The 117,105-nt window shown below is 41.0% G+C and overlaps 1 protein-coding gene across 3 annotated transcripts; it reads left to right on the plus strand.

The window, feature by feature from the left end:
* Positions 1–32,298: 32,298 nt before the first annotated feature.
* On the plus strand, positions 32,299–96,189 carry IBTK (inhibitor of Bruton tyrosine kinase). 3 transcript variants are annotated; one of them, XM_084752089.1, is made up of 29 exons: positions 32,299–32,480; positions 37,671–38,357; positions 42,008–42,104; positions 43,587–43,711; positions 48,435–48,545; positions 50,164–50,334; positions 52,227–52,344; positions 52,435–52,615; positions 54,138–54,261; positions 57,126–57,303; positions 59,088–59,265; positions 60,251–60,853; positions 61,640–61,726; positions 62,477–62,559; positions 62,635–62,672; positions 62,949–63,045; positions 65,029–65,130; positions 67,298–67,415; positions 68,416–68,476; positions 68,970–69,091; positions 71,226–71,338; positions 74,317–74,465; positions 76,111–76,271; positions 78,886–78,978; positions 79,511–79,654; positions 86,249–86,395; positions 93,279–93,350; positions 93,727–93,859; positions 94,995–96,189. In XM_084752089.1, the coding sequence occupies exons 2-29, from the start codon at positions 38,037–38,039 to the stop codon at positions 95,124–95,126; spliced, it is 4,059 nt and encodes a 1,352-aa protein (XP_084608215.1). In that variant the 5' UTR covers positions 32,299–32,480; positions 37,671–38,036; the 3' UTR covers positions 95,127–96,189. The 3 variants fall into 3 exon arrangements, with proteins under 3 accessions (XP_084608215.1, XP_084608216.1, XP_084608217.1); XM_084752090.1 differs by having other exon boundaries at positions 59,091–59,265; XM_084752091.1 differs by lacking the exons at positions 32,299–32,480; positions 37,671–38,357; positions 42,008–42,104; ... (3 more) ...; positions 52,227–52,344; positions 57,126–57,303 and having other exon boundaries at positions 52,476–52,615.
* Positions 96,190–117,105: the final 20,916 nt, after the last annotated feature.

Raw genomic sequence — 117,105 nt, forward strand, 5'->3', positions numbered from 1 at the left:
ATCTAGTGCCAGATACATTTAAAAACCTGTCCCTGGGTCTGGTTTAGAATCTCCAGGTGTTAATTCCAGGGCTTTGGGGGAAAGTTCATTGGTTTGGTTTGGTTCTTTTGGTGGGGATTGCTTTTCACTTTCCCCTTTCGTCTCGTGCTCTCTTTTTGCCATAATTAGGAATTTGAAACTCTAATTTGCTTTGTGGAGCACAGAAAAACTACTATCTATTTCAATATTTAGAAGAATTGCCTTGTAACATTTTTCTTTACTTTTTTGCCCCTGCCTGTCACTAGAGAATAAAAGACATATTTTGCTGAGATTAGGGAATTGTTAGTGATCCAACAAAACAAAAACCATCACAGCTCTGTTCTCCCTTTTAAACCCATCTCACTTAAATTTGTCCTTCTTAATTTTTACAAGCGTGTGAGTCTTTAAAAGTTGTTTCACTTATACTCATTAAAGAGATGCGTCTATGAGGATGATAACCAGGTTTTAGGAGCTGGTTTACTACTAGAGATATTAAGAACCAGTAACAACCTTCTTTCTGTCCACATAGAAAGAAAACATCGAATAGCCTACACAGATCAGAAACTTCTGATTTATTATAGATGGTTGTGTGCCACCATGTGGTTGCTGGGAATTGAACTCAGGCCCTCTGGAAGAGCAGGCGATGCTCTTAACCACTGAGCCATCTCTCTAGTCCTAGAAACTTCTGATTTATATGATTTGTGCTTCTCAGAGTCTATTTGCCCTTTCAGAGTTGGCTCACTTGTCCTAGAGGATGGCTCTGCTTTGACTATAAGTTACTTCCAGGATGAGATCTCTCGGTCCTGTTCCTACCTCCCCAGCTGCAGGATTTCCACGGCCCTTCCACCTTTCCTAGGGCCTCACTTAACTTGGTCTTCACCAGCTCCAAACATATAAGTGTCAATGCCACCTGCCTACCCCCGAAACCCCCCACCCTCATGTGCCCTCTGCCTCTGCAGGGCTAGGCTCTCTCAGGATCTCTTTCATCCTCTTATGCCTTCTAACACTGCCATGGTCTTGCATATAAGCTGATAGGCATGAAGGCAATTCAAACATAAAAGATGCTGAGAAAAGTCTTAAATGTTTTGGCTAGTAGAAAAATGAAAGACATAACTTTTAGACTTCCCGTGATGTCTGCTGAACTTCCTAGTATTAACCCATTAGCTGGAATCTTCCTCAGTCAGTTTAATATTCTTCTCGGGGTTCTTTGACACCCAGGAAAGGGCTTCTATGTGTGTGGTTTGGTTTTTTTCATCACTCAGATGAAAAAAATGAGTATTTGTTTCAGAGTGGCAGCCTTTCAAACACGTTCGTCGTGATGATTAGAATGGAAGCAGGTGGACGAGGTACCATCCAGAAAAGGACTCCAACACCTCGTTCTTTATTTCAGCTGTCCTACTACTCTAGCTTTCTCCTTTCAGAAGTGGCATGGTGAACTCTCCATCACTTCTAACACTGCCTCACCCCACCCCCACCCCCGGAAAGGCTCTTATTCTGTAGATGGCATTAGCGGTGATTCCATAATTGGTGGTTAGAACTGACAAGCAGTGGAGTTTAAATGGTTGTTGGGATCCTTGTTGATTAGAGACTTTTAAATTAAACACCAGCTCAGTTCTCACACTATTTGAAAGGGCCAATCTTCCACAGCGGGAAGGTCTGTGGAAGAACGCCAGGCACTATTCACTTCCAGCCTTCTCTCCCCGTGCCGAGTTTATAACATGTTGGAAGTGAAACAGGATTAAGCAGCGTATTTCTAGAATGGAACCATTTAATTTTCACATCAAGATCTGAAGGCAGTTTAATTATTTTATAATTGTAGAAACAGACCCTGTTATGATAAAAGATCATGACTATCTTGCAACCTTACCTATGGCAAAACTCTCTCTCTCTCCCCTGCTCCCCCCACATACACTTAAACTACAAGTAGAAATTTATTTAAAGTAATCCTTTCATTTGATATCTCTCCAATTTGAGTGGCCATTCACTTAAACTTTTCTTAGGGATGGGTATATAATATAATACAATTAATATAATAAATATAATATAATATATACACATGTTTTTAAGAGAAAGGTACTTTCTTCTATGTTGTTCCAGGTTATCTACTTCTGGGGCTTTCTAGGAACCTATAAGATACTGTACTGGCTACTTTTTGTCAACTCTACACAAACCGGAAGCATTTGAGATGAAAGAATCTCAACTGAGAAGTCTCCTTCAGATTGGCCAGTGAGCAGTCTGTGGAGCTCTTCCCCCCCCCCCCTTAATGATGGATATGGAAGGATCCAGACCACTATGGATGGTGCCCTCCCCTGGGCCAGTGTATAAAAATCAAGTGGGCAAGCCATGGAGAGCAAGTCACTAATTAATGCTGCTCCATCATTCCTGCCTGAGTTCCAGCCATAAATTTCCTCTATGAACCATTGTTACAAAGATGTATAAGCCGAGTAAATCCTTTCTGCGTGCATCCCATTGCTTTTGGTCATGGTGTCACTGCACTAGAAAACAAACTAAGACAGAAGCTACATTGCAAGGCTCTTAAAAGCAGCTGATGAGACTCAGTAGTGAGGAAGGGGCATAACTTTACTTGAGAGGACCTTTCTTCTCCTTTCCTGGACTCCATCTGCTCTGCTCATGGCTGACCTCTGTTCTTGTTGGCTGAACGGAGAGGGGGCACAGAGGTCTAAGGTGGGGCTTTTTTTCGATGTTTGTTTGTTTTTTTTTCATTTTTTTCTCCTTTATTAATTTATTCTTGTTACATCTCAATGGTTATCCCATCCCTTGTATCCTCCCATTCCTCCCTCCCTCCCATTTTCCCCTTATTCCCCTCCCCTATGACTGTTTGTACCTTGACAACTCCATTGTCATTTATGGGAGTGTTTCTTTTTACTTTTAACAGTATACTTATGTATCTGTCTTATTCCACATAGAGAAAAGTAAGTGGCCTTGTGACCCTTTGTACTGATTATCAGAATACCTACGTATGTGCTCAATAGATACATTTCATTCAATTTAATGTTACTTGTATATTAATTCAGTTAGATATCATGAGCTTTGCTTACAACTAAAGATAGCAGATTCCCACTAGGTGAGACCTTGGAATCTCTTTCTCCATATCCATATAAATTCCAACTGTGAGCAATAGTTGTTTTAGATCCTCCAAATTCTCTCTCTCCATCTCCCTCTCCCTCCCCTCTCTCCGCCACTATGACTGGAGACAATTCTACCCCCACATTTAGAAGTGAATTCTGAGATTCAAAGCATCATTAGAAAGAGACTACATGAGGGCATCGCCAATGTTGATTTCAGCATTCAGAAGTTGACCAGCTTGATAGGTCCAGGGGAACAATCATGAAAAATAGGAAGTAGATTCTTGTTTCAAAGAAGGAATGAAGAAGCAGAACACTTGGATTTAAGGGGAGGTGGGGGCCACAGAGAACCATGAGACCACAGCAGCTGGCCTGAAGCAAGAAGGAGGTTGAGGCGTGTCCAAACCCTGAAAATCTCATCTTGAGACTGTCAGTAGTAGAACTATTCCCTCCCTGGGCCTGCCTGTCCCTGTGTTCGTGTAGCCTTACGGCTCCCACCTCTGCCACCCGTAAGGTGGTCACATAACTGGCAGCCAGAATACAGGTTAAAAGTTCTCTCTTCTTGCAAGGTCATGTCCAGCAAGCTCCTGGACTTCGTCTTCATGCAAATAAGGCCTTCCTAACACCTCTACCCTGGACAATGATGATATCCAGTCACCCCCAAAGCCTCTACCCACTCCCCCAAAGGTTTAAATAGCTTTTGTTCTTCCTAGTTAAATGCACTGTCACACTGAAGCTGCCTCCCAAGAAGGTTGTTTCTCTCGCACTCACTGCCAACTGAGATTCTGCATTGCACCATCCACCTGCCCTGGCTAAGCTTCACTCTCTCCAGTCCAGCTTGGTGCCCAGTGAGCCTGGATACCCTGAGGTATCCAGCAGGTGTGTTGTATCAACATCACATGAAGATGATCAGAACTACTTTGTGGTCATCAATGAGGGATCTTGTAGTACTATTTTCTCCATTGAGTTTAGATGTTTAGGAAAAAAATCATTGATAACATATATTAAATTTATCAAAGAGAGAACATATGGGTGTTTTTTTTTCCCTGTGTCTCGGTTACCTCACCTGATAGCATATTTTCAAGGTCCACCCATTGACCTACAAGTTTCATGATTTTGCTTTTCTTTACAGCTGAACAGTTTTCCATTATGGGTTTGTACTACATTTTCACTATCCGTGCACCTGTTGAAAGACATTTAGGTCGTTTCCGTTTCCTAGCTATTGTGAATAGAGCAGCAACGGAACATGGCTGAGCATCTGACTATGGAGTAGTGTGTTGAGTCCTTTGGGCCAAGGAGTAAAATAGCTAGGTCATATGGGAGATTTTTTGTTGTTGTTGTTGCTTCCAGAATTCTCCATAGTGATGTCCAGAGTGGCTGGACTCTCTCTTATCTGAAGATCCTAGCTCCAAATCTTCAGCTATGTGTATAAAACAAGTAGCAACCACAGAAACCAGGAACGTGTAAGGGACAATGGGAGGGGGAGTTACAAGGGGAGCAGTGGGATACAGGTAATGTAAAGCTGAGGAGGGAGATCTCCAACTGGGGAGTAAGGAGGGAAGTCAATACAGGAGGGACAGAGAGAAGGAGGGAGGAGGGACAAATAACTGCCAGGTTTTTGATAAAGCCTCAAGGAATCTTACTACTTTTTATTTACCTAAAATCATATAAAATAAGAATGTGAATATATGTTATGCATGTACATATATATATGTATGTATGTATACACATATATAGTAAAGGGATTTGTGCCACTAGGGTTGACAATGTTCTCTACAAGAACTGTAGGCTAACAAACAAACAAACAAACAAACAAACAAAAACAAAACCCTCTAGTTCCAGGCATGAGAAATCTCCTTTAGAATGGTTGGTTTGGGTAGTTCAAGTGACTCACAAAACATACAGATTATGGTTGTAGCCTTTGCCTCTCAGTAGTTGAAGTTAAGCCCCTGTTGCTGAAGACACTGCCAGAGTACCAGAAGTCTTCTGTGAAGCAGCCTCTCTCCCAGAGCTAGCTGCATTATGAGATCTAAACGATGGCAACCCCACTAGACATGCTGACTCCTCAGGAGTAGATTTCCCAGGGCCACACCCCAGGGCAAGGAACTCTGGGCAACTGGTGACTGTTGAGAGAGAATTAGCTTCTCCCAGGAATGAGCCTCCTAATTGGTTATCAAATACAAAGTGGTCAGCCCTGAAGCCATATACACACACACAACAAAGATAGACTCACAAGTTGTATCTATATATTTGTGTGTGGATATATATATATATAAAGCCATGCATACATGAAACAGTAATAATTGGTGAAGAGAGATGGAGGACATTGAAGGAGATGGAGTGAGGGTCCTTGGGACAGGAGAGAAGGGAAGAAATGGTGTAATTATATTTTAATTAAATACATATAAATGAAAAAATTTTAAACTATTAGAATAAATTTATCTTTGTTTTTTACTTTTTTTTTTTTTTTTTTTTTTTTTTTTTTTTTTTGAGACAGGGTCTCTCTGTGTTGCCTTGGCTGTCCTGGACTTGATTTGTAGACCAGGTGCTGGCCTCGAACTCACAGCAATCCGCCTGCCTCTGCCTCCCGAGTGCTGGGATTAAAGGCATGCGCCACCACGCCCGGCATGTTTTTTACTTTTATTTATGGATGCATATGTGTGTGTTTCACATGTGTACGGGTGCTCATAGAGGCTAGAAGAAGGTATCAGATCCTTTGGAGCTGGAGGTTATGAGCCTCCTAGTGTAGATACTAGGAATCACACTCCACAATTCTGGAGGAGCTACAGGAACTTTTAACTATAGAGCCTTACAGAGCCTTTTACCTACCAGCCTCTGTGTTTACAATTTTTAAGCCTCATTTTAAGGATACCTCTTGATGTTTTGAAACACAATTCAGATCATGAGCATCGCTGACAGGTGTGGGTTGATATTACACTGAAACCTCTGTCTGTCTGTCTGTCTGTCTGTCTGTCTGTCTCTGTGTGTGTGTGTATGTGTGTGTGTGTGTGTGTGTGTGTGTGTGTGTGTGTGTGTGCGCGCGCACGCGTGTGTGTGCGCGTGTGTGTGTTACACAAGTGCATGCACCTATATGTGCTCTGAGGCCAGAGGAGAATGCTGAACGTTGAGTGTTGCGAGGAGGGTGCTGAATGTCCGGCTCCATCACGTTCCACCTTAATCCCATAAGACAGGGTCTCCTAGGACCCCAAACCTTGCCCTGTTGGCCTGACCCACTGGCCAGCAAGCCCTAGCAACCTTTCTGTCTACACCAACAACAACACTGAGTCTACAGGCCAGGCATGTGCACATGCCCAGCTTCGTACATGGCTGCTAGGACTCAAACTCAGGCTCTCACAGCAAGTCATCTCCCTACCCTTACACTGACGTTTCCTTGATATCATTAGCAATGGGAATAGATGGGGGAGTTTGAGATATTTCCCTCAAAACTAGAAATAAGTGCATTGCTACTCAGAAGTGGTTGGCATCCTTGCAAAAAAAAGATGCTTGATGTCAATTATTTGTGCAGTACATGGATCTAGAATTCCAGATTAAATTATTCACAGTTTGAGTCAATTAGGTTTTGATTCAATGCCTATATCTTTAATGACAAAATTATTCCAGGAAAAGTCGAGCACTGGAAAAGTTTTTTTCCCACCTAAGCTTCCCCTGAAGGGAAGATGTGAGTCACTTTGTAGTCACATTAGCCAATAAAACCGCAGTGCATATCTGCTCCCTGCAGATTTTAATTTGCAGCAACAATAAACTGCAAGTAATGGGCCTTAGGTTAAATGGTTGAACATAAAGTTCAAGCCAGAAGTGGGATAAAAAGTGCCTTGACACAAGGTGAGGTAAATGTCATGGACCACATGGCCTGAGAAGGTTCATAGAAACCCTTCCCCTATTTTGTAGACTGGTTTCCAGCCCCTACCCCAGATGTCATCGTGTGTGTGTGTGTGTGTGTGTGTGTGTGTGTGTGTGTGTGTGTTTGCACTTTAATTCTTGCAGTTAAGGTTTGGTGCTCACAGCCTCTTGTGGAGAGGACAGAAATACAGTATTTTGGTATTGCCAAAACAAGGATTTCCCATCAATGGCACCCCCCCGCCCCTTTAGGTTACACTTTGATCTTTAAGCACAATGTTTGGCCAATCCCCCTGTTTGTGTACTCCCATTTTTAAATTATTTTTCTTTATTGTACTTACTGTTTAGACTGTTACTTATTTCTAAACAAGCAACTATTGAGCCCTCATTGGTTTTTCAATGCCTATGATGCTGGTATTTTGTGGAGGAGAATCCTTGGTGTTAAACAACAGTCTGCTAAATTTCAAGTTGACACACGGGGTACTAGTGAGGAAGAAAGCAAATCAAAGTGCCGCTTTGGCTCTCTCCTTTCTTGGTACCATTCGAGACACGTGAACACCAACATGTCAGCTTCTGAGACAAAGGGTCAATTCTTTGGTTAGTGATACCCAGCAGAGAGGAAATTAAAACCTTCAAAAAGCAGGCAGAGTTCAAGTACTATAAAGGAAAATCTCCAAGCAGCTGGTAACTCCTTCTTAGGCTCTAGCCTTCATGGATGAGAAGTAGAGCAGCTCTGGCTGTTTAGTGAGTGATGAAACCCTGCAAGCCGCCAGCGGCAGCCTGAAAGGTAAACGGGGCCTTTGGCTGACGACGATAAGCATAATTGCCTAGTTAGATATCACCCTTGAATTATAGGAGGCAACTTCTAGCTTACAACCAAGCTAAATAATACTATGGGGTGCAGCTTTCTCATTGAAGACTCAAGTGCCAGAAGAAGAGAGCAACTGTGCTCCTTCAACACCAACTCCTAGGAACAACATCCCCAGGTGCCTTTTGTTTTCCTTTTTCTCACTTTGTCCGACTTTCCAAGGTCTGTCTTTCACCTTGTACTCTCTTTGTCAGTTTTCCATCTCCTTTCACCTGGAACCTGTCCATATCTCCAGCTTATAAGCCTTGCTGTTTTTAACCTCTTGATTCCAATAAATTGTCCGTGGATTTCCTCCTGTGTCTTTTTTTTTAATTTTTACTTTTGCGTATACATTTATATTATTACACATACGTACAGTAAACTACATATAGCAAGGAGGACCACAAAACAAGCAGGAATCATATAAATGTAACATTCGTAGTGTTTTGCCTGTTTCTATTTGGCAACCTTGGAGGAACCATCTTTCCTATCTTGGTGAGTCTACAACTCTGAATGTAAATCAATATATCTCATATCTTATCTCCATCAACCTAAAAACTTCTTTCTAAATTCTTTTTATCAAGGAGATAAAGACCTGAAAGAGGACTCGGTGCCCACTACCATGATGCAGCCATGGCCTCCTCCACAAAACAGCCCTCAATTCCTCAACAGGCTGTCCCCTTTACCCTCCTTTCTTCTCCAGAAATTACAGAACAATTCACTCCACAGTTTGCATTTCCAAGCATCTGCAGGGGAACACTGGGTGAGGTCTGCTGCAGGATGACAAAACAATATTCTGAACTGCAAGAACCTGGCTGGGAAAGCAAATAATTGAACATGCTGCAGGGTGACATAAGACAACCCACAGGACAAAGGACCGACTCCCAAGAGGAATGTCAAAATGGCTTCTCAGAAGAAGAAACACTTGAGCGAGAAACTGAATCAAGTCTTGAAGAACAAATAAAAGTTATCTAGACAAAGATTTCCAGACTCAGAAGAGGCTGGGAAGATAGAGGAAGGGTTCAGACAACTGGTTTGGAGGAGTCATAGCCAAACTCCTCAGAGCTGGTCAGTGAAACTAGTGTTACAGGGTTGATGCCTCAGGGACACCTGAAGAACAAACCAGAAGACATCACAGGCAGGAACATACTCTGAGGCAATCAGAGCATGAGATGGTGCTGTCAGACCTGAGTCTCAGAAATATAGTTCTGGCAAGGACTCTAGGGCAGGGCTTGGAGGAAATAAATCTTGGTAAGAGGAAAAGCATTTTGTAAATATTTGAATAATTCAGAAAAGGAGTGAAAGACATAGCTCTGGATTTCAGACAGTACGTAGACGCAGTAAGGACTACAGTAGCACTTCTGGCAAGACCCTACCGAAACCGTATTTAAGTTGAACAACTAAAGATTGCTCATTGCAACAAGGAAGCTTCTCAACATGAGGAAGTGAGGAGTTTCAAGGGGATGGTAGTAAAAGAAGCCTATTTGTTTCCAGTAATTTGGGACATAATTTAAGGAAATGGATTTAGTCAATGGGAGCAACTCTATGTTTCGGAAATCTCAATAAATCTTGTATCTATTAGCTGGAGAGGGACTGCGTCAATTTTTGTGGGTGCATAATGCCTTTTTGGGACCCATTTTGCCATAGTTTACATTGTATAAAGATATTAATGTTTAGCCTTGAGTAAATGAGGCAGCAGTCAAAAGACAATGATTTAGTGAGAATTTAAAATTTGTTATTATTAGGAAATTTTATCTGAGAGGTCTGGTTAAATCTAGCAACAGACTTTAGTTTCTGTTAGTTCAGAGCAGGCCTGGGCTCCCATTCATCAGCCAACTGGAAATGCTGAAAAGAGTGGGCAGCCCTGACCTGGCCAGAGGAAGATAGGGTTATTTGAAGATGGTTTCTTACTGCTAATATAATTGGTTACAAAAGATATATTGCCAGTCTGTAAATCTTCTGCCTTATGATGAACTCATGACCCTACCTGTCCAGAGTAACCTGTGTTTACTCAGTTTGCTGGGCTTTCTAGTTTAAATATTACTTAACTCCCCCCCCCCCTTAGAATTTTAATGCTTATAAAAAGAGCCTGCGAGCCTGTTGAAGGCTCTTTGTTGTTTGCATGCTATTTGAGTCTGGGGTCTTTTCTTCAGCACATTCCCGACCCTAACAGAGCAAATTAATAAATTGAGGGAAAACACCGAACAGAGAATGGAAGAAAGAGGGGGAGACAAATAGAGCAGTACCTACTGCTGAATATCATGGGTTTTCATTGGTGCACTGCACATCTCATTTGGTATCTTCTTTTAATGTATAAGATACAGGAAAGTCAAGGGCATGTGCCAGTTATCTACGGCGTCTTTCCTGTCTGTCTATCAGAGGCTCATCTCCATTTGAGGATCCATGTGATTCCCAGAAGCTGTTCTTTTTTATCTTCCATGCTAAGGCTGCTTTTCAGTTTACTTTATTTGCTCTTTGGTGACTAGAGGGAATAGTTCGGTAGTGGACACATGACCTATGACCTTGACTTGTAAACACTGGAGCATACTCTTTGCATTTTCCAGTTCAACATGAATAATGATTTGCTAAGGGCATCTTGACAACACCAGGGCATGGTATGAAAGGAAGGCCAGCCCTAAGAGAGAAAGCTGTGTGGAATGATAAAAAAAAAACAAAACAAAGCAAAACAAACAAACCTGGTCTTGCTCGCATTTTTTTGAGCGAGAAGATTAGGACTCATTTGAAGCCAATTTTAACTTTGGGATTTTCAATATGATTACATTTTACTAATTGAGAAGGCTACAATCACTATTCCATGGTTTTGTTTTTTGTTTTTTGTTTTTCGAGACAGGGTTTCTCTGTGTAGCCTTGGCTGTCCTGGTTTATAGACCAGGTTGGCCTTGAACTCACAGCGATCCGCCTGCCTCTGCCTCCCGAGTGCTGAGATTAAAGGCCTGCACCACCACGCCTGGCTTTTTTTTTTTTTTTAAGAATGGAGGAAAGTTCTTTAAAAAAAAAAAAAATTTATACAATGCTCTGCTTGCATGTACTCCTGCAAGGCAGAAGAGGGCGCCATATCACATTATAGATGGTTATGAGCCACCACGTGGTTGCTGGGAATTGAACTCAGGACCTTTGGAAGAGCAGGCGGTGCTCTTAACCACTGAGCCATCTCTCCAGCCCTTATTCCATGGTTTTTAACATCATCTCTAAAGCAATCTGTATCGAATGAGTAAAGGTGTGTGTTGCCAAGCTGGACAATGTGTGTTCAATCCCTGGGACCTACTTGATGGAAGAAGAAAACAGCTGAAAGGTAACCTCTGGCCTCCATATGCCTAGACACATGCATGCACACACGCATGCACACACACATTCACACTCAAAGATAAAATGAAGCAAATAAAGCAAAATAAACAGAATGATTAAGAGATGGTGACAGGTTCAATAGACAGAGGAGTACCTGGCCTACAATCACTAAATTACAGAATCAAGCAGGAAGTCCATCAGCAGACAGATGGATGAGATTTTTTTTTTAACTTCCAATACTCACATAATCAGAGACTCAGTCCCCGCCTCTCTCTCTCTTCAATCCCCCATCCTTCCTCTATTTATATATTAAACAATTTAAGAAAAGGCAAACTGTAAGGAAAGCCCAAATGAACTTGCCAGATAGCAAATGCAATGGGGTTTGTGAGGTAGAAGGCAATTTGCCAGTCAGCTAATATGGAGCAATTATAGAAAATCCCCCTGGGCTGTTTCTTTTTCTCTGCTAATCTCTGTGACCTTATAAGGAAGCCATTTAAGCTCTTGAAACTTTATCTTTTCGTTTAAAATATTTTTATTCTAAAATGTATGGATACACAGTAATGCACCCTCGTCATAACACAATAAATAATTGTTAACTATAGTCACCTCCCTGTGTTGTAGAACATTTGAAACTGTTCTCTGGGTTTCGATGTCTTTTATGCAGCCTTACTCTGTCCCCTACCCTTCTCCATTTCCTAGAGACTAGAGGTGTTTCTTCTTTTCTATGACGTAGACTTTTGTAGGTTGCACAGGAGAGGGATAAGACACAGTATGTGTATTTGGGTTCCAGGCTTATTTCCCTTACCATCATGGTCTTCAGATCTTCAGTCCATGTTGCTGCAAGTTATTGGATTTCAGCCTTTCATGGCTAAGGAAGCTATACTGCATCCATCGCCTTGCTTGGCTGTGTACTACTGTGAACAGTGGTTTAGTAAGCACTGGGGTGCAGGTATCTTTTGATGCAGTGATTTCAATGACTTCAGCTAGACTGTACAGCACTTCTGTTGCCTGTTGGAGAATAGCATTTATTGATTCCTTTCTCTACATTCTCACTAGTACCTGTTGTTGGGTATCATTTTTTTAACTATGGTCACTTTAAGTGGGCTAAGGTGCTATCTCATGGTTTTGATTTGCCTTTTCCAGGCATTGCTAATGCTGGGAATTTTTTCATATACTTTCTGGCTGCTTGTGTCTTCTTTTGGGAGATGCCTAGTGTAACCACTTGTTCATTTTTAGTTACATTTCTTCTTACTGTTCTGGTAATTTTTTTTTAGTTCCTTATATACTCAGTATTTTAATCATTGGTAACATGAACAGTTTACAAATAGTTTCTCCCATATCCTGTTGTACATTATCTCTTCTCTCTGTGTTATTTCATTTGTCATGCATAATCATATTTAATGTAATCCCACTTGTCTGTCTTCCCTCCTTTCCTCCTTCCCTCCCTCCTACCCTTCTCCATTTCCCATTTTTTCCCTTGAGAGATAAAGTTTCACTATATAGCCCAGATAGGGACTCAGAATCCTTCTGCCTCAGCCTCTTGAATGCTGTGATTAGTATTTTTACTTCTATTGCCTAGGTTTTTTTAGGGTCTCATAAAATAAGCATTGCCCATAGTTATAACTGAAGTGTTCTCTGGTTTGTTTTTTACAGTGGTTTCACAGCTTCATCATGTCTTACCTACAGTGCTTTAATCTACTTTGAGTTGTATCTTTATATAGTGAGAGATAGGAGCCTGCTTTTATATGCATTTTCTCCAGCACTGTAAATTGATGAGGCCATCCTTTTGCCAATGTATGGTTTTTGTTGTTATTGTGTGTGTGCTACTGTCACAGGTCAGGGAATTATGGCTTTATGGGTTTATATCTCTTCTAGCCAAATGATCCATATGCTGGGTTTTATTCTGGGTGCATGCTGTTTTACTTGCTATGGATTTATGGTATGCTTTCAAAATGTCCATTGTACACAAGGTGATTTATAGTTTCTATGTAATTCTCATCAAAGGACTAACAAGTGATTTTACAGGATTTTTTTAAAATCACTAATTTCAAAGGACAGACAAACAAACAAATCATAGGATGCCAAATAGTTAAAGCAATTTCAGTGAAAGAGGAAGTTGGAGGTTTCACAAATGACTGACCTCATTTAAATCCTTCTGAAAATATGTTAAGGCCACACTTCTTTCCTGTAGTTATTGTAGAAACCAAGAACAATAAACAGGAAGCAGACGAGTTCGAGAAGGTCATAAACGGAAGGTACTAAAGAGAAACCTAGAATCATAACAAATGGTGGCCTTTGGCTCACATAGAGCTGTCTCTACTTTTCTGTTGTCTTTTTAAAAAATATCTAAATATCTCCAAGGTGACAGTTGTGGGAACCCAGCTGTGGTAGGCAAAGGAGCGCGTCATTGCTGAGGAAGGCCAGCAGGGTGGAGCTCATACAGCCACATGGTCAACCAGGCTCTGAGCAACAACAAGATATCCAGGATGAAGAATGGTTCACTGAAAGGTTTCCGTGCTCCATGCTGCCACGGGAAGACACGTTGCTAGCTGTGATCCATGCAGCTGCTGGAGGCCATGTTGATGTCCGTGGTCTGTGCTGCCTCTGGAAGCCATGTGGAAGCCCACAGTCCATGACATTATGGTCACTCTGCTGTTGCCTGTGGATGTGATTTGATTAGATGTTTTTATTTCCGCCTTGACCTCTCCAAAATGATGGTCTTACTTAAGCCAAGTAAATACTTTCTTCCCAATCTTCCTTGTGTTTAGAGCACTTTGTCACAGCAACAAAAATGTAACTAGGACAGATTCCTATTCACATAAACATTAATACAAAGTTGTAATAAAAGAAATCAGCAAGATGTGAATTGGGGGTACCCTCTGAAATTCTGCTCTGAGTTTTTTTTTTCTCTCACCCTAAAATATTTTCTAGAAATTCTTTTCCCTTTCTGAACTGCATGTTTCATTTTTCCCTTTTGCTTTCTGTACCAGTGCTTTGTCTATCCTGTATACCGTACCTTATCCTACTCCCAAGGGCAAGAATAACGCTATGTTCCGCATGACCCTGTCCCATCGGGAGAGTTGTCCATAGTCTTTACCTATTTCCAAGCATGGGAATGAGCTTGGACGAATGCTTTATATTATTACATTAGGGAGAATAAGTGAGTGAGCTGGACACACATATACGTATAAACATCCTAGTTTCCTAAGACTTTCAGAATAACACAAAAGGCTGATAGAATAAGGGCCATCAGTACCCACAAGGCAACGTAGGCTCCTGCCCATTTCACTGCGAGTGTTAACAAAGCTGCTATAATCAGGCTCACAGGAAAGATGTTCCTGAGGCAGATTAACTGTCCATTAATTAATTCCTTGCTTGTATCAACTTCATCAGCGGCTTCAGTGTATGAAGATAAATTAGCTTTACTTATCGCTGTCCTAAATCTCTTAGGCTATAATGACAGCTAATTGAAGCTATCAGAATAACAATCAGTCAGCATTCAAATCAGCAAACAAGAACCCACATTGTCCACATTAGAAAAGTAACTAATTAAGATATGGAAAGAGTGTCACATCTCCAAGAAGGCCTCACAGAGGGCGGAGCACCTGTAATGATTAGGCTAGAGGGCTCCAAGTGAAGCACTCCACCCCAGCTTCTAGAGGGGAGAAGGGAAGATCTTCTCCTCTGTAAGACCCCCAGCACGGTGGTCTTAACGTGGAGACCCCCACCAAGAACCAGCGAGACCAAGGTTTCGGTTGCAACACGCAAGAGGCTTTATTGTAGGGGGACGGGTACCCGGGCGTCTCAGTCTCTGGAGAGGCTGGCGCGCCGAGTGAAGGGGAGGAGACCCTTTTATAGGGTGGAAAGCAGGAAGCAGGGTTACAGAAGCGAGAGGCATAATTACAGGGTTTTGATTGGCTAATTTGATGCGGCTAGATTTAGCTCTGGTCAGGGCTTTTGGAATCAGGAAACGGTTGGGCTATTTTTACCAGTAGCTTACTCACAGATCATACATCCTGTTGCCCCAGGGCAGTTTCCCATACATCCTGTTGCCCCAGGGCAGTTTCCTAGAACCGTTTGTGCAGGCCTTGTGAAATGGTGGGTGACCACGAGTCTTGTGACATCTGCGAGCCTTGGGACATGGTGGTATTTTTCCAGTCTGACTGGGCCTTTCAGGTGACCTCCCTGAACTATTGTACAGCCTTACAAAATAGCATTACACAAGCCTTAAACTATTTGACTAAACAACATTTAGAAATGGGGTCTTTCATTCCCCTCTTTTTCTATGAACTAGAATGGAATCTTTCATTCTATTTCAGTTTCCATTTCCTGCCTCAGGCGATGGTATTGTTGGGTGAGGACCATCGCCTGGATTATGGATAACCTATCTTTTATGAATTGGACTAATCTGTTGAGGATGTAGGGTCCAAATAGGAGAATCAGGAGTATAATAATAATTGGTCCCAGCAGGGAGGAGACTAGGGTGGTAAACCAGGGGGACCCATTTTTTTTTTTCCTGGTTTGGCCTGTCATAGCTACTGTTTCTTTTTACCGTGATCAGATCCCAGGTGGAAGTAGGGTTTCAATGAGCCTCACCAGTAGTTTCACAACCCCATGCAGCACAATAGAAATCAGAGGTTCCCCCACACTGGTGTCGAAGCTTCTAACTGTGGCCCTGACCAGGGCAAACATAAAATTTTGAGGACCAGAGGTTGGCCCGGCAGAACTGTCCTGAGGACCCGAATGTGCTCCCTATCCCACCCGGGACGCACTGTTTTTCAGCCAGTGGTTTAGAGAGGTCTGTGTGGACGGGGAGATCCCAGGTGAGCGATCCAGCCACCAACTTACAAATATCTGGCATTAGATCCGGCCACCAAGTCCATGGGGGGTGCACTGCAGTGATCGACCAGACAGTGTTCCCCTCCTCATTGATCACCTTCCAAGTCTGTTGTATCGGGGCATGAGGGTTGTTGTCCTGACTCAGGGTCGTGTCCGTGACGCAGACGCAGCTTAAGAGGATTATCTCCAATCTCGAACTGATGAGGAACTGTAGGGTCTCCAACGGCGTAAGCGTTTTTCAGCTGTTTTCAAATCTCTCGCCTGATCGTCTCGAGAGCCTTTAAACGGGCTAAAAGATGGGTGGAAGGCACAAAACTGTCACCAGGACGCGCCACACTCTCTAGGATTTCAAACAGAAGTGGTGGTGCACCAAACAGTATCTCAAAGGGTGTCAGTCCCAATGGTCCAGGCGTGTTCCGTACCCGGAACAAGGCAAGGGAGAGAAGGGCTGTCCAATCACCCCCACCGGTCTCTAAGGTCAATTTTGTTAAGGTCTCTTTTATAGTTCTATTCGTTCTTTTTACCTGTCCTGAGTTCTGGGGTCTATAAGCACAATGTAATTTCCAATTTATCCCCAATTGTCTGGCCAGTCCCTGACTTACCTGGGCGACGAAGGCAGGCCCGTTGTCCGACCCAGTTAGTTACCTTAGGTATCCCGAACCGGGGAAGGATTTTTTAAAGTATCTTCTTGGCCAATACATTTGCCGTTTCTTTTTTTCGTGGGAAACGCCTCGACCCACCCCGAGAAGGTGTCTATGAAAACTAGAAGGTATTTATTACCATATCGGGCCGGTTTGACTTCAGTGAAATCAACCTCTCAATAAGTTCCAGGTCGATCTCCCCGTGAGCGCTTTTCTGCACAGTGTCTGCTGGAACCGGCATTAGTGAGAGCGCAAGCCTTGCAGCTTTTTACCAGATCCTCTACTGTCTTTTGTAGTCTGGGGATGTGATAGGGAGACTTATTGACCAGTTCTGTCATCTTCTTGGGCCCTAGGTGGGTAAGGCGGTGTATACTAGCCAGGTATTTTACCCCTCTTTCTCTGTGAGGATTTTTTTCTCGGGAATCTCCTCAGCCTGTTGGGGCATAACCTTAGCTATTAGAATCATTGGTCCTTGTGCCGGCTCTTTGGCCATCTGGTCAGCCATTTGGTTTCCCCTTTTTATAGGACCAGTCCCTTTTTGATGTCCTTGGCAATGGATGATCGCCACCTTGCGAGGCAAATGAACAGCCTTTAATAAACTAAGAATATTTTTTTTTTATGTCTTTGTCAGCTGAAGTCAGCAGCCCACGTTGTCTATAAATCACTCCATGGACATGAGCTGTTGCGAAAGCATACCAGCTATCAGTGTAGATATTGATAGCCTTTTTCTCTGCCAGTCTTAGTGCTTGGGTCAAAGTAATAAGTTCAGCTTTTTGGGCCGACGTCCCTTCTGGTAAACTGCTGGCCCAGACGACAGACTTCCCGTTTACTACCGCTGCCCCAGCCCTCCGCTTACCTGCTACCACAAAGTTACTTCCGTCGGTGAACCAAGTTTTTACCCCAGGCCACGGCTGGTCAGTGAGGTCTGATCGAGTCCCTGTTTTTTCAGCCAGTGTCTCTTTACAATGATGAACTGGGGTCTCGCCAGCTTCGGGTAGCAAGGTGGCAGGGTTAAGGATGGCGGGCGGAGCGAAGGTCACCTGCTCTGTCAGCAACAAGCTCTGGTAGTGGGTCATCTGGGCGTTGGTCATCCAACAGTCTGGTAGTTGTCTGATAATGTTCTCGAGGGCGTGGGAGGCCATCACTATCACATTTTGGCCCATGGTTAATTTATCAGCATCTTTTACCAATACAGCCATTGCTGCTATTGCCCGCAAACAAGAGGGCCACCCACTGGCCACGGGGTCCAGTTTTTTTTTTGACAGATAGGCCACTGGGCTCTTCCAGGGTCCTAGAGTACCCCCCTGGCAACTCCCTTCCGCTCATCGATGTACAGAGTAAAAGGCTTGTTCAGATCAGGCAGTGCTAGGGCAGGGGCTTCTAGCAGTGCCTTTTTAAGGTTCTCAAAAGCCAATTGGTGTTCCTTAGTCCAAGTGAACTCCCCCCTTTCTCTTGTTAGAGGGTATAATGGGGCCGCCAGAGTGGCGAACCTGGGAATCCAAAGCCTGCAGAATCCCGCGGTCCCTAGGAATTCTCTTACCTGGCGAGGAGTGGTTGGGGTCGGGATCTGAGTCACTGTTTGTTTCCTGGCTTCTGTGAGCCACCGTTGTCCGTCTTTCAGGGTGTATCCCAGATATGTCACTTCAGTCCGGCACAGTTGTGCCTTTTTGGCAGAAGCCCGATACCCCAACTCACCTAACTCAGCCAGGATTTTCTGAGTCCCAAGCTCGCATTCTTCACGGGTCTCTGCAGCCAATAGGAGGTCATCTACATACTGTAGAAGAGTCACCTGGGGATTATTAGCACGGAAAGGGGCAAGGTCCCGATGTAGGGCTTCATCAAATAGGGTGAGGGAGTTTTTAAACCCCTGGGGCAATCTCGTCCACGTAAGCTGTCCAGTTCTTCTGTTTTCAGGGTCTTGCCACTCAAAGGCAAGCAGGGATTGGCTGTTAGGGCGCAATCTCAGAGAGAAGAAGGCATCTTTGAGATCAGGTGGCAGTGTTCAATCTTCTCTGGGTCTCCTTGGCCCCTGCCTTCTGTTGTCGCCCAGGTTCCCTGTCTGCCTAGGCCTGCCTGTTCCCTGACGCCTTTTTTTTTCCTACCACTGCGGCCAGTACTCTCGTCAGATTCTTTTCCTGTCTTCTTTTTTTTCCTTTATCCTCAGCTCTCTTTTTTTTCTTCTTTCCTCATCCTCAGCTCTCTCTCCTTCTTTTTTTCCTGTTTTACTTTCTCTGTCTCCTTTTTACGATAAACTTTTTCAGCTTTCTTCACCACATCCCTGATGGTATAATCGTGCAATCCCTCAATGTGCTAATGCACTGTAGTTTTTTTTTTTTTTTTTTAATATCAGGTACTGACTGTCCAATGAAAGCCATGATTACAGAGGCTCGCTGTCTCTCTGACGTAGGGTTAAAAGGGGTATATCTCCAGTAAGCCTCCATGAGCCTCTCTAGAAACACCGAGGGGGGCTTGGTCGTTCCCTGCATGACTTCTCTTACCTTCGCCAAATTGGTGGGCCTCCTCGCAGACCCTCTGAGACCTGCCACCAGAGCCCGGCGGTAAATGGACAGCCGTTCCCTACCTTTTGCCGTGTTGTAGTCCCACTGAGGACAGGTCAGGAGAAATCCTTTATCTATTTTGGCCAGGGTCTGGACGGGGTGTCCAGCGTCATCTCGGATATTTTTTTCGAGCCTCGAGGAGAATTCTTTCTCTCTTCTCGGTGGTGAATAAAACCTGCAGAAGCTGCTGACAGTCATCCCACGTGGGTTGGTGGGAGAACATCAGGGACTCTATCAGACCTGTAAGTCCCGTAGGGTTCTCTGAAAAAGGTGGGTGGTTAGTTTTTTTAATTATAGAGATCAGAGGAAGAAAAAGGCCAATACTGTAGGAGTTGTAACGCATTTTTTTTTCCTGTCGGGGCCGGCCCGACAGCACTAAGGGGCAGAGCCACGGTGGAATCAGGCCCCTCAGGGGTGGCTCCAAGGCAGCTCCCAGTGCCCGCCGAGGGTCCATCATCCATTGTCCCAGAAGCCGCGGGCAGGGCTGAGGTTGGGGCTGTAACAGAAAGTCTCCCATTTGCCCTTGCGGACTTCTACTAACAGATTGTGTGCAATGACACGGACCTCCTTGAAATGCTGTAAGGTAAGGGTTAATGGAGTGGCAAGAGTCTGACCCATGGTACCAAAAACATAAAACGAAAGACAACAGAGGACAGCCAGACACAAAAGACCAAAAACAGCCTGCGCGGGACGCTTGCGCCAAAACGAAAACAAAACAGAGGTTGGAGACACAGGGGGTCCGGATTCCCCGTCTCCCAGATGAGGCGAATAGCCTCTCAGATGGGCAGGAGCCCCAAATTCGGATGGGACGGAGAGTCCCTACGGAATCCCGCCGGGACGTCTCCCGGGGGTACAAGGAAGAAGTCCGAGTTCGTCAACTCCTTCTTGTCCTTGCCAGATTCAGAGAGTCTACGCAGACACCGAGACACGTAACGATTAACAGAGAGACGACAGAGAGACGAAATGACAACAACGACTAAGCCGGCCGGCACAAAGGCTTACCTCCCGAATTTGGGTCGGTGGTCCCTGGGCGGGGGTCCCGATCTCGGTGGGACCTCCAAATGTAAGACCCCCAGCACGGTGGTCTTAACGTGGAGACCCCCACCAAGAACCAGCGAGACCAAGGTTTCGGTTGCAACACGCAAGAGGCTTTATTGTAGGGGGACGGGTACCCGGGTGTCTCAGTCTCTGGAGAGGCTGGCGCGCCGAGTGAAGGGGAGGAGACCCTTTTATAGGGTGGAAAGCAGGAAGCAGGGTTACAGAAGCGAGAGGCATAATTACAGGGTTTTGATTGGCTAATTTGATGCGGCTAGATTTAGCTCTGGTCAGGGCTTTTGGAATCAGGAAACGGTTGGGCTATTTTTACCAGTAGCTTACTCACAGATCATACATCCTGTTGCCCCAGGGCAGTTTCCCATACATCCTGTTGCCCCAGGGCAGTTTCCTAGAACCGTTTGTGCAGGCCTTGTGAAATGGTGGGTGACCACGAGTCTTGTGACATCTGCGAGCCTTGGGACATGGTGGTATTTTTCCAGTCTGACTGGGCCTTTCAGGTGACCTCCCTGAACTATTGTACAGCCTTACAAAATAGCATTACACAAGCCTTAAACTATTTGACTAAACAACATTTAGAAATGGGGTCTTTCACCTCATACTTGCAACACTGGATTCAGGGGCCAGTTAAATTCTGAGGCCTTTAAAAATTATATGTACTTCTTTACTACGTACTTTAACATAAGTGCAGATTCCCAGGAAGTTGCCAAAATAGCTCAGAGAAGTCCTTTCAATCTGTTCACTATTGGTTATGTCTTACATAAATGTGGTACAGGTTTAAAAGAAGAAAACTTGTGTTTTGGTGTGTGCACGTGTGTGTGTGTGTGTGTGTGTGTGTGTGTGTGTGTGTGTACACGCGCACTTCTGAGCAACTGCGTGGGTTCAAAAAGCCACAACACAATCAGGAGATCACAGTGGTCTGTTGTCATAGCAATCTGCTTCACACTTCTCCTTTATAGTCAACCTACTTATCCCCTCACTCACCACTAGCCATCATTAGTCAGTCTTGATTTTACTTTCCACCCTACTTTCAAGGTGACAGAAGCGGAGTCACATGACCTTTGGAAATTCGATTTCGGACTCAGCATGTTACCTATGAAGCCCATTCAACAAGCCCAGTGTATCTCTAGTGAGTTTCTTTCTAGACTGAGTAGCATTCCGTGGAACGGACACACCGGAGTATCCAGCGAGCGACAGTTTGTTGGGAATATGTGTCCAGCTTTTAGTGCTGTTCCATTCTGGGAGATTTTCTTGTTATAAGAGGCAGGGAGTGCCTCCAGCTAGATTTGAACAGCTAGATCAGACTGGCTTTGATCTCCTGGTGCTCTTGCCTCAGCCTCCCTTAATGCTGGAATTACTGGCATGCTGCAACACCCAACTTGGGACATTTTCCGAAGCAGTGCCTTCTTGACTGGGTTGCTCGGCACAGCCCATGCATTAAAGGCTTGTTCTCGTGACTCTTTTGTCCTCTTTGGTGCCTAAGTCATTCTGAAAGATCGTCTGACGTATAAACAGTGGACAGAGAAGCATATGATGGGTCCCCATGTCTAGCGCTGAGCTTCAGGGAGTCTCACCATCTGTCGCTGTTTTCATATATCCACCCACTCTCCCTACCAACTCTTGCATTTTTGAGACAAATAGCTAGATAGTACAATTTTATCTGTAAACACTTCAGTGTATATCTCCAAAAACTAGTCAAAAATAACAAGGAAATGCCATTATCAGAATTCCACAAATTGTCTTTCTTTAGCAATGGAAATGAGGTGGTGGGGGAGGGGGTGGGGGGAGGTTTCAATGTCAATAGTCTATTAGAAATGAAGAGAAACAAGTGAGGACAGGAAGAGTTCTAAGACAAGAAAGGGAGAGTGGAGCTCCTGTGAAGCTCCTGGGCCCAAAGGAACTGTTTGGAAGAGGATGGCTCTTCACAGGAGTGTCTCCTGGGCCTGTAAAGAGAATCGTGTGACCAGACAAACAGACTTCAGTAGGCAGAGAATGCCTTTTTGGGAAAGAAATGCAGTTGGAGGTGGCTGAGCTCAGAGTTGCCCACTCTCAAGCACAAGCCTGAGGTGAAGATGGTAGTGCCTGAGGATCAACACACTCCACACTAAAAGTCAGGAACTAGCAGACCCGCCCACAGGACTCCACCAGTTCCACATAGTTTATACTTGGTGTATACAAATCAGGATTCAAAGGACATCCATGCATTAAAAACTACCTCCAAGCTTTTCCAAGTTTCTTTTTTTTTTTCTATGTTAAAATTTTGAAACATAGAAGACATTTAGAATTCTACTATATGGAACTGGGTACCCATCAAGGTTACACCATCATCACTTATCCATCTACTTATTCTTTCATCCCTTTTGGATTTCTAGATGCATTTCATAGAAAGTTGTAGGTATCTCCTTGTCCTTTAGCATGGGTGCCTTAAATAAAATGTCATAATTTCCCCTCTCCCCCCACCCCAGTTTTTCCTGGACTAGCTTTGTAGAACAGGCTGGCCTCGAACTCACAGAGATCTACCTGCCTCTGCCTCCTGAGTGCTGGGATTAAAGGTTTGCACCATCACATCTGGTGGCGGCCATAATTTTTTTTTCAAGTCATAATGTTGGCCATTTTAGTAGTTCATTTAAAAATTTTTAAACTTAATAATGTGCATGAATATGCAAGTATCTCTTTAGTATGTTGAATTAGGTCATGTGGGTGCATACGGAAGAACTGAGCCCTAGTTTAGTTTTCTGAGAAATTTGCTGAGGGCATGCGAGGTCTCCCTCTTCTACTGTACTGCATTTGTTTCTTTAAACTTTTTTTTTTTAACAAAGGCTTATTTCATTTTCATTTTATGTGTACGAGCATTTTGCTTGAATATGAGTTTGCCATGACCAAGGCAACTCTTCTGGAGGAAAGCATCTGATTGCGAGCTTGCTTACAATTTCCGAGGTATCATCCATTGTAATCATGGACGGGAGCATGCAGGTAAGGGCTGGGGCAGTAGTGGAGAGCTACCTGTTACTCCAGAGGCGGAGACGCTGGGCCTGTTGCAGGCTTTTGAAACCTCAAAGCCCACCCTCCATGACAAACTTCCTACAACAAGGCCACACCTACTCCAACTAAGCCATGCCTCCTAATCTTTCTCAAATATTGCCACTTCCTGATGACTAAGAGTATGGAGGCCATTTTTATTTAAATCTCCACACTACTCAAAAGACAACCGAGGTCCTCTGCTGGAGAAGTGAGTGCTCTTAACCACTGGGCTATTTCTTCCTCCTTGGTTAGGTTTATAGCAATGAATGGCTTATTGAAACAGAACAACACAGAGACATGTCAAATAATTACCTATTGGTTTAATTTTAATATTAATGTCTATATTATTTTGAAGATATGTTAAGTATGATGTTTTCTGGTTTTTTTCTCTACAAGTAGGTTATTGGCATACAGAAAAATCTATTGATTTTTAAATGTTGATTTTATATCCTGCTACTTTGCCGAAAGTGTTTATTAGTTCTAAGAATCTTAATGGATTAATTTGATTTTTTCCTCTCCTGTGTTTATTTCTTTCATTTTCTCCTCTCTCTCTCTTCTAGTTAATGCTTTGAGCACTGTGTCAAATAAGAGAAGAGAGTGGGTGCCTCTTCTAGTTTTATTTCTGTTGCTGTGATATCTGGACAGAAAGGAATTCAAGGGGAAAGGGTTTTGTTTTGACCTTACATGCTTTTTTTTTTTTCTTTTTTTTTTTTTTTTTTGGGTGGTGGGGAGGTGGCTGGGGGAGGGTGTGCTTTTCGAGACAGGGTTTCTCTGTGTAGCCTTGGCTGTCCTGGACTCATTTTGTAGACCATGCTGGCCTTGAACTCACAATGCTCTCCCTGCCTCTGCCTCCCTGAGTGCTGGGATTACAGGCGTGCCCCACCACAGTGGGCTCTTACAGTTGATTTTTGCAAGGAGGTCAAGGCTGAGATTCCAAACTGCTAGTGGCTTCACAGTCAAAAACAGAGAAAGACAGATGCACACACAGTCAAAGCTCAGCTGGCTTTCTCTGCTTTTCTACATCACAGGGCAAAGCCAGGGAAGGGTGCCCTGCCCCCCAGCTTTCCTGCTGGGTTTTCCCACATCTGCCAAGGCATCCATGGTAATCCCATACAGTACAGATCCCAAAAGGCCCATCTGATTTACATAATTCCCCTTTGAGATCTCTTCCCAGGTATTCCACTCTGTGTGAAATTAATAACAAATGAACTATGCCTGCACAATGGTCTCATTCCTGATTTTAAAGGAGATGCTCAGGTTTCTCTCACTCAGTGTGAGGTTAGCCACAAGTTTGTCAAGTATAATTTTCATTACATTAAGATATTTTCATTTCTTCTTAATTTCTTAGAGGTTCTATCATTAAAAGATGTTGAAGTTTGTTAAGTCTTTTCTACATCAATTGAGATGTTAATGAGATATTTGTGTTGTCAATGCCAGTATTACATTTATTAATTTTGATATGTTAAATTGACCTTGCGTCTCTGGAATGAAAGCAATGCTATCATAACATTGGGTCTTCTTGTATTCTTGAATTCAGTTTATAAGAATTTTGTTTATAGTTTCTAAAACTATGATCATGAAAGAAACTGGTCTGTAGGTTTTCTTTTTCTCGCATACGTTTGTCCCAGGAGGGGTGCAGGGTAATACTGACAGCATTGTTGGGACAATTTAAGGTCTTTGGTGTTAGTCTTTCTTAAAGATTTGGTAGAATTTAACAGGAATCCACCTTTTCTTGCGTGTTAGGAGGCTTTTTATTGCTGCTCAAATCTTGTTGTTTATTGTTGATCTGTTTATGTTGCTTATATCCTTTTTATTATTTTGGTGGGTCATATGCATGAGGAATTAATTTTTTCTAACTTTTCCTTCCTTTTCCTCTCTCTCTCTCTCTCTCTCTCTCTCTCTCTCTCTCTCTGTCTCAAATAGGGTTTCTTCGTGTAGCCTTGGTTGTCCTAGAACTTGCTCTATAGAATAGACTGGTCTCACACTCTCAAAAATATGCCTGCCCCTGTCTCTCTCCTGAGTGTTGCTGGGATTAAAGGTGTTCACCACCACAACTACCAAGGGTGATTTTTCAATTTTCCTGGAATTTAAATTTCAAAATACTCCCCAACAATTCTCTGGATTGTAATAACTTCCCACTTTTAATCTCTGACTTTATTAATTTAGGTCTTCATTCTTGTTTTTTGTTTTTTAAACTTTGGTGAGTTTTTCTATCTTGGTTATGTTTTTCAAATGAACTCTAGCTGAGCTTCATAATCATTCTTTTAATTGCAATTCATTAGTGTCTGCCCTGATCTTTATTGTTTTTTTCCATCTGCAGCCTTTAGGTTTGTCATACCTCCTTTTCTTTTTTCTTGAATATATCAATAGGTAATGCTTTGACATACCTCTGTGGGGTTTTTGTTTGTTTGTATATTTTTTATTGTAAGAACTTATAGCTATAAACACCCTCGCTGCCCCCCCCCCCCGCAACTGCTTTAGATTTGTCCAGAATAGTCTGGAAATTTGTTGTGGTTGGTTTAATGAGCTATTTTAATGAGAATGGCTCCAATAAGCTCAAATGTTTGAATTCTTGGTTCCCAGTTGGTGGAACTGTTGGGGAAAACTTGGGAGGTGTGGCCTTGATGGAGGAGGTGTGTCACTGCATAGTGGACACAGAGGTTACAAAAGACAAACTTATTCCCAGTGTTTCTTTCTACACTCTGCTTTCAGAGCAAGATGCAAGCTCTCAGCTGTTCATGCCACTATGCCTTTATCCTTCCATCATGGTCTCTAACCCTCTGAAATCACAAGTCCCAGGTTAAACTCTTTCTTTTATAAGTTGCCTTGGTCCTGGTATTCTATCACTGCAATTGAAAGGCAACTAGGACGGTTGTGCATTCATTTTTATTTGATCTCAGAATTTTCACGCTGCCCCCTGCCCCCACTCCTGGTTTCTTAGAAGACCTCCTGGCTCTTCGAAAGGGCATTCACTCTCTGACCTTTGAATAATTTCTCCAGACATTGATTTCTATTTTTATTGTACGATTATTTGATACTATATAAGAAAAAAAGACTACCTCTTCCAACTATGTTGTATTTATTAAGACCTGTTTATGGCTGACAGTGTGGTCTATTTAAGAGGAGAATCCACTAGCTGCTCAGAAAAATGTCTATTCTGCATCTTTTAGATGAAACGTCCTGAACATCTGTTGAGTTCATTTGATTGATGATGTAAGTCTGGGGCTTCTTTGTTGAGTTTTTATTTTGTATGACTTACCTAGAGATGAAAGTGAGGTATTAACATCATCTCCTATTGTTGTGTCAGGACCTGGTGGGCCTTTTATGTCTATAAGAATTTGTTTCATGACATTTGGAACCTCAATGTTTTAGACATATGTATTCAAACTATTATTTCTTTTTTATTATTATTTTATTTTTAAACTTCCTTTCAGAATTTTATACATGAGTACTCTATTTACATTGTTTCTACCCAATAGTCTCTCCTCCTATTCCTTTCATGTCTCTTCCTGCTTCCTCTCAAACTTACTCCTTTTCTTTAATTAGTATTGGTGTGTGTGTGTGTGTGAGAGAGAGAGAGAGAGAGAGAGAGAGAGAGAGAGAGAGAGAGAGAGAGAGAGAGAGAGAGAGGAGAGAGAGAGAGATCTTAGGACTGACCACTTGGGATTAGATAATTTATCAGGGGGCTTATCTCTCGAAAAAAGTGGTTATTCTTCTCTGAGGTGTTGCTAATTGATGTAGCTCTTCATTTAGTGGTAAGCCTTCGTGAGAATTTCTCTGATCATGTTGACAGGTGAGTTGGTATTGCCAGTGTGCATGTCTTCTTTATGTGAGTGTGTTGTTACTGTCTTGGTGTGCTGGTTTGAATGTCAATTGGCCCCATAGGCCCATAGGAAGTGACAATATTAGGGGGTATGGCCTTGCTTGAGATGTAGCTTTGTTGGAGGAAGTAGGTTACTGGGGGTGGGCTTTGAGGTCTCAGATGCTCAAGCCAGGCCCAGTGTGGCATTCTATTTCCTGTTGCCTATGGATCTAGATGTAGAACTCTCAGCTCCTTCTCTAGCACCGTGTCTGCCTGCATACCACTATGCTTTCTGCCCTGACAGTAATGTACTAAAGCTCTGAGCTGTAAGCCAGTCCCAGTTTTGTTGTTGTTGTTGTTGTTCTGTTTTTTGTTTTCTGTATGAGAGTTGCCATGGTCATGGTGTCTCTTCACAGCAATAGCAACCCTAACTAAGATACATGGTATCTAACAGTTGTTAAGGTGCAACTCCTTGTCATACATAGGAGATTCTATCGTGTAGCAGATACCCTGGTTGTCTGGTTCTTACAGTCTCTCCTCCCACTTTTCCATGATGTTCCCTGAGCCTCAGAAATAAAGATTATGCTTTATTAGTTGTGTATGAGCACCCCACAGTCAGTTGTTTTCTGCCTTTTGACTAGTAGTGAATCTCTGTGATGGTCTCCATCTGCTGCAAAGCAAAACTTCCTTGATAAGGGGCAAGAGCTATACTTACCTCTGTGTGTGCAGATGACTATTTAGACTTTGATCGAGTATGCTCTTTATTAATAATAGTGGCCTTTACACATATCTCATTTTTAAAATGTACTTTATCACATATCAGCATTGTTACACCAGCTTACTTTCAACTTTCTCTCACTTGATAAAATTTTTCCATTCTTTGACAGACTTTCTGGGTGTCTTTACCAGTGAGGGATGTTTCTAAGAGACAGCAGATAGTTGAAACTGGTTAATTCCTTGATTATTTCTCTGCCCCTCTGCTGTCATCTCTCTACACTGCTTGTACAAGGAGTGTGCTGGTTTACTATGTTGGATATGATAGATTCCTTCTTACCCTTTTTAAGCCACTCCCCTCATGTTTGCTCCCGTGCTTAAGTCCATCTTCCTCCTCTATGTATAGTATTTCCTTAAGTATTCTTTGCTGGTTGGAGATCCGGAACCATGTTACTCTGTGCTTGACTTGATACAACCTCGCATCTCCATCAATTCTAAGAGAGCTTTCCTGAATGGAGCAATTTTGGTTGGCGGTTTTTCCTTTCAGGTCTTGAAATATACGGTTCCTTTCCTGGGCTTTAGGGCCGCTCGTCTGATAGCAGGTGCAATTCTGATGAGCTTGCTTTGCTGGTGATTTAGAGTTTATCTCTTATGGTTGTTATTATTGTTTCTTTTCTTTATGTTTTCAACATGAATGACTATAACATGTCATGAAGAAGTTCTTCTCTGGTCACATCTACTCAGGGTTCTAAATAATTCTTGTGTTCCAGAGTCCGTTTCTTTCTCTAGAATTGGGAAACTCTCTTCTATAGTTACAGTGATTTTTCTAGATCCTTAATTTTTCTGTCAGTTCCTCCTTCTGGTTTAGGATTGGTCTCTTGATTATATTCCACAGCCCTTGAATGTTGTGGTCATGCTTATTTATTTTTGCTTTATTGACATTCAAATGTAATATATCCTCCACCTTGTCCTCAATCTCTGATTCCTTTCTTCTGCTTGGTTAAGCTTATTGGTGAGAATTATTCTTCAACACTTCTTTCTTCTATTTTTAATCCAAATTTCTTTCTTATCCCTTTTGCTGAACTTTCTCCCCACTCCCTGTGCTCCTTACTTTCTTTTCTAGGTCCTAGATGGAATTCATCTGCTTGTTTGAACCCTCTTTATGTTCACTGATAGGCTTGACTAGTAAACTTTCAATACCTTAAGCTGACATTGTACCTATTTCAATATCTTTGGATTCAGTAGTCAAGGAATCAGTCTCACAGGAGATTCTTTTTTTAAAATTAATTTATTTAGATTAAATCTAAATTTTTATTCCCTTGCTTGTATCCTCCTGTTCTTTCCTCTCCCCTCTTTCAACCTATTCCCATCCCCTAGGTCTGTGACAGAAGGTGACCTCCTCCCCCACCATATGGTTCACAGCCTATCAAGTCTCATCTTGGTAGCCTTCCTGTTCTTTCTCTGAGTGCTACCAGGCCTCCCCGCCAAGGGGAAGTAGTAAGATATCGGGCACCAGAGTTCATGTCAGAGTCTGTCCCAGCTCTCCACACTACTGTGGATAATTTCCTGTCCCTTGGCTAGATCTGAGTAGGGGTTCAGTGTTTACTGCATGTATTGTCTTTGGTTGGTGCATTAGCTTGAGCAGACGCCCCTGGGTCCAGATCTGACCTTCATAATGCTCTTGTAGGTTTCCAGGACCCTCTGGATCATTTTATTTCCTCATTCTCCTGTACTTTTCTCACCTAAAGTCCCAATAGGAGGTCCCTGCACCTATCCTAATCTCCTGGTAAGTGAAGATTTCCAGGGTACATCCCTCACGGGAAATTCTTAAGATAGTTATGCTGCTGCACTTTTCACATTTCTAGTGTGTTTGTGTTATAGTTTTTTACATCTTTTCATTGGATTTTAGCTGTATTTGAGTACGTTCTTATTGAGAATTCTTCTCTTGAGTGCTTACTACCCAGTACCACTCAGAGAGGAACAGATAAACTATTGTAACAGCATCAACATCAAACTGGGCAATATAAAGATACACCAAAAAAACAACTAAGTCTCAGTAGTCATCAATGACATAAAATAGAAGGTGGCAAAACTAATGTGGGGTCAGGTATGAGATAAACAGTTACGCATGGTTAATATTGTAATAGATAAAGGAGTCAAGACTCAGAAAACTGAAAAAGGAGTGGAGAAGATTATAGAAGGAAAGAAGATGAACAAGCAGTTAACAAGAGAAAAAAGGAAAAGAATTCCTCACTAATGAGAAGGCTCAAAAATAAAATTAGATAAACAGAAGAAGGGAAATAAAAACAGAAAACAAGGTTTTACAACTAAGGAGATAAAGTCTCAAATATTACTAAAGGAATACTAGAAAGGAAGAGGGGAGCAACACAGAAAGCAGAAAGGAAGATCAAAAAGGAAAAGATTACTCAGAGATGAAAAAAGTGCATAAAATTTTTAGGCAAAGGCATGAAGAGGAAAAAAAGAAAAAAAAAGCTTGAAAATATAATGACTTACAAATATTGCCAAGCATGTAGTACCACCAATGAGCACTGCTTTTAGGTTCAACAGTATATAAAACTATCAAACTCATGAACCAGGCACGGTGGCACACACCTGTAATCCCAGCACCCAGGGAGGCAGTGGCAGGCAGATTTCTGCGAGTTTGAGGCCAGCCTGGTCAACAAAGTGAGTCCAGGATAGCCAAGGATACACAGAGAAACCCTGTCTCAAAAAACAAAAAACCAACAACAATAAAAATATGAAATGCATGCTTTTGTGCCATGGACAATAACGTTAAATCAGAGTATCTCTCAACTCAGTCAGCACCATGACAAATGTGGCAACATAATTTTTACTTTGTAAGAGGTATTCTAACATTATTTCCTTTACTTCTTGCAGGACCACTTCTGTCCCCTACCTGAAAGGCATTCCTTGACATGATTATGTTCTTTCTTTTCTTTTCCTTTTTTTTTTCTTCTACTTCATCTAGTTATCTTCTACTTCTTACCTAGCTTGCCATTTCTTTGGGAAGTCAGGGCGAAACCTGCAGTATAACCTTTCACACATCTGTTAAAGCTGCAATTAATTCTTGTGTATACAATTATGCCTATATGAACATTTTGTACCCCTAGTGTCTACAAGGGTTTGGGATATGGCAACTTCAGATGGATGAATACTTAGAACAACTCAGCTAAGGGCATGCTTTATGTATACTGTTTTGTGAAGTGTTACTGTGTGCTTGGCACCCCGCTAAACTCTACGTGGTATAGTATCCTATGTCTGTCAATACATTTTTGTTACAGCAAAATGCCATTTTGTTCCCACTTTGCAGATGAGGAAATCAGGGCTTCAGAAAAACCTAAGTGACTTACCCAGATACAAGGAAGAGACAGATAAAAGATGTGAATTCAGGTCAACACATTTATTTACCTCGCTAGCTCCTGGATCACTGAGCTTCTTTGTTCGTCAATGGGTTATCATATATAGCTTCTTTTCAAGTCATTGTTTATACACTACAGAGTGGTTTTTGTTACACGTCAAAGTAGGAAGTAGGAAATGAAAGAAAGTCTTTATACTGGAAGAGGCGGAGAGCTGGGACTCAAGTTTTCATTTCTCTTTTATTTTGATCTAGCAACTTACCTTCCTACAAAGTCTACAAAACGGGCAATCAGGCTGAACCAGAATAAGAAGATATTGCTTTTAACTCCGTTTAATAGATTAGAGAGCTAATGGCTCATATAGTAACACAAACAGGGGGCAGAGGGTCACCTAACTCCGGCCTCCTCGTGCTGTTTTTCTCTGAGTCATGCTACTTCTCCCTAAATACATGTTTCCTAAGGCGCCTCAATATCAGACTTCAGCAGCAGTGTGTTTCCCACTCTGGACAGATCATTGGCTTGCTTTCCTCCCTAACAGTTTCCAACTTTTAAAACGGCCTTCAGTTTTAGAGTTCAAGGGAGAAAAGCTACTGCAAGGCCCAAGTCAGGAACAAGTGGAGTCAATGTGACCCAAGTTAGCAGCTGGTCGCACAGAGGCGATCTGCAAAAGCTATGGTGCCTTCTGACTAAAGGAGTGACACTCAGACAATCCGGGTACAACAGGGGCGCGGGGGAGGGGCACAGAGCAACAGGGCTCAGTCTTGGGGAGAGGGTACTTCTGGTTTTCCAGTTACCCCGCTACTAGGGATCCGGGAGGCAACTTTTCTAAGGTGCCTATGTTTCTACTGTGTGGAGACCAGCCAGGTCCTTGTTTCTTCCATCCCGTCCTTAACCTCCCTTCCGAGTCTTCACCTGCGGAGAGGAGACAGATCTACTAGGATGACACCTAGGACCAAGAGGGGACACTGCTGGATCTGAGCCTAGGGCGGCAGCCAGGGTCTACCTCTCCAAGGCCGGCAGGGTCAAGCTTCTCTGGGACTCTAGGGAAAGGCCACGCCACGCTAGGGCTTATGGTCCGGTCCCGACCAATCACTGTGGGGCATACGGGAACTGCAGCCAATCAGCGCCCATCTTATTCCCGAGTCCCTCCCGCGCTATCCCAGGTTTCCCCCCCCCCCCCCAAACCCGGTCCCGGCACCGGCAGTCGCAGCTGTCTCTGCTGCCGCCACCGGAGGTGACTCGGGCCATCCCGGCTCCTGGCTCCTTTCGTTGTCCCCGGTCGCCTTCACTGAGAATGAGTCCCCGCGCGGCCAGGCGCCTTCTCCGCGGAGACCGCCGGCGCATCTTCATCTAGCGACTGGTGAGAGCAGGGGCGACGGCGTCCTGCCAGCCCCGCGGGGACAGCAGGGCGCGGGGAGGGGACTCGCGGGAGGGGAAGCTGCTGGGCTGTCGCTGCCGCGTGGCACGGGCGGGGGTGGCCTAGGAGCGCAAGCCCCGCCGCCCCTTCCAGCTAATGAATGGCCTTGTCCCCTCGAAGAAGTACTACGTCGCCAGGCTGCCCGACACGCCCTCCAGCGACGTTGCAATTTTAGTTCCGAGAGTTGTCCGGTGTCACTTCCCCCCCGGAGCCCTTTCCTAGAGGCGTCCTGACTCCCTTAAACCCTTGGTGGAGTTTGCAGAGTTTTTGAGTTCTCGTGGGCCTTGCTGAGTTGGCAGAAGAAGCAGGTCTTAAGTGGACGTTTGCTGCTGTGTGGAGTGGGGCTGGGGTCTGTTCTGCAGGGACAGGGTAGAGGGGGCCTTTTGTTCGTAGCTATCGGGTTGCAAGGGAATAATTTTAGTTCGGGGGGGGGGGGAAATGGCCAACCCAGACATAAGCCATCTTTGATTCTGTTATCTAACGTCGTCATAAAACTTGAGTTGTGTTCGCCAGAGGGGATATTTTTCAAGCATCGGAAGTTGAGTAGCACCTGTTTGCTTTTACCACTAAGTAGGACATTTGAAGTAGAAGATCGTCCGAAATATTGAAAGCGTGAAGGTTGCCTGCCACCCCTGGCCCCTCCCCCCAATGTGTGGCTAAATGCAAATTCACAAGCAGTTTTGCCCAGTTCCTTACTTCTCTGTTGAGTTACTTTCATTTGTTTTTATTGTTTTAGAGACCTACTTGACCAAACGTGAGGATAGGACTTTTTTAAAAACCTGTTTTCTAAAAAAAAATTTTTTTTTTGCAAAACTTTAGTCACATGTGTAATGATTTTATTTCATTTTTGACTTTCAAGGTGTTTCTGCATTATACAGTTCTAGACCGAATGAGCACACCTGCTAAAAGATGTCAGTATGATTTGTTACTTCCAATGACACACACGATTTTCGTATTACAGGGGGATAATTCTTTGCCTCATCCAGAGGTGCACTTACTCCTTAAATTTTGGGGAAATTTTCTTTTATGAAAATGAGACAAGTATTGCATGAAACTTAAGTGTCTAGGCCCTTTACACAGGGAATATTTGAGAAAAACATTAAAATGCCATATTAGTAGTGCTAAGTTACTAAATGCCCTAATAAGTGCTCATTAAAAATGTTTTTTTAGGGATTATTAGACCTTCTCTTTCATTATGACTCATAATCTGTGACTTATAGCATTTAAATTAGTACAGATACAAGTATACAGGGGAGGTGTTTTGGTTACTGATTGTGAAAATTATGAAGTATAGAAGTCTTCCCTCTGCCTTACTGTAAGGAGCTTAAAGTCCTTACATGTGGGCAAGACGTGTGTGTGTGTGTGTGTGTGTGTGTGTGTGTGTATGTGTGTGTGTGTGTTCAAGGGAGGTTATTGTCACTAGTTCACAAAGGAAAAAATGGAGGAATGGAGAGCTGACGTTCTTATGACCTCAAATGACAGTCTTTCTTGACTACACTGGCATTATCTCCTATTGACATTCCTGTTTTGAAAGAGCCAGTTGATTGACTGGTGGCATCTAGAGGACTCTTCTCATGGAATGACATTTTTAGATAAGCTTCTTGCTTCCTCATGATAAGGTGAAGGGAGTCATATTTTTAGAGGCAATAATGGAGTTGAATGGAGACCCAGTTAATTTAGATAAAGCTCTGAACATACATGCCTCCATGAAAGTGCAAAAGACGGTAGGCACTATGCTTATAAGCACTGAGAAGTAGCCTTTTAAAGATTTGGATGAGAAGTGTTTGATATATATACCTAATATAGTATTGATGGGGATGAGAAGTGTTTGAAGTAGAAAGGGCCCTAATATAGTATTGATGGTTTCTGACTCATTTACCAAAAATATTCCTTCCTACCCCTCCTCTTTAGTGTGCTCTTTAAAAGACAAAACAAAACAAAAACCAACAAAACCTCAAAACACCCACTTGGAACACTTAATGCGCCAGCATGTGTTTCCACAGTGATCCCTGAGCCTTGGGAGGATAGGGTGTGACACAGATGTCCACAGTCTCTTAGTCTGCAGGCTGACCTGGTGTGGGTCTCTGTGTTAAATAGCCATCAAGGGCTGAGAGATGCAGGGATCTGTGGTTAAAATGAAAAGTCCTTAGAAGTGGTTAAATGCTGTGCTCATTAGCAGAGTTGTCTGCTGGGGCCTGTGACCTATCCAACCACTTTGGCCTCTTAATGGTGCTAAATGTGAGTTCTGTCTTATGGAGCAAGCCTGTAGTCCAATCAGAATGTGTTTACTCTGTGACATTTGTGATACTATTACAACAGGGAGCATGCATTGTCAAGGTGGTTGTTGTAATTCACAGGGGTCATAGTTGGGTAAGACTGTACATTACATTTCTCTATTACTAGATAAAGCTGTTTAACATTTTAATTTTTTTTAAGGGATTGGATATATCAGGCATTAGGGGAGCAGGTGATTAACTATGGGTGATTGTAAGGCATGTGAACCATTGTTCAGGACTCAATGCCGACCTGGGCTGGTGGAGCAGTAGCTGGGGTTGAACCGTTGACAGTAGCTAAGCTAGCAGCTATATTTTGCTCAGTTTCTCTCCAGCGTTTCTTACTGTTAGTGTCCAGAACATGCTGAAGAAAAGACCCTAGACTCAAATAGTATGCAAACAACAAAGAATGTTTATTCTGTAGGACCAACATGTTGGGGGTCACCATTCAGACATGATGGCGACCCCAGGTGAGCTTGTAGGCTCTTCTTAAAGGCTTAGGGGAATTCCTAAGGGGGTGGTGTAAGTAATCATTACCTTGTTGGGATCGCCACTCAGTCAGGGTGGCAACCCCTGGTGAGCTCCCTGCCTCTTTTTACAAGCATTTAAATTCCAAAAAGGGGTTAAGTAATCATTTAAACTAGAAAGCCTGGCAAACTGAGTAAACACAGGGCTGCTCTGGCCAGGTCATGAGTTTATCATGAGGCAGAAGATTTGTAGGTCGGCAGTATATCTTTCTTAACCAATTATACCAGCAGTAAAAATCATTTTTAAATTTATTTTTCTCTGGCCAGGTTATGGCTGTCTCTGGTTGGCTGCCCACTCTTTGCAGCATTTTCAGGGACTGCTGAACCTACCTCTGAAGAATGGAAGAAGCAGGCCCAGGGCTGCTCTGAACTAATGGAAACTGAAGCCTGTTGCTAGACTTACTTAACCTGGCCTCTCAGTATCTGTCATATATAAGGCAAAGTTTTATTTGTAACTTATCTGTTGCTTGGTTTAGGCTTCTGTGTTAGTTTTGTTGTTGTTGTTGTTTTGTTTTGTCTTTTACTGCTGGAAGACCAACACAACTTGTAAAAGAAAGAGCTTATGTGGGGCTGTGGCTTCAGAAGGTTAGAGTTCATGGTCATGGCAGAGCTAAAGCACCATGGCAGGAACAGCAGAGAGGAGAGGAGAGGGGAGGGGAGGGGAGGGGAGGGGAGGGGAGGGGAGGGGAGGGAGGGAGAGAGAGAGAGAGAGAGAGAGAGAGAGAGAGAGAGAGAGAGAGAGAGAGAGAGAGAGAGAGAGAGAGAATAGAGTCTTGAAACTTTAAAGCTGGCTCCCACTGGCGTGTTTTCTCCAAGGCCATATCTCATAGACTTCTCCCAAAATGTTTCCACCAACTGGGGACCAAGTATTCAAAAATATGAACCTAAGGGACCATTCTCATTCAAACCAGTATAATTATGTATCCTCCCCTCCCTGATTTCCAAAGTATTTACCACCCCACCCGCCATTTTTTTTTCTTACCCCATCAGCCAAGCCAGAAGCCTTGAATATTACCTTACTTTAGAGTTCTGAATATAACTGAATTGTGTATTTCAAGCATAAAAGGCTGTTTAACATCCAGCCCATCATGATCAGGAAAAGCAAGAGTGGTGTGAGTTTTAGGCCTTGAAAGAGTAAAATGAATGATTTGACAATTTTGCTATATGTTGTGTTTTTAGTTTTAACATTTTAAACAACTTGAGGTTCCTTTTCTTTGTGCCAGTTAAGTGCCATAGATTTTTTTTTTATTCTTTTCTTTCAGGTTCAAATTGACATTTTGAAGTGGGTGAGGTTTTTGATTTTTGTTTGTTTGCTTTTGTGGGCCTGTACTCAGTTAAAAACTCTATAGGTTTTCAGAAACAGGCCTGGAGTCAGAGAGAAGTGCAGGTCAAATAGTGCATTGCTCTCATTTCAGAAAAGGGAGGCATAATAGTCAGTATCAGAAAGCTAGTTAGATGCTAACTTCTACTACATTGTGGTCCAAGTGGGTGTGGGAATAACATATATATATATATATATATATATATCTATCTATCTATATATCTCCGAGTTTTCACTGTACACACAGTTGAGTCATGCCCGTCTCTAAAGAGTCTTCTAACTGCTTTTTTTAGTTCCCAAAGATCAGATGATAAAGGAAAGGTTTACACACTGTGTATTAGGGAAAGCTTTCCCTTCTTTTATCTTTAAAATTTTTCTATAACTTTCAGAGTTATATTGACTCTCATCATTATTTTATACTTTGAGAGTTCAGGTGACACTTTTTGTACGTGGCGATCATAAAAGAAAACCCTCTTATGTTTTTCACGGCTTCATTTTTTATCTTTGTCTCTGAGCCATTTAGAATTTATATTAATATAGGTATAGAGTGTAAAAAAATTATTCCTTTCCAGTTGCTTTCCTGTCTAGTTGTTCTGATATCCTTTAGTTTAATTATTTCCCTGTAACAAGGTGAGGAGAGATGTTGCCTACCGTGCTGCAATGGGTTAACTGTTAATTGTTGTGCTAATGGTTATGAGGTAGTTTTAGGTGGTGGCCATTTGGGAGAGGATTCTCCTGAAGATTTGAATGTGTTTATAGCTTCTGGAGACATAGCTTCTGGAGACAGAGCTTCTGGAGACAGAGCTTCTGGAGACAGAGCTTCTGGAGAGTAAAAATCCAGAAGAATGTGGAAGGGAAGAGGCCAATGTGAAAAGTTGAAAGCTTTTTCTTTTCTTTCTTTCTTTCTTTTTTTTTAATGACTTAAGGATATTTCAATGTGGAGTTACTTATACTGTCAAGTACTTCAAGAGAGTTAGATTTGTAATTTTTCTTTTACTTTGTCTCCCTACAGGTCACCCTTGCAATTATGGATATTTGAGAAGCTCCAACAGTGTGGAGGGGGAGTTCCCCTCCTCACTCCCCCTTGGTGCTTGGCTTCAGGAATAATTTATAAACTGGGATTTTTATTTTCAATGAAGAACTTGTATTTGATATGAACTTTATAGACCTATTTATAAAATTTTGATTTAAGTGCCAAAAGATTATACAAAGATATATAGTTTTATATAATCGCTGTGACTGTTTAAATTATAACCCCCAAAGGGTCATCTTTTCTCAATAATTCTTCCTGAATAGTATCTTTGTGTCCTGGCTTTTTCATTTTTAAAATTTGCTTAAGTGACTGTTGTGAAAGAGTAAGCAATATAAAAGCATTAGGATGGATTCCGCCACCCCTGACTGCACATCAAAATGCAGATCCCTGAGGCATGCTTTGGATGTCCTTTCTGTGGTAACTAAGGGGAGTGAGAACCAGGTGAAGGCCTTCCTCTCCAGCCACTGTTACAATGCTGCAACTGTCAAGGATGCCTTTGGCAGGAGCGCCCTGCACCTGGCTTCCTCCTGTGGGAAGAAAGGAGTATTAGATTGGCTTATTGAGAAAGGAGGGGATTTGCTGGTGAAAGACAAGGAGTCGGGCTGGACAGCATTGCACAGAAGCATTTTTTACGGACATATTGATTGTGTTTGGTCTCTGTTGAAGGTAAGTGTCATTAGTGTCTTTAAAACTTATTTATTTAGGTGTGTGCTTTTTCTTTTTTCCTCTTCCTCTTACTGAAAATATATTTTCTCTTCTCACATTATGTATCCTGCTTATGGTTTCCCCTCCCTCTTCCTCCTTCCCACCTCCAATCCCATCAAGATCTAGCCCCTCTCTCTCATTAGAAAACAAACAAGCCATGCCTTGATCCCAGGGTGGGAGACAGACGCAGACAGCTCTCTGTGAATTTGAGGCCATCCTGGTCTACATTGTGAGTTTCGGGACAGCCAGGACTGTATATTGAGAACCTGTTGTGAAAAAACAAAAAAGGAAAAAAATTAAAGAAAGAAAGAAAGAAAGAAATACGCTTCTTCTCTGGGATTATAATAAAATAAAATATAATAAGGTAAAACAAAAACTAACACATTGCAGTTGGACAAAACAAACAAAAGGAAAAGCGCCCAAGAGAAGACACAAGAGACAGACCTACTTGTTTACACACTCACTCAGGAATCCTATAAAGGCACTAAATTGGAAGCTATAATATATACACAAAGGAGCTCTAGGGTAAAAGTAATAAAAATATAGATATAAATAAAATAGATAAAAATAAATTAAAAAAATAAAAGTAAGAGCCCAGACATTACATTGTGAGTCAAGGGCCTTCCGCTGAAGTTGTTGAGTTGATTTTCTGTTGGCATCTACTGCGGGACATGCAGCCTGCCCTTAAGAGTAGCTTGTTTCCCTAGTGAGACTCCCTTGGAGAAAACGAAATTGTCATTTGCAAGTAGCTATCAATTGGAGATAGCTCCTGGGTTAGGGATGGGGATACGTGTCTACTTTCAGCTCTCAGACCCCATCTGGTGCAGACCCGTGCGGGCCCTGTGCGTGCTCCTTTCTCTGTGAGTTCATATGTGCTTTGGTCCTGTCGTTTAGAAGGCCTGGTTTTGTGTGTATCTTCCATCCCTTCTGGCTCTTGCCCTCTTTCTCCCTTCTCTTCTGAGAGGTTTCCTGAGCCCCCAGGAGAGGGATTTGATGGAGTCGTCCTGTTAGGGCTGAGTGTTCTAAGGTCTCTTACTTTCTATTCATTGTCTGGCTGTGGGTCTCTGTATTTGTTTCCATCTGTTGCAGGAGAGTGTCTCTCTGATGATGGCTGAGCAAGGCACCAACTGCCTCCCTGGCTAAACTTTAGATGTGTGCTTTTTAAAATCTATTTCAGGTTGTATTTTCCAAGAGAGGTTTATATTTGTTTGATACTCTTATAACTCAACTTTAGATTTAAAATCCCATATGTCTTATTTACACATTTCATATAAAAATTCAAATACACATCAAAGCTCACAATGTATAATGAGCTATTGTGCAATTTTCTGTTGTGTGCTCTGTATGTTACTGGAAGAAAAAACCTTGAACAGAATTGATTTGAACAAAAAATGATTTATGAATTGGTAGCACCGAAAACCAGAGAGGTATCGTATGGGGACGTAGCTCGGGGGCAGAATACTTGCCTGATATTCTCAAGGCTCAGCTTTCCACCTCTAGTACCCTGCTCACCCCCCCAGCTCACCCCAGAGAGGCTTGGAGAGCTGTGTTGGAAAACCTCATTAGAGGTTAATCAGTGTCTGTGACCAGTCAGGTCTTCAGTCTGTTTCTCCTTTTATGTTAGGCTTCTGCTTGCTTATACTAAAACTTACTGTTAAAGTTAGTCCAATGTAATATAATTTCATTGGAAGAAAATCTAAGTCAGGCATGATGGTACACACCGTCACTCTGAGAGGAAGAGGCAGGAAGAGCTCTGTGAGTTCAAGGCCAGCCTGGTCTACAAAGTGAGTCCAGGAAAGCCAAGGCTACACAGAGAAACTCTGTCTTGAAAAAGAAAAAAAATTAAAGAGATCTAAAAAGATCTCTTCAAGTATTTAAAACAAGACTTGTAAGTTACCATTGACTGCTTTACTGCTTGTTGAACATCTGTTAGGGATAGCAATTATGGTTTTGAATAATATGTCCACTTCTTATTTAACTAGAATAAATTGTTTTTAGTTTAAAAATTTGATAATTAAAGTCAGCTTAATTTATATGAAATTTCTGACTTCAGTAGAGTCTTTCTGGGTTTGTTTTGCGAATAGCCAAATCATAAGGTGTTTTGAGAAATATGTAGTGTCATTGCACTAATGAACACTGAGTCATGCATTTTATTTTTTAAGAATATTTATATTTAAGAATATTTATAATATATTTATATTTATTATATATTACAATATATAAATATAAATATTTTCATGTTTGATTTCATAAGTTTTTATGCTATATGATAATCAAAATAATTTCTAATGTACATTGGTAGTACAGTATCCTTTTTCTATATCTAAATTGTTTAAGTGCCCTACTTACCAAGTCATATTGGATACATTTCCAAACATAGAACTGTTGTTTTTAACAAAATCTCAATCTTTTGATTTTACCAATAAAGACTCTGGGAAACAGATGCTGGGGTGAAAGTTTGTTATCTCAGAGAGGCAGAGAAAGCACCCAGTTACCTTCCTCCTCAGCTGATGTCCCAAAAGCAAAAGGAAGCCTCCTTCTCTATGATGTCTCAAAACAAACCCCTCAAACTCAGTGTCCGTCCCTTCTACTTCCTGTGTAGCTCGATCTGTCCCCCTGACTTCCTCTTACTCTCTGTTTTTTTTCCCTATGATCATTTTCTGTCAACTGGTTGCTTGCTCTGCCTCTTGACCTATGGTTGACCTTGTTCAATCATGTCTTAGATTATAGGTGTTTGCTAGGACTGAGACACACTACAATTAGAAACAGGTTTTTCCGGTCAATAACACTATTTCGGGGTTCACAGTGTGATCAAATATCCTGCAGCATAGAACCCTGATTATGTCTACAGAAGTGGTAGTAACAGTCATTCTTCATACCTGCCCCCACTTCTGTAAGGACCATCACTGATCTGTTGTCTCTCCGTGGAGGGAAAGCTAAAGTTAAAGCATTATTTGGCTCCGGTGGAGCACTCTACTCACCTCGTAATAGTTTCAAAGCAACAAAGAAGAAGACACCAATATTCTTAGTCCCTTCTGATGGGAAACTACCCATTGGCCCTGCTTGTCAAACGTTCTTCCATCTCCCAGTAGTGCCTCATGTGGAGAGGTAATATCTCATAGTGGAGAAGTATTTACCTTGAAGAACTGTCCTGTCTCCTTTGATGTAAAATGTTACTTCAGGGTTGAAGAAATAGCTCAGCAGTAAAGAGTACTTGCTGCTCTTTAGGGGACAGAGTTCATTTCATAGCACTCACGTTGGGTGGCTCCCAAATATGTGTAATTCCAGCTCTAGGAGATCTGATGTCCACTTCTGGTATCAGTGGGCACCTACACACACACACACACACACACACACACACACACACACACACACACACTAAAATTTTAAAATGTCGTTTTTTTCCTTGTTCTACCAATAATTGAGCATTTGATATTTTTTAGTTCTCTTGTATATTAGAGAAAAATATATGTATATATGAGAGATGATTATTAGATGGTTATTTTTCTGTTTTCTATGTGTTTATGGGGTTCATCATTTGATTTTGATATTTAAGAATAGAAGTTGCTGATTTGGAGTAAATTGATAATATGTACTTTTTTTTTTCCTAGCATGGTGTTAGCTTGTATATGCAAGATAGAGAAGGATTGTCACCTTTGGATCTGCTGATGAAGGACAGGCCAACTCACGTTGTGTTCAATAACACTGGTAAGAACCGCTCCACAAACAAGTCCAGCAGCGCAGCTTGCGATTCTGAATAAAATTTTGAGGATTTGTTTGTTTGAACATGTGCAAAGAACTTATACCTTAATGGCTGTTGATTATTTTTATTTTTGTACTCAGAACAATTTGTTTTGTCTTTTTAAAATTGTCTGTAAGAGTTAAAACACAACACAAAGACTGAGCAGTTTATAATTTTTAACTAGTTTAAAGTCATAATTGCATCCAGGAAATAATATCAGCATCTGGAGTAACTGAAAAACGAAAAGAGGAGAAGTAACTATCTTACCCATTTTAAACATTTTAAAACTTAAAAAAATCAATCAGTTTCTGTCGTAAGTGTCTTCATGTGGGTATGTGCTTCTGCATTTGGGTGTAAGTATATCATGCTTGTACGACTCAGTGTGCATGGAGCAGCCAGAGGGTGGCCCTGGATGCTGCTTCTACCTTTCACCTGGTTTCAGGTAGCACCTTTTGTTTTTCTGTGACATCTGCCAGAAGAGGTGTTTTGCAAGGTTCTGGGATTCTCTTGGCTTTGCCTCCTACCACCTGTGGGAGTGCTGGGGTTGCAGGTGCTCACCCCATGTCAGCTTTTATGTGGGTTCTGGGGATTTGAATTTAGGTCCTCACGTGCGTGGTAAGCACGTTTGCCCACTGACCATCTCCCCAGTCCTACTCTCACATACCGTGTCTCTTCTTTCAGTTTCTTTGACCTTTTAGTTTTGGAAAGGGAAGGAGGAAAAATTAAAGGAGAGGATTAAATGGGGGCATTGCATAGTTTGTACGTAAGCTAAGTGAGAACACAGTCACCCCCTACACACGCATTTACACTGCATTGTACATGACAGTCAAAATTTAGTTGTTGTGATTTTGTGTATCAGGACTGAACTGTGAAGGCTAATGTTAGGCTGTGTGTGCTAATTGACATCTGTAATCCCAGGACTTGCAAGGTGGTGTCAGACTGAGGAGGCCAAGGCCATGCTCTGTTACGTAATGAGTCCAGAGGCCATCCTGTGCTCTGGAGATCCTATCTCAGTCCTTCAGTTCCCCTAAAAAGTTAATGTTTGTGTAGTCACATATAGTAACAGTGATACTGTGCTCACTTTTATAATATGAACATAACTTTAAATCTTAAATTTAGATTTTCTTAAACAAGCTAGACATGGCAGGTAGTGGTTCACTGAGCTGAGGTTACATGTTAGCTCTCAGTGAGGACCAACTGCTCTGATTGCTCCTGTTGGATGCAGACTTTCACTATGATTTTGATTTTCTAAGTTTCAAAATCCCTTAGAATTGTATATTGTGTTAATAGGCTATTTTGCAGGACTGCAATCTTTCTAAATATAGGAGCTCCATCAGTTTCTATTGAGCCCTGCCTCGGGCAAACTGATGGTTATTGTGTCTCTGTAATTAGGCTAAATTGTCATTTGCTTAAACTATAACAGTATCAAATCTTAATTTTTATTTCAGATCCCACAGAAGTCTATACTTGGGGAGATAATACAAACTTCACTCTGGGTCATGGAAGCCAGAATAGCAAGCATCACCCGGAGCTGCTGGACCTGTTCTCCAGGAGTGGGGTCTACGTTAAGCAGGTGCTTTGAAGGATCATCTCTGTACTTTGAGAGATAAGATAAAAACTTTGTATTTGATAGTTTGGATTTTGTATATTTTTACTTTTTTAAAGGTCTGAAAACACCATGATGATGAAATTCATTAGGAATTTGCTACTTTTGGTTTTGTTGTTGTTTTGTTTGTTTTTAACTGTATTAACTTCAGTGATATCAGGACCCCAGGCATATGAAATGTTTGTGCAAGGGGTGCTAGGGCATTTATTTCTCGGGTGCATGTGTTGCAGATCAGTGTGATTGTGTGTGTGTGTTTGTGTGTGTGTGTGTGTGTATGTATGTGTATGTATGTGTGTGTATGATCTTGAATTCTTAAATGTGAGTGCACTTGGAGCTGGTAACTTGTGCTTTGCTGTGTGCTATTCATCCTTCTGTTGAATGTAGTGTTCTGCTTGCACAAACAGTGCCACTGTGGGCATGCTCCTCCTCTCTCACTCTTCTCTCTCTCTCTCTCTCTCTCTCTCTCTCTCTCTCTCTCTCTGTGTGTGTGTGTGTGTGTGTGTGTATGTGTGTGTGTGTGTGCGCGCGCGCACGCACGCGTGTGCTTACTGTTTTTAATGTTACTCCTCTTTTGTTTTCATATTACCATGGGCAGTCTTGTAAAGTATTTAAATTTAACAGGTCTGAAGTCTTGTTTTTGCCACTCACATTGTATTCCTTTTAATGCTAAGATATTTACGTTTTCAGCCTCAGATCACATCACTTGTCCTCATCTTTGTCTTACAAGCTCTGTTAATCTTTTCTGTTACTATAAAAGATGCCTGAGATTTTGAGAAAGGAGGAAGGATATATTTTGGATCGAAGCTGTGGAGTCCATGGTTAGTTTGCCTTGTTTTGGGTCTGGTGAGGGAGCACAGCCTGTTGGAGACTGTGGTGGAAGACACTGCTCACCTAACAGCAACCAGGAAACAGCGAGTGTGAAGGAGAGACTGGTATCCCACAGTCCCCCAGTGACCCTTTATCTCCTTTTACTAACCCCCACTTGTTGGGGTCCTTTCAGTAACACTAATCTGAGGACCAAGCCTTTTATACAAGAGTCTTTAAAGGACATTCTAGATTCAGACTATATCATGAGGTTAGCTGCCAAGCCTCTCTTCAGCTCTTCTTGGATAGTGATGACAGTGTCCTAACTTGACTTCTTAGCTTTTCCTTGTTCATATTCACTTCTATTTCTTGTTGTTACTTATTATTTTGTTTTAAACTAAGTAATTTAGCTGATTGATCTTTGGGTAAATCCAGACTACATGGTTTAGAATGTGAGGCCTTTTCAACTCATAATTTCCTTCTCTCTGTCTCATCTCTGTCTTCTCTTTCTCTCTCTCTCTCTCTCTCTCTCTGTCTCTCTCTCTCTGTCTCTCTCTCTGTGTGTATGTGTGTGTGTGTGTGTGTGTCTGTGTGTGTCTTTTTTGGCTTAACCTAGAATAGGAGCCTGGAGATTTTAGTAATGTTCTTACTTCACCTAAGGTCATGGGTCATGTGTCATTACAAGCCCTTAGCTCATATTTGAAGATAGAACTCTCAGTTTTTAAGATTACTGTGCATGCCTGGCTTACCTATGACAGTTCCAGTTCTGGTTTTGATGGTTTTTCTGGTGTAATTGTTAATGTTATCCCCTTTAGCTAAAATATATTTGGATGATAAATGATAAGAATATTATATTATGCTTTGGTATAACACCACAGCAGTTACACTCTTTTATTTGAAAGACATAATCTGATGGGTCATAACCAGCATGGGTTTTTTTTCTTAAGGTAAAAAAGTTAATTATAGAGAATATTTAATTTTGAAAGGCCAGGAATAGGAGCTTGTATAAGAGTGAGAAGAGACTAAAGAATGGAAAGAATGGAATGGTGGTGTAGTAAAATCTGCCTCTCTAGCCCTGGAAAAACTTAGGATAATGAAAGAACTTAGAAGAGTGGGCGCCATGAGCCTGGTGTCAGAGTCAACAGTGAACGTGAGGTTGATGGGCTCTCAGAGCAGGAGTGGGGTGTGTGCACTAGCGTGGAGTGCTGAGCATGTCGTGGGCAGGCCATGCTGAGCATGTGTTAGCCACAGTAAGCCTGCAAGGGCTTTTTACAATGCTGTTCCCTCCCTTCTCAGCTTTTCTCTAAGCACAAAATGGCAATCCATTCAGAGTTGGTGATGGCTGACCATTTAGGGCAGTGATTCTCAACTTTCCTAATGTTGCAACCCTTTAAATCATTTCTTCATGCTCTGGTGACTCCCAACACCATAATGGTTGTTACTTCATAGCTGTAATTTTGTCACTGTTATGAATTGTAAGTATCTGATATTTGGGATATCTGACATGAGACCCCAGAGGGGTCACAATGCACAGGTTGAGAACCATTGATTTAGAGAATTAGAGAAATGTTTTTCTTTTCCTGGGTTTTATGTGGTAGAGCTAGATTTTGTGGCCTTGAGCAGTTGGGAACTTTCACAAGAAGTGGAAGAATAACACCACCATTAAAGGGCCTAGAGTGTAAATCACCTTCTGGTTCTACTATATGCAGTACGAGAAATGGAGTCTGTTCTTGGTGGTATTAAGTTTAGAACACTACATTAAAAAAGTTCAGTAATGAAAGGACATAGCATTTGTGAAGAAATTGAGGCTTAAAGGGGTTTATTTACTACAGTGAATGAGTAAGGCAAGCTCCGTGGACAGGTGTGTCAGAAGGAAGGAGTGTAAATTTCAGCTCTGGAAGAGGAAGCTGGATGGGAATATTTACTGAGCGGAGTTCGATGGAGATCTCATTACTCACTGAAAAAGAGCTGGCTCTGTAGTATAGTCCTAGACAATTCACTGTCACTGGGCAGAGATGAAACCATTATATGTCCTAGAGAACGGAAGTGCAAACCATGTCTAATGGTTTAAAAATTCAAAGTGTTAAGTTTTGGAATCATGGGTCGTTTAGTAGTGGAATGATAATGAATATATAATTTAACCAAATATATTTGTTTTGACTCATACAATAATTTTCTTTAAAAAAAATTTTAATTTTAAAACCTTGGGATTGGTTTTTAGACTTTCTTTTATGGTATTTGGGTACAGCTAAATGAGTATTTTATGTTACTCTTTTTGGACAGGCATGTGTTTATAGAACTCTGAGCAGTCAATGAATTTATCTAGCTTAGCTTATAATTTTCTTAAGGAATTGTTTACAAGGATTTTTAAATTTTCAACTGTGAAAATCAGTCCAATTTTCAAAGGATCGTGGCTTTCTGGAGAATGAATAATTCTAGGATTTCTTTCTCATCTTTCTATTTCTTAAGGTGGAAGGAGTTATTGAGTACTAAGATAGAGTGGAGTGCTACACTGAGCAAAGCTGGCTGTGTGCTAGTCTGTACACAGAGTGCGGCTTTGTGCTAGTCTGTACACGGAGTGCGGCTGTGTGCTAGTCTGTACACGGAGTGCGGCTGTGTGCTAGTCTGTACACGGAGTGCGGCTGTGTGCTAGTCTGTACACGGAGTGTGGCTGTGTGCTAGTCTGTACACGGAGTGTGGCTGTGTGCTAGTCTGTACACGGAGTGTGGCTGTGTGCTAGTCTGTACACAAAGCGTGGCTGTGTGCTAGTCTGTACACGGAGTGCGGCTGTGTGCTAGTCTGTACATGGAGTGCAGCTGTGTGCTAGTCTGTACATGGAGTGCGGCTGTGTGCTAGTCTGTACACGGAGTGCGGCTGTGTGCTAGTCTGTACACGGAGTGCGGCTGTGTGCTAGTCTGTACACGGAGTGCGGCTGTGTGCTAGTCTGTACACGGAGTGCGGCTGTGTGCTAGTCTGTACACAGAGTGCGGCTGTGTGCTAGTCTGTACACGGAGTGCGGCTGTATGCTAGTCTGTACACGGAGTGCGGCTGTATGCTAGTCTGTACACGGAGTGCGGCTGTGTGCTAGTCTGTACGCAAAGCGTGGCTGTGTGCTAGTCTGTACACAAAGCGTGGCTGTGTGCTAGTCTGTACACAGAGTGTGGCTGTGTGCTAGTCTGTACACAGAGTGTGGCTGTGTGCTAGTCTGTACACATAGGCATGGTTAAAACTCATGCCAGTTTACTGTTTCTGTCTTCTGACGAAGCAGCCTGCCTATTTGAGCATGCTTGCGTCTGGAGTATGTGAGTACTGAGTGTGTGTCAGCAGCAGACCGAGCATTGTGAACTGGGAAGGGAAATGGGAAAGAGAAAGACTTGAAAACACATACAAAATTCTGTAAGGCAATAAAATGATATTACACCTATAAAAACATGAAAAAAGTACTCTCCCACCTGTGCATCAGTCAAATGACTACCGTCTACAAATATTCTTTCGATGGTTCTACTATTTTCATTAATAATATAGATTATATTTGATAATCTTTGTTCTCCATTTTTCATGGTGCTCAGTTCTTGCATTTTAATAGCTCATTAAATTGGAAAACAAAGGACAATTACTTTTTGTCACTGAGGAGTGCAAGCTTACATTCCAGGGCTTGATTTCGTACTTAACTGCTTTCTTTCTTTATTCCCTTCCCTTGTGAGTGTTTATAGATATGAAAATGAGGCATATATAGTTTTTATTTTAGCACACTTGTAAAGAGCATAGCATAGTGAATATTCTTAAACCCATTATCTAAATTAAGCAATTAACAACATTCTACTTTAAAGAATGAAATAAAAGGACTACTCAGAGAGTTTAATAATACAATTCTATTTTTCCTTAGGTGGTGCTTTGCAAATTTCATTCAGTGTTTCTGTCCCAGAAAGGGCAAGTTTACACCTGTGGGCATGGTCGTGGAGGACGCTTAGGCCACGGAGACGAGCAGACATGCTTGGTAATTGAGTCATTGCATAGTAGATGTCAGTAAAGCCGCAATGAATTAGAACTGTCAGTTAATTTTTTATCCCAATTGTAAGGCCAAAATAATGTACAAAATTAGTAATAGTTGTAAGACATCTGTTTTCTAGTATATAACATACAAATTAAAGACTTAGCTACAAAGTGAAAGTATCTCAAATATTTGACCTACAGCAAATATTGAGAAAATATATGTATTTATAATATTTGTATATGTGTATATGTATGTATATATATCATATGTATATATATCATACATATGTATACTTTTATCTATATATATGTGTGTATAAATTATAGAGTTGAAATTAAAGGTCAGAATAATTATAATAACCCTTTCTCTGAAGAAGTCCAGTTTTTTATTTCGTCATACTATTGCATTAAAATATGCATGATCTAAAAAACAGAACAATATTTTTTCTTTGATGTTGTTTTCTTTTGCTTTTGTTTTTGTTTTCTTTTCTTTTCAAGACAGAATGTCTTTGTGTAGCCTTGGCTGTCCTGGACTCGATTTGTAGACGAGGCTGGCTTTGAATTCTGAGTGATCTGCCTGCCTCTGCCTCCCTGGGATCAAAGGCGTGCACCACCATGCCTAGCTTTATTTTCTCTATAATTAGAATGTTAGTTTTTAATGTTACTGAAGCTTAGAGGTAATTGGAAGAAACCTAGCTTATTACATACCAGGAAAAGGCTGATTTGTTTTTTTTCTTTTTTTGAAAGAGGAAATCTTCAGTGTTTATCATCTATTAATGGATAAAGCTACGTCATTACTAGCTTCCACTGCCTGAGGATTTGGTGTTCTGCTGTTACGTTAGTGAGCCTCCTCACAGTGGTCCTGTGAGCGGCAAGTACTTCTGCCTGCATTTTATGTATTACAGTAACAGTGAGAAAGCAGTCATTTATTGACTGCTTAGCTCTCAGAAAAGTTAAAATTTGATTGAGATCAAGTAGGCAGTAAGTGGCTGAGGTGAGCTTTGAGTCTAGGGTGGGCAACTCTGGAGAAACAGGACGGTGTATGTTTGGTTATTTCTTGAAGGGAAGCTATATTTTTTCCTTTGCTTCCTAAAATATCCAGTAGTGAAGGGCTCCATTTTCTTTTATTCATGCCAACTAAATTTGCATTTGGGATACAGTAAGAGCTTAAAAATCACCTGAGATCCAAGCAGGTACTTCTAGGATTGACATTATAAGATTGATCACTCGCATTCACAGATGGAGATCCTACAAGTTTTGCTCTGACCTCCACATATGTGCACATACACACACACACACACACACACACACACACAGAGAGAGAGAGAGAGAGAGAGAGACAGACAGACAGACAGACAGACAGACAGACAGACACAGATAGACAGACAGACAGACAGACAGACAGACAGACAGAGACAGATAGACAGACAGACAGGTTTGTTGGGGGGGAATGAGAATATGTAATAAATGTTCCCTACTCACCTTAAATCTATTTTGCTTATAAACCATGAACATAATTTCATTAGCTTACCTGCTCTTTGATAAGATGTAGACTTCCCCTCTGGACAGTAGTCTTCCAGCCATACCATTTGGAGTCTTATAAAGTTAATGTTGCTTCCTAGGTTCCTAGGCTTGTGGAAGGATTGATTGGTCACAATTGTTCCCAAGTGGCAGCTGCTAAGGATCATACTGTTGTGTTAACTGAAGATGGATGTGTTTATACGTTTGGTCTCAACATGTTTCACCAATTAGGAATTATTCCTCCACCTTCTAGTTCTAATGTACCCAGACAGGTAAGCCTCTGCTTTTTAACCAATAAGGTATTTATTTGGATAAAATTTATATGGATAAAAGGTGTAACTTACTAATGGAGTAACTATTTACTTAGTTCACTTCATCTCCACTAATACATACTTTTCTGATAAGACCTATGTGGTTTGGGTCCCAGAACCCTGGCTAGCAGCAGTGAGAGAGTGAAGGACAGACAGGCATGGACAGGAAAGCTTGGATCAAGTGGTGGTGTGCTTCCTCTGATGGAGGGCACCTACCACCAGCAGTATCCTGGAACCGCAGCATGTTTATTAGGTACAGCACAGGGGAGGAGGGTTAGAGCCCTCCACATGGCTGTGCCCTGTCAACAGTACACATTAACTCAGGTCTGCACTCACTCAGGGCTTCTTATGCTGCTTATATTTTTCTTTTCCCATAAGAAAATTATAATACAAATTAGCATTCATTTGAAGTTAAAAATAAAAGCACGTGGGTGATTGTGTACTCGGGGGAATTGCCTACTAAATTATCATAGAGTAATGTTTATATGTGTGTGTCTCTGTGTGTGTATGTGCACCTGAGGGCAGGTACTTTTGGATGTCAGAAGAGTCCCTTAGTGCTGGAGAGACAGGTGGTGGTGAACTGCCCGACATGGTGCTAGGAACTGAACTCAGGCTCACTGCAAGAGCCAAATAGGTTCTTAACCCCTGAGCCATCTTACCAGCCCGTAGATTTAACTTTAAAGTGTGTAGAAGCACAGATGAGCCTGGTTTAATTTTTTTTTTCCATTTTTGGTGCTAGGGATTGAAGTCAAGATTCTTATAAGCTAGACAAGATTTTTACTGCTTAAATTTATTCTCAGCCTCATATAGTCTGACACTTACAGTTTTTTTTCTTAAAAATAAATCTATCAATATAACATACCTGCACAAGGGCACTAAGAAAAAAAGCCTTTGTTTACTTAAATGTGTCTCTACTCAAATGTCACTGCTGACATGAGGGTATATGGTTCAAAGTCCACCATTCTTCCACTCCAATCAGCACATGGCCACTGTCAGAAGGTACCCATTCCCCAAATAGAGAAACCTTGTACATATGTGGAGTCCTCTAAATTAATGTGATATTAGACTTGTCACCCATGACAGATATTTTCAGTGCATCACACCTTACACCTTATCTATTAAATTCCATTTTGATTTAATCTTCTGTTTCTAAAACTATATTTGAATTGATGTTTTTAATTAGGTATGTAAGTCTTTCTCTTTCCCTTTCTGGATTGCTAATAGATCAGCCGTATTACTCCAGGGTATTTGGGTGTAGTCTCTACTTGAATACTTTCAGAAATATCTGCATTCTCTAACTTACTGTCAACTTGTGACTGTTTTGTTTTGTAGACTTATGGCCACTTTGGAATCCTAAGTTGATTAAAAAGCTTTGTTTCTCAGGGCTTATATGACAGTATTTGAAGACAGTTTAGCAGGAGTGGATGATGGGGCCAATGACAGCTAGCTAGTAGGTAAAGCCCAGGTGTGCATAAGGCAGTCCGTCATGTAAGAATATTATCTGGGCCAAAATGTCAAGCACACCTCCATTGTGAGACCCTGCATATGCCAGATTTACAAGTCACCGTATATTGTTTTAAGAATGGTTATTTTGTATATTGCTTATTATTGCCAAAATCTTAATGATTTGGGTTTTATTCAATGCCAGTTTGGTCTATAAACACTGATGACTGGAAGTGGCTGTGTCAGTGTGTTCTGAGAAGCTGGGTCTTAGCATGAGTGGTGAGCTGTGTTAGGAGTTGCAAAGGCAGAAGCAGTGAGGGGGGTGTTTCCTACCTGGTGTACTCTATCTTAAAGAAAATTGCACTAGATTTTAGATATGTAGTTGACTGTAGTCTTGTCATTTTGAATAGATACAGGCAAAACACCTGAAAGGAAGGACCATCATTGGAGTAGCTGCAGGCAGGTTTCATACGGTGCTGTGGACGCGAGAAGCTGTTTACACGCTGGGGCTGAATGGTGGACAGCTGGGTAAGGAATCTTTCATAGCAGTATCTAAAAACTACAGTGTGATCTTACAGTAGATACTGTATGGTTTGCTTATTTGTGTAAACTTTTCAGGTCACTTACTGGATCCCAACGGAGAGAAGTATGTCACTACCCCTCGCCAAGTCTCTGCCCTTCATCATAAGGATATCGTCGTGTCTTTAGTAGCTGCAAGTGATGGCGCCACAGTCTGTGTCACCACAAGGGGAGATATTTACTTACTTGCAGACTATCAGTGCAAGAAGATGGCAACTAAGTATGTTCATTTCTGGAAAGAAACTTTCATTATAAGCTCTAAGAACTCAGGTGTCCAGCCACTCACCAGCGGCCGGCTGCTAGCTGTGCTCCTTGAGAAGACAGTATGGAAGCGGAAACTAAGAATCATTTTCTTTGATGATTTGACAGAGGCCCAATGAACATATAAAAATTTTGTTTGCAAACTGTAAAATAATATTTTTGAATCATATTTAATGTGAGATATGTCCCATAAGGTTTAGTTTCTTAATGTATCTGGTACACAGAATAGACTAATCCTCATTCGTGGTTTATAAAGTGATCACTGTCTCATCTGTAGACTTTGACATCTTATATACTATTTATTAAAAACAATTGTTTACCGTAAACACTCTATCCAGGTTCACTTTTTTTTTTTAATCTAACTGCTGTGCTTATCCTAGTACAGTGTGGCCTGTCTGTTTCTAGGCTGTGGTAATATACTGTAAGCCAGCTGTTACTTGGGATATGAAAGAATACAGAATCAAGCTTAAGCATGGGTGCACATGGCACTGTAGCCTTTCATTTATACACATACTCAGGGTTTCACCTGACACTTTGTTTAGAGCGATACAAAGAGCAGGTGTCTGAAATAATTGGGAATTTAATCTTGTATTTCTGATACATTTCAGTCCTTAGTGGTTGATTAACTCGTATCTGATTTGACAACAGTGTATTGTTTTAGGTCCTTCGAAAGTGTTTACATTTTGTAGAAAACCTTTTTCTTTTCAGACCTTTTAAGAAGTTTGAGCAATGTTTCATTCTTTACTATTTCATTAGAATAGGGAATAACTTTGCACAACTATAACTGATTCCTGGAAAAATATAACTTAGTCCTTGGACACACTGCCTAGTTTATGATGCAATTAGGGATTTAAATGTAAATGCAGCAAGCATGTTCGTGCTCACGTGTGAAGGTGTTGGTGAGATTGTGACTTCGCCAGTTTGTTAACCGTGAAGCTGAGCTGAATGTGCCAGACATTCGGTTGCCACAGCCCATCACCTTCCTGTGCGACATTGATTGTAGGTTGCCACAGCCCACCTTCCCTGTGTGACACTGATTGTAGGTTGCATTTAGTTTCATAATCATGAAAATGTGATCGCACATGTTTCCTTGAACCAATTAAATAGGTGTGAGTTGACTTGTGGAATGTTAAGTTGTAGTTTAATGTTAAGTTTATGTTGTTTAATTAACATTCATAAAACAAAAAGTTCCCCCTGAACACATTAAGTTGTAAAACTATATCATCCTTTCAAATTTTCACTAGTTGTCTTGATGCAGATTAAATTACCACATGGTAATATTGAAAATAATGTTTTTTTCTAAGCAAGTCAACTTCCTGAGAGGGAGGCAGTTATAGAGTAGCAGCTAGCAGGTTCTACACTGTGTCCTGCACATCAGATACACAGGCAAACTGAGGTGTGGCTGATGGGTGAGTTTATTAGCAGTAGCATGGGAGGACTTTCATGGTACATTATGTTAATTTATGACTTTTTTCATTCAGACAGCTAAACTTGAAAAAGGTTCTTGTGTCTGGAGGTTGTATGGAATACAAGGTTGATCCTGAACATTTGACAGAAAATGGGGGTCAGAAAATATGCATCCTTGCTTTGGATGGAGCTGGAAGGGTGAGTATAGTTTTACGTTAGGCTAGTAATGTGATTTCTGCGGACCGTGATAACATGTAGTGCAGGTGTGTGATGGCTGCGGACCGTGATAACATGTAGTGCAGATGTGTGATGGCTGCGGACCGTGATAACATGTAGTGCGGGTGGGTGATGGCTGCGGACCGTGATAACATGTAGTGCGGGTGGGTGATGGCTGTGGACCGTGATAACATGTAGTGCAGATGTGTGATGGCTGCGGACCGTGATAACATGTAGTGCAGATGTGTGATGGCTGCGGACCGTGATAACATGTAGTGCGGGTGTGTGATGGCTGCGGACCGTGATAACATGTAGTGCGGGTGGGTGATGGCTGCGGACCGTGATAACATGTAGTGCGGGTGGGTGATGGCTGCGGACCGTGATAACATGTAGTGCGGGTGTGTGATGGCTGCGGACCGTGATAACATGTAGCGCGGGTGTGTGATGGCTGCGGACCGTGATAACATGTAGCGCGGGTGTGTGATGGCTGCGGACCGTGATAACATGTAGCGCGGGTGTGTGATGGCTGCGGACCGTGATAACATGTAGCGCGGGTGTGTGATGGCTGCGGACCGTGATAACATGTAGCGCGGGTGTGTGATGGCTGCGGACCGTGATAACATGTAGCGCGGGTGTGTGATGGCTGCGGACCGTGATAACATGTAGCGCGGGTGTGTGATGGCTGCGGACCGTGATAACATGTAGCGCGGGTGTGTGATGGCTGCGGACCGTGATAACATGTAGCGCGGGTGTGTGATGGCTGCGGACCGTGATAACATGTAGCGCGGGTGTGTGATGGCTGCGGACCGTGATAACATGTAGTGCCAGTGTGTGATGGCTGTGAACCGTGATAACATGTAGTGCGGGTGTGTGATTTCTGCAGACCGTGATAACATGTAGTGCGGGTGTGTGATGGCTGCCAATGATGCTCCTTCCCTTCTCTGACATCTCAGTGTGGAACTTGCCTTCCCGAGACACAGGACTGTCTCTGCTGTGAAACCGCAGGCTAAAGTTTTATTTATTCATAAAATGAAAACTAGAAGTTTGAATTATTTGGCATTAAAAACTGTATTGATAAACAATATTGAAAGACATAGATAGAAGAAAATGTCATGTGAGTAGTTTTGTAGCAGTAAAAAGGCAGCATATTACAGATTTGTGCTAAAATCGAAAAGATTGTTCCCAATTATGGTTTTATATAAATGTGCACATTTTCTCTGTATGCAGAGATTATGGTGTCCTTTATCCTATTACATGTGTAAACAACAGTGTGCTTCCAGACCTTATCTCTTAAATGGAACTTTCATCCCTTGGATAAATGTATCAATGCATTTCTCTGATAAAATTGCTAGACTTTTAAGATTATATGTGTGTGTGAGTATAGGCATGCGCGTACATACAAATTCTGGGTGCGCTTATGTGGAGGCCAGATGAAAAGTTGGTGGAGTTCCTTCTCTGTTGATACCAATCAAGCCCCAGCTATTGAACGCAGGTCATTGGGATTGGCAGTAAGCAGCTTTACCTGGGAACTCATTTTACCAGCCCTAAAATATATTATTATATAAAGATATGCATAATACAGGCTTATAATTATGTCATAAACTATAGACATCTCTTAAATTTGAATAGTATTGTAAAATTGAAATATCTTTAAGCTTAACATTATATCTGTGTATTATATATTAGTATCGCTGATACATTTACATACTGGTTAGGAAAACAGTTTTCTTCTCATAAAATAACGATATAAAATATTTTGTGGGGTGTAAATAGTGATATGAAGCTTCACATTTTAAAAACTGAATAGTTCCATCTGAGCATGTTTCTCAGTCCCACAGAGTGCCTCTTTCCTCCCAGAAAACCGCAGCCTTCAGGCAGGCCTAGTGCTGCTTTTCTGAGTCCTAGCTGGCTGGAGGTTGAGGCCATGTTGGCTGCATAGAACACTGCAGTGAAGCCTGGGCTGCTTTGAAGACCTGTTTCAACCCCGCTCCTCTCACACAGCAGCATGATGCAGTCTCAAAGCTCCACCTGCTGGGTGTTCATAGGCACAAGTTGTAGCCATTAGGTTCACAGTGGGAACATGACCCTTTAAGCAAATGACTTTGTCAGGTACTATTTGTGCTTTACTTAAAAAAAAGATTGGTTATGAGGAATCGTACTTTTGGAAATCATCAATTTTTACTGGGTATGGTAGAACACTTCTTTAATCTCAGTGCATAGGATGAGGAGGCTAGGAGTTATGAATTCTCAGGCTAGCCTGGCCTTTATAGTAAGCGTTATCTTAAAACAAGTAAAAACGCCTCTTCCTGTCTATCAGCAGCTTCAGGCTGAGAGTGTGGCAGGTGCCCAGACAGAGGTGAAGTGCAGGGCAGCCCCGCACCCTCCCCTTAGGTCCTCTCTGTAGTTTTAGCATTTCTCCTATCCAATTCCCGAACTGCTGGCATCACTTCCTTATCCAAGGGTTTTTTAGTTGTAATTAAGCATATCTTCTTTTTATCCTTGAGAGTGAGTTGATTTGACTTTGGTAATTATCTGGCATTGAAGTGTTGGCTCTAGCATTTTAGTGTGCTACACTAATACTGCAAGCAAGTCATATGGAAAATAGCATCTCCTTTGGAGGAGTGAAGCACAGTTTAATACTTCATGTGGCTTAGTCTACTTCCCTGAAAGGCTCATCCCCTAACATCTTGTTGATTTTTGTATTCTCTCTCTTTTTTTGTGGAAGAATAATCATTGAAGCACAGGAGTTACAGCTTTTATTTTGACAGCACTGTTTCTAAACTCAGATGTTGCTTGTCCTGATGCTGGGTTGCTTTATGATGTGCTGTGGCTTGGTGTCATTTTAGGTGTTTTGCTGGAGGTCACTCAGCAGTTCTCTGAAGCAGTGCCGATGGGCCTATCCGCGCCAGGTGTCAATCTCCGATATTGCTTTAAACAGAAATGAAACTCTGTTCATCACACAGGATGGGGAAGGATTTAAAGGGAAATGGTTTGAGGACAAAAGAAAGAGTTCTGAAAAGAAAGGTCAGTTTGTATGGCTGCACGTAAGTCCTCTAGTTAGCCTTTAACGTGTTAGTACCGCTTGGTTGATCCCTAGCTTGTGTATTTGTCTTTGTGGTTAGTTCAGTGTCTGTATCTTATAGACTGTAAGGTCACTTATGGCACAGGGCATGAGTGTCCCTCTCTGTCATTAGTATTGAATACATTCTCAGGCATTGTGGTCTTTCGTTATGTTCTCTTGAACTGCTGAATTACTTGTTATGTGCTTACAGTTTATCTTAAGAACATTTATGGTTACTCTGAGTTACTGTTCTTCAAAATTAAAAATCATAAAACAAGGAATTTTACATAACACTGATTTGCTGTGGGTTTTTTTTTTAATTGATGACTCAAGTCTGTAAACATGTAAGGAGTGTTGACTGTGGGCTAGATACTGGGCAGGGTTTTAATAGTACTAAAATGTGGGACTCATAGCTCACAGAGCCAAAAGATACTGTATTTTTTTTTGGACCATAAGACACACTTCCCCCCAAAAGTCAGGGGGGAATTAGAGTGCACATTATGGTCTGATTGCTGTTTTTACTGTTTTTCTTATATTACTGCTCTAAAAACTGGGTACATCTTATAGTCTGAAAAATATACTTTTTACTAAAGTTTGTTGAGACAGATAACTAAAACATACACTGAGCACATACGTTTCTTATTTATTTTTTATTTTTTTGGTTTTTTTGAGACCGGGTTTCTTTGTGTAGCTTTGGCTGTCCTGGACTTACTTTATGGACCAGGCTGGTCTTGAACTCACAGCGATCTGCCTGCCTCTGCCTCCCAAGTGCTGGCATTAAAGGCATGTGCGTAGGGATGGGATAACAGGGTGCAAACGGAAGCATGGTAAAGTCCAGGAGACTGAAATAGGCTACATTTGAAAGTATAATGAGGGCACAGGCCTGTCCTGAAGACGTCTTACAAATCTTTACAGTTTTGCATAGCTCTTTTAGTGATGTCACAGAATTCATGATCTTCTGCTCCCTTGCTGCTTTTCAAGTGTTTTCTGTCCTAGTAAATGGCCATCCTTGACACCCATACTCCTTCCCTTACATCTAACAATTACCAAGTTTGCTACTCCTGTCTTAAATTTTTAAAAATCATTTGTTTCCTCCCTTCTGATTGCCACAGTCCCAATCTGTATCATCTTTTATTATTTCTGTTGACTCAAAGTAATTAATAAAGTCTTTATGTTTTCTGATTTAAAATTTTTTCTGCTGTAGCCAGAATAATTTTTTTATAAGTGCCATGTCTACATGGGAACATTTTATACTTTGTTCTTATAGACTGCATTTGACCAGTTCTTTGTCATGTGTTTCTTGTACATTCTCCTTGGTAGATTGGACTTATTGAAAATAGGGGCACTTTTGTCCTACTGATTATTGATTGTTTATGTTGGTGATCACTGACTCAACAGCAGTAGAATAGTGTGGTCAGTGCCTGTGAGAGGAAGGAGGGAGTGTGTGGTGACACTTAGTTCATACAAAGCTGTTATAGGCGGACATGCCATTCTGAAAATTAACTCCTGCTGTAGTGTGGAAGGTGTGTTTGTTGGGAGAAGACATTATGGCTAATTCTGAAAATTCTCTGTGTATATAGAAAGTACATAGCTCGTAATGCTGTGTTAAAGATGGAGAGGTTCATACATCATGTGTATGAAATACAGTTTTATATTTTTGAATCAGTTTTTATCCCAGTTACTCCTAAATCTCTAATAATTTCATTGCAGCCTTAATTAACGAGAGTTCATTTTATTCTCTTTTTAGCAGACATTTTACCAAACCTACATCATTCCTCATCCGATGTGTCTTGTGTCTCTGATACAAATAGTGTGTATGAAAGAATTCGACTTGAGAAACTTCCCTTTGCCCATAGAGCTGTTAGTGTCAGCACAGATGCAAGTGGGTGCAACTTTGCAATCCTACAGTCAGACCCTAAAACAAGGTATAACTGTCTTTAATATATTTTATTTTTAGAAGGAACAATCATTAGACCTTCTTTTCAGTAGCTCCTGATGCAAATTTAATTGAGGAGCTATTACCAAAAGATCCCTTCAACAAATGAGTGTGTTAGAAGGGTGATCAGAAGGGAGTGTTGACTACACCGGGGGTAGTGTGTGTTCTCCTTAGTTTCTATCTGATTTTGAAAAAAATCAAGACAAATGTATATGCCTGCATATACATTTCTCGGGTTCTGAAGAATATTTATAAACATTTCTTAGGTAGTGTGTAAAAGTTTCTGACTCTTGAATAAGATAATTGACAAAAGAGAGGTGGTGGTCACATGTTGGGCAGAATCCCAGGGAACATGTTCTAAGTGCCTCAGCAGAGAAACAAGATAAGCATCAGTGGCAGAGAGAGGAGGGCCTGGAAGTTGGGTCACCATCCATTCTGGTTTGCCCATGTGCCCAATCTAACACTGATAGTGTCGTAAGCTGGGGAACCACCCCCCCCCCCCCCAGTCCAAGGCAGAACAGGAGCATTAATCACCTTTATTTGTAGGGAGAAAGTAGATGAGCAAGGTGTGATTATAGGCATACAGCACTCAGGCTTGTAGACTGATTGTATATATATTTTCACTTGTGTGAAATTGTGTGAAAGATTCTTTGATCTGTGCCCTTAGTTTTATTTGCTTAGTTACTGTTTTTTTTTCTTCATTTGTAAAGTAAATTATGCAAGAAAGGAAAAACTTGGGAAGTTTTCTTTATTGTTTTCAGATATGTTGTTTAACAGTATGTAAAAATGAATAGAAAACCATTAAAGGTTGATAAACTAGTTAACATTTTTTTGGGTGATATATTGTATTTTAGAAAATGCTAGAATTGAACATGTCTTAAGTTTAATTTAAGTAAACCATTTCTCTTGAAGAGAACCAGCTTGGGATCCATCTCCTTGTTTTGCTCACTGCAGTAATTATCTTTCATTTCTAGCCTTTATGAAATTCCAGTTGTGTCTTCATCATCCTTTTTTGAAGAATTTGGCAGGCTGCTGAGGGAAGCAGATGAAATGGACAGCATCCACGACGTGACCTTTCAAGTTGGCAATAGACTCTTTCCTGCACATAAATACGTTTTGGCAGTGCGTTCTGACTTCTTCCAGAAATTGTTTCTTTCAAATGGCACTCCTTTAGACCTGACAGATGTTTACCGCAAAGACGAAGATGCTGCAGGGTGCCATCTTTTTGTGGTGGAGAAAGTTCATCCTGACTTGTTTGAATACCTCTTACAGTTCATGTACACAGATACTTGTGACTTCTTAACTCATGGCTTCAAACCAAGAGTGATCGTGAACAGGAAGCCGGAAGAGTATAAGGGCTCCCCAGGTTCTCATCTGCATAAAGTGAGTTGCCATGAGGATGATAAACAGAAGGCAGCGTTTGAGGTTTACAGAAGCAACCAGACTCACACAATTAGTGAAAGGCAGAAGAGCAAACACAAATCTTCCAAGAAGGGAAAAGGTGCCGGGGAAGAAGATCCTGTACGGATGCTGCAGAACGCTGCAAAGAAATTTGGCCTCAGTAATTTGAGTAGCAGGTACAGGTCCTCATCCCGTGTTCTTGAGCTTCCCTCCTTCAGCCCTCGTTGAAGCATCTGCTGCCTTGTTTTGTTTTTTTTTCCCCTTTCATCCCGTCTCTGTCTTCCCTTTGACTTCTGTCTTTGGGAAAGAGGGACATGGATCTGGTGGTTATCACTAAGGGGCTTCCTCATTTAAAATGAAAGAACAGAAAGGTTTCTGGTAAGTTCCAGGGCTGTGTGCTGTGTGTGTAACAGGAAGAGTGGCAAGTCCTGCCCCGTGCTGGAAAGGTCTCTGGTGGCAGAAAGACCTGTACAGTGTTTGCTTTGTTGCTCTACTCACCTGGGCCAGGGCAGGTTTCTATGAACCTCAGTTTCTCAGTATGTAAAGTCCTTGTGTTTTATAGATAAAGGCTAGCTGTGGACTTACATAAAGTGTTTGGCAGCACCTGTCACATTATGAGTCAGCACGGATACTCCTGTTTCTCTTACAAGGCGTTCATGTGAAGCTGCTTGTGCTACTATAGCCTTTGTCACGGGTGGGGGATGCGTGTGGTGAATCTCACTGGAAAATACAGGAAGACTACCTTATAGCTGTGACTTGTGCATCGTCAATAATAGTATTAAGCCTATTTTAAATTCTAATTAAAACTATGATTTATTGTAACTTGGAATAGGTTTCTTGATACTTTGTAGGAGGTGACATAGCTGTGTTTAACTGTAAACCTGTCTGTTCTATTTTCTTATGTATCGGTCTTAGGAGAAGACTACATACACCTTTTGTTAATTTGTACTTTTCCTTGGTAGGTTAGATGGAGTCAGATTTGAAAATGAAAAAATCAATGTTATTGCGAAGAAAACTGGTAATAAACTGAAGCTAAGTCAGAAGAAATGGTAAGTTAGTGAATGAGGATCAGCCTTTCATATTTAGAGTTTGGTTCACAAGATGGAAGTAGGACTGCTTGCAGCCCTCATGAGGAGGGAAGACACCCCACGGCCACCTATCTCCTTGCTTCTTGGGTGGGAGGCGCCATTGACTAGAAAGCATTAACTGCTCAGGTGATTGAAGGAGGTCATTCTTTCTGTTTTTTCTGTTTTATTGTGGCTTTTTCTTCAGTTCTGCATCTTATAGGTAGGCTTTGATGCAGACCTCTCGTCAGGTTGTTATGCATGGTCATCATGATGTTGACTGTTTGGCTGAGTATACTTTTCCAAGAATGAATATTCTCCGTACAGTGTTAGAAGCTTTGCATTAGATGCCTTACAGGTGCACAGTCTTAGAGAAAGAGAAACTGGGCTTTTCTGTGCATTACTTGGCCTGCAGGAGGCTGTTCAAACGAGAGAAGTGAAGAGCTTTGAGTATGCTCTGACTTTCTCTCATACCTTGCCTGCAGTAAAAAAAGAAAATCAAGTGAAAGGTCTTAAAGTTTAATATTCAGTTCCCTTTTCAAAAAATTTTTTTAAAAAATTATTTTACTACTGTTGTCCGTCCTGAGATAGGGAGAGAAAAAGCACATTCATATCCATAGTTTTATACTTGCCAGCCTTTGGCTAGGATTAAAGTTAAGCCAGTCCTTGGGCTTTCTACCCTGTCTGCAAATATACAAGAAATTGATCTTTATTTGATTAAACTTTTTTTTTCAGTTCGTTTCTGTATGATGTTACCATGAAGTCTGTAGATGGAAAGGAATTCCCCTGTCATAAATGTGTGCTCTGTGCAAGACTTGGTAGGTGAACCTCTTAGCTGCTGAGTACTTTCTCTGGTCCTGCTTCCCTGTTCTCACCCACTGTTTTTCTTGCAGAGTATTTCCACAGCATGCTGAGCAGCTCGTGGATTGAGGTGAGGTGGGAATAGAAAGGGGCTATACATTCAGACATTCAGGGCTGCTCCTTGGTGCCTTGAACTAGCTCTTCAGTTCATCTTTGTAAATTATGTGTGACCCCTTTTTAAATGTTTTAAATTAAATGTCTCCTTTTGGGTTTGTGTTTTATAAATCCTTCCAAGGGTCTCTGGTGTAGTTTCCTGTCTAAAGTTGTCATAGTCGTAACTTAGTTAGACTATGATAGTGTTTGTTGTTTCAGATTAACAGGCTTACTTTGTCTCACTTGCACATAGGCCTCCAGCTGTGCAGCTCTGGAAATGCCAATGCAGTCTGAGATTCTGAAAGTTATTTTGGACTACCTCTACACGGACGAAGCTGCGGCCATAAAAGGTACCGACAAAAGGACAGTTAGCTGGCTTGTTATCATAGGAGAATTGTGCAGTCTACATAAACCAGTCTCCTCTTGAAATGAACTATACTTAGAGGCTTAATTCAAAATAGGTAAGAGATTATTACAAATAGTAATCAAGCAGGAAGATTACATTATTCTTTTTAGAATTGTGTGTCATGGCTGAAATTAGAAGCATCATCTCTCTGTCCGCCTCTGATACTAAGATCAGTGACTACAAGGAGTGTAGTTTTTGACAGGTTCGCTGCAGGATGTGTCTCTTCTGGTACTGTCTCAGCAGTGGAGCAGTCGTCTTCAAGGGAAGCTCATGGAGGAGGCAATTTGTAGTTGCAGTGTGTGATTTGCTCCAGTTTTCTGCTGGGCCTTCCATGGGGTTTGCTGTACTTCAAGTTTTTAGGCACAGATTACATTGAGGATTTTTTTAAAAGTGACTAGACCCTATCTGTCTGTAAGAAATGACAGCCTAGTGGAGAATCAAGCTAGGGAAGAAGAGAAGTGTAGTAAAGCAGGGTAGTTCTCTGAAAGTGGTGCATTTCGTAGGAAGTACCAGTCTGCCCGAGGGAGTCTGGGGGGTCTGATGATTTGTGTACTTGAGTGTGTAACTGAGACTTTGAAATATAGTTAGTATATATATTTCTTTCTAAAAATTCAGATATTCACACCTATCAAGTTTCGCATTTTCTAGTACATATCTGTTATTTGTCAAAATTTAAAATTGTGCCCTGGTCACCATTTTCAAATTATACAATATTTTCACCTGTAAAGTAATGTGAGAAATCTGCCGTTTTAACAGTAACAGTGAGCATAGGGCATGGGATGTGCTTTTGTAGTTTTAATTATTCCTGTATACAGGTTTTGTAGTCAATTCCTTTGTCAAAACAATTATTCTCAGAATTTTTTTTGCCACTATTTAAATTTAAATTTGTGTGTGCACATACATCTCTGTGTGTGTGTGTGTGTGTGTGTGTGTGTGTGCGCGCGCGCATGCTGTGTGTATGCAGGTACCCACAGAGACTAGATGAGGGTGTTGGATACCCTGCTGCTAGAGGTCCAGGATAAATGACTGGATGTGGTTCTTTTCTTTCACCTTGTGTGTCTCATGCTTGGTGGCAAGGCCTTTATGGCCTGAGCCACTTTGCTTCTACCCTCCAACCCCTCCTGTGTGTCTGCCAACCTGTTCTTCTCCCAAGTCTGTGTTTGATAGACCACTAAGGGTAGTTAATGCTTTCCACAGGTGGTAGGTGTGTGGCCCTCCACTGGCTCATGGGGGACTTGACTACTTAATAGTTTTAGGACTATTTCTTAATGAAATGGGAAATTATAAACAAGTCAGAAATTCCAATAGAATTCCACACTGAAGTAATCGCTTCAGTTGAGCATTTTATGGTTCCATTGTGAGATGCATGGCCCAGTGTGGTTAGTGTTAACTGTCAGTTTGACAGAGCCTAGGGTTAACTGGGAGGGAGATGCCCCTGTTGGGGATTATCCTGGTTATGGTAATGGAGGTAAGAAGAACCGCTGGGGTCCTTGGTTGTATATGAATAGAAAAAGGGCGCTGAGCAGTGTCTGTTGCTCTCTTCCTACTGTAGTTGTGATGTTATCAGCTGCCTCGTGCTCCTGCTGCCCTGACTCCTGCTAGATGTGGACCTGGGAGCTGGAATACACCCTTTCTCCCTGAGTTGCTTTAGTTGGATTTTTTTGTTGTTGTTGTTATTTGTTTTTTTTTTTTTTTAAATCATAGTAATAGAAAAGTTTAAACACCAAGACATTTGGTAGTAGATTTTTTCTACTTATCCATCCAAAAGGTACAGATATTTTAATGCGTTCACAGTTTGTTGTAGTTGTCATTCTAACATGTAGAAAAGAATCTTAAGCCTCTTTATCTTGATGTCTTAACTTGTTTTAATTTTACTAGTTATAATGGTTACAGAGTAACAGTAATTTTTTTCTTTTTCTTTTGTTAGAGTCTCAAAATGTGGATTTTATTTGTAGTGTTCTTGTAGTAGCTGATCAGCTCCTCATAACTAGGTTAAAGGAGATGTGTGAAGTAGCATTGACTGAAAAACGTGAGTAATTTAAATTAGAGTATTACTGTGTTTTCAGATTGATCTAATGTTATTGCAGTATATTGACTTTGTTGTATAAGTTTTATTAGTCCATTTTAGTGAAAAAACATTGTTTTGTGTGTATGCCTTTAAAAAATAAAGTCAAGGCGATTGGGCATGGTGGCTCATGACTTTAGTCCCAGCACTTGGAGGGCAGAGGGAGCTGGACCTTTGTGAGTTGGAGGCCAGCCTGGTCTACATAGTGAGTTCCAGGCCAGAGCTCCTGCTCCACATAGCTTCCAGAGCTGCATAGTGAGACTGCATCAAAAATAAACAAAACATAGGAAAAGGGCAAGACATTAGATTATTATATGCTATCATTTGTAAACACATGCTTTTCATAGAAATTATTGAAAATACACACACCTTAGATGTAGGAAGTATTTTAATTAACAGGCCATGAAACCATAGATAACAAAGGGGACTCCAGTCTTTCTGGGAATTTTAGTAGAGGTGGTTCGAAAGTAGGCTTTTATCATTACCTTTTTCTTGGTTGCGTGTTTTTCTTTTAAAGCTTTTACTGTTTTTTATTTTGGTCAATTGTTCGGTTGTTTTCCTAAACACTCATCTTAGAAATCAAATACTAATTTTTATTTGTGGTTTTCCTCTTATACCCCGATTCTTCAAGCTGTAGAAATGGTCACATATTTTTCATTTTTCCACCGTTTGGTTCTTCCTGTTACTGTTTACACTGTGCTCTGTGTAACTGTCTTGTTCATCGCCCAGTGATTTTTTTTTTAAATGCCATTTCTCCTTTCTTCATAGAAATAATTTTGTTTATTCTAATACAAAAGTTGTAGATTTTATAACCTGATGTGCAAGCTTTTTGGCTAGTTTTGTATTTTCATTTCATGGCTGCTTTGGAAGAAGTTCTGTCTGTCACTCGCTCTTTCTTTCTTTCTTTCTTCCTTCCTTCCTTTCGAAGCTTGCCTGTGTGTTATCTTCTCCTTGGCTAGCAATAGCAAAAACAGCCCTGATTTTCTTTGCCTAAGCAAAGGACTTGCATGCCATGGCATAGGTTTTCCCACTGGCTGGGTAGGCTCTGCTGATCTCCCCGAGTATCCTTTCTTTGCTGCACAGTTGCTGTCTCAGGTGGATAACTCCCCAGCAGGAAGCTCCCACATAAGCCTGCTTAGGCATCGCATACTTTAGTCCCAGCTCAACAGTTGAAGGAAAGCTTTTGTGTGATGTGCTTCCTTCTGCTAGATGATTTCATCATCAGTTGCAGTTGTAGCTTAATCAGAGGGAGGCAGAGACTGACTGCAATAGTAACATTTGACAGAGTTTAGGGGAGAAAAAAGAAATAGGAGAAGACAGACAGTAGGAAGCAGGTATGTTCTTCTGTTGCCTGGAGCTCTGTATAAGTAAGAAGGCCAGAGCTTTAAGAGCTGTAGTGAAGAGCAGGTGGAGTATCCGTGGAGGGTTTCTAGCAAAACAACACTTGGCATAGACATTACCAGGTGCTATGAATCCTGGGCTTTTGTGTAGTCTTATGCACTGGCATGGGCAATACTACAGTAAGATTTAGAAATACATTCTTTTAATGCACAGATTAGTGTAACATTGAGAAATAATTCATCAGTTCTCCTATGCTTAATGCCTTTTTAGTTTGTTGTTGTTGTTCTGAGGCAAGATCTTGTTGTGTAGTCCAGCCTGGTGAGTGTGCTGAAGTCCCACCTCAGCTTCCCAAGTGCTGGCATCACAGGACACACAACCACCATGCCCAACTTGATTTTTAGTGTTAAAGGAGAGCTAACTACTCTACTAGACGAATGAAAAGGAAAGGTGTTCACTGGTCAAAGTGAGAAATACCCAAGGCTGTTGGAAGGAAGAACCATAGTTTTTACATATTGCTTTTAGCTAACATTAATCCCTTCTGTAGGTTTTTTTTTTCTCTAAATTTTTTTACGTGTGCAAGCTTATTTTTTTTCCCTTGAAAGCAACCAGTTAAGCTTACTCTGGCATGCTGTAATGAAACTCATTTCTATATTTGCCACAGCATTCATTTGTTAAGATAACAGTTTCCTTGTTTTAAATGTTGAATTCTTGTAACTTTAGAAATGCAAGTATATCACTTATAAAAGTAATTCACTTCCATTTAATTTTGTAAATCTCTTTTTCTCTGCAGTCACCCTGAAGAATGCTGCTATGCTGCTGGAGTTTGCAGCAATGTACAACGCCAGTCAGCTGAAACTGTCCTGTTTACAGTTCATAGGACTGAATATGGCAGCTTTACTTGAAGCAAGGTTGGTTGAGTTCCTGTGCTGTATGATTAGCACAAGCAGATGTCAATATGTAAATACAGGCTGCACTTGGACTTTAAAAGTGAATCTTGTGTTTGCCTGGATGGAAGGAGTTTTGCAAACGCTTACGAGTCAGCATGTTCAGAATTAGAGGGGCCATGGATACTTCCAGGGATTCTAACAGTGATTTCATTTTTTTTGTTGAGACAGTTTTATACGAGTAGACAAACATAACTTTGTATGTAAAGGTAACTGTTCTTAATTGGGTATATGTTTGCTGAAAGTGAAAACAGTGTGTGTAGACTGACAGCATTGCAACCTGTTGCAATTAATTACGCTGCAGGTGTTGAAAACTGATGTGACACAGATTTGACTTTGAAAGTTGCTTCCTGCTAGGTGTAGAATAGCTTTAAAAAAACAAATTGTGTGTGAATATGTACACATAATTTGTATATATAAAACAATTATATATGAAAATATATATACGTACATAAAAATGGATATAAGCCTTGTCTTAAATTTTCACTGATACCTAAAGTACTAGTTGGGACTTGTGAGACTTGAAATTTGTCTTGTATATGGTTGATGTAATCCAAACGTCATTTTATATTGACTCCGGAACAAAGTGAGCTGCTCACTGTCATGGAGGTAATTGATAGTACTGATAGTGCTAGGTCAAACCTGTGTACTCTGATGCCTAAGCCAGCGCTCTATCACTACAGTACTTAACCAGGGTAGTTTGTGGAAAATGAAGGTGAAGAAATGAGTGTTTTTCAGTTTTATCAAGGTATTTGTGTAACATGTTTGCTGGTTTCCTGAAATTTATAACACACAAGTTGGTTTGGTTCTATGTAGCATATTAACCTATTTCCAAAAGTAATTTTAATAGCTAGTAAACTTGAAAATGAAGTTTGTTAGTTATTTGAAATAAACATGCTTTAAAATCTTGATAGGTGCTAAATTGTTTGAGTCTTAAGCTAGAATTTTATTTTCTGTTTTTCAGGTCTCTTGATGTTTTAAGTGAGGATGTTTTGAAGGATCTTTCCATATTTTACCGAAAAATGGTAAGATTTTTTGCTTTCTCAGTACAGATTTTGAAAGCTATGATATGACCACTTAAAACATTATCTTTTAGAAATTAGAACATCAAATTTCCTTAAAGTCCCACAGATAAGTGTGAAAGTCAGAATTTGAAGACATGGTAAAATTCACACATCTCTTACAAGTTTTTCATAATAAAAATTGCTCTTTCAGAGTTTCAGTCACAAAGGTCAGGACAGTACAGGGCATGGACTAATGACTCCTGAGAGATGGATTGTCTGCATGTGATAAAAAAGCAGAGCTGCTTCTCACCCCCACCCCAGAAATTTTACATAATATGTTTTTTAATGAATCTATTCAAATTTTTCTTTCTTCATTGTATTTTGAGAGTCATTAGGCACCCCGGACTTTTTCTACTTACTGTTACCACCTGAAATTAAAAGTGGTATTATTTTATCAAGTTTTGAAGATCTTTCCAGATTTTGTATTTAAAAAGCGCTGTCTTTCATTCTGTAGATTCCAGCAATGGACAGAAGAGTCATTACGCCTTATCAGGATGGACCAGACATTAGCTCTGTGCAAGTAGAGGATGGAGACGTCTTTTTCAAAGAAGAAATAAGTATGGAACCAAATTATTCGTAAGTCCTGTTCTCTTTTTCCTCCCCTCTTTCTCTTGCTTACCCCATTGGACATCTTGCACTTTTATTGTCAGTTGAGATGTTCTGACATAGGAAATATAAATTTGCAGCTTTAAGTTTTGACATAACATACATAATTGATATTTTAATTCTAAAAATTTTAACATTTAAGTATAAAAATAACATAGCCTTCAGGTAGACGGACAGGTTAGTTTGTGCATTTATCTTGGTGATGCCCTCCAAACCTGAGGTGACGGTGAAGACATTTAAAATGTGTGGCTGCTGCACTCCAGCCAGCAGAGCAGGAAGGTGTTAGCAGTGGTCGGGATGAGGCTGGACTTGGAGGCTGGGAAGTTGCTGCTCTGTAGTAATGACAACACAGAATTGAAGAGCTCTGGGAATGCTGGCAGTTACGGCAGCCGGGCTCATGAAGAATAGGACAAGGGCATACCATCCCTTTCTTAGTCCTGTTCATCCAATGATCGCCTCCCCTCCATCGTGGTAGAAGACAACAGGTCTGTACTGTGAGACTGGGCTGCAGAGGGTCCAGACAGAAATTAGCAGCCATACATGAGTGGCATTTTCTTAGCATCCTCTCTGTAGACCCTGACTGCTTCGCTTTAACCTCCAGCTTCTGAGGTTCTGTCCCTGTCTACCTGTCTCCTCTGCTGTTGAGGTGTGAGGTAGGGTGTCACAGCAGTGCTGGCAGAGCAGGGCTGCTCACCTCATAAGGCCAAAGAGAGCGAGAACAAGAGACCAAGACACAATGCACTCTTTCAAGGAATACCCTAGTGATCTCATTTCTCCAGTTAGGACCTTACATCTGAATAGCCCACTGAGATGTGAACTCATAAATTTGTTAGCTCGTTGATGAAATTGGACTCTTTATATCCAGTCTTTTCCTGTGACCCTACTTTTGAATCTTACTCCATCCAGGACTGTTTTGAATACATGAGTCTGGGAGGACCGAGTCCATTTCCTATTAAGACCACAACAGTGGTCCACAAAGATTGACATTTGGGAGTCCCACAATAAAATATGCTGACTAACGATTTTGACAGCCTCTGTATAGAGTAAATACTTAATTAGTATTTTAGGCTTACATCAGCTACTTATGGAATCATTTATTTCTGTGGGACAAATAGCTTGTAGCGTGTGAAATCTTTGGGCACTGAGGTCATTTATGTTAGAAAAACAACTATGTACCTCACAGAAAAACTGTTCTTTTTTGGTTCCACGGGAAAGAACACCGCTGCACAAGCATGAGAGCTGAGTCAGGTAAAACCCAGCTCTGGCCACATGCCTATAAGTCCAGCAGTACTGGGAGGTAAGACACAGTAGGATCTCTGGGACTTGCTGGCCAGCCAGGCTGCAGGCTCAGGGCAGGGGGCCTCGGGAGCTAGTGTGAAGTAGTAAGAGCAAACATTGAGAGGTCCAGATTTAGTGAGCAATCTTGTCTCCTGGGAATAAGGTAAAAGGTGATGGAGCAGGACCCCCAATGCCCTCACATTGTACAAATAAGCATACACTCCCCCCAGATGTTTCTATTGGAAGATTATATTTCATGTAAATATGTACAGTGTTTTATCTGTTCTGTAAGGGATTATTGTGAGTAGAGGTGGAAGGAAGCTCATTCCTTCTTGGCAACCATTTTCCTTGTCATAGCCGGGATGTTGTTCAGCTCTCGTCACTTTCTCTTGGTACAGATGTGTGTCATCATTCTTGCCTTGATGAACTTGAGGGTGCTGGTGTGGTGGGTGTAATCTAAGTTTTATTACATCTAGATCAAGTTGTAGTGTACTTGGTGTTCTTGGGGAAGTGTCTGGAAGTGGGTGTGTCCCAACTTGCTTGTGTTCTCCATCACTCGGCAGCCCTTGTAGTGACTCTTGGTGATACGGTAGCACAGAACTCTGAGTGCTGCTCTTCGGTGGCTGTTGTGGCCAACACCAGGTTTTTTAACTTTCACAGCTATGCTGGGGCTAAAGCAAGGAATAGATGACACTGATGTATCCTCTAGTAAGGTTAGTGATTTGCCCAGGTCTACCTGGGTGTGTAACTGGTGCCTGCATGTCCTTACGTGGCTTCTGCTTGACCGCACTTTTTAGGCTGTTGATTCTATGTTTGCTTTTCCTAGGGAAACTATGTTCAAGAAGGCGAAAACAAGAGCTAAAAAGAAGCCACGGAAGCGCTCAGACAGTTCAGGAGGCTACAACCTTTCAGATGTTATTCAGAGTCCTCCATCTGCAGGTTGGTGTTTCAGCCTACTTCTGGTTGTGTGTGTTGGGGGAGTCAGAGAACAGCTCTGAGGAGTGATTTCTTTCCTTCATTATTAGCATGTGTGTTCCCAGGATCAAGTTTAGGACATTATGCTTGGTGGCAGGCCTTGACTTGCTGTTCTGTCTGCCAGCCTTTCTTAGAAAATCTTTAATAACTTACTGAAAATGTAAAAGATACATGCAGGCACACACATATTCAGACACACAAATTACAGACACCTTTATACCCTATTTAGAGTCACTCTTAATTTATTGCCACATTTTCTTCTTTCTCTCCCTCCTGCCCTTTCCTTTTCGTGGTCCTGAGGGCTGACCCTGGGCCACATTCATGCCCTGCACTACAGTTCTGTATAGATTGTGCCTTCTTAGGAGTGTAGTTGCCTGTTGCCTGCTTGGCCCTCTAAACATTCTACACAGACTGTGTTCTGACAGAAGCTGTCTTTAGCTCACTCTCTTGGAATACTTTGCAGATACGCTGTTTCTCTTAAATATCATAATGTGACTTTCGTAGGCGCACTCTAGATCAGTACCACTATCCGATGCTAACACAGTTCGTTAGCTTTACTGATCCTTAGCGTCGTATCCAGATCTTCATGACTACTCAGCAGTGTTTCAGAGCTTCATTTTAGCTGCCAAAGTGTCTAGTGCTCTGTCAAAATCAGCCCTTCCTTTGCCTGTTGTGTCCTGCGTGCTTTCTGCTTTGTATGTTTTCTCAAGCGTTAGGCTAGTTGTCTTCTACAGTGCCCCATATTCTAGAGTCATCTTACCTATATTTAAACTATGCAAAGTCGTAATGGTTTCTTTAGTTAAAACTGTGAAGTATGTCCAAAAGATAATGAATGGGACTACAGTATGGCTCTTGAGGTGCTAGGCGTGTCTGCCTATAGCAGTCAGACATAATCTGATGTACTTTTTATCACAGCATTCACGGGCAGTCTGCCCTGTGTATTGACTTGTGTCTCTTAGGAAAAGATGACTTTTATACAAGGCAAAGAAATAATTTTTTTCTTTAAGTTTTACAAATGAGGTATTTGATAGATTTCCTATAATTTAAAGAGATAATGTCAAGACTAAATGGTTTAAAAGCACAAAAGAAACTTAAAGAGAGATTATTTGCCTAGATTGACTTATGAAGCATTGAATGTAGATCTAGAATTGAGAATGAAACATCATAGGGTCTCTCCAAGTGTAAAATTCTATGATTTTGTATTCTCTGTTGAATACTTTACATCTAGCCTAAAGACAAGCATAAAAGGATGGCGAAGTGGGCATAGTGTTATGCAACTGGGAATTGTTCAGTTACCTAATGACTTATGAACCCAAAAAATGCTGGGTACATAGCGAGTACCTACATAATCCCAGTGCACATACTGGGAGATGGGAGGCAGACACAGAAACCCATTGGATCACACAGGCCATGCACAGCAGGAAAACAGCCAAGAAATCCTGTTTCACACAAGGTGCAAGGTGAGGACTGAGCTCCACGAGGTTATCATAACCCTGATCTTTAACATCTCTGCTAGGGTGTGTTCAGTCATGCTCACAGATGTGAGTGCCAGCGCACACACACACACACACACACACACACACACACACACACACACCATTCAAAGCTGGAGAAGGTTTGCAAAGATATACTTTATGCCCCTTATTTTAAACTTTGCATTTAAACTTCATGAAATAAACATGAAAAACTTCTGAGATAATGGCAAAAGGAATAGAATCTGCTCTCTTGCGTCTGGTTTCATGTAAGTCCTGATGCTGCATGACTTCTGTGGCCCAAGCAGGTAACGGTGAAAGGAGGAAACTTAATTGGGGTTTTTGAAACATCTAAGCCTACAGGGGACTAAAAGGAAAACTGAGTGAACGGCAGATTTTTATCAGAAACAGTTGTGTGGAGACCTAACATGGTGTAAATCCGAAAGTTAGACAAGTGGTCCTGCCAAGATATTTTGTTTTAACCAAAATTAATTGCTTGCTGTGCCAGTCATTTACTTGAGTCTCTTGATTTTAATGGGTTTGAAGGCATACAGTTTTAAGTGTAACATCTGAAATGAAAATTTGCTTAAAATACCTATGATAATAAGAAAAAGTTTGAATGCCACCTCCAAGCCGTTTTTATAAGTGGACAGCTGAAGAGAACTACCATTTGTCTGGTGATTTCCTTAAGGAAACAATACATCTCAATGTGGAAGAGAGAGCAGAGCACACTTCATTAATTTTAATTAATTGTATAAGCATTTACACCTCAGATAATGTTTATATTTTCAAGTTTCTTTTGACACTTTATGTAGGTTCTAGTTAATTTAAAATGTGTGAATTGCCGCCTGAAATCAAGTAGCATTTACTTTGTATTAGTTTGTGATAAATCTGAGTACTAGGGATTTCAGAGCCAGGCATTTAGCTTATATCAGGGGGTGAGCTAATTAAAGTTCTCAGATGCAGATTTTTTTCAGAGAACAAAGGAACAAAAGATCCCTCCAACAGGCTGCCTCTAGGGTCAGTAAGGAGCCCATGCTCTTGGGCTGTCTGCTGGCACACTCTCCCCCCCCCCCAACCCCCAGCTCCCCTGAGCTGCTACTTGTCTCACAGCAGAGCTGCCTCCCTGCAGAGCACAGTGACTTCTGTGCAGGGAGACTGCAGAAAGGGGACAGGCAGGGTCTGTGTTGATATGAAGTCAGTTGTCCCTTCTTTCTTCATACCCTTCCTGAGAAAGGAGGGTAACTGTCTCTTCAAAGCAGATCTTATGGAGCTCTGTGTCATTGAGGTTTATTAGTTAGTTGTTAGGTACTTAACCAATGTCATTGTCACCTTAGTGTGTGCTGGTGTGGTGGGTGTAATCTAAGTTTTATTACATCTAGATCAATAAACTTTCCCTTTGGCTCACTGAGTATAACGCATATATACTTAATATGTCTATAGCTAAAGATTACTTATTTTATATTTTAGGATTGTTAAAGTCTGGCAAGACCAATTCTGTGGAGTCTCTTCCGGAATTGTTGACCTCAGACTCTGAAGGCAGCTATGCAGGAGTGGGTAGTCCCAGAGACTTACAGTCGCCTGATTTCACAGCGGGATTCCATTTGGATAAGGCTGAGGTTGGTCGGAAAACCTTGCTTCCTCACCTTCATGTTGGATGTGCTTACATTTACCTTAGTTTTCATTATATTTTTTCAAACTTTGAAATACTCTCCTGGTGTTAAAAAACAAAACAAAACAAAACACTAGTATCTATAAAGTTAGTTTTTTTCCTGAGTTGTATAATTATTCTAATTATAGAAATTTAATGCAACTTTGAATCCTTTATGAAGTTCATTTCTAATCTTTTTGCAGTAAAATATATTGATGCCAAATATAATGATATATAATATAGTATTATTGAATAGACACATTGAAAAGTTTATTTGCAGTCAAATTCCAGAAATATTTTAGGAAGTGCCTATTAAAATGAGATAAAATTTATCAGAGATAAATGATTTTTGAAAGTAAGCCTGGTTTCAAATTCTGTGGTCACTTTCTCATTCATGGCGCTAACTAGAACATAACCATCTGGAGAGCTGTTCCGCTGGGCTGGCTGGCTGAGTGGCCTCGGCTGCCGTGCTCCTCCTCTGCTTAGCTCCGAGGAGGTTTTCTTTCGACCTCCTTTAATACCTGTGCCACAGCTGTTCTCTGCAGGAAGGAAAATAGCCATATTTTCAAACCCAAATCATTTTTGTACAACCTTTGCCACATTCACAAAACATATTGGATCATCTAGGAATTTCTTTTCCTTTTTCATTTTTTTCTAGATAAAGTTTCTGTGTAGCCCAGGCCGTCTCTGTGCTCACTCTGTAGACCAGGCTGGCCTTGAACTTAGACATCCACCTGCCTCTGCCTCCCAGATGCTGGGTTAAAGGCGTGCACCACCACCACCCAACAGCATACCTAGGAATTTCCAAGAGTATAACTGTACTCTTCTTATACAGTGCTCAAGTTTAATACAGGAATTTGAGTGAAGTGGTTTGTCTCCTGCGGTTAATCTGCAGGACAGCTGAGGTATAAGGAAGATGGAAGGGGCACGGTGAGTGTCTCGTTAGAATAGAAGAGTGCGCCCTGACAGTGCGCGTGGCACGTAAACCTCTTTGAGCCTTTTGCACTAGCCGTGACTTTAGGGCCCTCTGATGAAGTGTCAGTATTATTCTACTTCCATTTTATTTAAAGTACTACATTGTAGAGTGCATTATAACACATTAATACCAGATTTTGATAATCCAAAGTTAACTTTACTTTGAAAATATGGATTTTAATATTACTGCTTCATATCTTATGTGTACTACTTTTATTTTCATTTTTGTTTGCTATTTGTCTAAGTAGAAGCTGAACATGTGCATTTACTTTCCTGTGTCCACAGCAGCTAGCTAATAGTAAGTGGTGTAGGCAGGACCTACTTGAGCAGTGCACTTGGAGACACAAAAACTGAAAGTACTAGCTGCTTGGGTGTCACTGACCATCATCTCTAAACTATTGAGTTCTGGTCCTGGAGAGATGGCTCAGAGGTTAAGAGCCTGGCTGCTCTTCCAGAGGTCCCAAGTTCAAATCCCAGCAATCACATGGTGGCTCATGACCATCCATAATGAGATCTGGTGCCCTCTTCTGGTGTGAAGGCATGTATACAAGCAGAACATTGTATACATAAATAAGTAGGTCTTTAAGCTACTGAGTTCCCTTCCAGCTGTTGCTACTTAGCTTCCTTTTTTTTCCCAGGGGAAATCTAAGCCGTACGTGAATGGAACACCTCATCCATGTGCTCGGGAAGATTTAAAACCATGGGAGAAATCACCAACAACTAAATCTGCTCCCCAGTTCATCCCCAGTAACAGGGCAGACCCTGCAGGCTCTGCCAGTTGGGCTGCTGGCTCTTTCAGGTAGGATGTTCTTGTTTTCTTAACTAATTATTTTAATTGAAAAAAAGTTTATACTATATATTCTCGTTGTGGTTTCCATTTCCTTATTTCCTCCCAGATCCTTCCCAGGTCCCCGGCCATCTAACTCCATGCCTGGCTTTTCTTTCTCTCTTTAGGAAACAAACAGGCAAAAACTAACCAACCAGATCACGAGATTTAACAAAAAAGTCACAGGAAATGCACACACTCACACACAAACACACACACACACACACACATTCCAAACCCATAAAAACACAAAATTGGAAACTATAATATACAAGCGAAAGACCTGTAAGATTAAAGAGGAAAAAAAAAAGACCAAAAAAAAAAAAAAAGGCCAATCAAAGCAATATAAAAATACTATTGGGTTCATTTTTTGCTGGGCATGAAGTCTGCCCTTAAGAGTGATTTGTTTCCCCAACAAGACTTCATTGGAGAGAACTAGTTTCCCTTTGCAAGCTGCTTTTAATTGGAGATAGCATCTGGATTAAGGACGGGAGCTCACGTCCACTTCCTCCTCTCAAGGATAGGACCCCATCTGCCGTAGACCCACGGAATCCTTTATGCTGCCATAGTCTCTGTGCATCAGTCCTGTTCTGTCTATAAGACACTGTTTCTTTAATGTCCTCCATCCCCTCCAGCTCTTAAAATATCTTTGCCTCCTCTCCCACATAGTTCTTACAGCCCTGAGAGGAAGAGGGCTTTGATTAAAATTTGCCTTTTAAGACTGTTTCAGAGTCTCTCCTCTGCACATTGTCCAGTTGTGGGTCTCGGTATTTGTTCCCATCTGCTGCAGGGGGGTGTCTCTGATGGTGGCTGAGTGAGACACTGATTTGTGGGTATTGCAGAATGCCATTAGAAGTAATTTCATTGCTGTGTTCAGTTAGCAGAACAGTAGCTTTTGCATTCCCCTAGGCCTGTGGCCTATCTAGTCTAATGTTTTTGGTCACTTAAGCAGTGTCAGGCATGGGCTCTATTTCACAGAGTGGGCCTGTCAGATAGTTGTAATGGAGGACAGGAAAGAGTGACAATTGCCTACCTGAATCTCAGCCTGGTGTAGCCATTTTCTATTTCTATGAAAGATTACTATGAATTTTTAGCCAAATGAATATTTTTAATGAATGAATACTAATTTATCCTAATATACAGAACATTATCTGCATCATAAAAATTGCTAACCAGCCATAACAGGCCTTTCCCCCTCTAGGTGTAATCCATTGTAATGTCATCATTGACATACAATTTGTGTGAACACCTAGAACCATGTTTTAATAGTTTTAATAAGCACTTAATGAATAGCTGATGTGAAGTCGACAGTGAGACTGCCTTTCTATGTCATTCAGCACCTTGTACGTTCACAAAGTGCTTAGCAGCCACGGCACTGTCAGTGTAGTGTGTGCACTAGCATTTCTACAGCACGGTCAGTACTGCCTACTGAGAATAGTAATAAGCATTTTAAAAAGAATTTTTACTACTGATACTTTATAATTATTTTTAAATTTATATTGTTATTCTTTTGAGAATTTCATACACATCATTCCTACTGCTCCCCACCAGCTCCTGCCTCCTACTCTCAAACTCATGATCTCTTCTTTTATAATTATGATTGCTTCATATTTATATGTACACGCACACATGCACACACGCGCGCGCGCGCGCACACACACACACACACACACACACACACACACTACTGAGTTCATCTAGTGTGCCTCATGTGTACATGGTATTAGAGCTGACCACTTGAGATTGGATATCCTGTGTGGAGCTTGGCCTTGGAGGAAGCTGGCTCTTTCTCTCAGCAGACATTTATTGTCCACAGCTCTTCATCTGTGGGAGGGGCTTTCTGAAAGGTCCTCTGTGCATGGTGGCATCATGTCTCCTGGTCGTGTCACCATGCAGGCCTTACTGAGATTTCATGGGCACAGCTTCCCTGTCGTGACTTAAAATATCTAGCAGCAGAGTTTCTCAATGAAAGCAAATAAACGATATATCACCCTTAATACGTGATAATGTGAATTATTCTTAGCTATATCATAGAGTTCACTCATATCAGAAACTTATTTCCAGAGATTATAGAATTATTTTTATCCTTAGCAGTGCAGCTACCCTTCACTGGGGGTCTCCAGTATTGTTGAGCATTCCCATATTTTCTGAAAAGTGCATGTTTTTGTTAATAGTAATGGTAGTAAGTATTTTGTTTGTTTTTAAAAAATGAAATGATTGTCAAGCTTCATTTATCTGTAAGGATAGACTTTAATTAGAACGTTATTGAGTTCTTTTGCCTAATTTAAATGACCCAGGGCTTCTTCTGTTGCTTGAGTTTTTGTTTTGTTAGTAGAATAATTTCAGGTTATCATTCAACTTAAAGACTTTGAAGTATTTAGTTGTTACATATGCATCTGTGGGAGTAGCTGTCATTCAGAATACCTCGTCTGAGGCTGGTGGAAGCTAACAAAATGAATTTAATTATTACTTAGACTATAAAGTAGTTATCATCTGTAATTACAGGTTCTTTTAAGTTTTGTGTTGAGTATTGTAGGTAATGAATGCTGTATTACTTTAAAAAACATTTTTTTTTAATGTCTTTTAGTCCTGTGAGTCCTCCTGTTGTGGATCTCAGAACCATCATGGAAACAGAAGAAAGCAGACAAAAATATGGCACAGCACCAAAGTTAAGCTTAGGGTTAGTTAAAAAAAAAGTTCAGACAAAAGACTATGTTGTATTGTATTTCTATCCTACAGAATTGGAATGATATACTGGATCTTTCCTGTTATTTGTATGCATTTGATATAATAATTATAAGCCCCCTGCTAGGTAACAGCCCCAGTACTGTTTGCTAGCTACGTGCTAATGATTGGGTCAGGCGGGTGCATTAGCACGCTAACGTACAGTGGTACATGCTGGAGTGTAGTTGTTACTGACGTGGATGTTGAGATGTTTTGTTCCTAAGAAACGTGCAAGCCTGATACAAGTTCTTTTAAAAAGTATGCTATTTGGAGGCCTATGTGTAGCCATTGTTTGATCGTCAGCAGTATAAACTGATATTTTAATGGTTGAATCTTAATAGGAAACATGTTACGGTGGCCTTGATTAGCAGAGATTAATGCTGAGTGGTTTAATTTTGTTTCTAGTATAATGATTTTTTAGGAAACTAAGAGTTCTCAGAAGCAGTGAAGCCAGTAAAATAATTGGTTTACTCTAATTTGATTTTTAGAAAAATTATTTCTCATGGAATCAAACTTTCTCAGAAGCAACGGAAAATGATCGCATTGACCACCAAAGAAAACAATTCAGGAGCAAACAGCATGGAACCAATTCTAACAGCTCCTTCCAAGTCCCCCAAGCCGGTGCATGCATGGTATGCTCCAGTTGTTCAAACTGCAGGAGGCTTGCCTTGGCCTCAGTGCTGCTGCTTGGCTTCTGAGTTGTGTTTCTAAAGTCTTTTAAAATAGTGAATTTTCCCTGTTGGCTTTTAACTTAAATGTTGGAACTTACACAGTACATGTTGGACTCGAGTCCAGCTCTGTCTGGGTATGGTCGGACTTTTGCACACTGGTCCCATCTAGGGGAGGGGGACGTGGGGCCAAGCCCGGCCTGGGTGAAGAAGGATTCTGAGCAGTGGATCCTGAATGTGATGGAGGAACACCCGGGAGACTGTCAGCAGGCAGCTCCTTTATTGAAATGGAGGCTAGCTTGTATGTGTAGCTTGAGTCGGGAGAGGGGAGGACAAAGGAACAAGGGAAGAAATGCAGTAGTCTCTTGCTTATGTTGCTTTTGTGCTCTGGTTGGAAATGCTGCATGCCTGTGTGCGTGTAGCTATATGGCACCTCGCAGTCTCCCATTGGCATCCCACGTACATTGGTGATCTCCAGAGATCCTAGCTTTCTAATGAGCAACTCCTGCTTCCACTGACAAGCTCTGTGTATTTAGGCGCTAGCGTTCTGGAAGCTGATCGTGATAAGGAGGTTATTGCTGGTACTTGGTTCTCAACATTTCGTATAGGCTTTTTCATATGCTTTTCCATTCCAGTTTAGACGTGGTGCACAGCACACAGCTTATTCCTGTTTTCCATTTGACTTGTGACTTCATTTTTCCCTGTGCTATGGTAGCTGACATCTGGTCCCCCAGCCACACCACAGAAGGTCTGGTCCTGACAGTGTCTCCAGCAGACAGGAGTTCCTAGGGCTCTTTCCATCTTGTCAGTCCAGTTTCTGTCTTCCTGTCCGCTCCTGCCGGTTGTCCCTGTAGCTGGTGCAGAGTCATGCTGGCCTCAGGCTGCTGGGCCTGGATAGCTGTGCTCTTGCGTCTTCATTCTGATTGTTCCTTTGTTCACTTCCTAGGGGTTCTTAGGGGAAGGTAATCAAACACTTGAAACCTCAGATTTTGATGTTCCAATTTAGTGAACTCTTTTCCCTAGTCATATGCAGCATGAGCTGAGTCCCATGTGGATGGCGCTATTTTCTTAAAATGGAAATGAAATCTAGTATTGCCTGTTTAGGGAAATTCTGTGAATGTGGGGAGAACAATGCCATTAAGCTTGGTAGAAACATGAGGATATTTTCTTTGAAAGACAATCATGCCATGATCAAATAAATGTGATATTTATTATACACTCCTTTTTTTTATGAAAAACAACTGGAAAACTTCAGAGCAAATAAACAAGTAATTAGTTGTATATACCTTAAGAGATCAAAACAATTTATATAACTGACCAAATATAGATTATTTTGACTTGTAAATGGAAGTTGTTTCTGAATTAATTTATTAATGGTTAAAAATAAATTAATGTTTATACTTAATGTTCTTTTATCACTTTAGACTTACCTATATTCTCATCATACAAGTTTTTTTTTCTTTACCATTCAAGATTGAACTGAGGGCCCTAGGTGTGCAGGGCAAACACTCTGCCACTGAGCTGTGCACCAGCACTGCTTTAGGCTCTTCTAAAACTGCTTTTTTGTGAAACTCTTTATGATGCATACGTTGCTTTTATTTATACTCATTAAATAGTAAACTGAAACAACTTGGAAGGATGTACATGCAGGTGTATTTGTGTAGATATCTATTTAGAATAATATATGAATATAATAGGCTGTGAGGTTATATGCATTTTATCTGATGTTACTAGCACAGACCTGAAAATATTTGTTAGAAATTTAAAGAATACATTATATAGAATAGTTAGTGGGCAGTTTTTAGGAGCTTTGAGGCATGTTCAGTACAAATTGAAATAAATACTATTATTTGTTGAGTGATTTTCTTTCTTGAATTAGTATATCTATAAAGTTTAAATTGAGCTTGAGGCAAAAAAGTAATGAATATAATATGCTGCTTTTATTGTATTATAATTATTAGTTATGTACAAAATACATACTTAAAATAGTACCGTTAATCACATTATTCAGTATAATACATAATTTTATTTTTAAGTCAGACACATGTGCAGTGAAAACACATGTATAATGTATGGTGACTATTCCTGAGACACCATCCTTTTAACACACTAATTGAAAAATAATTGGCAATGTTTCAATTACTTTCTAGTTGTAAAAAGTAGAAAATAAGTATAAAATTAGCATTTTAATTTGTAGGCTATCTTTACAGAATGTACTTAGGGTGGTAGTGATATTTTAAGCTACTTATAATTTATTATCTATAGAATCACCTAATGAAAATTTATGTTTGTATGTGTTTTTATATTTGCCTTTTTATTAATATTCAATATGCAGTTAGTTAAAGCACAAGTGAATCTGCTAAACCTTAAACTATGTTTGTGGTAGTGTTTTTACTAGTCTATTCACACAGACATGCACTAACTCTATGTACGTTCCCAAGTTATGGTTGTACCCTTGCTACATACAATTAGGTGTGGCCATGGAAAATACTGAATATAATGGGGCTTTGCATTAGGATGAAGTTTTAGCCAATTGAATTCTAAAACTAATGTGAAGCATTCAAGTGTATGTGGGATCTGGGCACTTTTCATTTTCAAATGTTTTGCTTGGAGAACTACATTTTTCACTCTCATCTTGTGGACAGTGTATGGTCTCTGTGGCCTGGCTCGATGTCTGCATGTACATTCCTTTGAGATAGCTTATGTAAAATAATTGGAGTTATTTAACCTTTTCGACCTAGAAGTTTTATTCACTAAAGTTGCTGAGGCTAAGGAACAAAATCCTGAGTGATTTTTGCATGGATATAAACGTCTGCACATATTTCTCCATAAAGTTTCTGTGGCTTTTAGAACAGAAAATAGCCAGAGCCCGAGTTCAGAAAGGAAAGCTGTGGGAAATGAGACGGTGTTAAATCTGGGCATAGCCAGTGGAAAGGGCAGGGCTTGCTGGAACTGCGGCGTCAGGCTTTGTAGGTGGTTGCTGTGCGAGCTAATGAGTGTGTGAGGTTAAGATAGTCTGTAATGAACAGTTACAGTTCTTATTATTTTTAAGGAGTTTTATCCTAAGCAAAGAACTGTTTTTCTCGGGAAAAGGACTTGGCAAGGTGTATGCCGTTTAGCACGTATGGGAATTCCTAAATTCACAGCGGCTTGTGCTCTCTCCATAGTAAGGGCTGTGTGCAGCAGGGTTCCCAGCCGCCCTGGCTTCTGTCCTTCATGTCATCCCTACCTTCAGATGAGGCCGCCGGGGCTGCAAAGGAAATGAAGGTGGCTCTTCCAAAAGGACTTTTAATTTTTGTGTTCTCTGTGTGTGTCTTATGGACAAAGTTTTTATGATAAAGTCAAATTCAGATTGGTTTTTTTTGGGAAAGGATTTTTTTTAACACAAATACTTTAGTAATTCATGGTTCTGAAACAAATTTGTAAGAAAAAGTTTTTGTCTCCTACTGCTTGCGATCTTACTTAGACTAAGTGACCTTAACTGTGGATACAGCAGTCCTGATGACGGGCGTGCTGCTGGAAGCCTGGCTCTAGCCTCCTCACTGTGTTCTGTTGGGCCTGTGTGGCCCTCTTGCCTTCACTGCGCCGACATGAGTGTCTGTCAGCACAGAAATCAGCAACTATTAAGTTCTCAGACTTGTTCCAGAATTATGTACTTTTATCTTTTCCATGCTTACGTGGATTTTTGTCAAAAGTACATATTAAAAAATAAAGACTGATGGGCTTTTGTTGGTAATCATCTTAAATCTGTAGATGAGTTCGAGGCTTGACAATTTAGTATGCTCTGAGTGATGACGTCCTAAATCTTAGAGTTTCTTTCCCCAGTGTTTCTAGTGCTCAGTATACAGATCTTACATACACTTAGTGCTAACTATTTTGTTTGTGACGCCTCTGTTGACTCAGTCATAGGAATTTTCCATAGGGTTTTTCTCATCCTGTCATCTTAATATGATGAGTTGTGTTGATTGGCTTTTTTTGCGGTGTTTTTAGTGTCCCTGAAATAAATAAGCCCCTCTTTTTAATTGTATATTGTTGTTTTTAGGAATTACAGGACGGACATTGCTGTCTTCTTAGAGCATTCTTACTAGAATATTCTCTTTAATTATTGTCCCCTCTTGTACCAGAGCCAATGACTGGTAATTTTCTTTGTTGCTGGTAGATTAGTTTTATTTATTCTAGAAACTAATGCAATTGGAATATATGTAGTTGGAATATAATATGTAACTTCAGCTGTGGAAATAGGAGCAATTTCTGTCTTTTACAACTTATCATGTTCTCCAGACTTACCTCTGTTGGGTATATGAACACTTAGTCTTTGCCTAAAAAAAGTTTTTTTTTTTAAATTATTTGCCTATACCATGTAAATTGTCACACTTTTCTTTTGGTTGTTTACAGAAGTTCCTCATTAACTTTGTAATTCCTGTGGACATTGTATTATCTATTGTTCCATGATGTTTTTTTCCTGTAAAGCAGCTTCAGTGTTTATTATCTGGTTTCAGGTCTCTTGGCTAGGTGTCTCTGGCTCCCTTCTGATGCAGCCCAGGCCTGTTAATGGTTGGAGACTTCTCTTGGAGATGTAGGCTAGATTGACATGTTTCTTTTTGTTGACATGTTAATGATTTCTTTATACTGCTTTCTAGTTTCCCTTGTTTCTGAAACGAACTAGCCACATTCTCATATTGTGATGCACTTCTGGCTTTCAAGTCACCACCACCCCCTCTAACACACACACACACACACACACACACACACACACACACACACACACACACACACACATCTTGGTACTTGGTATTAAATTTGGGGCCTCTTGCATGCCACGCAGTCTATACCATTAAGCTAAGTGTGCTAGTCCTCAGCTTTTTCTTTTATCTATAGTTAAAGCAAATATTTAGTTTGCTTAAGAATGTTTTTTTAAATTTGTCTTTGAGTTTGCTAACATTTTTTAATCTTTAAATTTATGTCTCTTGGAAAATGTGGCAAGATTTTGGCCATGGTTTGGTTTACATTCTTGTCTTTTGTATCCTTCTGCTGGTTCTGGTTTCTCTAGTTACGTGTGTTGGCCATTTAAAGTCACATTACTCACCAAGGCTAAGAAATTAGTGTCAGTCATCTGTCTGTTCTTCACATTTAAAATTTGCATTTCATTTATCTCTTTTTACTGGCTTTCAGTCTGCAAGTCCATCTAAGTAAAGTGTTTTAAACATTTTAAGTTTTGAAATGCCATTGTTAGGTTTTCATTTCTTTTTCTCTGCTGAGTTATTTACCTGTCATTTAATCCATTCTGAGTTAGGGTTTCTTTTGTTATTATTACTCACGCATATATTACATCACCTCCCTCTTCCCCTCACAGCCTCCGCCCCCCTGCCCCTTCCCCCCCAACCCCCCCATTTCTCTTGATGTGATAAAACACCACACCCAAAAGGTATTTGGGGAGGAGAAGGTTTATTCTTGTTAGAATTCCACATCACAGTCCATCATTGAGGGAAGTCAAGGTGGGACCTCAAGACAAGAGCAGATGCAGAAGCCATGAGAAATGTGGCTTACTGGCTTGTTCCGCCTGTGTTTTATACAATCCAGGACCATCGGCCCAGGTTGGCATCACCCACTTTAGTCATTAATCAGTGAAGTGCCTGACAGACTTGCTTATAGGCCAGTCTTATGGAGACATTTGTCAAAGAAAAGTCCGTCTCTCTGAGTAACTCTAGCTTGTATTGAGTTGACAAAAAGCTAACCAACACGCGCCCCAAATGTATTTTTTTTCTTATTTGTTGCAGAACTATAGTAGCTATTTTGTAACATCTAGAGTTTATATTCATTGTTGGTATCTAGTAATTCCTTTTTCTTATAGCACACTTTTCATTGTTGATTCAGAATCAACAAACTTCTACTGCCACATGGAAAATGATAATTAAATCATTGTAAAAATTTTAGTGTAGACCCCTCCTATTTTTTGGCATACACTCTGAGTAGCCATGTCACAGAAGTGTTTTCATGTGTCTTTGTTTGCCACTGCTTTTCTTTTGTGTGTTAAAGCAATGACCAGAACCAACTTGGGGAGGAAAGAGCTTGTTTCACTTACACTCCCCATCACCCATCATGTCAGAGCAGGACCTGGAGGCCGGAGGTAAGGCAGAGGCTGTGGGGGAAGTTGCTTACTGCCTGGCTCCCTGTGAGTTAGGACCAGGATAGTCCACAGATTTTCCTGCAGGCCAGTCTGATGGAGACATTTTGTCAGTTGAGGTTCTCTCCTTAAGATGTCCTTAGCTTGTATCAAATTGGCAAACAAAACAAAACAAAACAAAACAAAAAACAGTATATCATGTCCTATTCGACCATGCACACTAAAACTCTGTTAGAATAAGCAGTGGTAGGATTAAAAATCTGTGAAGCTGACATATTTTCAAATGTTTTTGTTGAAAAATCTATGAAATCAGTTTTTCCTTTATTTTATTTTATTTTATTTTATTCTTTGGTGGTTTCATACACTGTATTGTTTGTCTTCTTGTAATGCCCCTTTGCGGAGTGTCCTAACACGAGCTTTGCTTTCTTTTGCAGGGCATCTGTAAACTCACCTTCATCTGCGTCATTCCGGGATTTCTTACTAGAAGAAAAAAAGCTTGTTACTAGCCATGGTGTAGGAGATCATGCCAAAAAAGTTTGCTTTAAAGGAATTGAAAACTCTCAGGCCCTAAATGTTATGAGGTAATAAATTTAAAGCTAATACATTTTACTTTAAATTATTCTGTGGTGGTTTCATGTTTTGAAATGATGTTAAAAGTATACAAGGCAGAGCTGGACATGGTGGCGCACACCTTTAATCCCAGTACTTGGAAGACAGAGGCAGGTGGATAACTGAGTTCAAGGCCAGCCTGGTCTACAAAGAGAGGACAGCCAAGGCTACACAGAGAAACCTTGTCTTGAAAAGCAAAAAAAAAAAAAAAAAAAAAAAAAAGTATACAAGGCAGACATTATAGCTTCTTGTACACTCAGGATTAGCTCCTCTTTCTTTCTTTCTTTCTTTTTTCTTTTTGTTTCTTTTTTTTTTTTTTCATAACAGCTTTGGAGATATTTGCTTATAAAAAATTGTATGTTGAAACCAGAGTAGGGTTTTGGAATCTATCTATACCCATACATGGTCACATACTCAAAGCAGTGAATATAATCACTTCTCCCAGAATCTCTCATGCTCCTTTTCCCTATCAGTCGCCCATGGATTTTTGACAAGATAGATCTGGTATATTTTAGAATTTCATGTCAATGGAGCCATGCAGTGAAACCGTCCTTTCCTAAAACCTGAACCTTACTTACTATAGTTATTTTGGAACTCATCTGTGTTATGTATTGGCGATTGATTCCACTTACTCTTTGAAGTGTGTCTCTTTGTGTTCATCTACAACAGCCTAACTCCATGTATCTATTACTGAATTTGGGTGTTTCTGGTTTCAACTCAAGTTACTTTATTTATTCATTTAGTTCTTGTTTTTTGAGTCAGAATCTCATAGCCACAGATAGCCTGGGATGCCCTTGGTTGTCTTAAACTTGCCTTCCTCCAACCTTAGCTTCACAACAGTTATAACTCAGCTATTCTAGGTATGTTTTATACTGATTTTTAGAGATGCTTCATATTTTAAATGTCTACATGATACATGAAAATCTATACATAATTTATTAATGGTAAAATATTTTTTATAAAAATGATTTATTGCCAGTCATGGTAGCATACTCCTTTAATCCCAGCACTCAAGAAGCAGTGGCAGGCGACTGGAGAGATGGTTCAGAGGCTAAGAGCATTGGCTGCTCTTCCAAAGAAAGGTCCTGAGTTCAATGCCCAGCAACCTCAGGGTGGTTCACAGCCATCTGTAATGAGATCTGGTCCCCTCTTCTGGGGTGCAGCCACACATGCAGGCAGTGCACCTTGGGATAATGTAGGGTAGGTAAATTTCAGCACAGACAGGACATATTTGTTCATGAGGTGAGAAGCCAGGTAGCACGTGCAAAAGGTGAGACTGAGCAGGGAACACCTCGTGTTTATCTGTCAGTACTCCTGGCTTCCTGGGAGAGGCAGTGCCTACTGACCACAGCAACATTTTAATTAACATGACTTTTCCAATACGGATATGGATATATATATATTTCTTTTTTTTTTTTTTCCCCTTTTTGAGACAGGGTCTTCTGTAGTCCAGAGTGGCTGGCCTTGAACTTACTATGTAACTGAAGGTGACATTAAACTCTTGGTCTTCCTGCCTTTACGTCCCAAGTACAGGGATTACAGGCCTCTGTCATCACACTTGGGTTCTCAATTGTACTTTCAAATGAACTTTTTTTTTTTTGATTGCTGGAAGGGCGGGCAGTAATAGGAAAAAGGTTTGGGTTACTTGGTATCACATGCACATCTCCCCACAATGTTAAGCCTGCAGTGTTAATAGAAAAGACACTGTCATTTGTGGCCAGATTAATGTTTTATGTAATGACAAACACTTTATTTCTGATTTTTTGTTGTTAAACCATTGTTTTTCTTCCCACAAATCCATTTTTGTGAAGTCCTAGTAGATGTAGCAACTCAGGTCTGCCGTCTGTTGTTTGAGAGACTGAGGGAGGGTTGCCATGAGTGCCAGTCTGGGCTTCGTAGTGAGTTCTAAGGCAGTCTATGCCTCAAACAACTACACCAGCAGCAGCAGAAGTGTTCTGCTCAATTTCTGTCTCTCAAGCAGACGATATAAGCTCTGGTTAAAACAAGTAGAGCCCCAGAGGTGTTTGCCTTCAGCTTACCCTTCTGTGGAAGTGGAGGGTCTATCATAGAGTTCCAACAACAGTTGTGTCTGAGATTTCTGGTGTGTGTGAAATGTTTACAGACATTTTTTAATGGATATTGTGGTTGGTTTTCTTACTGCAGATAGGTACATTTAGAAGCACTGTTTTTGAGGAATTTTGTTACAATATAGAAAGTTAGAATTGAAAGGATCTGGTTACTATCTCCCTAGCTTTTCAGATAATTTTAGAAGGGGAAGGCTATCTTCAATAGAACTCAAATATTTTTTTTTTTTAAAAAGTCTTTTCACCTATAAATTTTCAAGTTAAAATTTTAATGTTCGTTACCCTTTTTATTACCTCTTTCTGCTTCATAAGCCTTCAGTTATTAATTAACCCTTTTAGTTCTTACGCAGATTCAACTTTTTCCTGTGCATTGTCTTCCTCACTGTACTGTACAGCCAGATTTCTGTTACCACTTGATTCCATTCTGGAAAACTAAAGCAATCTGGCTAACCTCAATAGTGCCCCACTGTAGGACTCTTTGTACTAGAACCGCAGGTGTGGGCCATTTCCTTACTACCTATTTCCTGTTCTTTCTACACCGTCCGTGTCATGAGCATATGTCCTATTGTCAGATAGCATACTGCAGACTACTTTCACATATGATCTGCACTTTAGATTTGCGTGTCCTTGACTTGTCCGTCTTGCTTAGATGTTCAGAAACACATCAGACCTCATGCCTGAAGCCAAACGGCAGTCTTCCTAATGCTCTCAACCCAAAGCCAAGCAAGCTGTAGATACATCACACCCCATACCCAGCTCTTCACTCTTTAGTAAGCAGTGCCTGTGAGTCCTTGTCTCGGTAATAGCCTGCCATCCGGATCTGGCTGATTTTAGCTCTTGAGCGTTTAATATATGCACTAAACTTCATAACCAAGGCTCTCCCCCATCTCATGCCTCTGTGGCTTTTTACCTTAGTTACAAGAGAGGCTCTGCACCTGGTCTTCTTTCTTCCTTTCCTTCACTACACTGAGCCAGTATGTTCCGTTATAGAAATACAGAACTGGGCTAGAGAGATAGCTCAGAGGTTAAGAGCACTGTCTGCTCTTCCAGAGGTCCTGCGTGCAATTCACAGCAACCATATGGTGGCTCACAACCATTTATAAAGAGATCTGTGCCCTCATCTGGTGTGTAGACATGCACGCAGGCAAACACTGTATATGTAATAAATAAATAAATCTTAAAAAAAAAAAAGAAATACAGAACTTACTGCCTTTAGGGTAAATGCTAGAATTCTCAATATGGCCTTCAATATCTACATTGCCTGGCTTCTGTCAGCCTCTTTCATTTTGTCGTAGGAAATAATCCCAGTGATATTGCCTTTGACTTTTTCTTATTCACAACTGTCCTTTCTATTACCTTAGCCTTTGATTCCAACATTTCATTCTGTTCAGTTGGGTATTTTAGAGGCGTCATACTCCCCTTAGTCGGTTTCTGTTACGTATTTCTGCCATGCTTCTGTAATGTGGGTATAATTGTTGCTAGTGATTCTTTTGTTTGTTTGGAACCAGGATCTTACTGTATAGTTCTGGCTGGCCTGGAATTTTCTGTGTAAACCAGGCAAATCTCAACTCGCAGAAATCCACCTCTACCTCTATCTCTGCCTCCACCTTCCCCAGGAACGGGATTAAAAGTGTGAGCAACCATGCCTGGTGCTAGTGGTTGGTGTTTGTGTGCTGTATCTTTTTATATCAGTGTCGTGACAACAAGGGTGATGTCTCTCTGGCTAGTCACTGCACACACATGCTTCAGATGGGCATCTAATGAGTATCTGCTGATGGTCTGAATAAATGATCTGAATTAAAATTGTACCTCCTTTTCAGGTAACATTTTTGAATATAGTGAATTTTATTGGGTGTCTCTGATGCACAAATTTCAAAGTATAAAAATTTAGTTTATTTTTATAGTACTGTACATTTTAAGTACTAGCAGTATAAATTGAGATTTTAATTTTTCATTGAGTAAGTTGGTCATGGAGCTCAGAAAACCTTAAGGATCTGTGGTTTGCCAGTTGGTCACTAGAGTGTGCTGTCACATTGAGACTAAACCGTGAGCAGTATCTGCTGTCATATGACTGGAAGTTTGCGTTGAAAGATCATGTGTCAGTAGATGGCTCTCACTGATAAGGATATGGAAAAAGCATAGATTATATTTTATTTAATCATAGAAAACATGTAATTCACAAGTAAATTTTTAAAAAGAAGGACATAAAACACTACAGACAAGCAAAATAATCACCAAGTTAGGGGATACCAGGTAGCGTCGTACTGGCTTCTGTTGGGCATATGTAAAAACACAGTATGCAGGCCAAGCCCTGGTGGATTTGAAGTCTGGCTAATAAGTGGAAATATGCATACATGATGTTAAATGGCCACCCAGAGTGTCCATGCAGCAGCACGGAAGAGGTTACGGTGAAGGAAGTCACACAGGCTAGACGTGTGAGAGGAGGAGAGACTTCCACAACTCTCCTGTGACCGTGGGAGGAGCAGAAAACAGGCCATGTCACTATTGAGCCTTTTTGTTGTTAAAGGCTTTGGAATGTGGACTGAGATTTTTAAAGAAGAAATAAAAATATAGGAGAGAGGGAAACACAAACAGGAGATAGTGGAGGAAAAGCAGGAGGACAGGCGTGCTGGTGGTTCTTGGGGTAGAGTGTAAGTTAGGGCCCCAGCTGAGGAAAGTCTGCAGCCCACACGTTTTTATCTTGATTGTAGAAAATGTGACTTTAAAATTATTTTGCCCCCAAGGCAACAGCAAGCAAAGAAAGGCAGTGCCATCTGGAGATGTTAAAATGCAGAAGGGAAGGGTTTGTGGTCTTTTAGCTCGTTGTTCTTAGTGTGGTTTTTTCATTTTCCTTTCACCTAAATATCTTTGCAGCTCTGGACTGAGAAATGCAAGCCGTGTTTCTAATCACCATGAACAACTTCCTGAAACAAAATTACTATTAGGATTGTATAAGTTTTAATATTAGGTAAAATTTTAAAATAAAACAGTATAAAATCTTATAAATAAAAATATATTGTCTAAGCAAAAACAGCTTAGTTCTTTTAACATCTAAAAATGACTGGATTTTTCAATTTAAGCAAAAGTAAAGAATATTTAACATAACCTTTTGGTATATTTTTCTTTTTCAGAAGGCTAACTATATACATGTTGTGTATTAGAATATCTGGTTTTGTTTTTAGTATCTAAATCTTAATAACTTTATGTTATTGGAAAGCTTAGAACTCTTAAAAATGTTTGTATTTAATAGCTTTCTTGTATTTTATGATGAAATTTTGATGGACTCCCAGTTGTTTGGGATAAAGAAATGACTAATATAATTATCCATTAAAGTTTATCAGTGGAAAGAGATGTGGAATTATAATCTCGTGAGACAGATTTTTGTCATTTTAAAATTTGGGGGGACTTGCTAGCCAAGCTCCCCACTGTGTTAAAGTTACAATCCCAGACTGAGGTTTCAGTGTAACAGTGTAGCCCTTCCTTGGCGTCACTGTATATGAACTTAAGGATCGTGTAGACCTACTGAGGCACCTTCATAAAATAGAATTGTTTATCTTAAATCTTTAGTTTACATCGACTTAGTAGGCCCTGAGTTTGAAAACTCCTTAGACTGTTAATTTAGTTTTATTAGCCAGTAACATACCATTTTCCAATTCTTTATTAGCTAATATTAAGTGTGGAAAAATAATAGGTTTCCTTGTGACATTGCCATATATAGCTCTAGTGTATGTTGGTTATTCCCAATGTAGTGACTTACTGTAGTTATCTAACAACTAAGTAATTATCAGTTCTACATTATTTGTGTGTCTTTGAGAGTATCGATACATTTTAGTTGGTTCCTAGAACCACCAGGATAATTTTCAGCACCTGCAGTGTAGTTGTTGAATGAGCTATCCCCAATAGACTCTGGCATTTGAATACTTGGTCCCCACTTGGTGATACTGTTTGGGAAGGCTTATGAGGTTCAGCCTTGTTGGAGGGAGTGTGCCACTGGGGGCAGGCTTTGAGAGTGACTTAGGCCATTTCCAGTGCACTCTCCCTGCTTCCTGTTTGTGAGAGAAGATGTGAGCTCACAGCTTGCTATTGCAGCCAGTGTGCATACTGCCCGCTCTGCCGTCATGGACTCTTAAACCCTGAAATCTAGACGAGAGTGTAACATATATGGAAACTATTCTGTATTCTGATAGGATTAACTTGAATGGAGACCAAATGCAGCCTCCTTTGGTTAAGTCCTTGGGCAGGTCTCACACGTCAGACCAGGGCTAGAGACCAGAGGTTGCTATGGTGTTAAAATACTAGATCTAAAGGACAAACACAGGCAGCAACTTCTGTAAGAAATTGCCGCAACCTACGTAGTTTACAGAAGGAAGGGTCTTTTTGGAGTTATGGTTCCAGAAACAGAAACTCTTGCAAATTGCATCTTATGTTCCCTTCTGTCTGTTACCTAGAGATAACACAGCACATTAGCTGCCCACAAAATATGAATGCTAGTGACTCACAGAGGCCTTTGTACGTTTCGTGTATGCCTGATTACCATACGTAACAATAATATATGAGCATCAGTAGAAAAAGGTGGCTCCTTATGATACTTTCCCCGTGTGGTTCATTTCTCTGTAGAGTCTTTCTTGGCTTGTCCTTCTTAGCTAGGCCTGACTACACACAGAAATCTGTCTCCTAGGACAGGAGCTCATGGCTCTGCTGTATCTATTAGTAAGATGTATTACTAACATTACTAAAATTCTTAATCCTGATTTTGAAATTTGTCTTACAGATGTTCAACTCATGGAGCTCCAGGACTAGAAAGCAATCATGTTTCTGATTTTCCACTTCTAGACAGTCCCAAGTAAGCTTAATTGATTACCTGTGGGCCTCTAATGCTGAGCTGGTGCTTCACACTAACACATTGTGTAGTTGAAAGTACTAGAGTGTATTGCTTGAATATTCCCTTTTCTAAAGTAAGAGTTAAGTATATCATTTGTTACACCTTGACTTTTTAGAATTTTCTAAAATGTTACCTTGTAACACTTACTTAAGTAAAATAATAATTCTCCTTTGCTGTGTTTTCACCTCACCGTTCTGTAATTTCTGCAGAGCTTCCTGGTTGCATTATACAGTAGTTCCTAGGGGGGAAACAGCATTGCTTAATAATATTCCATAGGAAATTTTACACGGAAAACTTTGAGGACACGAATAAAAAGCCATTATTGTCATTCTTACAGCCCCTGGCTGTCTTCCTCACTCGCTGCTTCTCCTGCGGTTGCTCCAGTCACGTTCGCATCTATTGTAGAAGAAGAGCGGCAACAAGAAGCCGCCCTCATCAGAAGTCGGGAGAAGCCCCTGGCTCTCATTCAGGTGAGTGGCGTGCTCGCCCAGCGTCAGCTCAGCGAGGGCCCGAGCTCAGTGGGCTTTGTTGTTATTTGTTTGCTCGAGACCTTGTCTAACTCTGTAGTCCAAGCTGGCCCTGACAGTCTTCCTGCCTCTGTCTTCCACATGTTCTGTTATTGATGTGACTACCACACTTGACTCATGAATAGGACTGTAGGAAATTGTATTTATTTTATTGCTTGACTTTGAGCAGCTGACTAAATCTCTCAGACTAAAATTTAAAAATGCATGTTAAACAAGATTGGAACATCCATTAACTCAAGTAATTAATTGAAGATATTCAGGGCAATTAATATGAACTAGCACATTGTGGTCAGGTTTCTTCTATTTTTAGTATTAGCAATGCTTTGGGCTGTTTTAGGTTTTAAAAGTAGCCAGTTGAACAATTGAATGATTTTTCCTGCTCCTCTCAGCGGCTACTTCAGCTCCTATATTATAAACAACAGAGACCATCTTTGCCTTAACTTATGCAGAAGAGGATTTATTTGAAAGATGGGAGATTTCACAGACACATCTAAAAGATTAGAGATACAGGCTGAGAAAAGACAAGCCCCATGACTCTGGAGAGTGCAAAAGCAAGATGTAGAGGTGATACAGTGGCAAGAAGTACCTCACAGGGTGAAACGCCAGCATGAGTGGACCCCAGAAATGCCGTTCAGTTTCTTCTTAACTTTAAGATTCAAATTGAGGTGCTGGCAGATGGCTCAGCAGCTTAGGGCATGTATTTCTCTTGCAGAGGACCTGGGCTTGGTTCTCAACACTACCCTCACTTACCTCACAACCACCTTTAACTTCAGCGCTAGGAATCCGGAAGTTCTCTTCTGGCGTCCAAGGGTGCGCAGGCATGCACCCAGACACACACACATGCACATACACATTGTAAGAAGAGATCTGAATTGAAGTGAGAGCAGATACCTGATTATTCTAGCTCAGGCTCAAGATTCCTAAGAAGGCCAAGGGACCGCAAGGTGTCTGACTCAGTTCTGCTGTGTTGCATCTATGCAAAGTCCCAGGGACTCCAGGGGAAGCCAGACACCGCTACATCCCGCTAACCTGCTCTCCTTCAAAACGAAGCAGACCGTCTCTCCTTCTCTTCTCCCAGGTCGAGGAGCACGCAATACAAGACTTGCTGGTTTTCTACGAGGCGTTCGGCAACCCTGACGAGTTTGTTGTCGTGGAAAGGACACCACAGGGGCCTCTCGCAGTGCCAATGTGGCACAAGCATGGGTGCTAGCTCACTGGGGAGAGGAGACCGCTCCCAGGCTGCGGTTACTACACTCGTGTGAAGAAAACCTGTGCACAAGCTTTCTTATAGATTTGGTCTCACATTGTTCTAGTCAGAGCAGGAATGGATATGATTTCTTCCCATACTTTATAATGTTTGTATGGCTAATGAGAAATTTATCAGAATTGTGATTTTTAGTAACTTTTATGTGAAAGTCTGTCAGGAAAAATGTTAGGCTAAGGTTGGTTGGATTGTATTTTCTAAATTACCTTACAAAGGAAAATATGGGTGAAGTGTAAAGTTTAGGAATAATTCATTAAAATAATTTTTTTTTCACTTGAGAATTTGAGGTAATTTAGAAGAGCTTATTTTTTAAATAAGGCATTGATGAGCTTAAGGCATCATTATTTCTGATTCACTAATGGCCAGCATGTTCAGTTTGCACAGTAGATGTGTCTGTATTGTTGCTTTTTCACTGGGCTGTTCATTCTTGGCCTCTTTGCCATTGGACCTGATGAAATGCTGTGTGATTCTTAGCTCTCCAGGACAGCTTAGTCAAAGACCATGCCTTCTGTGGGAGACTTGAACTCATGGATTTTTGTTGAGATGAAAAGATAGCAAGAGAGGACATATGAATACCTAATTGTGAAAGAATCAGTTTCTTAAGGTGTTAAAATTTTCTAAAACAAGCATAGGATTACTGAGTAGTTGGCCGGAATGGTTGCTCATAGTTACTGTTTAGTACTGCGTAAGCAGAAGTTCTGTGAGCCTGGATTATATGTGTACCTGTAAAGTTTGATTATTTTCTTTATAGTACGATGTTTGCTTTGGTTTTCTGTGTTTAAAATGAAAAGAAAAGCAATGTTAAAATGTGTGCTTCGATATGTAGACAAAATGAGAAAGGTAATGCTGAGCTTCTGGCGAGGAGTCCCTGGGGCATGAGGGCAGTTTGCTGCTCAAGTGCAGTTGATGGGAAATTGGCTGAAGCTAACTCAGCATTTCAGTTCAGTTCCACCCACAAGCAGCAGACGTGTAAGCAAGTGTGCAATAAAAAGTAATCTTGATCCACTCAGTACTGCTGTGTGTTTGACATTGTGTGTAGCACTAGATTGACACCTTAAGGAGAGATTTTCCAGATATTCTTAATTATTTCACCTGATTTGCAACACTGATGGTAAGTTGTATATTTTTACTCTGCTAAAAATCCCAAGTTTTATATTCTATATGTTTGAGTAATTTGAGAAAAAATGGACTTTACGATGTATGTCATTTTGCTATCAGTAAAGAAGCTTTCCAAAGTCATTAGCTTATTGGCTTTGATACTCTGAAGACATTGTACATGATGGTTTGCTTCTTGTTCTCCATTCTGCCTCTGAAGTCCCCTCAGAAGTCCCTGTTGCAGTCAGAGGGCATGAAGGGGAGCTGGGGCTGACTGAGTGTGCGTGGGACTCTCATTCTTGTACTTTATAACTGTTTCATACAGTGAGCTACTGTATAAAATTTCATATGGGAAGAAATGCTTCTTCGAGAAAAGTGAAAGATAAGTCCTTCAGTGAACTGTGGTTTTGATGACTAAGTCCAAGAACATGACAGCTGATATATTGCTTTGAAAACCCAGGAGGATGGTGCGAGCTTTTTCTAACAGTCCATTCTTCCTGTGGTCACTCGTCCATCTCTAGATGTGCAGCTTTAAGAAAATCCAACAGGACTGAAGAAAATCTGTGAGTCATCTACTTAAGTGATTGCTGAGTTGGAGAGGCCCCTTTAAGACTCAGCTAAACAAGCCCAGAGGTGATTGTGTGAATGAGCACCCGCACTAGAGTGTGCTTACAGTTTGTGAGATCAAAAAAACTTGAAACTCAGTGAAGTTTATTGACAGAATACTAGGGTTTACGTTTCTTTCTTCCTGCTTCTCCTCCTCCTCTTCCTCCTCCTCTTCTTCTTTTATTGTTGCTGCTTTAGTTGTAGTTGTTGAGACAGGGTTTCTCTGTGTCGCCATGGATGTCTTGGAACTCACTCTGTAGAACCAGCTGGCCTCTGCCTACTGTCTGGCAAGTCTCAGAATTCTAAAAACATGTCTTTTAGGAAAATCCTGCTTTACCTAGGAACAACTGCATTCTGAAGGTCAGCCCTGGGTGGGCAGCTTGTCTGTGGCTCTTCTGGAGGACATGGGACATGTTTGGTTTTTATGACAAAGGGACTGAGTGCTGTTTCTTACATTTTCAATCTAAAGAAGCCCTGTCGGTTTGCCTCAGGCAGTTTGCTTTCTATACTGAAGAAAGTGAAGTCCAGAAAGTGACCAATAGAATGATGTTTCTATCTCTGTAGTATGGTTCCCCTCTGACTGTTGCCGGCTGTCTCTTTGAAATGGCCATTTATCTATAGCAGTTTACCAAGAAAAAGAAATATGAAAAGACCACTTTTATATAAAGAAATATCAAAGACAGTTGTAGTCCACAGACTTCCAGATTTGTCAATACAGAGATGTTTTCAGGGAAAAAGTAGAGCCATCTTCCAAGAAGAAATCGGAGAGTGATCCGAGACATGCTGAAGCATAGGAGCTCTTTCTTAAGATAATGCCACACTGTGCCAGACATCCAAGCCACCTTCTTGGTCCTGCGCATTACCCACCCAGCTGTACCTCGGCTTCGAGGCAAAACTTCCTAGCTGTGGTTCATTTTCCTAACTGTTTGTGGTTCTCTGGCCAGCCTTTGATTTGTGTGCAAGTAAGATCCTCCTGTTCTCATCCTTTCCTGTCCCATTCTTTCCCAGATCTCTCCAGCTAAGCCTGTGGGTCATTCCTGGCCTTCCCTACCCACACACTTGGTGGTCTTCCAGCACCTATCACCTTGGTTCATCCATATCTTTTAGCTAGTCTTTCCTGTGTTTTTCTTATTGCTTCCACTGTATTTACTATATTGTTATATCCTTTAAAACAAACTCAAACTTTTGTCTCAGATCCATTCCCCCTCCCCTTTTGTACAGTATTTGTTTATTTGTCAATGTTAGTATTTTGCCCTCATCTATGTGTGTACACTGTGCATTGCCCACAAAGGCCGGAAGAGAGCATCGGATCCCTAGAACTAGAGTTAGATGTTTCTGAGCAGCCATGTGGGTGCTGGGACTCAAAAGACAAAAACCCGGCCACTTCCTGTTTTCCTTGTTCTGTGATGATTTTCCCTGCTAAAGTCAGAAGATTTTTTTCCCCCTCTGGTCTGAACTGGAAATCCTACGGGATTTCCTTCCATCTTTCCATCTTTCATCATCTCAGTAGTCAACAACTCCAAAAGATGCAGCTCTTTCCTGAGCCTAGGCTTTTTATCTGTTAGCCTCTTGTGTCTAGCAGAAGCATTCTTGGACTGTAGTAGCATAAGTGTGTTTTAACACTTTATGTGTGTGTACAGGTGTATTTTAGGAAATGCTTGCAGTAGTAGGTTTCCTTATAGCTTTGTGGGAAAGTCTTTTTTTAAGATATTCTTTCTTTCTTACTTTAAAAAATGCTTTATTTATTTTTATTTTATGTGCATTGGTGTTTTGTCTGTGTGACGATGTCAGATCCCATGAAATTGTTGTTATAGACAGTTGTAAGCTATCATGTAGGTGCTGGGAATTGAACCCCGGTCTTCTGGAAGAACAGCCAGTACTCTTAACCACTGAGCCATCTCTCCAGCTGTGGGAAAATCTTTAGTGTTATTTATTTCTCCCAGTTTCCCTCTTCTACTCTGTCGTCTCTCTCCAATTTATCCCTTCCTCCTCTATAATTCCTCCTTTAACCTTGTATTCCAGTGTATTCTATGTCCTCTCTCCCGAAAAACTCCAGTCCCCCACTTCTTAGTAACTTCTGGTCCTCTGTGGGTATTCCAAATGAAACAAATATATCTAAAGATTCAAAACTAACTTCCACAAATGAGACAAATACGTGACACTTATCTTTCTGGATATGGGTTGCCTCATTCAGAATCTGTTTATAAATTTCATACTTTCTTAATAGCTGAGTTGTTCTACTGTGTAAGTATGCCACATTTTGTGACACATCCATGTCCATGGGCATCGAATAGGGCTCTTCTGACAGTCTGTGTAAGAAGCTGTTAGGCTTCCTCCACCTTCCAGCCGCCTTCTCCTGCCAGCAAGGGCTGTGGAGACTGCTTCTGTAAGGAATGGCATCAGAGCCTTTAGTTCATGGGGCATTGGACCTGTGACTGCTCTGTTGGCCCCTTAACCTGCTGACTCTACCCAGGCTTAGAAGACCCACCAATTCATACGTATTGTGGGAATATTCTGTAAGGACGCCAAGAGAGAAGTGCCGACATTTTCAGTTTCTTAATAAAGTCCCCTTTATTACCCTGATCCTTTAAGGCAGTGGTTCTCAACCTTTCTAATACTGGGACACTACTACAGTTCCTCATGTTGTGGTGACCCCATCCGTAAAATTATTTTCATTGCTGCCTCATAAACAATTTTGCTACTGTAATGAATCTTAATGTAACTTGCTGTGTTTCCCTGTGGCCTTCCCCTGTAAGAGGGTTGTCCACGCCCCCGCACAGGTGTCTGGGCCCACAGGTTGAGAATGAAAGTGGTGCCACTCACCTCTCCTGAACTGCAACTGGGACTGCAGCTTGGTGGGCGGAACGACAGCCAACGGACGTGGACCTTCAATTTGGAAAGAACTACACCAGAAAAACTGACAACAGCAAAACCAAAAACTGGAAAGTTAAAAACAATAAAAAACAAAACCCCCCAAAAAAAAAAATCAGGAGAAGAAAGCCACGATAATATGTACAAACAAAACTAAAAAACAAACAAACATGAAATAGAAAAGCATCTTCATAAAACCACACGTGCCTGCCACTACTAAGCGTTAGTTTTAGCTCAGCCCTTTAGGTTTTAGCCATGGTCTTTGTCCAGGTTGTCTGCTGTCTAGTTTGATCTTGAACCTGGTTCTGCCTCCCACGTGCTGGAGTTACAGGCACTCACAAGCATGTCTGGGTCCTTTCAATGCACTTCGTAAACTAGAAATAACAGATAGTTCTGCTAAACATATCACAGGCTGGTCTGAGTTATTAACTCAGTTGAGCTTTTGTTTGATTTTATATTTTAGAGAGAAATCTTTCTCTAGAGTGCTACTATGTGTGTCCTCAACCTTGAATAAGATCTGTGTGGGATTTGAAAATATCTTTAACATAAATTATTAGTCGGTAAGAAACATTTTATAATTCTAGTATTTTATTTTCAGACCAGCAAAATGAAAAAAAATTAGTGAGTTGGAAAGAAAAGGTGAATTTTCCTCTTTCTTTTAAGGAAAACATCCACAAGACACTTACGGTTTCTTGCTCCTCTGCTATTACTATAAAATAGAATCGTGCCCTTGATTAATTTTCCAATCATCATAGAAATAGAGAACTTTTAGGGGAAAAAGTGGCTTTCAGTGTGGTTCCATGTGAGGTGGGTGCCCATGTCTGTACTTAGTAGTTGATTTTCACCATCACTCTCCCTGACATGTCTTTCTTTAAATTCCACAGAGGGTAGCAGTCAAGGACAGAAAAGGGGGCTTGGGGTCTGATGCTCAAGTTGGACATATGGGAAAGTCACAGCATCCTCTCAGGCTGTGCAGGCTGTAAACACTAGAGGTGAAGAAGCCACTAGGACCTAAAGGAAACCAGAATCCTGTGATAGATGCTTAACATTTACTTTGTACTTCTGTATCTTCAGCTTCTCAGGTTAGTAAGCCATTCAAAGTGAAAATCAGGATTTCTGTTAAGATTTTTGAGGCTGGGCGTGGTGGCGCACACATTTAATCCCAGCAATCAGGAAGCAGAGGCATGTAGATGGATCTCTGTGAGTTTAAGGCCAGCCAGGTCTACAAGGCGAGTCCAGGTCAGCCAGGGCTATTATACAGAGAAACCCAGTCTTGGAGGTAAAATGGGGGGGAAAAAGGACGATTTTTGTTCCCTTTAATCTTATTTGCCCTCAAATTCAGTGCTCCCTTGGATCGAACTTCAGAGTTAAAAGGCAACTATATATTTTATGCAATATACACAACACATATGTAAATTGTTATATATGAATGCATATATGTAATTGGATTATATGCATAATTTAATTTACAAAGTTTGACTAGGGTTTCTCATTAATAACATGCTCTAGTGCCATGTAATAAACCATTTATTACTGACTTTTCATGAATTCTACTTTAGTGACCTTCAAATCAGAAATCATATACAGAAATGGCAAGCATTCTAAAACAGCAGGTCCCTGCATAGTGTATGGCTTCTTAATATGGACTCTTAGTTATGAGGAGGACCGATTTATTTTTCTAAAAAGCCCCATGGTTAAGTTAATTTGTGGAATATTATGTTGAGTAAAGATTTCTGTTTTCAGTGATGCTTGGGACTGTAAAATGCCGGTTCAATCACAATCTCTCCCTTTTATTTGTATATTCCATGGGGAATAAAGCCCTCTGCAGATTCTGGGTCACAGTGACATTATAGCTAGAGAAGCTATAAAATTAGTCAAACTAGTAATACTTCTGTCTCTTAAAGGTCTGGGTTATTTGTCACCAGCAGTTGTACTTTGAGTGTTTTTTCTAGAGAAGTAAAATTTTATACCCCCACACAACTTGTATATGGGTGTTCTTAGATTCGGTTGTAATAGAAAAATACCAAAGTTACCTAGATGCCCCTTGGCCTAAATCCTTAGGTGGATCATTTTCAGTCTTTGCTACTATTTACATAGCCAGAGGAGGAGTGTGCCTTCCCAGATGGGGACATAGTCCTTGCATTCCTACACTCTGCAAACTTTGATGTACAATAATAATTCCTACTTGGCCAGAGTATGACATACTGCTGATTCATATAGAGAACACAGCAGTTGGTGAAGCAGAGATCACAGATGCTGCAATAGAGTTCTTCAGCAGGGCCGGCCTGGAAGAGCAGCAGTATGTTAGACCACAACTGCTGTGTAAGAAAAGAGTTTGATCTCTTATAATAAAATGCAAATTTGGCTCGGTTCACGATTATCTTTATTTTTCATAAAAATACTGCTGAACTCACATTGTTTTTCATATCTACCAGTTCCCCAGTGGCCGCATAAGGCATTCTTCTGGTTCCCTTATCAAGCACGTGGAAATGTGTCTTCAGTTTCCTCTAAAAGTTACCTAAAAATGAAAAGAAAGCAGTAAATAGAAAATGTATGGCAGTGAAAGGCTCCACTCTAAGTATGAACAACAAGCTCCTGGTCCTAAACACACACACACACACACACACACACACACACACACACCACACACACCACCTACAAAAACCTGATTGCAAAATAGGGGGGAAACAACTGCCATTTCACAATATGAGGGGTAGAGTTGTCAGGTAAGCTCATGAAAAATTTCTCATTAGCTACTAGAAAAATAAAGCCACAGTGGTGTACCATTGCACACCTACTACTGTGACCAAAACAGGAAACAGTGAAAACTGGAGGTTGCAAGATGGAGGACAGATGAGATGGGTGGGATTGGTGTGCATGATGTGAAACACAGAGAATTTTTTAAAAAAAATAGTAAAAACCTCCAGTGTCGGTGTGTACCTAGATGAACTGAGCTTCTTATCTGCTGGTGGGAATGAAAAATGGTACGGCTATTCTGGAACACTGCCCTTGTGACCAGCGGTTGTACTTGAGTATTTTTCCTAGAGAAAAAAAAAATGTTTACTTTTTTTCACTTACACAAAACTTGTACGCAGGTCTTCTTAGCTTAGCTGTGGTAGGAAAATACTGGAAGCTACCTAGATCTCCCTCAGCCTACATCCCTTGCATTGGAGGTGGATTGTTTTCATCCCTTCTTACTGTTCACTTACATAACTGGAGGAGGAGCATGTGACTTCTGCCATGGAAGAGCTCCAGCATTCCTGCGCTCAGCAGACTTTGATGCATAAGCAATGAAGAGTAACGAGTGTTGGTACATGACTTCAGGGGCTGTAATGGCTGCTGAAAAAGCAAATCAAAAGATTTTATATTGCATACTCTTTTTTAAAAATATTATCAAAATAAAATTATAGAGGAAAACAGATTAGTGGTTTCCAGGGGACAGGTGTCAGTTATCGCAGGGCCCAAAATACAAAGTAGAGTCTGCCTCTATTATGGAGATGGTTTCATGGAAATATCTATTCTATAAAAGTGCACTAATAAATGCAGACAATAAAGCAGAGAGACTTCCTGGCTTGACTTTGCACGCTGTGCACTACGCACTGCACTAGGTCTGTGATATGCTGTAGCTCTACTTGAGATGTAGGTGTGGGAAGTTAGTTGGTAGTTGTCTGGGATGGTAGTTTTTTTTTTTTTTTAAATATTTCTGTGCGAATATAATTATTTCAAACTTAAAAGGTTGTTTTGCTTGTTTGTTTTTTAAATATGTGAGATAATAACAGTTGTTGTTCCATCTTGCCTATGGACTACATAGCCCCTCAGGTTTAGAGGACACAGTGGTACAGAGACCAAGAACATGGACTCCTAGAGCCAGTAAATGCCCTGGTCCCAAATGATGCTGTTGAGAACACCAGAGACAGGAATAAGTTCTCGGTTTTGGTTGGCGAGAACCATCAAGGCCCCATTTCCATTAACTCCACCAATGCCCTCTTTGAGGGCAGAGGACTCACTGCACATGGAAAATACCAAAGGACAGCCTGAGTACAGCCCGGGTACTGAAAACAAGGCCACTTTGAAGGGACCTATGAGTGAACTTTGGGTTAGGCAGTGTTATCTATTGCCATGGTAAAAAGCCATGACCAAAAGCAATTTGGGGAGGAAAGGGTGAAATTAACCCTTTCATCTTACACTTTCATTGAAGGAAGTCAAGGCAGGAATTCAAGGAACCTGGAAGCAGAAACTGAGGCAGAAGCCATGGCTGACTGCAGCTTATTGCTTGTTTCACAGGCTTATGGTCAGCCCCATTTTAGACCTCCAAGGACTCTGTGTGTGTGTGTGTGTGTGTGTGTGTGTGTGTGTGTGTGTGTGATGTTACTGAATGCCAATGTCCTTCATGGCCACTGTGTATGCTTTTTCTTGGAAGATGAAAGCTTGTGCAATAATTCCCCAGTGCCCCTCCACCCAAGCTATGGCAACATATTTAAGTAACGGGGGCTTAAACCTTTTCTGAGTATCTCTCCCTCTCCTTTTTCAGACAGTAGAAGCCAGGTGAACGGCTTTTGTCTTTGTCTCTCCCTCCATCCCAGGATTCTGGGGACTAGTGGCTGAATCAGTGTGTCTAGTAACTGCGAACTCCCAGTTAGGCAAGAGCATGTGAGCAATGCTGATGGCTGTGTTCGGAGCCCCTTCCTTCCCACCTTGTGCTCATGGAGAAGCAGCGCTGTGGCTCAGCAGTTGCACACAACACAGTTTTTCCTCTTCCACACAGCTAGAACTCAAAGCTCGATTCTGCCTTCAGTATTAGAAATGTCCAGTACCCAGCCTCCCTTTGCTGCATGGCACAGAAGCCAAGGAGAAGTATGTCCACAGAAGAAAAGATGTTCAAATACTTCTTGGCTTCTGTGCCTAGGAGGGAGGGAAAGGGGAGAATTCACGAGCAGGGCCTAGAGGGAGCATGTTTTGCTGTCACAGCGACCAGAGCCAGTTTGATGTTCTCTGTGCACCTGATCCGATGCAATCCTGTAACTGTCCAGCTGCTTCTTTTCCCTGCTTTGAGACTGAATCTGTAAAGTCCACCTCAGACCAAGGGCGCCCATTGGGATCCCTTGTGAAGAGATGAAGGCTCCCCAAATGCCTCAGGGCATTTATTTTTCTTCCTGGGCATAAAAATCTGGTTAACAGTCATTTTCCTCACAGTATTCGTTGGCTACTGCATAAATGGTATGGGAACATGGTAGGTTGATGGGGACACCGCTGTAGTGCATAGTGCATTCAACTGAACACAAGAAAAAAGCCAATCAGTGCAAACAGTAGATTTAATAAGAAATTGAGTTGTCAGTGAACTTAGGAGTTTTAAAGTTGGCATTTATTTCACGAACATTTCCATTAGAATAGAATTCTGTGCTTGTACATATCATCATGGCTGAATCTATTTTAATAATTATACTAGAGACCAAAAAGGTCAGGATTTTAATTAGCGAGCATTCAATATAGGAATTTCAGAGGACGATTCTGATGAGTCGCAGTGAGTCAGGATTGCCTTAGTTCATTTCTGTTCCCAGAATGGAATCCCCAGGAGTGGGTATAAAAACCAGAAGCCTTCCGACCTCGTGTTCCTGGAGGCAGAGAAGTGCAGAATCATAGGAATGGCCTCTGGTAAGGGCTTCCTGCCAGATGCTAACATGGTGGAGGACATCGCAGGGTAAGGCAGAGTAGGCCAGACAAGAACTCACTTGTGTAAACAAGCCACTCCTGCTTAGTCTGTGAGTGGTGTGTTTCCATCCTGAAGGCAGAGCCCACAGGATCCAGGCATGTCCCGCAGGCCCGACTCCTGAGTGCCACTGCTCAAGGAAGCCAGTTTAGTTTGTAGCTAGTGATCCAGTATTACAAGTTGCTGTCAGAAGAACTGAAATTTCCACACTGATAGAAGAGATCAGAACTGGTGTTTTCTTTTTATTAATATTTTTTTTTAACTAGGAAGAGAATATATTTAAAAGTAGGGCTTAGTTTTCTACTTGGCATTTATGGGCCTGTTTCACAATCTGCTTACAAATCAACTTCTACAACATCTCAGTAACTGAGGATGCATTGTCAGGGTTTGCTAACTACAGCATGTTTTAACTAAAGAGAAAATGTCAATTCTGTTTGCAGAAATCAACAAGAAATCCTAATCAAGCTGTTCTGAACATTTGATAAAAGGACTTAAGGGTCTGGGAAAATTGTTCATTGGTTAAGAGTGCTTGCTGAAGCTTGGGTCTTTCATACCCTTACAGAAGCAGAATTGGTGGTTAAGCAGAGTTGTGGACCATGATTGGTTCTTAAGAATGCCCTTTAAAATGATTGGTTACTAGTTATTTTATCCCTGAGGGGGCAAGAGCTCAGCTTGGGACATCACGTGCTGTCAGGTGTTAGGGACAGGTATGAGGGTGTGGTTTTTCTCAGAAAGTATAGAACAGCCCTGAGGCCATCTCAGAAAGTACCGAGTTGCCAGGGTAGAAAAACAACTTTTCTATCTCTTCAACTGTAAACACACAGAAACATGGATAGAATGAGAGTGTGGAGAACACAGTTCACTGTATTTTTTTTGTGGTAATGTGAGTTGAGTGTGTGTAGGCAATACATCCAAAGGCATCAGAATTAATGCACTAAATGTGTGCAATTTTATATCAACGACAACAGTACAACACGACTTTAACTACTTTTTCTTGCCATCTGTGTGAAATCCAAACCCACTGCTATAAGAGTTCATTTTGTAGGCTTCACAATCCCGTGTCACATTCCGATTTGTTGTTCAATTCTGGACCATGTTCTATTTTCACTTTTGTCTTCTCAGGAAGTCATATCTGGTGCATTAGCTTTTATGTGACCATATATCCATGAATTGTGGGTCATTAAAGTTACACTCAAGTCTACTTTCTATGTCTTTGTGCATTATATTACTCCAGTTCCAGAATGACAGACTTGCTAAAGTAGAATATTTTTTACCCTTTTACACCATTATATACAACACTGTTAAAATGATGTATTGTCAAAAAAAAAAAAAAAAAAAAAAGAGTGCTTGCTGATTTGTAGGAGCCGGGAGTTTGATTTTCAGCACCCATGTGAGGGGGCTCATAACAAACTGCCTGGTTGCTCCAGCCCCAGGAGATATGACGCTCTCTTCTGACTTCCAAAAGTTCCCACACACATGTAAGTAAGAATAGAGTAAATCTTTTTTGATTGTTTGTTTCTTAGTTTTGTTTTGTTTTGTTTTGTTCCTAGACATGGTGTCTCTGTGTAGTCTTGGCTGTCCTGGAACTCGATTTGTAGACCAGGCTGGCCTCAAGCTCACAGTGATCCACCTACCTCTGCCTCCCAAGTGCTGGGATTAAATGCATGTACCACTACACCTTTTTTCAAATAAATCTTTAAAAAAATAAAAGACCAATAGGCAGGCAGGTGATGAACTGCTGTGCTAACACGACATTTTCATTGAGAAAACCTTTACTTGATTAAATCCACCCAGCAGCTGTTTACGATTAGTTTGGTTCTTCGGATGGAACAAGTGTGGGAAGGTTTGGTTTGGTAATCTAGCGCTGTCTTTGTTATTGCCACAGAGGCAATTGCATTCTATAGATGACTTTGTGCAATTGATCTTGTGTCCTGGGTGCCTCTCATCACAAGGTAATAAAACATAGCACATAATACCAAACAGGAACTTGCCCTCACAAGAACTAACTCACCCACACTAGGCTTCTATGAATGCTTGACTCCTTAGAAAATGCCCTTTAGAAGGAAAGGACTACGTCAAAAAGTGTCTCAGGGGGCGCCACGTCTCAGCTGTGGTTGATGTGACTGACAAAGCACAGGAGAATTGCAGGAACACTAAAGTTGTTATGATAGGACTGTGGGTGGTTGGTTTTGTTGTTGTTGTTGTTGTTTTGTTGATTTTTTAAAATCAATTCTGAGGTTTAAAAAAAAGCCACCTTGACACCTACAGTGATCTGTGAGGTAGGACTTCAGGACTTCCTGTCCAGAACCAGCGTCCTCCTGAGAGACTTCTGCTACCTTCCATAAGCTATCCAGTGGAAGCAATATAAACTACTCACACTCGACAATGTCACCATTCCTAGCAGATCTAGCAGTTTGGTAAAAGTCCACTCAAACTGAAGAGCTTGAGAGGTCTTTTGGGGTCTCAGTGATTTACGAGGCTTCTCTTTGGACATAGAAGAACCAAAGACATCTTAGTTCGCCCAAGGTTTCACTGAGGAGGGCTCCTGGTGACCTGGGCACTGCTTGACTTACCAGAGGACTGTGGGAACTTGAGCTTGGTCATCTGCTTTTTTTTTTTTTTTTTTTTTTTGAGCCTCATTGCAAAGCAAGAGGAGGTCACCCAGACCAAACAAGGCTTGCCAACCCTTCCTTGCACTTGCAGACCCTTGTGAGTACTGTTAACTAATTGCATAGAATCCTAGGCGTCCTTCCTGGCATCCTAGAAATAGCATCCACTTCTCTGGCTATTTCTAGATGAAGTGAAAAACTGTGGTAAGCAGCAGTATTGTCACCATGCAAATCCAGGACATATGGGAAAAGTTAAAGATGTGGTATGCCTGTGGGTTATAATGGATGTGAGCAAGATGCTCATTTACCAGTTGCAAAGAGTGCTAGTGTTTGGGCTTCTAACTGGAGCTCTTCCTGGGACTCCCTTAAACTTGCTTTCTAATTTCTTAAAATAGTTTTGGAACCTACAGTTGAGATCTGCAATAGTCAGAATATCGACTTAAATTGCATCAAGAAGTAAAGTTGACTTAACATTCAAGCTTCAATTCAACATATTCGATATATTCCCATTGGCTTTGGCCTTGTGTGTATGTGTGGGGTGTGTTAGGAATATTTTACATTAGAGTTACAATTAAGCAAGGGCTAGCACCTTATTTACACTCTTGTACGGTGAACCCCTAGAAAGGCAGTTCCAGCTTCCCCTGAATCCACTGAGGCTGTGCTTCTGTGGGAACATTTATCATACCACATTTTTTTTTTCTGTCCCTCTTTCCCTAAACGACAGCTGTGAGAAGCAATCTGTGGGTTTTTGTTTGTTTGTTTGTTTGTTTTTATGAGTCAGTGAGCAGTCACCTCTAGGGTGAGCTAGTTGCTGGTGCTAGTGTGCCCCCTCCCCCACACCTTCACTATGCTGGATAGCATATCTTTATCACTTGCAGCATGAAAAAAAAAATAGAAGAAGTCCTTCTCCCCCTATAAAACTAGGTGATCTTATTTGGTAGGGGAGTCACATACTGTTTCCAAGACGGAGACATCCTGTGAGAAGTATGTTGAGAGACAGATTTCATTAGAGCCTGAAATGACAGGAATGGTTTAGATTTAGCACTGGAGAGGGAATGCTGCCTCTAGGTATCATACAAGTAAAATGATCCCAAGTGCTTTATCTGATGCCAGCTGTGCAGCCTTCTGGATAAGTCATCCCACCGCAGCCACTTGGAGGCTTGAGTGCAGCCAGGGCAGCGGACAGCGGCAGTGCTACCATCCCAGTAGTTCCTTCACGCCCTGCCCTGTCCGTCACAGCACTTTCTGTAGCATCCCCTGGGCCGCAGGCTCAGTGGGATACAGACCAATAAACTCTACTCACTGGGACTGTGCTTCCCTGACGCAGTAGCCACTCACCCCTTCTTATTTGCCCTGGGACCTGGTGAATCATCTTTTGTGCCATTGTACGCTGTGTGTGATTCATTTCAGGCTTTTTTTTTTTTTTTTTTTTTTTTTTTTTTTTTTTTTTTTTTTTGGTCCAGTCTCAGCGCAGTGGCTCATTTGGGGGAACAGCCTGCTCATCTGTTAAATGTCATGGTTCACAACATTGCACTCGTCATCGGAGCCCCGCGCTGGGGATTAGCGTCGTTAAATATGAAGATGACAAAAAAAAATTACTTTTGTGTGGGCGAGACTATCCAGGCCTCCCAGGCACTTATTTTAAGACAATAACTTTCAGAGATCTTTATGGTGATGACATTGTCAGGCTTTATAATTCCGTTCCCTTTGCTTTTATCAGGAGACATATGTGCCTTAAATTCAGAGCGTGAAATCAGCATCCGCTGCTTAGCGTGTCCTCAGAACAAACGCGATTAGTGGGTCTTCTCATTTCCTGACAGCCTCCCTGCCCCTCCCTTCTCCCTTCCCCCTCCCTTTGGATTTTTTTTTCTTTTTTCTTTGTCCATTTTGGAGCTAGCGAATTGTTTCTCCTTGTGTGCACTTTAACATTTATGACAAAATAGTTTTTCCACGAGAAGTATTACTAGTTCCATCAGAGAAAAAACGATTCCTCTGGTTTGCTGAGAGATGAGGGAGTTAATCTCTAGAGCTATTAAAGAAGCTAATAGCAGCTGTTCTATCCTAGGGGCAGAAAAAGACCAGGAATGTCTTATGGCTGTTTCTGCTGGGCAGGGCAAGCACGGCTACCTTGGCCAGGATTGCTAATGGCCATGGAGTCCTCAGGCTTTGTTGAATTTTCTCAGCAGAATAAAGAAATATTTTTTCCAACTGCTTTATTTAATCACACTTGTTTTTTAGGACAAGTTTTAGTTTTAGGTTTTTTTTTTTTTTCTTTATAAACAGAGCTAAGATTTAGCTTTTCCTAGATTAGGAAACAGATTATGAAAATATTTTCCTGGGTCAGAAAACAAAACAAAACCCAAACAAATAGAAAACTACCTCACTGCCGGATGAATTGAGGATGTTGATGCCCAAATGCCTAGAAAGTTTGGGGAAAACGAGGCAGGAGACAATTGCATCTCCTCCCATGACAGTTGCCCAATGTGCGGAAAGACCTTGTTGTCTGCCTAAGGGTCATCTTGAGTACAGAACCGCTTTCACAGAGAGCTCCTGTCTGAACCAGCGCAGCTGAGGGACAAGTCGCCATTCCTGCAGCTGCAGCCCAGAGAACCGAAGACAGGCATGCTTTTGCTGTGTGTTTTAAATTAGCTTCGTCAAGCTATAAATATTTTTAGTAATTTCTAAAAAACGAAACATTTCTGTCTACACCAGAAGACTGAGTTGTGCAACACAAATGAATTTCTTATGGAGGTGAGCATTGGAGAGCAACGTGGAGGTGTTTCTGACTAGCTAGCCTGATTAGCTTTACTTATAATTGCTGTCACTTGGTATGATGCTTAGGTTTTTGTTTGTTTGTTTTGTTCATTTTTAAAAAAAAAAAACTTGACACAATCTGGAATCATCTGGAAGAGAGAACCTCGACTGAAAAAATTCCTCCGTCAGGTTGGTCTTTAGAGAAGTCTAAGGCATTTACTTGAAAAATGATGGACAGGAGGGGGCCAGGCCACTGTGGGTGATGCTACTCCTGGACACGTGGTCCTCCTGAGTTGTATACAAATGTGGGTCATGCAAGCCATGTGGAGCAAGCCAAGGGGCAGCATTCTTCCGTGGCCTCTGCTTTAGTTCCTGCCTCCAGGTTCCTGCTGAGCTCCTGCCCTTAGTGCCAGTCACAGAGACTCTAAGGTGTAAGATGGAGGAAATCCTTTTGTCTCCAGGGAGCTTTTGGTCACAGTGCTTATTGCAGCAACAGAAAAGGAACTAAAACACTTGCTCTGAGGATTTCTCAGGTGTGAAAATCAAATTCCTGCCCATGGATTCTAATGCCTTCTGTTGAACATGCACAAGAGCCTCAGAGTGTCCACTCCTTAGGCAAGCATCCTTCTGAGTTGCCAGTCTGACTGGGGCTTTGCCTCAACTCAAGGCATTTTTCTTTTTGGACTTACTAGCATCGTTTTTGTCTTCTCCTGTTTTGTGCCTCCATACCCCTTGCTAATATCAGTGGGAATGATCTACTCCCACGAACCTTTTTCTGAAGAGATGTAAGAAATACACACTTATTCATCCCCACTGCTTCTCTTTCCACAGAGTAAGCAATGTGAATTATGTGTATAGTCTACCCAAGGCATCCACTGGATGTTCTTAGAACATCAAACTGTTCTGAACAGCACTCTGGGTCAGGGTGATATAATGTTTGAGAAGGTGAAGATAAAATGATGCAGGCACAGCCTCCCTTGCTCCCTCCCTGCCTTCCTTCATTTGACTTCTACTTTTTCTTCCTTTCTTTCTTCCTTTCTTCCTTTCTTTTTTTTTTTTTTTTTTTTTGAGACAAGGTTTCTCTGTATAGCCCTGTCTGTTCTGGAACTTAACCGGGCTGTTTGAATCCAGAGATCCACCTGGCTCTGCCTCTCAAGTGCTTAGATTAAAGACACGCGCCACCACATCCATCTTGACTTTTACCATCTTAAAGCATGGACAAAGTAAGAAGTGATGAAGAAGATACTAGTTAAAGCTGGAGTTTTGTTTGTTTGTTTGTTTGTTTGTTTGTTTTTTGAGACAGACATACTTGATTAGGAACAATCTTTGTGAACTGAGATTGTTGTTGTTGTTGTTAGACTTTGAGATGAGTTTTAATATTACAACTGGAACATTTGGTAACCAGAATTCTGTTAATGCTTTTGCAGTGTTACCTGGCTATCATCCTCATTGCTATGGTCAAGAGAGTCAGATGTTATGGGGCACATACTACTCAATAATCTTTGCTGTCTGCTGGCCCTAGAGTGTGTGAGGAGGATGCGAGCAGGAATGGCTTAAAGACACAAGCTCTACCCTATTCAGACGACTGCATTTTTTAATTGTTTGTTGAGTTGTTTCTTGCATTATGATGGACACAGCCAGCAGAACGTATGCAATCTTGTTCTTTTAGTTCTAATAACCAAAGAGGACACAAAGTAGTGAAAAGTGGGGTGGAAATGGGCTGGGCGTGGGAATTTCAGAGTCAGAAGCAGGACAACGAAACGTAGAAACCTTTGAAAGATTTGGGAGAAAATGGCTGACAGAAATGAAAGAGCTGGTTTAGTGTGACAGTGACACTTCCCCTCCTCTGGACACAGGGCTTGCCAGCGCTGATTAGTGCTGGGACTGGGTCCGCATTTACATGGCTATCAAAGACTGCAAAAATTAAAATGGCCCAAATCAGAACGTTCTAATTTCTATTCCTTACTCCACAAACCAATCTCTTGACTATATGTCTTTTTCCCAGCAGGGGCGTACACTCCAAGAAACTCAGTTACTCAAAGACAAAAACCTCAGTAATTCTTAGTTCTTTTTTTATTTGCTACTTCTTCAACCACAATATATGTCAATCTCCTTCCAAAATATACCCCAGAGATGTCTCTTTCTGTCTCCGTTGCTACCACTTGTCTGCCTCAAATAGAAGGTTAAGTCGATGGTTTAATGTTTTAATGACATAATCCTAATTCTCTGCTTTCTTTTGAAAGCAAAAATAGGAAAGGATCATCATAATGCAAGGCTGTGAGCTTCCGGGGCCTTGGGTAGCTGACAATGTCATATTGCCTATTGTTTTCTATCTCTGGACCCTTGAAAGGCGTCAAGCAATGAGAAATCTCTCCTTGACAAGGGAGAGAGAGGAAAGCAAGATGCTTTGTGGCTTTGGGCATGGTGGGCTTCCTCCCTTCTGGGGTGGCTTGTGAGTTAGACGGTATGGTTATTGGTCTCTGGAAGAGTGTTCTTTTTTTTCCTTCCCCATTTCTTTGCCCAAATTGTCCCCCCATTAAAACCATCTTCAACCAGAGGACCTCTGAACACAAATTCTATCGTTTGCCAGAGTGGGACATCCACCAAGAAAAACCTGCGAGGGAAGAAATAACAAGATAACACTTCCTCAGTTTCAGAGGAATTCACTTTAGAGATGGTGAAAGATCAGAGCTAATCTTTTTCTTGTTCATTTTTTTTGTAGATTATACTATAATACAATTTTGCTAAGAGTTCATTTACTATTAACAGGCTATCTTTTCTATAATGTGAGTTTTTGCTTCTTTGTTCAACGTCAAATGAGTGTAGCTGTGTGGGTTGGGTTGGTCTCTGGGTTTTTAATTCTGTTCCATCAATTCATGAGGCTAAGCTTGTGTGAGCTGTATGCTATTTTGCTCCTATGGATCTGTAGGGTAATTTAAAGTCAGAGTACGGAGACATCACCAGCATAGCTGTTCTTGCATAGGATTGCGTTGGCTATTTCGGGGTCTTTTTGCATCACTTGCATTAATATGATGGCTGACGATGATAAACGTTTTTCATGTTTTTTTTTTCCCATTTGTATTTTATCCTTTGAGAATCATCTGTCAATTTTTGCTTTAGTTAAGGTTTCTACTGTTGGGATAAAACATCATAAGGAAAAGTAACTTGAAGAGGAAAGGGTTTATTTTAGCTAACAACTCTCAGGTCTCACTTGATCACTGAGGACAGTGAGAGCAGGCACTCAAGGCAGGAGCCTGGAGGCAGAGACTAAAGGAGAGGTCATGAACCACTTGCTCAGTTGGCTTTCTTACAGATCCCAGGCCACAAACCCAGGGCATCTGGGACCACTCATATCAATTATTAATCAAGCAAATGCACCACAGACTTACATGGAGGCAGATCTTATGGAAGCATTTTCTCAGCTAATGGTCCCTCTTCTCAGATGAATCTAGGCATGTCAAGTTGCCACAAAACTAGCCAGCATAATTTCATCTGTGCATTTATTAATTGGGCTTACTGATCTGGGGAGTTTTTTAAGTTCTTCATATGGTATAAATTTTAACCACTGCCCAGATGTGTAGCTGACAAAGAGTTCTCTCCCATTTTGTAGGCATCTCTGGACATACTTTTTATTTGCTTAATTTGTTTAATTAAGATCAAGATTAATAAACATATGGATTTTATATTGATATTTTGATAAAATATATTTCTGTGTTGGCGATTTTCATTCTGTTGCTGTTAATGCTTGTGTGCATAAATGGTTCTGATTATAGTTAGGATATATTTTCTAAAATGTGTTATAGGACTCAAGAAAACAGAGTAAAATCTACAGGGTGGAAACACCTAGACAGTGGTCTTGGAATCAGGAAATCAATAGCTTTAGTATAGATGTGAGATATGGGACTCATAGACCCCGCTGACGGTGAGATGATGAAAATCAAAACAAGTTAAGATAATCTTTAAATTCTGGTTATTAACAAAGTGATAAGTATTAGAATTTACTGAGATCCTGGAGAATATGCCAGATCCAGTGACGGCAGATGGGAGTAAAAGTTCTAGTATGGCCATCTCACATTGAGGTATGAAGCATATAATTCGGAAAGGATGTGTGGGGTAGTGGCCCCCTTTCCATCCATCATTTCTTTCTCATCATTATGTGCATCACCTGTCATAGTTGGAGGGCTCTGGCTCCTCACTTGGAGGTCTGATGGTTGTATCTTAATCAGGTAATCTTTCCTCTCGAATATCACAGACATTGATTCACACAACACAGATTTAACTCACTCTCCATATGATGTCCCTTTATCCAAAAGGCTTGATTAGAAATAGGGTCTGTAAAATATTTGGCAAATATAATAATTATAGTTTCATTTTCTGTAAGCTTCTAAGGAAAGACGTATTTCATGGCCTTCTGAGAACACCAAGAAAATTTCCAAATCACTCTTCTTAATCATTTCATATGCCATGGTTTGTGGATATGGAATTAGAATTGTTGCAGTGACATTGTCACCATAAGGGACACTGCCTTAAGGATGAAACTAAGAGTATGAATGGATACGGAGATGGAAAGAAATCAACTTCCCAATGACATCATTCCGTCAACTGAGTGCCAATGGAACTGGGCGGCAGGGGGCGGGGGTGCAGGGAGAAACATTGAGTAACACGAGCATGTCCTGGGGCTGATGGGATAATATAGGGGAAAAATAAATAGAGGAAATAAATAATTGCAAAAGTGGCATCCTTGTAATGCGTTCCCCAAGAAGAATAAGAGAGTTTCCATAGGAACAGAGACACTTTTCCTCATGGGTAAAAGGGAAGTAGACATGGCTGTTTTATTTTCTGAGTTATGAGCTCAAGCGCAATCTTTTCCAAGATGTAGGAAAGGTTATGAAACTGTCTCAGATGGTTACCAACAGATGACTAGAAAAAGTATATTACATGTACACAGTAGAGTTTATTCAAACATAGGAATGAAATAAGCCAGTCTGAGACAAGTACCACATGTTACTTTCCCATATGTACAATCTAAATTCGAACAAAATAAGAGATGCAAATAGAAGAGGGATTATTTGAGAAGAGGATGGAAACCAGAAAGAAGTAGGAGGAATCAGAAGAGAATATCAGGTGATGAATATTGTCAAAGTATATTATATACATGTGTGAAAACACAGTCATGACATTTTTATTCAATGAATATACACTAATTTTTTAAAGCCCTTAAATCATTACCTTTTTATAGAAAATAATTTGTCTTTTTTAGGCTCTTGGGAAATTACATTTTATCTTCATGAGTTTACAAAACTCACAGTAAATTTCTCTACCAAATTCTAAAGATTTGCTGTGATGTTGTTTGTACTTGTTGCTGTACATAAATGGGGTCTGAGAAGCTAAGCATGGTAGGTGTTTCTTGTGCTGGAAGTTTAAGGATTAGGAAACTGGATTTAGAGTCTCTTAAAGCTAGTTTTAGCCAAAAGAAAAAAAATTTAAGTTTTCTACCTAAATACGGAAAAGACAAAGATACATGCATTATTTTTCTTCTGACTCATAGCACCATTCACTAAGACTAAATTTAATTTAAAGTCAGTCATAGTAATTCTTCATTGACTCTGTCTTTACCTTTTTTACTTTTATGACATTTCCTCCATTTCTTTGATTAGAAATTTTTTTGCCAAAAGTTGGAAAAATAATTATAACATTTATCCAAAGCTGTAACTGGAATGCATTTCCTCTAAGAATAGATGATGAATAGAATATCTATTTGAACTCTTTGGATGGTTTTATAATGAGCATCAAGTTGAGAAGCTAGATGGTATTTCAAGATGATTAGCTGTGACTTGTAGTTAGGATGTAGTGGGAGGCTCCTATTACAAGCCCATTATAGACGTCAGCTAACACATAACTTCAGGTTAATTAGAGTATTATGAAACCATGTGGAGGAGGAACACGTGGGCTCTTGTTTTGTGAACACGCTACTGTGTTTGTGCTCATTTTAGGTAATGTAAAAATAGCCTGCTTTGAATAAAACCACCTGGGGATTCAAAGTGCAGCTTCTTTGGTGTGTGGCTTCACTGCTGGCTCACTAGGCCTTTCTGCAGAACTGTCTTCAAATTCTGATAAGAACCAAAGGCCCACTTCATTTGAGTGACTATTAAATCTAAGTCATTTCAAATATCTAGGAGTCAAGACAGCTTTGGCAGAACTTAGAATATAAAATGTTTAAGTTAATGTATTCAGAGGATGGTTCCTAAAAGAAAAAAGCTACACATTCATGACACCAAATTAC

Source organism: Acomys minous, assembly GCF_964271855.1.
Source record: "Acomys minous genome assembly, chromosome: 13".
Lineage (NCBI taxonomy): Eukaryota > Metazoa > Chordata > Mammalia > Rodentia > Muridae > Acomys > Acomys minous.

What these genes read in the sequence shown, in the direction of transcription:
- IBTK (XM_084752089.1), top strand. Translation starts at nt 38,037, where the DNA reads ATGGATTCCGCCACCCCTGACTGCACATCAAAATGCAGATCCCTGAGG. An exon ending in CGTTGTGTTCAATAACACTG is followed by an intron (nt 42,105 to 43,586) that starts GTAAGAACCGCT and finishes TTTTTATTTCAG; the next exon opens with ATCCCACAGAAGTCTATACT. An exon ending in CCATATTTTACCGAAAAATG is followed by an intron (nt 68,477 to 68,969) that starts GTAAGATTTTTT and finishes TTCATTCTGTAG; the next exon opens with ATTCCAGCAATGGACAGAAG.